A 144179-nucleotide genomic window follows, 5' to 3' on the forward strand; every position below is an offset into this window, starting at 1 on the left:
CGACTTCCCCCTGAGCTTCCCCGGCTGCTCCCCGGGGGAGCTTGATTAGATTGGCACTTGATGTGCCATTTTTTACATGTGATAAATGGTCTCGATTTATCACATGTAAAAAACCCGGGGAGCAGGGGGGGAGGGGGGGCTACAGAGCAGGGCTGCTGGTGGGAGCAGGGGGGGGCTGGGGACGCTGCGGGGGACACAGGCGGCATAGAGCCGGGCAGAGGGAGCCGGGAGCTGTCAGTGCTAGAAAAAAAAGCCTATACAATGAATGGGCAGCCTGTGATTGGCTGAGTGCTCTCTCAGCCAATTGCTGACTGGCTGAGAGAGCGCTCAGCCAATCACAGGCCGCCCATTCATTGTATGGGCTTTTTTTTTTTATTCAGTACTGACAGCTCCCGGCTCCCCCTGCCCGGCTCTATGCCGCCTGTGTCCCCCGCAGCATCCCCAGCCCCCCCTGCTCCCTCCACCGCCGCGCCGCCCCACTAGGTCCCAAGTCGGGTGGTCGGACGTGCAGCAGGTCTGACCACCCGACGCAGATCCGATGCGCACGGGACCGCGCATCGGATCTGAGGGGACATCAAAACTAGCCGATTTTGGTCCGATTTCGGCCAGATCCGACTGATCTGGCCGAAATCTGACCAAAATCGGCTAGTGTATGGGGGCCTATAGAAGTGATATGACGTCTTTCAATTAACTGATTTAAACTCGCAGTGAAGGAGAGGTGCACCCTTGGGAGCAGGAGCCCAGCGGCAGATGACTCCATTGCCTCCCAAACTCTGCTTTGAAGAAGCGCTGGGATGTAAGTTATAGGCATTTGTAGCAAGGTTGCCTACTTTTAGTCTCCTCTCTGGGAAAAGCCTGGAGAGGAGACTGTCAGCAGCACTTTGGGGGTGGGGCCTGATGTAGATGTCATCAAGCCCCACCCCCGTACTGCAAATCCTGCAATTCGCAGGTCTTTGAGGAGGGGAAAGGCTAAATGATGCAATATACATATTTAGCCCCGCCCCTCCCCACGAAAAGCCACAAATCGCTGTAATTTACATGGCTAGGGAGATTTGGGGGGTGCCATCTGTATCCAGGAGGATTGCCCACCTTTCTGGGGGGCTGGGACAGGGACTCGATTTCGGGAGGGTAGGCAACCCTCAGTGCGCCAAATGCCCAGTACATATGTGTGTGTTTAGTATGCATTGTGCTTCCTATTTCATAAAGCTTGCACATCTCCTCTTAAGGTCACTTAAATGGGGCATAGTTTAAATGCTATAGAAGGCGTTAGGAAGATTTTCTACATGTGTTCCACACGAGCAAGTTAACAATGTCCTTTATGGTCACAGGTGAAATGTGACCATAGGGGTGAAATGTAATAGGATGAGAGAATCAGAAAATGAGATATTTGGCAATCATTTACACTGCAAAATCACACTGGTTTCTTTCTTACCAAATCTCATGGGCTTTCTTTCGTGTTCACCGCCACCCCCCCCGCGCCGATCCGCGATGCCCTCCTTCACCTGTGTCCGGGCAGCCTCCTGCTGTGCTGCCCGGACCAGTGATCTCCTCCTCCCTGCACAGCTTCCGAGGTCCGGGAGGAGGAAAGGAGCCCTCACACAGCCGGGTAAGGGTTCAGGGAGGGAGGAGGAACCCGCAGCACATCGCCGGCCATCACTTTTGCGTTTATAATCGCATATGTTACTGCATATGCGATTATTAACACTGCGAGTGCTTGCGATGTGCTGCGGGGGTTATTAGAGAATCCCGCCCAATGTCTCCACCCAGTACCTACTTCTACTAAGGGCCGTCTTGACATTGTCAGGGGCCCCTGGGCAGAACATTAGCACCCCCACATACACCCCCCCACACACACACATACCTATGGGCAGGGACGGCTAGGATCTTGTAGCGCTGCGCTATTTGCCCGGGCGGGAAACACTGCAGATTTTGAAAAGACTGGCCGGACGCTGATTGGCTGAATTCTCTCAGCCAATCAGTGTCTGTCAAGTCTTTTTAAAATCAGCAGAGCTTCCCACCACCTGGCAAATAGTGCGGCGCTACAAGCTTCCAGCTGCCGCTGCCCAGGCCACGCAGCGGTGTGATCCCTGGCTTGCTCACTGTGATCCCCTGCTTGCGTTTCCCTCTCTCCAGCTGTGCCGCCATCCTAGCTGTCTTTCCCGGGCAAAGCGGCAGTAATGGCCCTCGTGGGCCAGATCACTGAGGGGATCGCAAGCCAGGCTCTGGCTGTTGTGTGAGGGGCAGGGAGGAGAGGAGGCTCTGGGACAACTGCTGCCGCTGCTCCCAGAACTCTATGGCCACAGCCGCAGAGGGGAGCAGCACACACACACAGCGGTGGCTGGGAGCCTGTAGAGCTATTTGCCAGGTGGCGGGATGCGCTGCTGATTTTGAAAAGACTGGCTGGACGCTGATTGGCTGAGAGAATTCAGCCAATCAGCGTTCGGTCAGTGTTTTCAAAATCAGGCTGGAAGCTTGTAGCCCGGCAGTGCTACAAGCTTCCAGCCATGGCTGCCCGCTGCAGCAGCTCTCCGGGGCAGGGCCGTCTTCCCAATTGTAGTGGGCCCCTAGAATACGTGGAAGCTTGCATGTAATGAAGGTTATACAACCGGCATGTAGGATCTAATGCTTGTGGCATGTGGAGGAGACTTTGGCTTTAGGCTGCCCAGCTGGTGCTGTAGCACAATGTGCATAAAGTAATGGTTCCATCAGTAAGTTACATTGGCTCAGCCATCTTAAGAACGTTACCAACCACATTACACTGGGACTGGTGAAAGCTAACAAGCATGGAATAAATTAGGCCTTCGTTTTCTTCCTCGACTGTCACCTGCAAAGCGCATCCCCCCCTCTAGACCTGGTGCCCTAGGCCGCAGCCTAATCAGCCTACTGGTGAATCAGGCACTGTCCGGCATATTTTCAAGTAAAAAGTAACATGATTGCATCTAGGTGCAACTAGAAATCCTATTTAAGGTGACTGCAGCAATGATTGTACCACAAAATATACAAATGTACTCTAAAAAAAGGGGAGAGGGTATTGAGGGGCAAACTGGTATCCTAGGCTCCCATGAGGTCTACATCTGGCCTTGGACTGAAGACATAAACTCACATACAGTATAATACACACAGAATCCAGGGCCTGTTTCAGTGCCGGACACTAATGGTACAAAGACACCACAGCCCTGCTAACATATGCAAAAAGTCACAGGAGGGGCCTTATGTATGAAGACGCCCACTGCAGGCTTCTATGATCTGCTGCTGGCTCCAAGGACGCAGCAATGGATCACATGCATGAAATTTGGACATCTGATTACTGGGGGGGGGGGGGGGGGGGGGGGGCGTCGAAATCACCCTGCTGAGTATGGTTAAGCTGCCACTGGCTTCATATGGCCAAGAAACTGTGCCGACATGCCAATCCACCATTATGTAAATCGGACATTTAAGTAAATAACGGATTTACTTAAATCACTCAATCATGTCCCCATTTGAGCTAAGGGGGTGATACTGCGATTTTGCAGCTCAACGAGGTACCAGAGACGCCTCCTCATCGAATCCCCCCCCCCCCATCACCACCACTACCGCCTCCCCGCTGAATCCCCTCGTAAACATGCCTGGGTGAGGTGTAATCCTCCTCCGCTGCAGGATAAATCATTTGATGGTAACGGACAGGGCTTAAAGTGGTCATGCAGAGGTGGGGGAACTCATTTCTCTATGCCCCCTAATTTACCTCCCTCCCCTACCCCCATTAGGCAGACACAGGGCCAGTGGTAGGGTATTTGGCACCCCTTGCAAACCAGGTGCAGATTTAAGGGGGGGGGGGCGAGTGGGGCGGTCGTCCCTCCCCCCCCCCCCCCTGGCCAGTGAAATCACTGCGGGGGGCTAGGGGTATACACCTCACTGCCGCCGGCCGCATCTGCACCCGCACCTACTAAGTAATGATTGTAGTGATGATGGAGAGGTGATGACGCCACCTCTCTCACCCAGTAGCTGATATAGCTGGGCTTTCTCTCCCCATCCTACCATCCTATTGGCTGGTGGGCTGTAAATTAGGTGGCTTGCCACCCTGATTGCTCACAGACAGTGTGGGGTGGGCTGTGTCTGCAGTACTACCCGGCGGGCACATGGTGGGTGCTTGCCCGTTGTGTGCCCGGTTTCAGGATGAAGTCGCCTGATGAGCGGGATCAGCCACAGCCTGGAGCTCCCTTGTGTGTGCACTGTCCAGCAGGGTTTTTTCTTTGACATTTTTTTTAATTAGTATTATTATTTGGGGGGACAGTCTTACAATGGGAGGAGTCAGGAATTTCCCATTCCTGACTCCTCCCATTGTAAGACTGTCCCCCCCAAATAATAATCATAATAATAATAACATTTAAAAAATGGGGAGGAGTCAGTACTGGAGGGGGAGGGTCAAGTTTAAACATTAAACCGCCCACCCTAGAAGAGAAGTCTAGATCCGCCACTGCTGCAAACTAGAATGATTTTCTGTAAGAATTACAGTGCAGGGCCAATGTGGAGGTTAAAATGTTCCACCTCACCAATAGAGGTGGTGGAACTCAGTTCCACCCCTCCCCCTCACTTTAACCCCTGGTAACGGACCATCAAATATTTCTCCTGCCTTCGCAAATTAAACTCAGTCTCAACTGACTTTTATTTGCGGGCACCGGAACGGAGACAAGGCAGCCCGCCCGCGTACCCATGGCATCACCCAGCATTTTCATGGGGACATCCATAACACGCTGGGTGTTCCCATGGCCCAGCCCCACCACTGCCCCGTCCATCCATGCCCACTACGAATGGCACGGGGACTGTGTAACTCGCCACGGACGTTCGCTGCCTGGGTTTGCCGGTGCCAAATTCGAGTTACCCAGAATTGGCCACAAAATGCATTTTTATCATGCAATAAATTAAATGCACCGCAAATGCCAGGGCGACCTACTGTATTATTCCAGGATTCAAAGAAAAATAAAGAAATTACAAAAAAAAAAAACATTGCAGAAAAATATTTGCATGATGAACAAAATATAATAGATGTTTGCCGGTCTGTAATCCGGGATGCGCAACAGAACCCTGATACAGGACAGATCTCAGCGGATGATGTCACACAGGCTTAAAGTCTATTAGTGTCAACAAGTTTCATTTTTCAATAAGCACATTACCTCAGTGACCCTACTGTCTTTCTTTTATGTAGACAAGTAATCGTATTATACTTATAATGGTTTATGTAAGCACAGATACGTGACTATAGGTGTGCTGATGCAAGCCCAAACACAAGGCACACTGGGTGTGTTAGAAGGCATAAAGCCAGCCTACATACCAGATAAGAACGCCAAACGCGTCGTGTACAACAAGACAAGGGGGTTAGATCATGGAAAGACCGCGCAGGGAGCCACCAGATACATTTGCTTTCAAACTAAACTCTAAAATGATAAAATCACGAGTCCCGGCAAAGTTCTGAAGGATGTGTTGGCTTGAGAATTGCTCTGGAGGGGAGACATTGTACTTAATATCTAACCCTGCTGCTAGATAATGTGTCTCATCCGTACCTGTAGCAATAATGGCTGCCTGCCAGCTGGGATCTGTGTCACTAGAGAGGATACACTTTCCCATCAATGTACGTTTTCTGTTTTGTTAGAGAAACCTCAGATTGTGTTCTGGCTTGTCAGACATGAGACATTTCTGCTGATTGTACGGGTTACCGGCCTGCGCGTCGTGATACGGAGGGAAAAACCAGCGCTAAATCTTACCTAAATACAAGTTGTATCATAGATATGAGCCTGATTATATGGACAAGGTACAAGTCACTGCTAGCGCCGCATGGATGGGAAAGTGGTTAGCATAACTGTCTCACAGCATTCCGGGACAGATTCAGAGGTGGAAATTATGGCATTTGTAATAGCGGTAGTTGTTGATGCCGTAGGAGCAATAGGGTGCAAATGCTAAAGGTGGCGTTCCGTTCGTGCACCAGTGTGGAACTTTGAGAACAAGTAGTGAGATGCAGTATTTTTGTTTCCACCTTCAGGCCACCTCTCAGTCGTCGCCTAAAAACGCCCACTTCAGGCCACCTTAGAGTCACCACTAAAGAATGCCCACTTCAGGCTACCTCACAGTGACCTCCCAGAAATGCCCACTTAAGGCCACCTCCCAGTCACCGTTTAGGAATGACCAGTTCAGGCCACCTTCCAGTCGCCACCTAGGAAGGCCCACTTCAGGCCACCTCGCAGTCACCACCTAGGAACACCCACTTCATGCCACTTTCCAGTCGCCACCTAGGAAGGCCCACTTTAGGCCACTTGAGAGTTATTACCAAAGAGTGGCCACTTCAGGCCACCTCCCAGTCATTGCCTGGGAATACCCACTTTCAGAATCAGAATCAACTTTATTTGCCATGTATACTTGTGCATACTAGGAATTTGACTTGGATTGCTGTGCAACAGCCAGTTAGGTACAGTTAAACAGTGACAGATATGCGAACCCATACAGGTATAGGCTAGAAGTACCCTGGGGGATATAGACGCAGATATGCCAAGCAGCACAGTGCCTAGGCAGCCATCAGTGGCACCACTGGTCATGGCAGCAGCCAGGTAGGTAACAGTATGCGCAAAGACAGCACAGTTACAGCAAAGACAGTACAGTTATCACACAGGAGATTTGGAGTTATATATGGCTGAGTGCACAGTTCCTAGGCAGCCATTTGCGGCGCCATCTTGATGGGCTCAACAGTCCATCATCCTGTAGGGAGAGCCAGCGTGGGTGGCGGGGGGGGGAGAGTCAGTCAGTGAGGCCAGGGGAGAGATGGCCGGAGCTGGTGCGGCCTGCTAGGGGGGGTCGTACCGGCCTCTGGGTGTAGTGTCGGGGCCCCATGGCCAATGCACCCCCTGTCCCCCTCCTGTCCCGGATGGGGGGAGTGGGCCTGATCCAGGTGTTCTCATGGCAAAGGTAAGTTGAGGCCACATGATGTTCCGGAGTTATATGGTTATAATGCAGTCCTTCAGGAGTAATGTTGGCTTGTTTGCCTTCTGGTTTCCTTCGGTTTAATGCCGGTATAACGCTGCTATTAATTTAAAGCTGACCCTTTATAACTAGACCCTTGGGCGACCTCCTAGACAATTCCAGGGGACATCCATTTCAGGTCACCTCCAAGTCACTACCTCGCAATGCCCACTTCAGGCCAGCTCACAGTCATTTCCCAGAAGCTCCCACTTCAGGCCACCACCCAGTCTCCACCTAAGAACTACCAATTCAGGCGACCTCCCATTAACCACTAGGGAATGCCCACTTAAAACTATCTCCCAGTTGCCTCCTAGGAATGCCCACTTCAGGCTACCACCCATTAATCTCCTAGTAATGCCTACTACAGTCTACCTTCCAGTAACCTCCTAGAATAGGAACACCCACTTCAGGCCACCTCCCAGTAACCACCTAGGAACACCCACTTCAGGCCACCTCCCAGTAACCACCTAGGAACACCCACTTCAGTCCACCTTTGAGTCACAACTTAGGAATGCTCACTTTAGCCTCCTCCCAGTAATCTCCTAGGAACGCCCACTTCAGTCCACCTTCCTGTCACCTAGTTATATTTAGGTATACTAACTGGAAGGAAGATGTTGACTTCTCGCTACAAAATGCTTTCGCTGTCATCCTGATTCAGGGGTGGACCTTGTAGAGTTTTTTCAGCTGTGCTGAAGCCACAATGTACACGTGCGATGCCCCATATACTGCACCATGACTGTTACACTGCTGGTGTTTGGGGGTGGTGATGGGAAGTGTTTCAGAAAAGGGAGGCATGTCAGACTGATTTTCTGGGCATGCAAAGGCAATGGCTGAGTCCTTGGACACAACTTCACTGGACCCGGCAGTGTGAATTTACCAGAAAGGAACATTTAATAGGGTATACTCAGTCCTCCATGATGTCCAACTGCACACTTTGGGGCAGATGTACGAAGCAGCGTTAAGTGCTTAAGTAGCACTTAACGCTAGTAAATGGTTTTTTTTACGAGTTGTAGACATGTTTGAAAGGGGCTTTTAACGTCCCCCTGAGGCAGCCCTGAACTTAACGTTCAGGCGCTGTCCTCTGGCTTTTAGTTATAAGCTTTAACGTCGCAGGCAATGTATTATTGCCTTCCCCGACGTTAAGCCAGCTTTTTCTCTTCGCCAGCCTCAGGCTGGCGTTAGGTGTTTTTTTTTAACTACTCCCCCCACCCCCCCTCCGATCCCGCCAGCATGCCGACAATTGTCTCTCCTGTCAGCATGCTGGCGCTGCCGGCTGCCCCGCTCCAGTCCCCCCTTCCATTCTTATTATTTTTTGGTCCCTGCTGCTCCGATCACTCACGATAGCCTGGTGTTTTTAACTAATCCCTTAGAGTGCACTGTAGGGACCCCGCTGTATACTGCGCTGCAGGGTCCCCAAGAGAGCGGGGACGCGGCAGGAGGATTGTCAAATATATATTTAAAACACCGGGCGGGCATGCTGTCTCTGCTTACTAGCGGGGACGCGGCAGGAGGATTGTCAGATATATATTTAAAACACCGGGCGGGCATGCTGTCTCTGCTTACTAGCGGGGACGCGGCGGGAGACCTGTGAGGAATCATATTCAAAAGACCGGACGGCTGATGATTGGCTGAGCTCTCAGCCATTCATCGGCCGCCCGGTCTTTTGAATATGATTCCTCACAGGTCTCCCGCCGCGTCCCCGCTAGTAAGCAGAGACAGCATGCCCGCCCGGTGTTTTAAATATATATTTGACAATCCTCCTGCCGCGTCCCCGCTCTCTTGGGGACCCTGCAGCGCAGTATACAGCGGGGTCCCTACAGTGCACTCTAAGGGATTAGTTAAAAACACCATTCTATCGTGAGTGATCGGAGCAGCAGGGACCAAAAAAAAAAAAATAATGGAAGGGGGGACTGGAGCGGGGCAGCCGGCAGCGCCAGCATGCTGACAGGAGAGATAATTGTCGGCATGCTGATGACATTGGAGGGGCCAGCAAAGGAGCTGAAAAAAACTGGAGCGGGCAGCCACTGATTGGCTGAAAGAAGACGAAAAACTGGGAAGAAAATAAAGGCAATTAAAGACAAGAGGTGAGTTAACGATTAACGTTACTCACTAACATCAGCTTAGTACATTAGGGTGAAATCTGTCCCTGCTCCTGAGCGTTATGCCAGGAGAAGTGGGAAACGTTAGATTTCACACGTTAAGGGGAGATTGATACATCTGCCCCATTACCTCTTTATGTGAGAAGATGAAGATGGTGAGAAGATGAAGGAGCGAAGCATAGTGTATATGACATTGGAGCCTTCCTGACTGTTCCAGAGGCAGATTCTGATTTGATCATTCCCCTGCGCAGGGGAGCGATGTTTTGCAACTGTGCAATACTGCGTGTGTGCAGCCGCTTTGTGCAAGCGGGCGTGGCACACTGCAGGCGCTCCCATGGGAACGCCCAGCATTTCATGGGCGTTCCCACAAAATCGGTGGGCGTTCCCATGGGAGCGGGTGCTGGGGGGGGGGGCAGGCAGCTGACGTCAGCAGATGTCAGCTGACCGCCCCCTTCCCGTACAGGGGTGACACAGATCTAAGACACCAGAGATCTGCGAGCGCTAAAGAAATCATTTGATGGTCGTGACCATCAAATAATTTTTGCCTCGCACGCAATCTGCTAATGGATGTTTATGCAAAGTGTACAGAGTGGGACCTGTGTATTGGGACCTTAACAAATATGAACAGGAGCGGCTAACATTACAGAGACCATGTGGACGGCGCGCTCCGAAATACAGGTCTCACACCAAAAACTGCTATTTTTCTGGCCTCGGCCTGACCTCCGATGTTACGTATTGACTTATTAACATAAGTAATATTTTCATTCCATGAACAGGACAGGCATGCACTGTGAGTGAGCTGGAGTCAATGGGTCACTATGTATCCATCAGTGTTACCATACTGACGTATACTTTATCCTTTGTGTGACTGTTACTCTTTAATCAGGAGTTCTAGGGCTCGTCCCAAGTCCTGAACACAACCTATTTCTCTGATCTACATAATCAAAAGACGGCTGTTTGCTAACAGGCTACGGTGTCCAATGTTGCAGAATATGCTTCCTCATTCAAGCATCAGACACACAAGGAAAGGTTTTTGGACAAATGTTCCTATGACCAATATATGTAAACATCATACCATACCAAGATTCTAGGGGTGCCGGATGACGATCCGACAGTGGGGATCATGAAAGTCAGTATCCCGACTGCCGGTGCTCCGACAGGTGCTCCGGTGTGACAGCTTTGGAAGAAAAGTGCTACATAAATAAAAATATTATTACTGCTGCCTTTGAGCAGCAAGATCAAGATGGCGCTGCTGATGGCTGCCTAGGAGCTGTGCAGCTCAGCCAAATATGTTCCCTGTGTGATAACTGTACTGTCTCTGCTTGTATTGTTACCTACCTGGCTGCTGCAATGACCAGTAGCGCCGCTGATGGCTGCCTAGGCGCTGTTCAGCTCGGCGGGCATGTGCTCCCTATGTGATAACTGTACTGTCTCTGCTTAATGTTACCATCCTGGCTGTTGCAGTGACCAGTGGCGCCGCTGATGGCTGCCTAGGTGCCGTGCAGCTCGGCGGGCATGTGCTCCCTATGTGGTAACTGTACTGTCTTTGCTTAATGTTACCTACCTGGCTGTTGCAGTGACCAGTGGCGCCGCTGATGGCTGCCTAGGCCCTGTGCAGCTCGGCGGGAATGTGTTCCCCACATGTAATGTCTTAATGTAATGTATGTAATGCCCCCCCTCATCCCTGCTAATGCTGCACTGTAAATCCCCCAAAAATTCCTAGTGTGCGAAAGCATACATGGCCAATAAAGTTGCCCCTCGTGGGGGTCCACGACCCCCATAGAGGTAGAATAGAACCTGTGGGGTGCATAGCGAGCCACCGGGTCCGCAAGGGGCTTCATTGCGCTCGCCCCCCCTGTCGGAGCACCAGCAGTTGGGATCTCGACATCGGGATACTGACTGTCGGGATCACCACTGTCGGAGCCCTATACCACACCCGATTCTAGAAGACAGTGCAGTATTGTACAACACAGTGATACTACACAGTGACAGAACAAGATACTGCTCTGTCTATTCTTCCTACTATACAGTTCCACAAGTAATGCTTAGTCTTTAGCTGTTGTTATACTCCAACATCTAAGTGGCTATTTTCTACCCTCATTTTTTCACATATTTGTGTCAGCATTTGCATATAAGCAGAGGGGCGGATCATTAAGTCAACATGGACAGGGTAGACAGGTGACAATGTCTGGATGCAGTCAATTTGCCAGCGGTCGGGATCCCGGCGGTCGGAATCCCGACACTGGAATCCCGACCGCCGAAATCCCAAAACTTTCTCCCTCCGTGGGTGTCCACGACACCCATAGAGGGAGAATAAAATAGCGTGGCGAGCGTAGCGATGCACCGGGCCCGCTGCGTGGCGAGCGCAGCGAGCCCGCAAGGGGGGGGCGCTCCACGTCCCCCCCATGTTGGGATTTCGGCGGTCGGGATTCCAGTGTCGGGATTCCGACCGCCGGGATTCTGACCGCCGGCATTACATATCGGATCCGACAATGTCATGTGCAAAAGACTGACCCTAGTTTTTTTGGGGTCATATTCTGTATGTTTAAGCACGTGACCCCAATTGGTGTACCGCATTTCCTCGCATGGCTCACTTCGCTCGGAAGTTACTATTCCCAATTGTAGTCCATGTAAATGGTGAAGGAAGATAGTTTCAAACAAACAAACAAACCGTTTTATCTCACTCTCGGAGCCATTGATGCAGATGGGATGCCGATACTTCGGCCTGCACACAGATAATCTGGGAGCTGTAATGCCCCATCACTTTTTGCACACGTCAGGCAGTTTTCCAAAACTACTTCAACAGTAACATTTTCCGTTAATGTTAATTAGTTCTGTTGTTTCCATAGATGTAGAGCGATGTGCAGGATTTCTCTGTCCCAGTGGGCCATGGCAGACGTGTTGGAACATGCTAAACAGAAATGAGGTAAATAGGACTCTGATTAATAAAGCTGCAAATCGCTTTTACTGACGTCTTATTTTCATGTTTGAGGGAAAATCACCCTTAAATGGAATTCAAAACAGAGCATCAGTCTGCAAAAAAACTGGAAGTGTAGTCAATGATATGATGTGTCTGCTGGCATCTCATGTTCCATGTTAATGCCAGCCACACAGGATGATGGGAACTAGGAATTAGTGAGGTCACTTGTGCGCAGATAATCGTCTTTATGATACTGCGTTTGTATTATAGCCGCTTGTAGCACGGTAATGATTGTATGGGGCTTTGCTGGGAATATTCATCCCTTTATTTTATAACCTAAAAGTAAACGACTCTCAGTTAAACTAATCGATTCCTCTTGAGCCTATTCCCTGTGCATCGGATTGGACGTCAGGTACATGCTGTTTGGGCTGACTTTACCCGATATACCCAAATACAAACGGAGAATACGGCTAATTAACTAAAGTGATGTATTCTCGGCCAATTATGAACGAGCATGAAGTGTAAAAAAATAAATAATAAAAAAATTAAAAAATTCTACTGGACAGTGGGAGCGAACCTATGGGACAAAGATAGGTACTTATGAATGTATGAAGTACTGTATGTAATAAAATTATACTTTGTTTGTGTGGGTGTCAGTTATTGCCGTATAGTTCTATAGTGGGACTACATGTCCCAGCAGGCCCATTAATGCCCCGCATGCTGGGACTTGCGGTTCTAAAAGTCCCAGCATGTGGGGAGGCTTGCTGGGAATTGTAGTTCTACTACAAATTCCAAAATCTTTATTTTACATTTTTACTTAACTCTAAAATTAAAATCAGCCCAGTGCCCACCACCCAGGGGAGCCGGGGACAGGCCTTTATTGGGGCTTTAACAATTCCCCCATGGACCGGCCCGGGCTGACCAGCCACAATGTCATGTTTTGACTGGGGGGAATATAAAAAGTGTCCACCGGCTGTGGCATTGCACCGCTGGCTGTTGGAGCCCGGTGCTTGTTGCAAAAAAAAATGGTGGACCCCTATTTTTCCCCCAGTAACCAGGACTAGTCCATGAGCCCGGTGCTGGTTATAGAAATACAGGGGAACCTTATTTTATTTTTTTCCATGCAGGCTTCAGATAAATAGCACGTAAATGAGCAAACCACCATCATATATACGGCCAAGTTCTATCGATGATGTACTCATTCATACACCAGAATTTGGCTGAGCTTGCTGTATATAAATACGGCTGATAATAAATTAGCCAATGCTAATTTTTCACACTGCACAGCAACCCGGGTCACAACTGTCTTCAACTACAAGGGTCGAAATGCTGGGTTGCTCCACCCAGGAAATGTGTCTGTGGAGCATTCACACTGCAGATCAACCCGGGTTAACACGGCAATAACTTGGGTTGATTTGGCGGTCTGAAAGGGGTATTAGTGATACCATAACTGTTCTTCATTACACGTGGGAGATACACGTAATTTGTCTATTTAATTTATGTTTTAATCCTTGGCTAAATAGAATTATGGTCAATTAAATTGAATTTGTGGCCATTCATTTTCAGAATCTTTTTTTCCATAATTTTTTTTTTTATTTGTTTATTGTCCTGATTGCAGGATCCCTTTAATCATCCCCAGAGTTAAAAAAAAAAAAAGTAAATAATAAATAAATAATAAATAAACAAACAAACAAATAAAATGATTTGTTTTTGCAGCCTTCTATTTATCTTTTGTATTTGTAATGCAAAAGTTGCGTAGGAGATTAAAAAATGTAACTAGGTCTCCGACAGTACGTGGAATAACTACCGTACCTGCATTACTGGTATTTCAGGGTAGAGGAGGGTGTTGGGTGTAAATTAGGCTGAGCCAGATACTGTATAACATTAATCTATCTGCCAGAGTTACTATAGACTTTCTCCTGACTAAGGCATTTCACTTGTAAACAAAGCGGGTGTTATGTGGACTATCTCGCTGTATTATCTTTATATGTTGGTCCCAGCTACAAAAGCAAAGAGGAAAACGAACAGAAAGAAGAAGAAAAAACCATAGTATAAAACAAACAACACAACGCATTAACGAGAGAAACATCTGCAACAGTTCCAAATGCTTCAGGTTTCCATGGGGATAATGTAACAGAAAAACAAAATATTTAGATAACTCGCGGAATGATTAATAAACATATAAAATGTAACTCTTATATGTGAAGAGGGGTTCTAAATTAGGGATGGTTGTACACAACTGACTCAGAAGATGATATGTCCTTGCCCGTAAAAGACAGCAGCTATTGGGGAAACCAGGACAGTTGGGGTGATTCTAATCTTCTCTCATTTCTCACATTGCTGTGAGTTCGACCCTGTCTTGGTGGTTGTGGGATAGCGCATGCACATGGTTCGGAGCGGGCCGAGGGCAGACGGCGGAGGGGATGGGGAGACGCCCATGGGAACGCCAACCAGCTCCTAACTGTCAAGTTACAGGCTGGGTTTGAAAAACGACAGGCAGCATCTTCTTTATCACTTTACCGAGCTTAATACATTTTTCCCATGGGGCCAGATGCATCATCCTTCAAAAAGTGATAAAGTAGGGAGTGATAAACAACCAGCTGCTAACTGCCATGTTACAGGCTGGGTTTAAAAAATGGCAGCTAGGAGCTGATTGGCTGGTAGTTTATCACTCCCCACTTTATCACGTTTTCAAGCTTTGTGCATCTGGCCAATGGTTAGCATTACTGCCTCTCAGGACTCTTGTTACAGGTTCGATTCCCACCACTAACTGTTCAGAGTTTGTATATTCTCCCCGTGCCTGCGTGGGTTTCCTCTGGGTACTCCGGTTTCTTCCTACAATCCACAAATATTCTGAAAGGTTAGCTGGCTCCTGGCACAAAAATCCACCCTTGTGTGTATGTACTTACCTTCCCTCCCGGAATGGCCAGGAGGGTCCAGAAAATTGGATCCCCCTGTCAGCCCCCCGGAAGGGTGGTCAACCCTCCCACATTAGCGAGGTCCCTGCATCAGCCCCCGCACCCTCTCTCTCTGACGGTCAAATACCGGCAATCACGGCTCATTTTGGAGGGGGAGGGGCTAAAATTAGACAAATTGCATCAATTTGTACCAGCCCCTCCCTGAATCACAGCATTTACATGAATGAGGGCAGGGTGACGGCAAGTCCGGCCCCAGCCCACAGGAAAGCTGCAGAAAGTCTCCTCTCCGGGAGACAATTAAGGTAGGCAAGTATGGTACAGACAAGTTGGGCCAAGTGGTTCTCCTCTGCCGTCACATTCTATGTTTACATCGTTGTTCGTATGACCCTAGACTGGGCGGTTCCCCGACACTGCTCTAGGATGCGAAGTTTTGGCCAGGACAGCAGAAGTATACCTGCACATGGCTCGCTATGAGTCAAATCGAACATAATTCTATGTTTCATTGTTAGACTGACAGACAGATACACAGTCGGAGACGCTGTCTCCTAAGGATGGGGTGTTTGCACAAACATGCTCTCCCGGCAGGTTCTATGCTGCAGATTTTTATGAGCAGGAAATGGAAGCGAAGCAGAATGCAGAACTGGAATCACACTGTTGCAGATTGCCTCCAATCAGGATGATCCCCTTAGAATGACCCAAGAACACAGTCTGAGCCCCAGGCCACTGCAAGGTTTCTCTACCATGAAACAGTATCTCGTTCCAACTTCATATCTGTCTCCAGCTCCCATCTGGAATGTACATATGCTGCATCCCAGAGACGCAGGCCTCAGCGGCGGTGGAAAGAGGAATGAGGTGATTGCACACAAGGACTGTATTCCATGTATGGGATTAGCGTAAATGCGTGCTGTCAGGCTGACATCGCACTGTTCCTTCTGATCTGTCAAATGGAATTAATAATTACCTGCCATGTCATTAATACTACTTTCCTACGCTCATGTAGTGTTATAATAGGCTACAACATTCCTCAACTGCCTTTTCCCAGTTTTTTTTTCATGGGGCATGAGCACCCCCTCCCAGAGGCCTCGTCCAGTGGCCACGCCTATTATATTTTACCGGGGCCTAGTCAAACCTGTTGGCGCCCCTGTGCACATTTACAAATGGGTTCTGCAACACAGAATGCAGCGCGGTAGCAGACTGTCAGTGGGTGACAATCTGCTGATATCTGGGGGGCCCACAGATCACGTTTTTTCAGGTCACCAGTTAATTTTAAAAAATGTGACTGTTGGTGATACACAGTGTAAGGGCGGGATGTATTAATTTACATCGCCGCCCTTCGCATGGCAGCCGCCGCGATGCTAACATATGCGGCTAGCATCGGGTTGCGGTGACGGAGACCCCCGCGATACCTTTGATGTGGTCTGCGGGAGTCTCTGTCACCTCCCGGCGGCTGCCAGCGTCCCCCTGTGTCTCCTCCTCCCACCTGCAGCCGGATGTCCTCCCGGCTGTGACACCTGCTGGGGGAGGAGGCGATCAGGAGGGGGGGGGGGGGGGGCGTGGACGTCGGGCGGACGGGTGATGGTAAATAGGAAAATGCGTTAAAACCCCTGTTTTACCGCATTTTCCCTTTAGTACATCCCGACCATAGAGCACTGAACATGACATCGGCGATTATAGATTTATCCAGCATGCTGGATATTAATGACGGGCACATGCAGTGATGTAGGGGCATTTCCTAAGCAATCTAGTCAGCCTTTATTTTATCTGTTTCTGATCCTTTTAAAACCTGGTATTTCCTGTAACTTTACTGACCCCTGCGGAGCCTCACCTACTTTATCATAATTATCCTCTAGCACCAATACTGCATGTTCACATCGGGCTGAAATGGCTTAATGAGGGAAAAATGTAACATCTAGCAAAATTCATCTTATTGTAATGATGTGCCCCGGTGCTGGGACAGCTTCCCTGCTCCCAGCACCGGAGCAGCAGCAGCCGGGATGGGGAGAGATAGGGCTGTGTCCCCCACGGGACACAGCTTCCCCTGGCGCAGGGATCAGCTGTCTGATCTCTGTGCGGGCAGTGGCGGAGAGGGACAGCACTGGGATCAAGGCACCGATCCCAGCGCTGCCAGTGCGGCGGAGAGTGGCGAAGCGGCGGTGGACGGAGCGGGGTTTTGAATTTGGCGCCAATTCAAAATGCCGATCGCGGCATTTTGAATATCCCTCCGTTCGGAAACGCCAATCATGGCTCCCGAATCGGCGGCCAATAGGAGGCGGCCGCAGCGAGCCAATCAGTGCTCACCACGCAGTCCTCGGCCCCGCCCCCGACATCAGACGCCGCTGGGAGGCGAAGGAGGAGGAAGGACCCACGCTGGCGGAGCACCCCGGGTGAAGAAAGAAGACGCCGGGAGGAGGAGACAGCGGCAGCAGAGAGAAGAGCTCCGGTGGCTGCTGAAGAGGCCAGAAGACGCCGGGATCAAGAAAAAAGATCTCCGGCGCCTTCTGCAGGAAGAGGAGAAACGGCACCGCCGCTAGCCAGGACAGGTCAGCGGCAGAAGAAAGAAGATGGCGGCCGCCGGGGGGTGGGAAGCATCAGGCCACCTACCCCTCCCTAGACCACCGGGTGTTCGAGCACTAGGCCCGTGGGCTTAATCAGGCCCCCTTGGCCTGTGGGCATTATAGTCGGGCCCTCTTGGCATTTAATTGTTGGGCCCTCCTGGCCCTTTTGTATTTAGCTGGGCCCTCCTGGCCCTAGGTGTTCCCCAAATTCAGGCACTAGGCCTGTGGCTCCCATAACTGGAGCTCAAGGCCCGAGGCCAGGCGCTAGGCCAGTAGGCTAATTAAGTCAGGCCCCAGGCCTGTGGCCACTGACAGGCACTAGGCATGAGCCACAGTTAGGAGTGTTGGAATTGTAGTAATTGATTAGTCAGGCACTGGAGTAATTAATTAGTCAGGCTCTAGGCCTGCACAACTGCTAAAGGTCTGTGGGTAATTTTAGGCCTCTTGAAGGGAAGGGGTGATTTTAACCCCTTCCAAGAGGTCCTGTCCCTGGGAACGGTGGGCTCCGCGGCAGCCCTTCCCAGGGCCCGGACCTAGTAAAGAAAGGGGGAACGGCTGTTCCCACCATCTCACCGCGAACGGCTGTTCGCGAGTATTGCCGGTTCTAGGTAAGGGGAGGTTGGTAAGTAAACTTCCATTGTATTCTCTCTACCTATTGTTGCTGTTTGTGTGTTGTTGACATGTTACTGTTTTGCATATTAGTCAATTGTTTGAGGCACTAGATACCTGAGGCTTAATGTATTGTTGTTGAGTGAGCGTAGGGCAGTTAGTCTCGTGTTAGGGAAAGTTATAGGATAGGGAGGTTGTGTTTCCCCTACAGGTGCTTGAGAGCCGCACGAGAGCCTTCTTAACCACCCTTTTGTTCCTGACAGTATGGCAAAGAATACCGGGAGAGGAATCCGTCGGGAAGAAGATCCATCGTGTCCAGGTGCCGGGGAATTCCAGGACCGTGATTTGGCACGGCCTGAAGGTGAGACGGTACGGCGCCGACTACACCTGCACGGCAGCAGGCACCACACCGCACCACCCCTACACCTATCTCACATTATCATCACTCCTTGCCAATGTTTAATAATACTCCAGCCAATCAGCTCCTAACTGTCATGATCACCATTTATGGTTCATAATGATTGATAACAAGAATATCACTCTGTTGAATCTGCCTCCTTAATCCTGCTTAGTCTGCTCCCATCAGTCATCCTCTCCAACCGATAATCCCTACCTTAACATTTTTTCTCCATTTAAGGTTTTTTTTCTTTACCTTCCACAATCCCTACTGCAGAGTCTGCAGACAAGAGAGGAATTGGCCTCTCTGGCCACAAACCCTTCTCCCTATGCCACGCGCACGATGTCCTAGCCAGTGGACACCGCTGGAACAACACTGAATTCTAATTTACTTATTGTACCCTAACTTCATTTCAGATGTTCGGTCTACACTCAATGTGCTAGTCCCATCATGAACATGGTCATATGATGTCGAAAAGGAAAAGTTACGCAAGTAATATGCTTATTACACCAACAAAACAGAATAAAAATGTTGCATTTGCAAAAAGTGAACAAAAACTACAATCTTCACATCCTCCTCCAACCCCAGGTGTTAACCCGATCTACACTATTGGGCGGATTCTGAGTTGCCACCACTTTTTGCTGTAGTCAGGTCTGCGGCTAAATGCCAATACTAGCATCAGCCCTTACTCCATTGCACGAGTGTGCGTCCAGCCACGCAAGGACTGAATACCCATTTTGTGCATCTGTATACGCTACTGTGTGATGCGCCATCACATTTTGGGGCTAATTCACGTTGGCTCAGTAAGCAGCACAATTCCCTGTTTAGCGAGCTCTGAAATGCCGTCCTGCCGAATGTCCGCCGCACCCCACCGCCGAATACCCTCGGAACCATGCGAGAGTCCGCTCGCAGGAGAAATCATTCAATGGTTTCCCACCATCAAATGATTTCTCCTGCCTTCAGAAATAAAAGTCAGTCTAAATTGACTTTTATTGACTTCGGTATCCGACGGAGAGGGGCCTGCATCGACCCGCCTGCGTTCCCATGAGAGTGCCTAAACATTTTCATGGGGAAGCCCATGAAACGCTTAGCGTTACCATGGTCCAGCGCCATTTCTGCCTCCATTCGCCCCTTCCTCCCTGCAATGAACGGCCCGGCGAGTGTCTAACTCACTGAAGCCACCTGGTGCCGGGTTATGGACATGCATAAATACACCCATGCACAGACCCCCCAACCATCGGAACAAATTTGGCCCGTCTGATTATTACAGAATCACTTCCTTTGTACCAACCCCAAACTAGCGGCAAATAGCCCCCCCCCCCCCCCAACTTCCTCCACTGTGCTGCCAGTGTCTGCGCTGAAAGAAGCCCACTGCTCCTGAAGCAAAGGCGGACGCTGGCGGACAATTCAAATGCAGCACTGGCTAGTGAGCCAATCAGAACTCACAAACCGGCAGCCTTTCCGATTGGCTGCCGGGTCGCGAGTCCCGATTGGCTTGCAAGTCGGCGCCATATTTTAAATGGCCACCAGCATCCGGAGGTGAAGAAGCCTGCGCACCAGAAGCAGTGGGCTTCATTCAGCGCAGGCAACATAGCAGAAGGGGGTGTGGGGGAGCCTGCGCTTCACTCTGATGCCCCCCAAGTAGTGGCGGAAAGTGAGGGGAGGGGAAGAAGCCGGAGGGGGCGGACTAGAAATCAGTTTCTAGTGGCAGCCCTGTGAAAATATAACAAAGCAAAGCATATAAACCATACCAAAGCCTATAAAGGCAGCAATAACCCCTTTGTGTAACGCTATTCCTGTGGCAATGCCAATGTGTGTGGATTTTACGCACTGCTAAACACAGGTACAGGTTTAAATTAAGCAATAACCCAGTAAATGTTTCCATGCACCGCCGCAGAGTGTGACTTATATTTTTCGCAGTAAATTATAAGCGGACGGGTTAAATGAACTTCAAATTTTCTGCATCTATGTCCAACGTAATTTAGATAAAAGTCAACATGGCTTGTCCATGGACACCTTAGGATATAATTGATACCGCCTGCAGGAACACATTCCTGATCCGTTTTCATGGAAGGGAGCTATGCGTCGCAGCCTCCTTCCAACAGCCAAACAGCAGAAGTCATGATTAACATTTGAGAAAGTATTTTAGTAATTTGAGCGCTCACTCTCCCCGCTGTGAGGCTTATGAACTTTCAGTCCTACAGATGGTCTCCTCTCCTGGATGCTCTGGCTTAGGTTAAACCTTATTTATTTACCCTGCTGCATCTTCAAAGCTTTGGATGAGAGTTGAGCGCTGTCTGTTGTTAAGTCTATCGCTGAGACAAGCTTACAGAAACACCATCAATCAACATTCTTAGCAGCTTAGGTAGAGTGAAAGGGCCTTTGCTCAGGAAAAGTTAAGGGAGCATTAGTTTGAAATAAACACCTATTTTGACAGCAAGATATTGGGCCGTCTGGAGGAAGGCAATCATTTTGCAATGGGTGAGAGATTGTTGGAGTGATTCATGACTTTGCCTCTACGTTGGGCAATGTCATCGCTGGTTTTTATACAGTAGATACAATTTTCGTTATGTTTTGGGCCTGGGGACAAACATGCCCATGGTCCTGTTGTGAGAAGCGGTGGAGGTGTGAGCAGTGGTGTGTGGGCGTGGTCAGTGCTGTGTGGGTTTGACCAGTGATATGTGGGTGTGACCAGTGGCCTGTGGGCTTGTTCTCCCCGTATCATCCTCAATGTTTCCTGAAACGCTTCATGGAAATACAATTTTAATACTTCTGATTAATGGGCAATTGGTCATCGGAACTTTGCCATAACGATGGGCTTGTTTTTATCTGGCCTTTATTTTTATGACCTTGCATAATGTCTTCCTTATATATAAATAATTTTATATAGATAAGGTTTTCAATGTGCAAAACCCAGGGTTGTCATCAGAACTGTGTAGGACCCACAGCTACATGCTGGTTTTTGCAGCAGTTGTTAATGTTAAGCCCCATAGTAGTGCCCTAGTTTAGTTTCTGAAATATAGTAGTGTCCAAGATAAAACTATGTCACAATGTAGGGCTGCCAGTATACATTATGCCACACGGTATCTCCTTTGCACATACAGTGTCCCCAGTTCACATTATGCAATACAGTTCCCCCCTTTCATATTTCTGCCACATTAAAGTGCCACTAGTTCATATTATGCCACATTAAAGTGCTCGCAGTCCATATCCCAGGGACCCCTCAGTTTAAAAAAATGTGGTCCTACTCCAATTTTTTCTGGGTCCCATCACAATTTATTCTTTATGTGCAGTACTAGGGGCAAGCAGTAGTTGAGGTAGAGAGGGTTAATGGTAGCAGTTGCTGCAGTAGGGTAGATAGCAGCTGGTGCAGAATTGGGGCCAAAGAGAGGGTAAGGGGCAGGCAAAAATTGGGGGGTAATGCCCAGAATAAAAAGGCGGTATTGAAAGATGACTGCTGAGGCAATACATACTGGAGCAAGGAGGGGCTAGAGGGGGTTAAGGGCAGAAATTGTTGGGCAGTATTGGAGCAAGGCACTGCTAGGGGTAGGGAATAGGTAAGGAAATATAGCTGTTGGGGCAGGACTGAGGGTAGGGAATTAAGAAGAGCAGAATTTAAAGTATGGACGTGCGACTGATCTCTGCCAAGCTGAGCTCCAGTAACACAAACAGGGTCCAGTAAGTGCAGAACCCTCTTCCCAGCACAGTTTACAGTGGCGGAAGCAGCTTCCTTGTGAAACAGTGCTGGCGACACGCTTGCTTGCTTAGGAAAACAGCTCCAGAGCAGATCAGGTTTTGCCGAAGGTCAAATGAGCATTGCTCGTATGTGCGATTAATTAGTGTCTTGTGAAAGAAATGCAGATCTATTACCCATATTGCTTTCTCTTTCGCTCATGACAGCCACTGAGTGTTAAAACATGTTCTGCTTTACAGATCAACATCTGACTAATGGGGTCATTCAGACCTGCTCGCTGGGCTGCGTATATTCGCTGTCTTAGGGAGCAGGTAAACGCCACCCCCGCCAACCCTTAGCAGGAAAGTGTCATTGAAGGCAATTGCTCCGGGGGTTTACACCTGCACATGAGCAACTATGCTGTGCATTGCGGTGGGGTGAGGCAGGTGAGGCACAGCCTTTCCTGTCATACTAGCGCATATGCCGGTGTTTTGAATTTATAAAGTATGTCAAAAATACAAATAATATATTTTAAAAAATCTTATTTTTATTATTCCAATCAAAAACTCTGGAGTAAAAGTCTATGGCAGGTGAGGCAGTGCCTCCCCTGGCTACCTTTTTTGTGCATCTCTTATAAAAACTCATAGAATCTCCAGCAGCGTATACTGCTGCACATGTGTATAATGCCGGCATGTACCCCATGACTCATATATTGTGTGCAAATCAGGCTCTGGTACTTGCCATTTACCTCACCGCACGTCCCAGCCTGTGCGGGACGGGGCTGAATTCACAGGTCTGATCCACAAGCAACGGCTTGCTCAGTAATGACCACAGATGATTTGGTTAGTTTTGCTTTTGTGGATCAAGGGAAAGGGCACTAACCAATCAATCACCTTCTGTCATTTTACAGGCTGTGTATGGCAGGATCTCATTGGTTAGTACTAGGGTGGCCAATCCCGGGATCGAAATCAGCGGGATCCTGGGATCTGGCCCCAAATTTGCCAGGATTTTAATCCTGGGATTGGTGGATTTCGGTATTAAACTGCGCATGCGCAGCTGAGCAGCATCTGAGCACTCGCTCAGACACTGCCTGGCTGCTCCCATCCTGGCTGTGCAGCTCTGCGCAGCGTGACATGTTCAGAGGTCACGCTGCGCATCCCGCCACCGCACCCACGCTTTCAAGTTTTGCCTCACCCGGGGATTTCACGCCCTCCTGCTCCTGCCTGCTCCCAACTCTGCTCTGCAGCACCGCCCCCTCCCGGCCGCACCGACGAGCATGTCGCTCTGCAGTCCCCACCAGCACCTGGCTTTGTTATGCCGCACTGACTGGAATGTAAATGTGTGGGCCGTGGCACTTTTTTTAAAAGAAAGGCCAATCCTGGGATCCCAGGAATCCCGGGATTGAGCATTTCTCAATTCCAAATCCCTGGAGTGAGAAAATACCCCGGGATTGGCCTCCCTAGTTAGTACTTTATCTCTCTCTCTCTACTTTTTCTCCAAGCTTTGGTAAATCTGCCCCATGGTCATTTCCAGATGTCAACTGGGAGGATACCTTACGGATAGACCCAATTTATAGGCGTTTTGGTGTGTACTATGATGAATCATGCATATAATTAAGGTGAAGCCTGTTTCTGGCTGATCTCTTACACCCAGCCCGGATGGTGCAAGTGATGATACAAATAATGGCAACACTGGGACGTTCTGGTGGTACTAGACTTTTCCATAAAGTGCGGGATTCATGATAACTATATATTACGCACTCCAAAGCCCTTAACAAATATTAACCCCTTCACGACATTTGACGTATATATACGTCATGGCCGGGAAGTACTTCCCGACCGTTGACGTATATATACGTCATGGCTTAAAACTGTCACTGCGTCTAGAGACGCAGTGACAGAGGGACGATGTCTGCTGTCCCTGACAGCAGACATGTCCGTGCATGCCCAGGGGGGGCGGCGATGCCGCCCCCCCGTCGGCGATCGCTGTGATTGGCTGTTCATTGTGAACAGCCATTCACAGCGTTTTCTGTGTCACCGGCGAATAACGTTCGCCGGTGACACGGGATCGGAGGTGATTGGTGCCGTAAAGTACAGCACCAATCACCGCGGGGTGTAAGGGTGACACTGGTGTCACCCCACCCGCCCCCAAAGGATGTGATTGGTTCGTCGGACCGACGGACCAATCACAGCCATGGAGGGGGGTTTAAACTAACGGTGACTGCACTGCAGACGCCATTCCGGTCTGGAATAGCGTGCAGTGCGGTCACCGTGCCCAGCTGCCGCCTATACTGACCAGAACCCATCCAAAATACTTACCTGATCATTGATATTGCTTATGATTGTGACATCTTGTGACATCCTGTGACATCTTGTGCTGCTGCGATTTATTAGATAGAGAGAGAGTTAGAGAGAGAGAGATAGAGAGAGATAGAGAGAGATAGAGAGGCCTAGTGCTATATTTTGTGCTGCTGCAGTGTGATAGAGCTATAGATAGAGAGATAGAGAGAGATAGAGAGAGATAGAGAGAGAGATAGAGAGAGAGATAGTGACAGATTGTGCTATATATTTTTTATATAACTGAAAGAGATAGAGAGAGATAGAGAGAGATAGAGAGGCCTAGTGCTATATTTTGTGCTGCTGCAGTGTGATAGAGCTATAGATAGATAGAGAGAGATAGAGAGAGATAGAGAGAGAGAGATAGAGAGATAGTGACAGATTGTGCTATATATTTTTATATAACTGACTGCTGCCCCCCCTTTTGTGCTGATCAGTATAAATTAACTGATCAGCAACTTTTTGGGGGCGCAGGTTTTTTTTAATATATAGATATACCTGTCAGTGCTGCTGCTGCAGTGTCATAGAGTGATAGATAGTGAGAGATAGAGAGATAGAGAGAGATAGTGACAGAGAGTGATAGAGAGTGCTAAATTTTGTGTCTGCTGCCCCCGCCTTTTGTGCTGATCACTATATCTGAGGTGATCAGCAACTTTTTGGGGGTACAGAGGTTTTTTTTTTTATATATACCTGTCAGTACCACCAAAGGTTGTGCACCTGCTGCCCCTCACTGGTAATCAGTGTCGCATCACTGATCACCTTTTTTTATTTTTTTGTGAGTGCTGTGGGGTCTTTTTTACATTTTTTTTTTTACACACACTGTGATTTTGTGTGTGTCCTGTGGCCACTGTGCGCTGATCAGTGACGTACATCACTGATCAGCTTTTTCGGCACAGGGTTGATCTATTTTTTTTTTTTTGGATCAAATTCCTGTTGCCTTTGAGCGCTGTTCAGTGACGGACGTTACTGACCAACATCTGTGCTCAATTTTTGGCGCAGGACCTTTTTTTTTTTTAACCCCTTCCATTTTTTTTTTTTTTTTTAACCCCTTCCATTTTTTTTTTTTAACCCCTTCCATTTTTTTTTTAACCCCTTCCATTTTTTTTTTTTAACCCCTTCCATTTATTTTTTTTTTGAGCCCTTCCATTTTTTTTTTTTTGTATTTTTTTTTTTCTGCACTACACACTACATACCCCCCGGGTTGAAATAAAGTTTGTACCCCCCCCCTACACTATACACGTGTTGAAACATTTCACTACCAGTAACACAAAAATATAAATGGCATCCCAAATGTCATCCCAAATGTCGTCCCAGTCATCCAGGAGAATGTATTCGGTGGAGGAGGCATATGCCATGCTTGCCTCTGACTCTGACACAGCCAGTGAGGCAAGCGGGGAATTTGAAGGATTTGTCTTAAGCTCCTCTTCCTCCTCTGATGATGAGGGACCCCCTCAAAGACGCCCCCGTAGAGCAGCTGAGACCCCCCCCCCAATAATTGATCTCGTATGGACCCCACCACCAGACAATTTTGAGCCCCAGGTTCCTGAGTTTTTGGCCATCCCAGGAATCCAATTTGATTCAACAGGTCTCAGAGAAATTGACTTTTTCAAATTATTTTTCTCTGATGATTTTATAAATTTAATGGTGGACCAAACTAATTTATATGCCCAGCAGTTTATTGCTCAAAACCCCACGTCATCATTTGCTAGGTGGACCCCTGTAGATGCAGTAGAGATGATGACGTTTTGGGGTCTGGTGTTACATATGGGCATAGTAAAAAAGCCACAAATTAGGCAATATTGGAGTACAGATGTTCTGTACAGCACCCCATTTCACCGTATGGCCATGCCCCGGGCTCGTTTTGAGGCAATCCATAAATTTATACATTACACCGATAATGCACAGTGCCCACCCAGAGATGATCCCACCTTTGACAGGCTATTCAAAGTCAGGCCGGTCATTGATCATTTCAGTGCCAAATTTGCAGAGCTATACATCCCTGATAAATGTATTAGTATCGACGAGTCCCTTATACATTTTAAAGGAAGGGTTAAATTCCGCCAGTACCTTCCCAGTAAGAGGGCAAGGTATGGCATAAAAATGTATAAGCTGTGTGAAAGCACCACAGGGTACACCCACAAGTTTAGGGTATATGAAGGGAAGGATTCAAGAATTGAACCACCAGAATGCCCCCCCTCCCTCGTAGGTGTTAAGTGGAAAAATTGTCTGGGATTTAATGCACCCCTTCCTGGATAAAGGTTATCACCTCTATGTGGATAACTTTTACACCAGCATCCCCCTGTTTAAGGCCCTTGGTTCAAGAGGTACAGCAGCTTGCGGTACTGTGCGCAAGAACCAAAGAGGCCTCCCCAAAACGCACATTGCCCAAGTAATGAGAAGGGGTGAAAGCAGGGGAATATGCACCGAAAATATGTTGTTGGTCAAATATAAGGACAAGAGGGATGTCCTTATACTGACAACAATTCATGGAGACAGTACCACCTCCATCCCTGTACGAGGTACCAGTACCCACACCTCAAAACCAAATTGTATCCTAGATTACAATAAGTACATGGGCGGAGTGGATCTTTCAGATCAGGTACTGAAGCCGTACAGTGCCCTGCGGAAAACAAATATCTGGTACAAGAAGCTGGCCGTGTATATCATCCAGATGGCACTGTATAACGCTTACGTGCTATTCCGTTCTACCGGCCAGAGGGGGACATTTATGCACTTTCAAGAGGAAGTCATAAAGGGCCTAATATTTGGGAACCAGCAGGCAGAGGGCCCCAGTACTTCTAGTACTGGCCCCCGTATTGTACCAGGGCAGCATTTTCCCAACGAAATCCCCTCCACTGCAAGAAAGGGCAGGACACAAAAAAGGTGCAAAGTTTGATATAAAAAGGGAATAAGAAAGGAAACTAATTTCCACTGTGAAACTTGCCCCGACAAACCCGGCCTATGTATAAAGGAGTGTTTCAAAATATACCACACATCTATGGATTATTAGGTTCATCATTTCACCGTGCTTCGGGGGTCTTGCTAATGCCACATAGCACCCACCATTCATTCCACCAGAATCTGAGCTGCAAAAACCAAAAATCACTCCTTCCCTTCTGAGTCCTGCCATGCACCCAACTGGTATTTTTTGGTCACATGTGAGGCATTGCCGTACTCTGGAGAAATTGGGGCACAGATTTTGGGGTGCTTTGTCTCCTTCATTCCTTGTGAAAATGAAAAATTTTGAGCCAGAAGTACATTTTTGTGTAAAAAAATGTATTTTTTTCATTTTCACTGCCCAGTTGTACCAAAATTGATGAAACCCCTGGGGGTTTGAAATGTACACTATACCCCTAGATGAATTCCCTGAGGGGTGTAGTTTGCAAAATGGGGTCACTTGTGGGGGGGTTCCACTGTATTGGTAATGCAACATAGCACCCACCATTCATTCCACCAAAATCTGTGCTGCAAAATCCAAAAATCACTCCTTCCCTTCTGAGTCCTGCCATGCACCCAACTGGTATTTTTTGGTCACATGTGAGGCATTGCCGTACTCTGGAGAAATGGGGGCACAGATTTTGGGGTGCTTTGTCTCCTTCATTCCTTGTGAAAATGAAAAATTTTGAGCCAGAAGTACATTTTTGTGTAAAAAAATGTATTTTTTTCATTTTCACTGCCCAGTTATACCAAAATTGATGAAACCCCTGGGGGTTTGAAATGTACACTATACCCCTAGATGAATTCCCTGAGGGGTGTAGTTTGCAAAATGGGGTCACTTGTGGGGGGGGTTCCACTGTATTGGTAATGCAACATAGCACCCACCATTCATTCCACCAAAATCTGTGCTGCAAAATCCAAAAATCACTCCTTCCCTTCTGAGTCCTGCCATGCACCCAACTGGTATTTTTTGGTCACATGTGAGGCATTGCCGTACTCTGGAGAAATGGGGGCACAGATTTTGGGGTGCTTTGTCTCCTTCATTCCTTGTGAAAATGAAAAATTTTGAGCCAGAAGTACATTTTAGTGTAAAAAAATGTATTTTTTTCATTTTCACTGCCCAGTTGTACCAAAATTGATGAAACCCCTGGGGGTTTGAAATGTACACTATACCCCTAGATGAATTCCCTGAGGGGTGTAGTTTGCAAAATGGGGTCACTTGTGGGGGGGTTCCACTGTATTGGTAATGCCACATAGCACCCACCATTCATTCCACCAGAATCTGAGCTGCAAAATCCAAAAATCACTCCTTCCCTTCTGAGTCCTGCCATGCACCCAACTGGTATTTTTTGGTCACATGTGAGGCATTGCCGTACTCTGGAGAAATGGGGGCACAGATTTTGGGGTGCTTTGTCTCCTTCATTCCTTGTGAAAATGAAAAATTTTGAGCCAGAAGTACATTTTAGTGTAAAAAAATGTATTTTTTTCATTTTCACTGCCCAGTTGTACCAAAATTGATGAAACCCCTGGGGGTTTGAAATGTACACTATACCCCTAGATGAATTCCCTGAGGGGTGTAGTTTGCAAAATGGGGTCACTTGTGGGGGGGTTCCACTGTATTGGTAATGCAACATAGCACCCACCATTCATTCCACCAAAATCTGTGCTGCAAAATCCAAAAATCACTCCTTCCCTTCTGAGTCCTGCCATGCACCCAACTGGTATTTTTTGGTCACATGTGAGGCATTGCCGTACTCTGGAGAAATGGGGGCACAGATTTTGGGGTGCTTTGTCTCCTTCATTCCTTGTGAAAATGAAAAATTTTGAGCCAGAAGTACATTTTTGTGTAAAAAAATGTATTTTTTTCATTTTCACTGCCCAGTTGTACCAAAATTGATGAAACCCCTGGGGGTTTGAAATGTACACTATACCCCTAGATGAATTCCCTGAGGGGTGTAGTTTGCAAAATGGGGTCACTTGTGGGGGGGGTTCCACTGTATTGGTAATGCAACATAGCACCCACCATTCATTCCACCAAAATCTGTGCTGCAAAATCCAAAAATCACTCCTTCCCTTCTGAGTCCTGCCATGCACCCAACTGGTATTTTTTGGTCACATGTGAGGCATTGCCGTACTCTGGAGAAATGGGGGCACAGATTTTGGGGTGCTTTGTCTCCTTCATTCCTTGTGAAAATGAAAAATTTTGAGCCAGAAGTACATTTTAGTGTAAAAAAATGTATTTTTTTCATTTTCACTGCCCAGTTGTACCAAAATTGATGAAACCCCTGGGGGTTTGAAATGTACACTATACCCCTAGATGAATTCCCTGAGGGGTGTAGTTTGCAAAATGGGGTCACTTGTGGGGGGGTTCCACTGTATTGGTAATGCAACATAGCACCCACCATTCATTCCACCAAAATCTGTGCTGCAAAATCCAAAAATCACTCCTTCCCTTCTGAGTCCTGCCATGCACCCAACTGGTATTTTTTGGTCACATGTGAGGCATTGCCGTACTCTGGAGAAATGGGGGCACAGATTTTGGGGTGCTTTGTCTCCTTCATTCCTTGTGAAAATGAAAAATTTTGAGCCAGAAGTACATTTTAGTGTAAAAAAATGTATTTTTTTCATTTTCACTGCCCAGTTGTACCAAAATTGATGAAACCCCTGGGGGTTTGAAATGTACACTATACCCCTAGATGAATTCCCTGAGGGGTGTAGTTTGCAAAATGGGGTCACTTGTGGGGGGGTTCCACTGTATTGGTGCTTGGGGGGTCTTGCTAATGCGACATAGCACCCACCAAAATTCCACCAGAATCTGAGCTGCAAAATCCAAAAATCACTCCTTCCCTTCTAAGTCCTGCCATGCACCCAACTGGTATTTTTTGGTCACATGTGAGGCATTGCCGTACTCGGGAGAAATTGGGGCACAGATTTTGGGGTGCTTTGTCTCCTTCATTCCTTGTGAAAATGAAAAATTTTTAAACCAGAACTGCATGTTTGTGTAAAAAAATGTAATTTTCCATTTTCACATCCCAGTTGTACCAAAATTGGTGAAACCCCTGGGGGTTTGAAATGTACACTATACCCCTAGATGAATTCCCTGAGGGGTGTACTTTGCAAAATGGGGTGACATGTGGGGGGGTTCCACTGTATTGGTGCTTTGGGAGTCTTGCTAATGCAACATAGCACCCACCATTCATTCCACCAAAATCTTTGCTGCAAAATCCAAAAATCACTCCTTCCCTTCTGAGTCCTGCCATGCACCCAACTGGTATTTTTTGGTCACATGTGAGGCATTGCCGTACTCGGGAGAAATTGGGGCACAGATTTTGGGGTGCTTTGTCTCCTTCATTCCTTGTGAAAATGAAAAATTTTGAGCCAGAACTGCATGTTTGTGTAAAAAAATGTAATTTTCCATTTTCACATCCCAGTTGTACCAAAATTGGTGAAACCCCTGGGGGTTTGAAATGTACACTATACCCCTAGATGAATTCCCTGAGGGGTGTACTTTGCAAAATGGGGTCACTTGTGGGGGGTTCCACTGTATTGGTAATGCAACATAGCACCCACCATTCATTCCACCAAAATCTGTGCTGCAAAATCCAAAAATCACTCCTTCCCTTCTGAGTCCTGCCATGCACCCAACTGGTATTTTTTGGTCACATGTGAGGCATTGCCGTACTCTGGAGAAATGGGGGCACAGATTTTGGGGTGCTTTGTCTCCTTCATTCCTTGTGAAAATGAAAAATTTTGAGCCAGAAGTACATTTTAGTGTAAAAAAATGTATTTTTTTCATTTTCACTGCCCAGTTGTACCAAAATTGATGAAACCCCTGGGGGTTTGAAATGTACACTATACCCCTAGATGAATTCCCTGAGGGGTGTAGTTTGCAAAATGGGGTCACTTGTGGGGGGGTTCCACTGTATTGGTAATGCAACATAGCACCCACCATTCATTCCACCAAAATCTGTGCTGCAAAATCCAAAAATCACTCCTTCCCTTCTGAGTCCTGCCATGCACCCAACTGGTATTTTTTGGTCACATGTGAGGCATTGCCGTACTCTGGAGAAATGGGGGCACAGATTTTGGGGTGCTTTGTCTCCTTCATTCCTTGTGAAAATGAAAAATTTTGAGCCAGAAGTACATTTTAGTGTAAAAAAATGTATTTTTTTCATTTTCACTGCCCAGTTGTACCAAAATTGATGAAACCCCTGGGGGTTTGAAATGTACACTATACCCCTAGATGAATTCCCTGAGGGGTGTAGTTTGCAAAATGGGGTCACTTGTGGGGGGGTTCCACTGTATTGGTGCTTGGGGGGTCTTGCTAATGCGACATAGCACCCACCAAAATTCCACCAGAATCTGAGCTGCAAAATCCAAAAATCACTCCTTCCCTTCTAAGTCCTGCCATGCACCCAACTGGTATTTTTTGGTCACATGTGAGGCATTGCCGTACTCGGGAGAAATTGGGGCACAGATTTTGGGGTGCTTTGTCTCCTTCATTCCTTGTGAAAATGAAAAATTTTTAAACCAGAACTGCATGTTTGTGTAAAAAAATGTAATTTTCCATTTTCACATCCCAGTTGTACCAAAATTGGTGAAACCCCTGGGGGTTTGAAATGTACACTATACCCCTAGATGAATTCCCTGAGGGGTGTACTTTGCAAAATGGGGTGACATGTGGGGGGGTTCCACTGTATTGGTGCTTTGGGAGTCTTGCTAATGCAACATAGCACCCACCATTCATTCCACCAAAATCTTTGCTGCAAAATCCAAAAATCACTCCTTCCCTTCTGAGTCCTGCCATGCACCCAACTGGTATTTTTTGGTCACATGTGAGGCATTGCCGTACTCGGGAGAAATTGGGGCACAGATTTTGGGGTGCTTTGTCTCCTTCATTCCTTGTGAAAATGAAAAATTTTGAGCCAGAACTGCATGTTTGTGTAAAAAAATGTAATTTTCCATTTTCACATCCCAGTTGTACCAAAATTGGTGAAACCCCTGGGGGTTTGAAATGTACACTATACCCCTAGATGAATTCCCTGAGGGGTGTACTTTGCAAAATGGGGTGACTTGTGGGGGGGTTCCACTGTATTGGTGCTTTGGGAGTCTTGCTAATGCAACATAGCACCCACCATTCATTCCACCAAAATCTTTGCTGCAAAATCCAAAAATCACTCCTTCCCTTCTGAGTCCTGCCATGCACCCAACTGGTATTTTTTGGTCACATGTGAGGCATTGCCGTACTCGGGAGAAATTGGGGCACAGATTTTGGGGTGCTTTGTCTCCTTCATTCCTTGTGAAAATGAAAAATTTTGAGCCAGAACTGCATGTTTGTGTAAAAAAATGTAATTTTCCATTTTCACATCCCAGTTGTACCAAAATTGGTGAAACCCCTGGGGGTTTGAAATGTACACTATACCCCTAGATGAATTCCCTGAGGGGTGTACTTTGCAAAATGGGGTGACTTGTGGGGGGGTTCCACTGTATTGGTGCTTTGGGAGTCTTGCTAATGCAACATAGCACCCACCATTCATTCCACCAAAATCTTTGCTGCAAAATCCAAAAATCACTCCTTCCCTTCTGAGTCCTGCCATGCACCCAACTGGTATTTTTTGGTCACATGTGAGGCATTGCCGTACTCGGGAGAAATTGGGGCACAGATTTTGGGGTGCTTTGTCTCCTTCATTCCTTGTGAAAATGAAAAATTTTGAGCCAGAACTGCATGTTTGTGTAAAAAAATGTAATTTTCCATTTTCACATCCCAGTTGTACCAAAATTGGTGAAACCCCTGGGGGTTTGAAATGTACACTATACCCCTAGATGAATTCCCTGAGGGGTGTACTTTGCAAAATGGGGTGACTTGTGGGGGGGTTCCACTGTATTGGTGCAACATAGCACCCACCATTCATTCCACCAGAATCTGTGCTGCAAAATCCAAAAATCACTCCTTCCCTTCTGAGTCCTGCCATGCACCCAACTGGTATTTTTTGGTCACATGTGAGGCATTGCCGTACTCGGGAGAAATTGGGGCACAGATTTTGGGGTGCTTTGTCTCCTTCATTCCTTGTGAAAATGAAAAATTTTGAGCCAGAACTGCATGTTTGTGTAAAAAAATGTAATTTTCCATTTTCACATCCCAGTTGTACCAAAATTGGTGAAACCCCTGGGGGTTTGAAATGTACACTATACCCCTAGATGAATTCCCTGAGGGGTGTACTTTGCAAAATGGGGTGACTTGTGGGGGGGTTCCACTGTATTGGTGCTTTGGGAGTCTTGCTAATGCAACATAGCACCCACCATTCATTCCACCAAAATCTTTGCTGCAAAATCCAAAAATCACTCCTTCCCTTCTGAGTCCTGCCATGCACCCAACTGGTATTTTTTGGTCACATGTGAGGCATTGCCGTACTCGGGAGAAATTGGGGCACAGATTTTGGGGTGCTTTGTCTCCTTCATTCCTTGTGAAAATGAAAAATTTTGAGCCAGAACTGCATGTTTGTGTAAAAAAATGTAATTTTCCATTTTCACATCCCAGTTGTACCAAAATTGGTGAAACCCCTGGGGGTTTGAAATGTACACTATACCCCTAGATGAATTCCCTGAGGGGTGTACTTTGCAAAATGGGGTGACTTGTGGGGGGGTTCCACTGTATTGGTGCTTTGGGAGTCTTGCTAATGCAACATAGCACCCACCATTCATTCCACCAAAATCTTTGCTGCAAAATCCAAAAATCACTCCTTCCCTTCTGAGTCCTGCCATGCACCCAACTGGTATTTTTTGGTCACATGTGAGGCATTGCCGTACTCGGGAGAAATTGGGGCACAGATTTTGGGGTGCTTTGTCTCCTTCATTCCTTGTGAAAATGAAAAATTTTGAGCCAGAACTGCATGTTTGTGTAAAAAAATGTAATTTTCCATTTTCACATCCCAGTTGTACCAAAATTGGTGAAACCCCTGGGGGTTTGAAATGTACACTATACCCCTAGATGAATTCCCTGAGGGGTGTAGATTGCAAAATGGGGTGACTTGTGGGGGAGGTTCCTAACTTTTAGCACTTATGGTGCCTAGAAACCTACATGGTGCCTAAAAAAAAATCTCATAAAAAGGAGGCTCCAAAATCAAGTAGGTGCTCCTTCTATTATGAAGCCTGTGGTTTGGTCAACGTGCACACTAGGGCCACATATAGGATATTTTTGAAAACAAAAGAATTGGGGGAATCAATTTTTAGTCACATTTCTCTAGTAAAATCTACTGTATTCGTTAAAAAAATGTATTAAAATTGAAACTCTGCAAAAAAAAAGAAATTTTGAAATTTCACCTACACTTTGTTTTAATTCCTGTGAAACACCTAAAGGGTTAACAAACTTCCAAAATGCTGTTTTGAATACTGTGAGGGGTGCAGTTTTTGAAATGGCATCATTTATGGGGGTGTCTCACATACAAGTCCCTCAAAGTCACATCAGAACTGAACTGGTCCCTAAAAAAATCAGTGTTTGAAATTTTCATGAAAATTTGAGAATTTGCTATTCATATTGTAAGCCTCCTAGTGTCCAAAAAAATTAAAAGGAAGTTGAAATAATGATGGAAACATAAAGTAGACATATGGTCTATGTTAGTTATTAACTATTTTGAGTGGTATGATTATTTGTCTCACAAGCAGAAAATTTAACATTTTGCAAATTGCTAAATTTTCCATTTTTTCACGATATTTTGGTATTTTTCACAAAAAAACACAGACTGTATCGACGAAAATTTACCACTAACTTGAAGTACAATGTGTCACGAGAAAACAATCTCAAAATCACTGGGATAAGTAAAAGCAAAAAAAAGTTATCCCCACTTAAGTGAGACATGTCAGATTTGAAAAAAAGGGCTCTGTCATGAAGGCACAAACTGGCTCTGTCATGAAGGGGTTAATGGTTCTGTTAAGAGCTACTAGAGAATACGGTGTTTTCTGTACTACTGGTATTCATTTGTACTTTCCACTGGCACACACCGCTACCCTCATCGGCGGTGTCCTGTTTTGTACTGCTGGCAGCCCAATGCTGCAGAGAAAGGTCAACATAAATTGTGCATCTTGTCCAGACGTCTGTTCCTATGTATATTTATTCAGCCTGGTGGGGATCCAGTGAAGTTTTTCCCTGTCCCTATGTCTGGGTATAGTTTTTGTCACTTGATTAATAGAGGTAACATGTCATCCCCAAAGAGTCTATGGGGGCAGTGGTAAAGTGAGCAAAGTAGGGTAATTATTGTGGCGAACGAGCCAGGAACAGCCCATGTGCCGGTGACATCATGGGTGAAATGTAATAGGATGAGAGATTCAGAAAGTGAGAGATTTGGTAAGAAATCTCCAGTTTTTTTAAAGTGGCAACCATTGACACAGCAAAATCACACTGGTTTTGCTGTGTAAATGATTGCCACTTTAAAAAAACTGTTGTTTTCTTACCAAATCTCTCACTTTCTGAATCTCTCGTCCTATTACATATGTCTGCCAGCTCTTAGTACATTGGTGGAGCCTCTGCTGTTACCATGCAGTATGGTAGCGGGGACAGCAGGAGGACCTTGGTTGTTGGACTTGGGGAAGCATGCTAACCAAGCATGGTGGTTGGCACACACCATGTTAGGCCATGCATGCACAGTTGCGCATCTGCCGCCTTAAGTGATGACATCATAAAAATCAGCCTCTAATTTTATAATAATAAATATATCAATTCTACTGCAGTGCTACAATGTCTGTACATGACTGAGCTCTCTAGCTGCATATATAATTGGAGGATATTAATATTTGGAGTGTGAATGCTGATCTGTCATCGGCCTGCACTCTAGATGACATAGGGGAATGTGTGCGCGCTGCATAGTTACACTGGATCCATCCAGAACAGATGTATGACTAAACTGTTACTAATATTAATGAAGACAAAGGTATTAGCAGGTGGGAGGACCTGTGCCATTCACTCTCTGCATTCCAGGTGCGCTATGACAACGGAATCTTGTGGTGAGGGCAGGTCGCTATTGAAGGGAATAAAGAAATGAGTGCCGGTGTGGCATGAAGCCCATTGCCTGAAGAATGTGAGTTATGCCACTTAATGTAACCTTTTATCCTGGGAGCTATTGATTCAAAACACTGATTCCCAAGTTGTATGGGGAGACACATTGGTGCATCACAGTGCCGGCCGGTGAGAGTGTTAACGAAAGATAAGAAGTTAGATATCGATTCTAGAAGATATGCAGAATATTTCATACTTACTCTTTTAATAGAAAATGAGAAAATATGTGTCCGTTTCACATATTCCCATGGCCCTTGTCTTTCTTATCACATTTTTGTAGCACAGGTGTATCAGAAAAGAGATTATGAGGCAGGTGAGTCATGCCAAGCAATTGCTTGTGAATCACTGCAGGACAGATTCTTGATTCTGATCGCAAAGCTGCTTTTTTTTTTAGCAAATGGACAAAACAATGCTGCACTGCCGGTGGGGTAGATGTAACGTGCAGAGAGAGTTTGATTTTGGGGAGTTACATTGGGCCTTATTCTAGTTCACTCTTTCTGACAAATTCCTTCTTAGATGGACAAAACCATGTGCACTGCAGGTGGGGCAGATGTTACTTGTGCAGAGAGAATTAGATTTGAGAGGGGTTTTAATTCAAAGTGAGATCTATATTGCAGTGTAAAAATAAAGCAGCCAGTATTTACCCTGCACAGAAACAAAATAACTCACCCAAATCTAATACTCTCTGCACATATTACATCTGCCCCACCTGCAGTGCACATGGTTTTGTCCATCTAAGAAGGATTTTGTCAGAAAGAGTGAACTAGAATAAGGCCCATTGTTTCTGTGCAGGGTAAAATACTGGCTTCTTAAATCTTACACTGCAATTTAGGTTTCAGTTTGCACAGACCCCACCCAAATCTAACTCTCTCTGCAGATGTTGCATCTGCTACATGTGTAGTGCACATGCTTTTGTCCATCTCATAAAAAAAGCAGCTTCACAATCAGGTCTGAATAACCCCTAAAGAGCCAGAGCAACAAAAACAAACGGAAGAGATCAGAAAATATACACTTTTATCTATTTTGTTATTATTTGAAAAATTCAAGTTGGTTCTGTAAAGGTTTTACACAAATAAAATAATTGATTTTAGATTACCCATAGTTATTCAATTCTGGGTGCCTTTTCATGCATTTACGGTGCCAGATTTATGCAGATTTTAGATATTTAATTATTAATCAGAAGCACAACTGTACAATGCCACATTACAGACCCTAAAGATGACAGGTAAGCACAATTTACTTAATTTAATATATTTTTTTCAAAATGTATCATTAAGGTACTTTTATACTGGGGGGTGCTGTCAAAAAATGCTGATACTCTAAAGCGCCATCAATGGAAAGTTTGGGAACTACGGACATATATTTTTTAATTAGGAAATCTTTTTATAAATCACGTGCCACAAAAGTAAAAAAAATGACCATACCCTCTAACATGACCCATTCCACCAGGCACAATATACTCTGTTCCTGGACTTCTTTGCCAGTGGCAGTTGCAGAGTAGGTGCTGCAGCACAGTCCAAAATTCAAATAGGGGAGCCACACTAACTGCCACACTAAACACTGCTACACATCACCAGCCAGGACTCACTGGCAGTTGGTGTCAGTGCCAGATTAAGCCTTCAGGGGGCCCGGGGCACTTTAGACAGGGGGGACCCCTTGCACTTGTTATTACTGGCCGCAAACTGCATGGAAGACTATTAAGGTGCCCACACACTAGAAAGATCTGCGATCATAAGATGTGCGCATAAATTAGCCTTGAAATCTTTTTTACGTCCTGGACAAAAAATTTCAGGCAAGCGCACATCTTTACCAAAGATTTTTCTTAAGATCCCGTGTGCATTCCTATGGATCTTTTGTTAAATCTTCTGATCTTTCGTGCAGCATGTAAGTTTAGAAAATTCAGCTAAAGATCCACGGGAGCGCGCATCGGACCAATATCGGCCGATTTTTGACCGATTATCGGTAAACATCGGATGATATATCAGCCGATTTATCGGAAATCGGCCAATTGGCCCAAAAATCGTTCTAGTGTGTGGGCACCTTTACACTGTCAAAACACAGAGTAAAGGCAGTATAAACATGGTCAATGGGTAACTGCAGGGGGGCGGGGATATATATAAATATATATATATACATACATACATACCACATAAAAAGCCTGTGTTTGTCCCTCTGCACCTTACTCTGTAGGACTGTAGGAGACCTCACAGGCTCAGCGCTGCCTCTGATTAAAAACCCTCCCATGACTAGGCTGCTGCTGCTCTCCTCCATGGGTCTGAGAAGCATGTCATGAGCTCTACCAATCAGAGCTCAGCACAAACCTCTCAGCCTCTGCCCTCTTGTGCAAAGTATCATGGGACAACTCCCAGTAATTCACTGCTCACAGCCGCCAAATATGATGCGATAAACTCTTTTTTACGTCATATCACAGCGACCAATTGACGGATGCCATACTACAGTACCGTCCATTCACAATGAACAGACACATGTCACCTGGAATACATGCATTCATAAGGTCTAGCATTGCCTTCTGGCCAGCGTTACCTTAGGCTTGTGCATTCTACGTTTGCTGAAAGTAACAGCAGATTCCACCGTCACGTCCCCGTTTAGCTTGTGAGATCAAGCGGTTGCATGTAAATACATGTGTGATGCGATCAAAGTCACATAACTGGATTGGAATGAAAAATTACCGGGGAAATGGCTAGAAAATTAACTTCATTACAGCTTCAGGCTTCATTTTATCACTCCTGATAAACAGACACAGAAACACGACTTTGACAATGTTTAGAAAACGATGCGAGGAGATTTGCAATTATCGTTCTTTTCGCTTGAGTCTCTAAACACACGCTAAGAAAGACAAACATTTGCTAAGTGTAATAAGTGCTGGGAATGATAAGATACACAATATGCGGGGAATAGGGAGCTGCGGGGATGCCAAACAGTAACCACATACACACCCCAGGCCGATGCTGAATTCTTCAATACAGTAACAAAAACAGATCTGTAGAGTTTTGCAACTTTGGCGGGATACTGGAGATGACATTTTGATGCCTTTCGTGTCTGTAGAGTATAGGTCAATGTACAGGCGGACACAGGAAAGGCATTAGATTACAGCTAATTAGCTGCCAATTAGCACTAATATATTATATGACCGGAGATGTTATATATGAGGACACAGATACTTGATCATGTCCGTCGTTTGTAAGCTCTCATGAGCTGGGCCTTCCTCCCTCGTTCTCCTGGGCACAGGCCATAAGTTTGACAGTATGAAGGTCGACATACAGTAGGTTTCGCACTAAAGGTTGACAGGCCTAAGGTCAACTAATGAAATACGTCGACAGGCCTAAGGTCGACAGAATCGGAAGGCTGACACAAGCATTAGGTCAAAAATGGGAAGGTCAGCAGTCAAAGATCAACATGAGTTTTTTTTTTAAATTGTGCTGAATATCGACGTAAGTCGTGCGTGGTGTCTTGCTATGCTCCGCACACTTTCCTATTCTCCCTCCACACCCTGAAAAAAAGGGTAAGATTAGGGTTAGACTGTGGGGAAGGGTTTGGGTTATGCTGCGGGAGGGGAAGGTTAGGCTGTGGGCAGGGCCGGCGCAACCACTAGACAGCTCTAGGCATTTGCCTAGGGCGCCGGCACCTGGAGGGCGGCAGTTCGCCCCTCACCCCCAGCGAACTGTGTAAAAAAATTGCTGCCCCGGCGTCCCTGCAGTGCTGGGGCGGTCAGGGGTGTCCGTGCCGTAGGGGTACCTGCGGCGCCGTCATGTGTATAAAGCTGGCTGCGGCCGGTGGGGTCCTTGTAGTGCATAGCAAATAACTAGCGCTATGCGCGCGGCGGAGCGGCTTCGGGAGCGTGTTCCGCGTCCCCTCGCGGGGCACGCTACGCTCGCCACGCTTCGGGCTCGGTGGCTCGCTGCGCTCGCCACACTTTCTATTCTCAACTCCACGCCGACGTGGATAGTGGGGGTATGAAAAGGTCGGAGGACGCGTACCGCCGCCGCTCGCCACGCTTCGGGTTGGTGTTGATCGTGGGGTGGCGTTAACAATTGGGGGGGCCATTTCACACTTCAGGGTGGGTATTTGGTTTCTGTGGGCCAATTAACATTGTTCCCTATGTGAAATCGGGTCAATTGGGCCATTTAACCCCTTCCTGACAGAGCCAGTTTTTGCGTTCCTGACAGAGCCCTTTTTTTCAAATCTGACATGTCTCACTTAAGTGGGGATAACTTTTTTTTGCTTTTACTTATCCCAGTGATTTTGAGATTGTTTTTTCGTGACACATTGTACTTCAAATTAGTGGTAAATTTGGGTCGATACAGTCTGTGTTTTTTTGTGAAAAATACCAAAATGTCGTGAAAAAATGGAAAATTTAGCAATTTGCAAAATGTTAAATTTTCTGCTTGTGAGACAAATAATCTTACCACTCAAAATAGTGAATAACTAACATAGACCATATGTCTACTTTATGTTGACATCATTATTTCAACTTCCTTTTAATTTTTTGGGACACTAGGAGGCTTACAATATGAATAGCAAATTCTCAAATTTTCAAGAAAATTTCAAACACTGATTTTTTTAGGGACCAGTTCAGTTCTGATGTGACTTTGAGGGACTTGTATGTGAGACACCCCCATAAATGATGCCATTTCAAAAACTGCACCCCTCAAAGTATTCAAAACAGCATTTTGGAAGTTTGTTAACCCTTTAGGTGTTTCACAGGAATTAAAACAAAGTGTAGGTGAAATTTCAAAATTTCTTTTTTTTTGCAGATTTGCAATTTTAATACATTTTTCTAAGGAACACAGTACATTTTACTAGAGAAATGTGACTAAAAATTGATTCCCCCAATTCTTTTGTTTTCATAAATATCCTATATGTGGCCCTAGTGTGCACGGTGACCAAACCACAGGCTTCATAATAGAAGGAGCACCTACTTGATTTTGGAGCCTCCTTTTTATGAGATTATTTTTTAGGCACCATGTAGGTTTCTAGGCACCATAAGATGCTAAAAGTTAGGAACCCCCCCACAAGTGACCCCATTTTGCAAACTACACCCCTCAGGGAATTCATCTAGGGGTATAGTGTACATTTCAAACCCCCAGGGGTTTCACCAATTGTGGTACAACTGGGCAGTGAAAATGAAAAAAAATTTTTTTTACACAAAAATGCAGTTCTGGCTCCAAATTTGTCATTTTCAGAAGGTATGAAGGAGACAAAGCACCCCAAAATCTGTGCCCCAATTTCTCCCGAGTACGGCAATGCCTCACATGTGACCAAAAAATACCAGTTGGGTGCATGGCAGGACTCAGAAGGGAAGGAGTGATTTTTGGATTTTGCAGCTCAGATTCTGGTGGAATTTTGGTGGGTGCTATGTCGCATTAGCAAGACCCCCAAAGCACCAATACAGTGGAACCCCCCCACAAGTGACCCCATTTTGCAAACTACACCCCTCAGGGAATTCATCTAGGGGTATAGTGTACATTTCAAACCCCCAGGGGTTTCACCAATTTTGATACAAGTGGGCAGTGAAAATGAAAAATTACATTTTTTTAAACAAAAATGCAGTTCTGGCTCAAAATTTTTCATTTTCAAAAGGTATGAAGGAGAAAAAGCACCCCAAAATCTGTGCCCCAATTTCTCCCGAGTACGGCAATGCCTCACATGTGACCAAAAATACCAGTTGGGTGCATGGCAGGACTCAGAAGGGAAGGAGTGATTTTTGGATTTTGCAGCACAGATTCTGGTGGAATGAATGGTGGGTGCTATGTTGCACCAATACAGTGGAACCCCCCCACAAGTCACCCCATTTTGCAAAGTACACCCCTCAGGGAATTCATCTAGGGGTATAGTGTACATTTCAAACCCCCAGGGGTTTCACCAATTTTGATACAAGTGGGCAGTGAAAATGAAGAATTACATTTTTTTACACAAAAATGCAGTTCTGGCTCAAAATTTTTCATTTTCAGAAGGTATGAAGGAGAAAAAGCACCCCAAAATATGTGCCCCAATTTCTCCCGAGTACGGAAATGCCTCACATGTGACCAAAAAATACCAGTTGGGTGCATGGCAGGACTCAGAACGGAAGGAGTGATTTTTGGATTTTGCGGCTCAGATTCTGGTGGAATTTTGGTGGGTGCTATGTCGCATTAGCAAGACCCCCCAAGCACCAATACAGTGGAACCCCCCCACAAGTCACCCCATTTTGAAAACTACACCCCTCAGGGAATTCATCTAGGGGTATAGTGTACATTTCAAACCCCCAGGGGTTTCACCAATTTTGATACAAGTGGGCAGTGAAAATGAAAAATTACATTTTTTACACAAAAATGCAGTTCTGGCTCGAAATTTTTCATTTTCAGAAGGTATGAAGGAGAAAAAGCACCCCAAAATCTGTGCCCCAATTTCTCCCGAGTACGGCAATGCCTCACATGTGACCAAAAAATACCAGTTGGGTGCATGGCAGGACTCAGAACGGAAGGAGTGATTTTTGGATTTTGCAGCTCAGATTCTGGTGGAATTTTGGTGGGTGCTATGTCGCATTAGCAAGACCCCCCAAGCACCAATACAGTGGAACCCCCCCACAAGTCACCCCATTTTGCAAACTACACCCCTCAGGGAATTCATCTAGGGGTATAGTGTACATTTCAAACCCCCAGGGGTTTCACCAATTTTGATACAAGTGGGCAGTGAAAATGAAAAATTACATTTTTTTACACAAAAATGCAGTTCTGGCTCAAAATTTTTCATTTTCAGAAGGTATGAAGGAGAAAAAGCACCCCAAAATCTGTGCCCCAATTTCTCCCGAGTACGGCAATGCCTCACATGTGACCAAAAAATACCAGTTGGGTGCATGGCAGGACTCAGAACGGAAGGAGTGATTTTTGGATTTTGCAGCACAGATTTTGGTGGAATGAATGGTGGGTGCTATGTTGCACCAATACAGTGGAACCCCCCCACAAGTCACCCCATTTTGCAAAGTACACCCCTCAGGGAATTCATCTAGGGGTATAGTGTACATTTCAAACCCCCAGGGGTTTCACCAATTTTGATACAATGGGCAGTGAAAATGAAAAATTACATTTTTTTACACAAAAATGCAGTTCTGGCTCAAAATTTGTCATTTTCAGAAGGTATGAAGGAGACAAAGCACCCCAAAATCTGTGCCCCAATTTCTCCCGAGTACGGCAATGCCTCACATGTGACCAAAAAATACCATTTGGGTGCATGGCAGGACTCAGAAGGGAAGGAGTGATTTTTGGATTTTGCAGCTCAGATTCTGGTGGAATTTTGGTGGGTGCTATGTTGCATTAGCAAGACCCCCCAAGCACCAATACAGTGGAACCCCCCCACAAGTCACCCCATTTTGCAAACTACACCCCTCAGGGAATTCATCTAGGGGTATAGTGTACATTTAAAACCCCCAGGGGTTTCACCAATTTTGATACAAGTGGGCAGTGAAAATGAAAAATTACATTTTTTACACAAAAATGCAGTTCTGGCTCAAAATTTTTCATTTTCAGAAGGTATGAAGGAGAAAAAGCACCCCAAAATCTGTGCCCCAATTTCTCCCGAGTACGGCAATGCCTCACATGTGACCAAAAAATACCATTTGGGTGCATGGCAGGACTCAGAAGGGAAGGAGTGATTTTTGGATTTTGCAGCACAGATTCTGGTGGAATGAATGGTGGGTGCTATGTTGCACCAATACAGTGGAACCCCCCCACAAGTCACCCCATTTTGCAAACTACACCCCTCAGGGAATTCATCTAGGGGTATAGTGTACATTTCAAGCCCCCAGGGGTTTCACCAATTTTGATACAAGTGGGCAGTGAAAATGAAAAATTACATTTTTTTACACAAAAATGCAGTTCTGGCTCAAAATTTTTCATTTTCAGAAGGAATGAAGGAGACAAAGCACCCCAAAATCTGTGCCCCAATTTCTCCCGAGTACGGCAATGCCTCATGTGTGACCAAAAAGTGGCAGGACTCAGAAGGGAAGGAGTGATATTTGGAGTTTGCAGCACAAATTCTGGTGGAATGATGGTGGGTGCTATGTCGCATTAGCAAGACCCCCAAAGCACCAATACAGTGGAACCCCCCCACAAGTGACCCCATTTTGCAAACTACACCCCTCAGGGAATTCATCTAGGGGTATAGTGTACATTTCAAACCCCCAGGGGTTTCACCAATTTTGATAAAACTGGGCAGTGAACATGAAAAATTACATTTTTTTACACAAAAATGCAGTTCTGGCTCAAAATTTTTCATTTTCACAAGGAATGAAGGAGAAAAAGCACCCCAAAATCTGTGCCCCAATATCTCCCAAGTACGGCAATGCCTCACATGTGACCAAAAAATACCAGTTGGGTGCATGGCAGGACTCAGAAGGGAAGGAGTGATTTTTGGATTTTGCGGCTCAGATTCTGGTGGAATGAATGGTGGGTGCTATGTGGCATTAGCAAGACCCCCGAAGCACGGTGAAATTATGAACCTAATATTCCATAGATGTGTGGTATATTTTAAAACACTCCTTTATACATAGGCCGGGTTTGTCGGGGCAAGTGTCACACTGGAAAATAGTTTGCTTTCTTATTCCCTTTTTATAGCAAACTTTGCACCTTTTTTGTGTCCTGCCCTTTTTTCCAGTGGAGGGGATTTCATCAGGAAAATGCTGCCCTGGTACAATACGGGGGCCAGTACTAGAAGTACTGGGGCCCTCTGCCTGCTGGTTCCCAAATATTAGGCCCTTTATGACTTCCTCTTGAAAGTGCATAAATGTCCCCCTCTGGCCGGTAGAACGGAATAGCACGTAAGCGTTATACAGTGCCATCTGGATGATATACACGGTCACCTTCTTGTACCAGATTTTTGTTTTCCGCAGGGCACTGTACGGCTTCAGTACCTGATCTGAAAGATCCACTCCGCCCATGTACCTATTGTAATCCAGGATACAATTAGGTTTTGAGGTGTGGGTACTGGTACCTCGTACAGGGACGGAGGTGGTACTGTCTCCGTGAATTGTTGTCAGTATAAGGACATCCCTCTTGTCCTTATATTTGACCAACAACATATTTTCGTTGCATATTCCCCTGCTTTCACCCCTTCTCATTACTTGGGCAATGTGCGTTTTTGGGAGGCCTCTTTGGTTCTTGCGCACAGTACCGCAAGCTGCTGTACCTCTTGAACCAAGGGCCTTAAACAGGGGGATGCTAGTGTAAAAGTTATCCACATAGAGGTGATAACCTTTATCCAGGAAGGGGTGCACTAAATCCCAGACAATTTTCCCACTAACACCTACGAGGGAGGGGGGGCATTCTGGCGGTTCAATTCTTGAATCCTTCCCTTCATAAACCCTAAACCTGTGGGTGTACCCTGAGGTGCTTTCACACAGTTTATACATTTTTATGCCATACCTTGCCCTCTTACTGGGAAGGTACTGGCGGAATTTAACCCTTCCTTTAAAATGTATAAGGGACTCGTCGATACAAATAAATTTTTCAGGGATGTACACCTCTTCAAATTTGGCACTGAAATGATCAATGACCGGCCTGACTTTGAATAGCCGGTCAAAGGTGGGATCATCTCTGGGTGGGCACTGTGCATTATCGGTGTAATGTATAAATTTAAGAATTGTCTCAAATCGAGTCCGGGTCATGGCCATACGGTAAAATGGAGTACTGTACAGAACATCTGTACTCCAATATTGCCTAATTTCTGGCTTTTTTACTATGCCCATATGAAACACCAGACCCCAAAACGTCATCATCTCTACTGCATCTACAGGGGTCCACCTAGCAAATGATGACGTGGGGTTTTGAGCAATAAACTGCTGGGCATATAAATTAGTTTGGTCCACCATTAAATTTACAAAATCATCAGTGAAAAATAATTTGAAAAAGTCAATTTCTCTGAGACCTGTGGAATCAAATTGGATTCCTGGCATGGCCAAAAACTCAGGAACCTGGGGCTCAAAATTGTCTGGTGGTGGGGTCCATACGAGATCAATTGTTGGGGGGGGGGTCTCAGCTGCTCTACGGGGGCGTCTTTGAGGGGGTCCCTCATCATCAGAGGAGGAAGAGGAGCTTAAGGCGAATCCTTCAAATTCCCCGCTTGCATCACTGGCTGTGTCAGAGTCAGAAGCAAGCAGGGCATACTGTATGCCTCCTCCGCTGAATACATTCTTCTGGATGACTGTGATGACATTTGGGAGGACATTTGGGAGGACATTTGGGATGCCATTTTTATTTTTGTGTTACTGGTAGTGAAATGTTTCAACACGTGTATAGTGTAGGGGGGGGTACAAACTTTATTTCAACCCGGGGGATATGTAGTGTGTATGTAGTGCAGAAAAAAAAAAAATACTTTATACCAATAAAAAAAAAAAAAAAATGAAGGGGTTAAAAATAAAAAATTGAAGGGGTTAAAAAAAAAAAAAAAAAAAGGTCCTGCGCCAAAAATTGAGCACAGATGTTGGTCAGTAACGTCTGTCACTGAACAGCGCTCAAAGGCAACAGGAATTTGATCAAAAAAATAAATAAAATAGATCAACCCTGTGCCGAAAAAGCTGATCAGTGATGTACGTCACTGATCAGCGCACAGTGGCCACAGGACACCCACAAAATCACAGTGTGTGTAAAAAAAAAATTAAAAAAAGACCCCACAGCACTCACAAAAAAAAAAAAAGGTGATCAGTGATGCGACACTGATTACCAGTGAGGTGCAGCAGGTGCACAACCTTTGGTGCAACTGACAGTGCAACTGACAGGTATATATAAAAAAAAAAAAACCTCTGCACCCCCAAAAAAGTTGCTGATCACCTCAGATATAGTGATCAGCACAAAAGGTGGGGGCAGCAGACACAAAATTTAGCACTCTCTGTCACTCTCTATCACTCTCTGTCACTATCTCTCACTATCTCTCACTATCTCTCACTATCTCTCACTATCTATCACTCTAGGACACTAAAAAACCTGCACCCCCAAAAAGGGGGGGTAGCAGACACAAAATATACACTCTCTATCACTCTCTGTCACTATCTCTCTCTATCTCTCTCTATCTCTCACTATCTATCACTATCTATCACTATCTATCACTATCTATCACTATCTATCACTATCTATCACTATCTATCACTATCTATCACTATCTATCACTCTATGACACTACAGCAGCAGCACTGACAGGTATATCTATATATAAAAAAAAACCTGCGCCCCCAAAAAGTTGCTGATCAGTTAATTTATACTGATCAGCACAAAAGGAGGGGGCAGCAGTCAGTTATATAAAAAATATATAGCACAATCTGTCACTATCTCTCTCTATCTCTCTCTCTCTATCTCTCTCTATCTCTCTATAACTATCACACTGCAGCAGCACAAAATATAGCACTCTGTCACTAGGCCTCTCTATCTATCTCTCTCTCTCTATCTCTCTCTATCTCTCTCTCTCTATCTATAACTATATCACACTGCAGCAGCACAAAATATAGCACTCTCTGACACTATCTCTCTCTCTATCTCTCTCTATCTCTCTCTATCTCTCTATCTCTCTCTATCTATCTCTCTATCTAGCTATTACACTGCAGCAGCACAATTTCACAGCACAGGAAGGCACAAGTAGCAACAGGATCCAGGAAGCATCCAGCACACTACTAGGCACAGATCAAGCAGTGATCAAGCAGTGATGAAGCAGTGATCAGGTAAGTATGGAGCAAGGTTCTGGTCAGTATATGGCGGCAGGTGGGCACGGTGACCGCACTGCACGCTATTCCAGACCGGAATGGCGTCTGCAGTGCAGTCACCGTTAGTTTAAACCCCCCTCCATGGCTGTGATTGGTCCGTCGGTCCGACGAACCAATCACGGCCTTTGGGGGCGGGCGGGGTGAGGTGGGGTGACACCAGTGTCACCCTTACACCCCGCGGTGATTGGTGCTGTACTTTACAGCACCAATCACCTCCGATCCCGTGTCACCGGCGAACGTTATTCGCCGGTGACACAGGAAAACGCTGTAATTGGCTGTTCACACTGAACAGCCAATCACAGCGATCGCCGACGGGGGGGCGGCATCGCAGCCCCCCCTGGGCATGCACGGACATGTCTGCTGTCAGGGACAGCAGACATGTTGAAACTGTCACCGCGTCTATAGACGCGGTGACAGTTTAAATCCATGACGTACATTTACGCCATGTGTCGGGAAGTGCTTCCCGACCATGACGTAAATGTACGTCAAATGTCGGGAAGGGGTTAACATTGTTCCCTATGTAAAATCGCGGTAATCGCGTTGGTCGCATCGCATGCGATTTTTTTGCCGCATGCGATGCGACCGACGCAATTTTTTTTCCCTTGCGATGCCTAAGATCAAAATCTTGGGCGCCCTTCTACAAACAAGTACCGAAACCAGTCATTTGTGTCCATAGATCCAAGTCTGATGTCAGGTATTCAGGACGCAGAGCAAGGAGAGCAGATAACAGAGTATGTCCCATATACACTCATCACCCATGGGCCTTATTTTGGTTCATTCTTTCTGACAAAATCCTTCTTAGATGGACAAAACCATGTGCACTGCAGGGGGGGTAGATGTAACATGTGCAGAGAGAATTCGATTTGGGTGAGTAATTTTGTTTCTGTGCAGGGAAAATACTGACTGCTTTATTTCTACACTGCAATATAGATCTCACTTTGAAGTAAAACCCCACCCAAATCTAATTCTCTCTGCACATGTTACATCTGCCCCACCTGCAGTGCACATGGTTTTGCCCATCTAAGAAGGATTTTGTCAGAAAGAATGAACCAAAATAAGGCCCACATATTATTCACATACTACTGTACATAGTTCCTCCACCAAATTCCTCTCTCAGACAGATTCTTTTATAGCCTCTACCCTGTGGTTATACTGATGGAGAACATAAATCCTCAGCTGACTCACAGCAGAATGTACGACCTAAATGAAGTGAATGGAAATTTATTTTTTCCTTTTTCCATCATCATGATACGTGTGTAAATGGCTGTTCTCTGCTGATTTATCCTTATGCTTAAAGCACAATCTGTGTCATGCTGCACAACTAGCTGTTCTCCTGCAAGCGGACGCAGGCGAGGGGACGTCCGATCATGTCATTGACTAAAACAATAATTGAAACTTGTCCTATTTATTTGCATTGTCCAGGTGTTTATGTTATAAGATAATGCAGGGGTGTCGATTTATGTTTTTACTGGTGGGTGCGCAATGGGACTGGTCCTTTAGGGAAGGGGTGTGGCCCTGCAATGGGCCCCAAAAGACCCACACACACACATAGTCCAGGAGGCGGGGCTCCAGGCAGCGCTACAGAGGGGTCTGTGCAGCGCTGGGGAGGCAGCGGGGTCCGTGCATCACTGGGGAGGCAGCGGTGTACCTACAGAGGACGGGCAGTCAGCGGCCAGGTCCCTGCGGCAGATGGGAACTAGTAGCGGTAATGGCAATACCACTACTAGTTCCCATCCGCCGCAGGGATCCCGCCGCTGGCTGCCCAGCAGTTCCGCCAATGTGTTTTACAGACTCAGCGGCACAGAGCTCCGGCCTTGGCCCGTGGGTGCTTATCATTTTCCATGGGTGCTCGGGCCCCGGAGCACCCACGGAATCGTTGCCTATGCGATGATTACTGTGAGTTACAGAAAGAGTCCACTTCAGGATAGACCAGGACATTGGGGACACCATAATTGATAGTTTGTCTGGACAGATCTGTAACTCAGCCATAATGGCACAATTCCCTGTAGAGACGGGTATGACACAGTGAAGCATGTACAGGACATGCGATGATACGCTACCAGCATATGTTGTGCTGTAAGCCGTCTATACATTTATTTGGCTTGAACCTTAACATACACTTTAAGCTAGCTTAACTAAAGAATAACTGACGCTGACACAATAAAGACACGGACACCATAACAATTAGATTTAAAGGTCATATAGTATTTATTATGTGGCATGACCCTTCTTCGTAAAGGGCTGGCAATAAGGCGCCACGGATGACCAGCTCTAGTCACATCAAAAAATGGCGGCGACTTAAACGCCCCAACTGACTGATATTAACATGGGGACGACTGAGACGGCCCCATCCGACTAAGGCACAACCTAAACGCTGGGAAGTCTCACCACCCCTTCTCTGGCTGGTGTGGACACTCCGCTGACGAAGTGCCCACAGCGCCCCCCCGCAAAGGCAGGACACCCCGCCGTCTTTCCCGGGGGTAGTGCCTCCCAGCGCCCTCTCATGCCACAAGTGACCGCTGGACCGTGACGCCCTACCGCCCCAGTTCTGGAAATGGTAAATGTACCAAAGAATTGACTATAAATTGAGATGCCGAAGGCAAGGGAGGGTGGGTGGGGCTGAAATATTTCTTCAAGAGGAAGTACTTCCTGAAAGGACCTGCCTATATACCCCTCTCCTAAGCTCACGCCCCTAAGCTCTCCCATGGGCTAACCACAAAACTGAAACTAACTTAGTCAACTAGCAGTCATTAACTCTTTCCTGCCAACCCAAAAAATGTAAGCCTCTTAAGTACGCTCTGGCTTAGGCAGCCCTCGCTTAATCTAAGCCGTCTATACATTTATTTGGCTTGAACCTTAACATACACTTTAAGCTAGCTTAACTAAAGAATAACTGACGCTGACACAATAAAGACACGGACACCATAACAATTAGATTTAAAGGTCATATAGTATTTATTATGTGGCATGACCCTTCTTCGTAAAGGGCTGGCAATAAGGCGCCACGGATGACCAGCTCTAGTCACATCAAAAAATGGCGGCGACTTAAACGCCCCAACTGACTGATATTAACATGGGGACGACTGAGACGGCCCCATCCGACTAAGGCACAACCTAAACGCTGGGAAGTCTCACCACCCCTTCTCTGGCTGGTGTGGACACTCCGCTGACGAAGTGCCCACAGCGCCCCCCCGCAAAGGCAGGACACCCCGAGGTCTTTCCCGGGGGTAGTGCCTCCCAGCGCCCTCTCATGCCACAAGTGACCGCTGGACCGTGACGCCCTACCGCCACCGCCAGGCTCTAAGAGCCGCTATATAGGCTCCAAGAGCCGCCGCATGCCACCCACGAAGAACTACCTAAGTGTCCGCCTCCCTAAACTAACCCGAAAACTATCCCTCAACAATAACCTCAAACCAATAAAGGGGGATCTGAAAGAAAAGGTTCCTAACCATCAGAAATTATACATTGCATTGATTAGTACGGCAAGGTAAGTTAGTACAATGGACCCAAGTGAAGTCGAAAACTTGATAAAAAACCTCTCGTGTGTCCCGGAAGGGGGAGGTGGGCCGAATTGAAATTAATAAGGACCCACGGAGGTAAAAAATGCAAGAAAGTCCTTCACACCCCTGATTCCGGAACACTAGCTGTTCCAAAACCAGCGAGTAAACAGCGTTTTTGGGTCAGCGCCACAGGCGCACTACAACTAAATCTTATATACCTTATATAATACCTAAAAGCAGCGGACTTCCATCGTCCCCATTGCCTGAATGGAAAAGTCAGGAAGCCTGCCGGCCGCTGCGCAGGTAGCTGCCCCAACAGGCAATTTCAGCACTAAATATTGCAGCAGCCGCAAGGCCTGCGGTGATGACGCCAAAAGAGGATCAGCACCAAAACCCAGGATTATATCCGGGGCCTTACTGAAAAGCTGGTAATGGATGTGAATCCCTCGAGGAGGAATTGCGCATCCCGCTTATTTGCGCATCGCCAGCCAAAGCGCCCTAGCAGGGACCCTTATAGGGGAATGGGCCTTTACTTAGAGCCGGCAGAGGGCTCACTGTAGATAGGGGGGCCGCGGCAGCCTTACAATCCTCGGCGAGGTGATATGCATCATCCACTCAGCGTGCATGTCGGAACCGACAACTAGCGCCTCGTGTGCAATCGGAGTCCATGTACGCTAAGCACTTTTCTTTTGCCGGAGGGGGCGTGGCCCCTCCTTACCTGGAAAGGGCTTAACTAGCGACTCGGCTGTGGTAATCTGGCTGGTGACTTTGTCGCTGCTAGCGGAGCGGTCAGTAAAGGAAGGCCCTGAGGTGGAGGCAAGTGCATTATCCAGCTCACCTGTTCCTGAAGAAGGCCCCACAGTCACAGGCAGAGTGGAAGTCCCTGCTTTGGCTGCAGCAGTGGCCCCTGATGCACCCGGAACGGGAACGGCAGGAGCACCCGGAGTCGAAATGTGAGCCGATGGGTCGTCCGACCCTACTGCATTCCCAGCCGCACCGTGGAGATTCGGTGGCCTCGGGCAATTCGAAAACAAAATAAATAAATAAATAATTGGGTCTGTAATCATATATTAAACTTATATAGGATAATGTCTGCCATCAAAAAATATATGTACATTAGTAGAATAAAGCAGAAAAAATACTAAAGAGGCAGTACATGGTAACTACAACAGGTGGCAGTGCTGAGCTCAGACCTGGCTGTACTCTGCGGATCTAGTGTTCTGATGACTCATGAGTCATGCAATTACTTAAACAGTTCATTTAGTTCACAGAGTCATACAGATCTCTGAACGAATCACTGACTCTACAGCCATAATGAGTCTGTGTCTGTACAGTATCTCTGAGCTACCATGTGTGGCACTATGTATTGTGTGTATGGAGCAGAACTATGCACTGCCCTGCTCTCTTCTCCCAGTATATAAGGTCACAAGCTGCACTCCCAATAAGCCACAGACACAGTGCTGGCTGCTGCATGTTATATATACTGTATGCAGCATGTTATATGCTGTATGCTGTATGTTATATACTGTATGCTGCATGTTATACACTGTATACTGCCATGCTCTCTTCTCCCAGTATATTAGGTCACAAGCTGCACTCCCAATAAGCCACAGACACAGTGCTGGCTGCTGCATGTTATACTGTAGCTCTGTTTACTCCACAAAACTAAGATGTATGAAACTCATTATACATAAAGTGGAGCAGTTGCCCCTAGCAACCAATTAGCCTATGTCACATCCCAGACTGTGCAAGATAAATTACAGGAGCAGACCTGATACCCCTCAAATTCTACACCCCATCTCTCTCTCTAAGGTCAGTTACATTGGGGCAAATGGGACATGTTTTCCTTCTAATTACTGTATTTGAAAAGCAGAAGAAAAAAAATAATAATTGAATTTGGGTATTTTACTTGCATATTATGGGAGTAAAAATAGTAACCACAATGGGATTAATAGTGCAGAGCTGGACAGGTCACTATAAGGGTGCTGTATATACTTTTGCATTTCTAAAATAGAAAATAATCTGATTTATTAAACCTGTCTGATCATTCTAACAAGGCTGTAACTGCTGCCATGAGCTGGTATTATAAATGCCTGCTATGTGTGTAATAATCTAGTCTAGTTCATACACTTCCATGTGCTCCTCTCAGTCTCTAAACCAGTGATGGAATAATGAACCAAATGAACTAGACAAACTAATCTTCTGAACTTATCCTTTGGTTGAACTAGTCACCAACATGAACTAGATTTTCCAACAACAACAGACAGTGGACTTAGCTACAGTAAGGCTGGTCTGGAGACTGGAGCTGCTGTACTTCTGCCAGGGAGCTGAAATATTTCTTCAAGAGGAAGTACTTCCTGAAAGGACCTGCCTATATACCCCTCTCCTAAGCTCACGCCCCTAAGCTCTCCCATGGGCTAACCACAAAACTGAAACTAACTTAGTCAACTAGCAGTCATTAACTCTTTCCTGCCAACCCAAAAAATGTAAGCCTCTTAAGTACGCTCTGGCTTAGGCAGCCCTCGCTTAATCTTGTCAGTTGTCCCCTGACAGGCAGGTAACATCATATAATGAATGGTCACCTGTGCTGTCCTGTAATTGCCGCTTGCTTGCAATATAATCTGAGCTTGTGATTAAGTCTCCCTCCCTTCTGCATGAGATATTGGCCTCCCTCCCCACCCTGATCTCCCAGCATGGATGACAGCTATGTGTAGAGCATGATGTCCTCCTCACTCATGCGGAACTTACACAGAGATCTCCTATTGATGTGGCACTCAATATGACAGCAGCCACTTGTGCACTGAATACTATCATTTATACAAGAAAAGTGTTACATTTGTAACAGGCAGTTGGGAGTGGCGGTGTGTAACTAGACGGCTGTCTCCAGCTGGATGTTTGGCTAGGAGGTCAAAAGGTTTTTTTTTTTTTTGTAGAAATGCACACGCCTCCTGACCCAGTTGAGCCAATATCACTGTCACATTCATAAGGTCTACATCAAACATGTCGACGTTCAGCATGTCGATGCTGACATTATGTTGTGTATGGATAAAAACTGGACCGGACAGAACCCCAAGACGGACAGGCTCCATACTTTAATATATGTCATTCTGGAGCTTGTAGTGTCCGGTCTGGGGGGGTGCATTGCTGGGGGGGTGTCCCTTCCGATGGGGGCTGCTCTGACACCTGTCACCAGAGAGAGGAGAAGGAGGAGTATACAGCCTCCCTGCATGGTCCAGGGGTGTAATCTCCCCTTTCCCATATCCCTGGTGAAATGCAGAATTTGATGTCCGGTCCGGCATTGCGGGGTCTTGTCTGGGTCTGTTTTTTACTTAGTCCCCATTATGTTGACATTGCTGAAATACATATTGCTGAAATACATATTTTGTACAGGAGAGCCACGTATGGCCCAAGGCACTCTGCAGCGAGGAGGGGGCAGCTGAAGATCATCATTTTAGGCCTGGGGGAGGTTCAGGGGGTCCTCAGTTACTATATGCATATGACAATGCTATTTTTTTTTAATCTTTGGTTGAGCATATAAATAGGGGATTGGATTGGTGGATAACTTGGGATCACAGGATGAGTACCCATTAGGAATTAGAGGTTGATGCAACTTTCAATTTTCTCTTGTGAACAGTTTGGGGCGGTTCTGTTTGTGAAGGCTAAAAGCTGGTAGAAACAGTTCAGTTGTACATGGTTTAACCCCTTGGTTACTGATGATGCTTTTTTTTAACCCATTTTGGCACTCTTTGGGCCGATCATATTACAACATCAGTATCAGTCATTTGCTTGCTCAGTACATACACAAATGGCACCTTTTCTCTCCAGAAGACTTTGAATCCAAACATTTGTTTGTAGGTTAATTGACTCTCACTCGAATGAACCCTAGCCTGAATGTGTGTGTGCGTGTGTGTGTGTCTGTGTGTGTGTGTGTGTGTGTGTGTGTGTGTATACAGGGGGTAGGGTATATACTGTAGAGCCTGAGGGCGGGATGCTCTAAGAAATATCGCCCCCCCTCCGCCAGGCTTCGCATAGTTAATGATCGCATATGCTCAAACATATGCGATCATTAACGCAAGGGACAGCTCTTGCGATGCTATGTGAACCCTCTCCGTGCAGGCAGTTGCCATGCCTCCATTTGCATGGGGACGCCCAGCGTTTTTCTTGGCGCACCCAACATTTTTGTGGGCACACCCAGTAAACACTGGGCGCCCCCTCGCGACAGCTACCGGCTCATCCGCTAACCACACCGCTGTGTGCAAACACCTCGGTGGTAGTCGCCACAGCTGCTCGCACATCGGGTCTGTACATGTGTATATTCACCGTTACGCATGTGCAGACCCACAACATCGGTCCCTGCACCGAATTCGCAGGAAACCGAGCGGGTCAGAACCATTATATTATCATTTAGAAATGTTTATTGCCCTCCGTGTGCCCTCAGCTGTACACCCACTGAGGAGCGCTTGTCTCCTGTTTCACCGATGTTTAGTTTGTCTCCATTAGAGGATCATATAACAAAGATTGAACAAAGCAAGATGTTTTCTCCTGTTAGTACATTACCTCGGACACAGCAGGGGATCAATACTATTGAGTAACTGCTGTCAGCTCCTAGCGTTTACAGAAAAAGCTACTGAATGGCAACTTGGTTAATTAAATATGTGGATCGCTTATCTTCACCTAATCCAGAAATGAATCACCCTGAGGAATGAATCAGCTCAAACTAATGATAACGCTTCCATTCATGAACACATAAAGGACACACGGAGACATGGCGGGCTGTTATTATACTTATAATGCACATATTCCGTACAAGGCTTAATATCAAATGCTTTGGAGGTTAGGACATAAATGTATATATGCAGAGAAACATAAGGATTAGTAGTAGCAGAACATGTACACAGAATGCAGTGATTGACGTACAGGAATTCCAGGCATGAAAATGAGGCTGGAGGGGGTCTATATTGATTTTTGTGGACTGAACATGTTCCAGAGGAGGTCTGGTGTGGGGGGGGGGGGGGGGGGCTGAGGGGGTGACACTATCCATATCTGTAGATCAGGACTGGTGAGAGATGGACAGGTCTGGTACTGATTGATAGGCGGCTGTGGTACTAAGAATTGGAACCTCGTGTGGCACAGACAGAAGGGCATCTCTGGTACTGAGAGATGGGCACTTCTGCCTTTCAGTGATACAATGAAGAACCACCTGGGTAGTAAATAGTCAATGCAATTAAAACCATGTCCACCAACAGCCATTACTTCTTCAAGACACTTGGGCCAGATTCATCAAGCTCAAAAAGTGAACATGAAACCTGTAGCAATGAGCATGTAACCCCTGGCAATATGCATGATTTAACACCCGGTAATAAGCATGAACCACCTAGCAATGACCATGTACCTGTAACTCCCTGTCAATGAGCATGAAACCCCTAACAAGAAGCATATAACTCCCTGGCAATGAGCATGTAACCCACTGGTACCAAGCAAAAAAAAAACACTGGCAGTGAATAAGAAACCCCTGGCTAGGATCATGTCACCCCTGGCAATGAGCATAAAACCTCTAGCTATGAGCATGTAACCCCTGGCAATGAGCATGTAACTCCTGAAAATGAGCATAAAACCTCTAGCAATGAGCATGAACCCCCTGGCTACGAGCATGTAATCCCGGCTATGAGCATGTAACCCGTGGCTACAAGCATGTCACCCCTGCCAATGAGCATAAAATCTCTAGCAATGAGCATGAAACCAGTGGCAATGAGCATGTCACCCCTGCCAATGAGCATAAAATCTCTAGCAATGAGCATGAAACCAGTGGCAATGAGCATGTAACCCCTGGCAATGAGCATAAAAACTCTAGCAATGAGCATGAACCCCTTGGCTACAAGCATGTAATCCCGGCTACGAGCATGTAACCCCTGGCTACAAGCATGCCACCCCTGCCAATGATCATAAAATCTCTAGCAATGAGCATGAAACCCCTGGCAATGAACACGTAACCCCTGCCAATGATCATAAAATCTCTAGCAATGAGCATGAAACCCCTGGCTATGAGCATGTAACCCCTGGCGATGAGCATGTATCCCGTGGTAATGAGCATAAAACCTCTAGCAATGAGCATGAAACCCCTGGCTATAAGCATGTAATCCTGGCTACAAGCATGTAACCCCTGGCTGCGAGCATGTCACCCCTGCCAATGAGCATAAAATCTCTAGCAATAAGCATGAAACCAATGGCAACGAGCATGTAACCCCTGACAACGAGCATTTAAGGTAAAATACGATAATAAATGTATGACGGAGGGGGGGGTGGCAGGGAGGGCAAATTTCTGCTTACGCCACTGCCACCCATCCCCAATTGTCCATCAGGCTGCAGCTTAGGAGGCACTACGTCCGGTTTGTGTACACCTCTGAATCAGGACCATACAGTAGAGAAGGAGGAACATAGAATATGTGTCTTCATTTCTGACTTGGAACATTTCAGTCTCTACATTTCTCTCCTGCACAGAATATGGCAGAAATAATTATTGGTGAAATGCTGGAGGTAATTCAGGCCAAGAGCAGCACGGTAATAACAGCGGTAATGCACACAGCCAGTCATAACTCACCTGACAAAGTTAAGTTGATTAGAAATATTAAAATGTAATTGTCATTGAAAAGGTAATTAAGGAATGCGTGCATCCTGCGCCACTGCGGGAAAGGTATTAATAACAATATAAATAATATTTTTTTTAATAAACACACTGTCATAACACAGGGCTTAATAGGAAAACATGAACTTATTAAGTCATCCCATAATTGGATAACATCTTACTCAGACTACTGCAATTCAATTGCAGCCCTGAAATAACATCGTTTCCTTGATGTCACAGGAAAGTTCATTTTTAAAGTGTCTACAGATTCCGTGGAAACTGACCAAGATTAATTTAAAGTGCATCCATCAGCGGAGGCAAAGTGAAGATTATGTTATTACTTATTAAAGAGCTCCATTAAGGGAAGATGATTATGTAATTAGTAAATAAGTATAAAGTACACCCTTTTTTTTGCCATATTAGTTCCTCTAGTCTGAGTATGTGCCAACCCCCGAGATTTAGCATTCGGAGTCTGATTAGAGTGCCACTTACACCGCATAGCTGAGTAATAGCTTTTCCCAAAACAGCTCAGAAATCTATTTAAAACATCTGCAACACGATTTTATTTGGAATAAAAAAGTTAATACATTTTTTTAGAGACACTGGTTAAACCATCGATGGGTGAAATATCAGGCTATGGGCCTGATTCAGTACAGCTCGTACCAGTCGTTCGCTGCTTAGTGAGCAGCTAAACGCCACCCGGCCGAATAACCAAAAAACCCCTCCGCCGCCGATACCGCTTCATGTACGAGAACACTTCCCCTCGAATGCAGCCAGTGAAAAAACCCCATGTCGACCTCGCGACCTGTCAACCTAACCCATGTCGACCTAACGCATTTGTTGAAATAAAACCATGTCGACCCAGTCCCATGTCGACCTAGACACCTGTCGACCTTCATCCATGTCGACCTAGAACCCTGTCGACCTAGAACCCTGTCGACCCAACGGTGTCCACCTAATTGTGGTCGACAATACGACCATATACCAGAACCAGAGGGAAGTCCCCTGATATAGGTGGCTGCTGGATGAGTATACAGTGGACATTTGTGACTGGTTCTATCAGATGCAACCATATCAGGTAAAAGTCCATGGTGCGACTGAGCCAGGCTAGTGGTCAAGTACTAAGGGGTGGGTTAGGAGTAGGCATTAGAGGGAGAGATAAGGTCAGGCACTAGAGGGAGATAAGGGTTAACTTGGGCTACAGGGGGAGAGTTGAGGTTTAGGCCTAAAGGTTAGAGATATTCTCACCTAATGGATCTGCCGGTAGTCATTATCACCTCACTGACAGACCCAGAAGATACTGCGGACAAGGCACCACTAGATAACCATGGAAGATTTGTCAACATTTTTTAGAATGTAATTCTCTCACGAGCAGGGCCCTCCTCCCTTATTTGCTTTTCCTTCTCTTACTTAAACATCTTTGATAGCACCAGATCTGCTGGTTTTCTGCCACACTGATACTTACCAGTGGCGTAACTATAAATTTTGCTCCCCCAAGCCAAATAAATTTCTGGCGCCTCCATTAAAAATGCCCCTTCCAATAGATATCAAAAAATGTGCACATTACAAAAGGGGTGTGGCCCTGGTTTAAAGTGTAATGCCCATTACACATTATGCCACACACCATAATGGTCATTACAAATAATGCTAAACATTGTCATGCCCATTACACAGTATGCTACACACCGTAATGCCCATGTCCCCCTGCTATTATGTCTAGATCTGGGACCACTCATTACCATAATCCTAGATTCGCCTATGCAAGCATATAAGTGTAATATTGAATTTTATACCTCTGATACCATCATTATAACATAAACATTAACCAGGATCGTTTATAATCAGAAGGAAAGGTAACAAAATATGGGTGTGATATACTCATACTATTATGATCAATGTCCGCCTTCTCGTGAGGATGATGATGATTACCACACTCATATTTTTACACAGCTACTGTATGTTATTTTAGTTCATTTTTCTTTTATGGCAATAACCTCATTAGAGGTATAAACTACAAAAATACTCTTAACATAACAAACCCATTATTTATTAGGTAATGCAATTTCATTTTTTTCTTCTAGTGTTGGAATTCATGTCACCGGTGTTTGCAAACTGTAAACTGTGTTCTAAACATGAATAACGAATACACATTATAACCTACGTGAACCAATATTGATACATTGCTGATGACAAAGGTGTAATTACATTGTCAGATATGGCCAGAAGTGATAAGAAGCTATTACTAAGCTATTCGCTATTCCAAAGGAATGTTCATTACTGCGATTGCCTTGTGGCAGTGACCTGCCTGATCTCACCACCGGGGGCACACCTGAGCTCCTGCACCCAGCTACCATGTCTATCCCTAGGCTTGCTTCTGGGTATACCTGTTGCTACCAATATGATCAGTTTTAATATAATTATTGACATAAATATTATTATATATAATGGATATTTAACACATTATAAATGAGTGCTATATGTATTATGGTCATGTGCAGTGGTCAGGGGCCATGTCGGGGGTGCAGTGAAATTAAATTACAAGAACATGGTAAAGTACAGTACGAGAACAATTTGCCATATTAATCTTAGTCTATTACTAAATTATAGTGGGTGACTACACGTATAGTATATTATGGCAGATATATTTCCACATGAGGATAATGTGGAAAATCCGGACCAGGTTTTAGAGCAGCAGCAGAAAAATTAGATCCAGTCCAGGTTTTCTAACTGACGTGATCAGGGTTGGGCAGATTAGCAGCAGCTGTGGCTTTCTGATATAAGTGTTTCCAGGGCAGGAGGTCATTGATCCTGATGGCGGATTAGCTGCCCAGGTGATAGGCTGGGGGTGTGGGCTATGGTAAGGACCACTGGAACATACTGAGGAGTTTGTACTATGCTGTGACATCTGTATGCGGCATTGCTGTAACCATCCTTGCCTATGCTGATTGCCTGCTACAAAATAAAGACCAAGGCCTCAACTTATCCAGTGTATATGATTCCTTGTCACAATATACATATATATACAGTAGATACTGATTCTGAGTCACACACAATGCCAATGATCATGGGGTTCAACAATTTTGTTACTGTAGGGCCACAGGAACCCCCATCCGGACACCTGTGTAACCAAGCACCTGTTTATCGGCAATTGCAAAGTCAGTCTAACCCAGTGTGGGGGCCCCTTGGTATGTGGGGGCCCTGGAGCTACCGCTCCGGTTACCCCACCCCCTTATTCCAGCGCTACAGAACCTTTATTGAGCACGCAACGATTCACAAAACTGTTGTCTCATTTCGTGCGCAGTCAGATGCCGGCTTGTACACCAAGGGAAGGGCTGATACCGGCATCAGTGTACAGTCACAGATACAATGGTGGCACCGGTGCTAAAGTCTCAGCAGCTGACCAGTTTTCCAGAGAAATTTGTCATTCTTTTATACCAGCATCTAATCTACATGCAATATTGTCAGTGATAAGCTCAGACTTCCTTGTGGTTATTAGCCAGCTTATATTATTTGTATAACCTGGTAAATAGACCAATCTTGCTCGTGCTATGAGGCCAGGAGGATGGAGAAGCCAGTGCCAAGTCATGTTCTCCTGTTCCTGCTTGCTCGCTGGGTTTTACACAATCTCCTGGTATTTGCTTTTATACTAATGAGTATTCACAAAAGGGGCATACTCCCTGCCAAACCTCCTCTGCTCTGTCTTACCACTAATGGGACTCGCTAGAAATGAAACACAGTAAAATATGTGACAAAACGCATCATCTGTGCCAGACTATTATTTGCGCCAATGACACATATAAAAAAGGGGGTTATTCGGATTCACTCAGAAAGGCACAATCACTCTCTAATGGACAAACCATGTGCACTGTAGGTGGGGCTGATGTAACATGTGCAGAGAGAGATATATTTGGGTGGGGGGGGGGGGGGTATATCTATATTGCAGTGTAAAAATAAAGCAGCCAGAACTTACCCTGCACAGAAACAATGAAACAGCCAAATCCAACTCGCTCTGCACCTGTTACATCTGCCCCCCCCCCGCAGTGCACATGGTTTTGTCCATTAGAGAGTGATTGTGCCTTTCCGAGTGAATAAGAATAACCCCCCACAGAGTACACCTGCTGCTTAAAGGGAAAATAAACTGAATTATTTCTTATTTTACAATGGGACTAATGAAATTGAAACATGAGAGTAAACTACTATTGGGTCCATTTAGTAGGTTTTGGGTGGAGATAAAGTGGACAAATATAAGGTATCAGCTGACCAGCTCATAACTGTCATTGCTGTGTTTGGAAAATGTCAGTTAGGTGCTGTGTGGCTGGTACTTTATCTGTCTCCTCTTTAGCCCTGTACAAGGCTTAGTAAATAGACCCTTACATATGTTCTATCTCTGCATACTTATGACATAGATACCGTACAAGCATTTCCTGCACAAAACATACTAAGAAATTGGTAATGTGAACTGTCCCTAAGGAGAATAGTTACAAAATTGTGGGTTAATGAAAGATCAAAAGCAAGAAGATCTTGTTATCATTTATCTAGAACATTCTAGGATATAAGAGCAAAATTTGGATTCGTTGCTATGGGCAACAGCTCTACTTTAGTAACATTTGCTTTGTCTAATTATCAATTCCAAATGTGTTGGAGGCATCTACTATTCCCCTGCTTTTTGTAACAGAAGTCAGTGTAAACCATACTTGCCTACCTTTAGGTTCTCCACTCCGGAAGAAGCCCGGAGAGGAGACTTTTGCTGCAGCTTTTCCAGGGATGGGGGTGGGGCATGTCATCATTAAGCCCTACCCCCTTTCCTTTAAATGCTGTGATTCGCGGCTCTTTGGGGAAGGGGGTGGTACTAAATGACGCGATTTTAGGTGCCCCACTGAATGCGGGAGGCTTGCCCACCCTTCCGGGGGGGCCGGGAAGGGGACCGATTTTTGAGGGTAGGTAAGTATTTTGTAAATTTTGCTTTCAGGCTGCCTGTCGCTTCCTTTGACCAAGGGCATTATTCTGGTTGACTCGCTCGGGCACGAATTCGCACCTTTGCGAGTCAACCAGAACCTACCCTGCGAATGGTGGTACACCCCCCTCCCCCCCTTTACACATAGGGTTTGTTTGCCCAGAATGCGAATATATGTTTTACATAAACATCCATTCTCATACCAGTGGGAACCTCCCCAATCTTTTGATGGTCGCCGACCAAAAAAATACATTGTTTGCGTGGCCAGCGGGGGCGCTGTTGTCTGATCCGGTGGTGTGTGGGCGTGATCGTACCTCATAGAGCGTATAGAATAGAATATAGGTATAGAAAGGGCAGCTGCTGCAGCGGCAGTTAGTTCTTCCTCTCCTTGCCCAGCTCCATGCAATGGGGTAGAGAGGTAGCCGGACCCCACTAGGCCACTTCAATAGACCTGAGCCCCCCCTTTACTCCTCCATTCCAATTAGCACATAACGTGAACGGAAAAAAAAAAACATGCATGTGAACGGGCGCATTACTGAAATCTCTGCACTGCCTCCGCCAACAGCGCCAATGCACGTACTGACATATAGACACTAGCAAAAGAGCAAAACGCCAGGTGACACTGAAAATAAACGAGGAATATTTTTTTCATGATGCAAAACATACAAACGATCTGTTAAATACAGGCCGTAGACCACATAAAGTATTGGAAAGGTCTCAGCTGCCATCATCTTTTTTTCGAGGCTTCAATTTGAGCTAAGCTGGTGAGTTCAGCAGTTTCCCCGTACACCCACACATTCAGCAACAAGCTTTTGGAAAAATCTAAAGTTTAAATAAGGTCGGGTTTATTTTCACACTGAAAACGTGTTTTTTATTGAAGGCAAACAAGAAATAATTTCGGCACCTATTAGGAGAAAGTGTAATAAATGCCACATCTCCGACAAAGTAAGTTCAAAATGTAAAAAAAATATATAAATAAGGAAAGTTATACGCGTGCTCCCCCTTATCTGTCACAACAATAAGCATGCTTAGGACAGAGATGGAAAACCTTCTCTCGTCATGAGTCAGACCTGCCCAGTACAGCGGCCCTACAAATCATGTCACTTGGGGAGGGGCTAGACACAACCCAGTCTGTCCCTGTTCCTCGAAGGTCCAGACAACATCTCCTGTCGGGGCTTTTCCCAGAGAGGCTATATAAAAAGTAGGTACATATATATGTCTAATAGGAGCTGTCGAAGTTGAATTGCATCTACACACACCTAGAATCATGTCTGCCATTTGCGTTTGCATATTTACGTAAAGTGCGTACGGAGGCAGCGAGAGAATATACACTTGTTAATGGCAGTGATAATATTACTCATAGTCTTATACTCTCATAATAATAAAATATAGCCATTCAGCTTAAAATGCACTACACATAGTATCAGGTTAAAACATATATTCTTTCAATCTCATGTTTGGTATCAATGTGTTCAGCGTCATATGCGCAGCCTTCCGGTGTTGGAAGGGAAACAGTAGTATGTGTTATTTGCAGGTTATGAACCATACTACTATAATAAGCTTCTCTGCGGGACCCGTAGGGCAAGGTGACGAGCATGGAAAAAAGAAACAACTGTGCATCTGGACTAAGCCAATCAGAAGAGATGAAAGATGACCCCCTGACCAATGGAAGACCTGCTGGATCCTATTGTTTTTGCCTTTAACGGCACCTAGGGCCAGGAGCTCACTATGCTGTGATCAATCTTGACCGATAATCTGCGGTGATTGAACCTGGTAGTCAGTGGTCAGCAACAAAACGCGTTTCTCCGCCTCAGGGTCAGCGGCCTCTTTAGACAACTGAGGAAGCCGCTGACCCTGAGGCGGAGAAACGCGTTTTGTTGCTGACCACTGACTACCAGGTTCAATCACCGCAGATTATCGCTGCCACTACCATCTGTAGCAGCTGTTGTATTTACTGGTGTTGCAGAGCTATCATCATCTCTCCATACTGAATAGGAGAGCTCCTCTAATTACACAGAGGTAACCGTGTACCTAAAGCATGGACATTTACTGAGCCGGACACACCACCTTTGAGAATTGTCTCTTACAACTATGCGGGACTGGTAATTATAAAAAGCCTTGCCTAAAAACCATTGCCTTGAATGACTTTCTAATCTATCCAGCCTCATACTAGCTGAATATGCTCAAAAAAGCCTCTATGTCAGTGGTTCCCAAACATTTTTCAATTACGGCACCCCTAAGTATCAGAACATTTTCCACGGCACCCCTAGCCCAAATGTTTCTAATTGAGAAAATAAGAAATTAATATTAAAGTAAGTAAATTGTGTTTATATCTATTCCTTAGTGTCAGTTATGTGATGGGGGACAGAATTCACTTCTGTTTGTCCACAATTTGCCTATTACATTAGTCATAAAATAATTTTAATGGGTCATGGACCACCAATCCAGGGCACCCCTGCAAGTCCTCTAAGGCACCCCAAGGTGCCACGGCACACAGTTTGGGAACCCCTGCTCTATGTGTTAAATGTTGTAAGTTTTGTTTGTTTTGTCTTGCAATTGCTAAAAATTCTTGAAGTGCACATATATGTATTGAAATTATTGCCTTTTATTTATTTTAAATAAAATTTTTACATTGATATAAAAAAGTGTTGATTATTGCAGTGCACACCATTGCGCTCCCTGACAGTACATGACAGTGTAGACTGCATGTCCTCGTCCCTATCCTGTTCTGCCTGAGTTACACATACTCCGACAGGGAGCAGCAAAGGTGTGCATCAGTGAGACCTCTCAGATACATAGGGGAGGAGCGGCCGAAATAATGAGGGAAAATGGGCGTAAACATGGGCGTACACGGGGGTGTGCATCAAAAATGAGCGGTGCTACTACCGCACGATCGCCTAAAGCACCCTTCATTTCGGACACAAAACAGGCGGCCGCCAACCGCCAGCTCAGACCACCCCTACAGATACCGCATGCCTGCGTGCGCCTGGGTTTGCTAATTTACGCTGATTACTACTCAACCACATACACCTGATTGTAATAAGCAATGCTGCAGTCTATTAAGTCAAAACCATGATTTCACTACCTGCAAGCCACACACAGCACTCAAACACATTGGAAGCTTATCTTATTATTTATTTATTTATTAACAGTTTCTTATATAGCGCAGCATATTCCGTTGCGCTTTACAATAGCAGACAGTGAAACAAAACAGGGTATTTACAGACAGTCAAAATGTAGGAGGGCCCTGCTCGCAAGCTTACAATCTATAGGGAAATAGGCATTGATACATAAGGATAGATACTGTATTCTTTATTGCATCGATTCCACCAGAACGCAAGGTTCTATGACTGGTTCTGGAATTTGATAAGCTTGCCTGAAGAGATGAGTCTTCAGGGAACGCTTATAGGTTTGGAGACTGGAGGAGAGTCTTATTGTGCTTGGGAGGGCATTCCACAGAGTGGGTGCAGCCCGAAGAAAGTCCTGCAGTCGGGAATGGGAGCGGGTAATGAGTGTGGATGAGAGACGCAGATCTTGGGAGGAGATCTTTCTATACTTCTCTACATTTAAAGGTTTGTTTAATTTAAGGTAAGAATCTTTTTAAGACCTGCTTATATATGCTAAGGTAGGTATTTGTTAAACAGTTAGACACATTCACTACGTGCTTTCATAGACTTTACTCAGTAGCACACTCAATCTACACAAGTCGACATGTGTCAACGTGTTCACTCTAATACAAACATAGGTTTTGTATTTATGATACAATAACATAAACCACATCTAACACCTACAAAGGATGTTTCAGCAATGTTTTAAGCCCATGCCCACTATTTTGCACATTAATTAATTCAATCAATTAATTAATTTTCATAATTATAGTTGAAAGGCAAGATTTGCAGGTCCATATATGTGAAGGGTATGCCAGCGTACACGGACGTACGCTCACTCTCACAAGCGGTGACATAAGCTGAGTTTTCCATTGAAAACAATAGGGACCCGTCCGTGCAAGCTGGCGTACGCTCAGATAGCCGCAAGAAGTCGGTGGGAAGACGGACGAGAGACGTCCGTATACGGTGGCGTACGCTCAATTGTACGCCAGTTGTCGGAGTGTAAGGGCTGGTCCGTCCGTGTACGTTGGCGTATGCTCAATTGTACGCCACTCCCCTTCGACGTTGTTTCTGCCCGTACGTATGCGGCTGATTTGTGGGTGGACTTAACCCCAACGGCCGCGTACGGATAGCGTACGTTAATAGCGAACGTACGCACGTTTGGCCGCTACGATCAGAATAACCTCCATAGAAACCAGCGCTTCTATACAGCCCTTTTTGGGCTATCCCCCTCTTATTGCCTATTAGTTTACTTTTTGATTTAACACAGCCTAAGCCTAACTTTAACGCTATCTGCAACCCTTACCCTAACAAGTACTGTGAACTTTGTGACTTCCGACATTTACAATGTCAATTTAATGACCATGTTGTTCACGTACTACTAAATGTCAACATAATGACTACATACCCAAACAATATATATACCCAACATAAAAGTAGGCCCATGACAGCATGATGATGGACACACAGTCGGCCTTAAATCAGAAGTATTAAATATGTATTTCTATGTTTCATCACAAAATGATGCAGCATTTCAAGTTTAACAAATTGAGGAAGAAATTGGGACTTCAAGTGTGGAGGTTTACACATTCACATGGCACTGGCCAATCCTATACAGCACTGGTCACACCCACACAACACTGGCCCCACCCACACAGCACTGCCCCACCCACGCAGAACTGGTCACAGCTCTTCTGCTACTCAAAATAGGCCCTTGATCATTTTCAGCCCATGTGGCCCTTAATTTGGTCCTGATTGTTCTCATTTGACAGCAAACCAAAGGGTAAATTTATTATCCGATGGGTTTACAAAGCCACCAATGGTTTTAATCATATGATGATGTTAATCCCCATCCTTAGCCCTTGGAGGGGAGTACCAAAAAGAAGGCAAGCGAGTTCTTTATGTTTGTACACTTAACGTGTTCTTGTTGTAATCAAATATTCGCTCTAGTTGAAAAAGATGAATCATTATCTCTAGGGTTCTGTAGCAAACTCCTGAAGATTTGATAGTACTCCCCATATATTTCTGACGTGTGTGGTTGTAGCCAAACAGTTTCATATTATAGTATATTGCTGGAATAGTCAATTATACTTAGCGAGTACTCAGGGGATATATGCTTATACAACATTTCAGCTAAATACTATACATACAGTTCCCTGAAATCTGTTTAAATGGCATTTAAACTGTTTTGTATTCAGTAGAGATTTTTAATTGATAATCCAGATAGACACTGTGTTCAGCAGTGTTAATAATTAAGCACTCTCATTATGCCACGGTGATAATAAAGTTAGCCCCTTGTGTGTTGATCCCAGCTGAGTAGGAGGAGTTGTCGGTAAAGAAGTTTTAATTTGTATTTTGTCAACAAAAGCAGATTAATCCTACAGAGAAGCATCTTCAAGGCAGGCAAGCCCTTTGTCCTTGAGGCCTCAGAGGGCACAGAGGAGAAGGGGCAAAGGATTTAAAAGCTTCGTGTCATTTACGGTTGAAAGGACGTATTTTAAGTTGTGTAAAAGTTCTAAGCTTTAGAATGAGATCCAAACTTATCTTCATTTCAAGTTGGGCAGAAGAATTTGGAGGGGAGCGGAGATAGGTGACCCTCAACTCTACATTTTAAGAGCGCCATTCTTTTCGAGAACATTGTGCAGAAGTACTTAAAGTATACTGTATGTTGTTTACTCCTCTTGTTTTATAGGGTGCATTAAAAGCTTCACTGCATTATAAAAAAGTTTCATTTAAGTATGATAAAATCCTAATAAGACATATTTTAGAGGCCTTTCTGGCACTAAAAGGCCTGCATGCATTTATATAGTAAATTCCTTAACTGTTCTACTGGCAGCAAGAGCCTGTATTTGCTTACTATTTAATTCTCTTTAAATAAATACATTGGCAAATGTGGTCATTTTAGACTGGATGATGTTCTCCTTTTATCTGCGGTGGATGAACTGTTGAACTCTTCCTGTTAGATTTACCGGGAGTCCGGAAACACATCACGTTGTAGAGCTGAGAATTGGTGACTGTTCTGCTTATTGCGGCCAAACTTGTGAACATCCACACAATGTTAAGTTTTGTTTACATTTTGGATTAAATTGATGAATTGGCAATCCCGCCAATAGACTTTTCAAGTCACGCCGGATGGTTATATTTCTATTTGCACATTGCAGTTAAAAGAATAAGGGACCCATTTATCAACAAATTTTAGCTATTTAAAATTCATTGGTGTGTGATAAATGGTGCTCTTGCCAATTAGCTTCTCGCTATCACAACGCGTTTTTTGCTGTTTAAAACTCTTGCCAAACAGTGCTCCAGCCAATCAGATTCCAAGTTTTAATTATTTGAATAGTTTGAATAGTGATTCAGCCAATCAGTTTACAACTGTCATTTGTCAAACCATTTATCATATGCAGAGTTTTAAATAGCTAAAGCTTGCTGATAAATGGGCCCCAACCCCTGTGTGTTGAACTTAAGTGATGCCGCACACACAGAACAAATCAGTTATGCAGATCTACTGACCACAGTGACAAATTGTGCAGATTTGTCCGAATTTACAATTGGATTGTGAGGGGATTTTTAGCCAAACCTATCAAACACCAAAGATCATGGGAAATAGAATGACTTAGAAAGATTTTCGGTTTATGAAAGCCACAATTCCCAAAATGCAGACTTAAAATAAAATAGTTTGACCAAAGGAAAACCCAGATTCTACAAGTAATATTTTAGCACAGTCCCATGATTCACGTCTAAGTAAATATTGTGTCACGCCTCCCACCTGCACAGAATTGTACATTTTTGGACTGCTGACGGAAATTGGAGCATGAAGCGTATATAGGGGTGGCAAAGCTAACCACTGTGCAGCCCACCTGTGTAGTACCGTGACATGTGTGGTCTCTGCGGTGATTCTAGTTTTCTATCGGAATGTTTCAACATCTGTGAATAGGTTCCCCTAATGTGTATAGTTTAGCAAAAGGATATATTCAGATAGGAATAAAAAAGAGGACAACCTGTTCTCCAGGGGGGTCCCCCTGGTGATCCGGAACAGTAGGTAATTGTGAGCAGTGGAATAACTCTGGGAGGAAATGGAGTTGTCTGCCGCCAGGGCTCCTGCTCCTAAGAGGGCACCTCTCCTCCCCTGCAAGTTTGAATCACTTAATTGAAAGTCATCGATAACGGTTTCTGTTGTTGACTCCTGCTCCTAGCAGGACCATAGACACAATCTGAAAGTCCAGAGCTGCAGTCTAGAGACATGAAAGCAGCAGTAAATATAATGGAAGGATCTGACCTTACCAGGCACCAGAGCTATGTTGCTATACACTGCTGTGGGCGCTTGTGTAGTTGTGTTGGGTGTATGACAACTGAAGCGTGAGCTCTGCAGCCCTATAGAAGCGCACAAAGCCTCTTTCAGTGTAAAATGCTGAGGACCTGAGGAGAAATTGACTGATCCTCTCCGCTTTATAGTGAGCTCTGTCGGCATGAGTGACCGGGCTGTCAGTGGGGCACCAGCCAGGAGGACAATGGCAGAAACAGCATTTCATCTGCTCAATTAAGACACAGAGCAACCTGAGGACAAGGAAAATAAGGCATTAGCTTGGAACAGACGTTAGCCTCTGAACATAAATATACACCTCCTTGGACAGGAATGATTGGGCTGTGAGGGTGTAATGCTAACCACTACACCAACCATGCTGCCCATGTATGAGGTAGCATGGTTGGCAAGGTGGGCAGATCAACTGAGATAGAATGACAGAAGCAACTTCCATATAGATTTAGGCACCAGATATCATTCTTCATATTATATTGACAAAGACAGCATATTTCGCTTGGCAGCAGGTATGGGTATATCTACTGTACTGTATCAGGTTGGACACCTCCAATAAAGCTCTGCATATTATACGTGGCACCAGATATGGGTTCAGACTGGGCACCTCCGATATAGCTCTGCATATTGTATGTGGTACCAGATATGGGGCTGTATAACAAAATGATCACAGATATGGGTCTGCATATGAGATTTAGGGGATGCATTCAGCAGCTGGACAGATGGGATGCAGTCACAATACCGACAATGGCATCCCAACTACCTCCAGGAGACTGGCGTCGGAGGGTTCGGTTTAGGCTCAAAGGGCGGACTAAGGGATAGACTGTTGGGGCAGTGAGTTAGGGGTGGGTATTGGTCTGAAGTCCTGTGAGGTCAGCCCCCCTCCCCCGGCAGACATTGGCCTGCCCGCATTCCCATGGCAATACTCAGCATTGTCATGGGGAGGCATCAAATGCCCCGGCGAGGTGCCAGGGTCTGCACATGCTCAAATACGCTCTTGCGTAAGCGCAGACCCCCAAAGATCGGAACTGGACGGATTCATCCCGTTCCGAGTCAACCAGAATCAGTGCCTAGATTTCATCTGCATATATTACATAAACTGCACATATATTTATTTTCTCCTCCCTTGCTGATATGTATCATGCCTGCATGTATGGGCAAAAATAAAAAGCTTCCTACCAGCAGTGAGCCTCCATATGGGGCGTTCCATTGTGCTAAGTGACTTTAGAAGCAAGTTTGCCATCCATAAAAATGGGATTAGCCAGCAACGGTGGTGCAGGAAGGTTTGTCACCTCGCGCTTGGCAGATAACAAAGGGAAAAGTTTAATGTGTAGAAAGTGGAGAATAATGAAGGCTTTGCTAGTTATAGCCCATCAGTCATCCCGGGCGGTGAAGGCTCCATCTAGCCATCCCATCACAGTGACCCTGCTGTGGGAAAGGCGGAACCAACATAAGCTGCTTATTTTATTATTGCAACCAGACGGAATGTCCAATGCGTCCCCTAAACTGATTGTATATGGTTCTTCCAATTATCATCTTGGGGTGGGGAGAATTCTACTCATTTAAAACACCAATTTAAAAGTACAATTTGGTGAGACACATACATCAGTGGTAAATGCTTGCCAAGTTGTGCCAATATAATAAACATTAATATTTTTACATATAGGGATAATGATTATTAATTGGCAAAGATACAAAAATGTTTCTAATTTCACACTAAGGTAAATCAACATTTCCTTGTTTTCCAAACCAGCCCAATTTATGTCCATGGACATTTATAATTGCTTATCAAACAAATAAAACTTGGTCCGGCAGTGTCCATGGACATAGGGGTGTAGCTGCTAAGCTGGAGGAGAGATAGAGTGGGAAAAGTACCAACCGATCAGCTCCTTACTGCCATTTTACAGGCGGGGAGGGAGATTCTCTGAGCTAAAAATGCGGTAAAAACCCCATTATAACGGGGTTTTTACCGCATTTTGGGATGCACTAAGCATCCCCCGCCGGGTTACCGCGGCGGGGGGGGCATCGCCAGAAAAATCTGGCGATGCCCCATAGAAGCCTATGGGCTTCTACCGCAACCCTTCGCAGCCCCGCACCGACCCACCCCCACCCCGCATCGCCCCATACCTGTGTCCAGGCAGCACAGAGCTGTGCTGCCCGGACCTGTGACCTCCTCCCTGCACTGATCCTCTTCCGGTGCAGGGAGGAGGAGAGCCCGGCGCCGGGTGTGGGAGGGAGGGGGAAGCCGCCGGGACCTGCTGGGACCTGCTGACTCTATCGCAAAGGACAGATCTTAACGCAAGAGCTGTCCTTTGCCATAATTATCGCATATGTTAGTGCATATGCGATAATTATGAATGCGATGGGCGGCGATAGGGGGCGGAGCTGGGTGCGGATGTTAGAACATCCCCCCTGTGTCTGAAAAATGACAGAAGCTGATTGGCTGGTAATTTATCTCATTCACTTTATCTCTCACCAATACTTAGTACATGCAATCCGGACTTTAGGTCAACAGATATTAGGACAACCGTCAACAAGTCGACCACTATTTTTTGAACTTTTTCAAACTTTAGTGATAAAATGGAGAGGGAAAATTACCAGCCAATCAGCTCCTACCTGCCATGTCACAGGCTGTGTTTGAAATATGACAGTTAAGTGCTGATTGGTTGGTGGTTTATCACTCTCCATTGTATCACTTTTCAATGTTAAACAGTTTTGCCATCGATTGGGGGAGAACAAGATGGTTTCCCACCATCGTTATCAAGCTTAAACAAATAGTTTCGTTTTTGCGTTTTCACCAAGGAGCCGGGACACGGAGCTTAGCCCCACCCCCAACACCCACAAAGCCCTGCCCCTGTATTTTGATCGGACCACAGGCCAATCAATCAAAGAAAATGGATGACCATCGATATGCAAAAACATTGATGGTCATCCCTTGAATAGAAATACACTATCGATGGTCAGTTGCCCTTTTTCCATCGATGGCAACCATTGATGGCAATGGTAACGATGGCCATCCCTATTGTTGACTTAATGCTGGTGTCGACCTACTGGGTGGAGACCTAGATTTCGTGACTCCACACAGTTACTGCCCATGCTACAGAAAGCGTGATCAGCCAATGAAGGGAATCCAGTTTGCAGATATCTGCGAGATTCGTCCGTACTTGGACTTGCTTCCAACTTGGCCACATAATATATATATATATATATATATTATACCCTTCGCTGTGGGCTGCCTGGTCTACTCGGTCTAATACCAGAAGAAAGGGATCTGTATGAAGTACTAGCAAGAACCACTTATGGAGATTTGCAAGATTTTCAAGCATTTGCCCACAAACCGAAGACAAAGAAAATATCTCACGGCTACACGAAGCCCCTGGGAGTTTTGTGCATGTTATGAGCTTAACATATTCCTGCTCACATCTTGCATTAGGGCAACCCCGGCGAAGGTTCTATGGAGGAGACATTGGTGTAATCAGGGTATCATAATAAAGGGGGGAGGTTCTCTGCAGGTTGCTACAGTTTTAGGTAAATTGGATATTTACTCTCATACAGAGAGCTGGACAATGGAGGGATAAATCCTTCACAGCACACACTGTGGGGATCATTCTTCCCAGGCTGAAACTGCTTTACGTCGTCTGGAATCCCTTAAACCTTAATTATAAATGCCTTGTTTAATCTGTGGCTATTGAGATGCGGTCCATGAAAGGGGGTTAAGGCTAAATTAGAGGGGCTTTTATGACATTTCTTTTTTTAAAGGCTCTGCCATGCAAGTGAGAGGAGATTGGGAATGGCAAACAGTGTATCTGCCCATGCCAGGTTCTGCTTACTGGCACATGCCAGGTTTTCAGGGTTAGATGATTCCTCCTTTCTCTTCTACCAAATGCATTTTTTCGATGATGGATTTTTAATTAACGTCACCGACTTCCGGGGGGATATAAGAACATCATCTTATTATAAAAGGTGAAGATTTTGTTTTTCATGTTTGAACATGAAACAAATCCGCCTGGTGTGGTTTAAGGTGTTTTTTTCTGCTACCAACTATAATCTCCCTGAAACTGGTTTCCAAAAGTAGGCAAATAGGATGTAAAAAGCAGTTCAGGGAACAGCACAAAAATAATGGAGGTCCAACTTTTTGAATCTAGGCAACACGCGGGGTTTCCTGGATGACCGTAGATAATTAATTTATGATCGCTGTCAAGTAACATGAATGCTGTATATACTATAAGTAGAAGAAGTGTACATAACAGGGAATACGTTCCTTTTAAGGTGAACAAAGTTGTGACATTATTGGCAGAGGAGGGAATCCAGTGACCTTACACAAGGTCGATGCTTCAGTCTCATCAGTCGCTCTCATGCTAACAGGCTGAAATTACACAAGCTCTAATCAAACATGATTTCATTCGCTGCATTTTTACACAGTGACTAGATTGAATGCATTCGGCCACCCTGAGGAGCAAAAACAATGCACATTTCATTTTTTCATTTTGAATCATCCATGTAAAAGGCCATTAGTTGTGTGCGGCTTTGTTGACTTGCAGAGACATTGGGGCAAAACAAGGATGTTTTTTCTTTTGCACCCAGAATGATAAAAGCTCTCTATACTATTGATGAGGTGGATACCACGGGGGACATTGGGGCTGATTCGGGTCTGTTCGCTAGGCTGCATATGTCCCTCCCCATCAATGAACGGGTCTGAATGAGCCCATTTGTGGGATATTTAGTAATGACTATTACCTAAATTGATAGCTATGGTCAGTGCGTAAATAGAAATTTTGTGCCCCCCTGTATACATTAATTATCATTTTATCTACCTACATGCTCATTGCCAGGGGTGACTTGCTTGTTGCTAGGGGTTACTTGCTGGTTTCCAGGGGTTTCATACTATTTTCCAGCGAGTTAGATATGCAATTTGCTTGGGGTTACATGCTCATTGCCAGGGGTTATTTGCTTGTTGCTACGGAGATTCTACTTATTAGGGATTGCTTCCTTGTTGCCAGGGGGTTACAAATGCTCATTGTCAGGGATTACATGCTCATTGCCAGGGGGTTGTATGCTCGTTGCGAAGGGTGTACATGCTTGTTACCAGTGCTCCTGGGATCCGCACTTACAGGTAGCGCTATACATGCTGTCATCCCCTGACAGATGCTAGAGTTCTAGTAGGACTTCTAGCATCTGTCTACTAGAAGATGGTGGCCATTTTGGAAGGCAAGGAATCTTCAGACACCAGACGCCCCTGAAGCTTGGCCTGCGGTGGCCTTTTTGCGCCAGTTGCTCCCATCATTTAGATCAGGGATGGGGAACCTTCAGCCCTCCAGCTGTTGCTGAACTACACATTCCAGCATGCCCTGCAACAGTTTAGCATGGCCAACTAGCAAAACTGTAGCAGGGCAAGCTGGGATGTGTTGTTCAACAATAGCTGGAGGGCAGAAGGTTCCCCATCCCTGATTTAGACAGACACAAAGGGAGGGATGTACTAATGAAGTCCAAGGACGCCAGCCCAACACGGACATTTTTTAAAGGGGCAATCATTTACAAGCCAAAACCATGACTTGTAAATGATTGCCCCTTTTAAAAATAAAACTTCACATTTGGCCGCCATGCCGCACGTCCGCCAACCTTGATCGTCATTGTTAAAAGAAAGTAATTTCCCACAGAATGAGAGGTCACATGGGCCTGGGGCTAAAAAATGATCAGTGGCCAATAATGAGAAGCAGAGGGGGGGGGCTGACTAGGGCCGTGTGGGTTTGGCCAGTGTCATGCGTCAGTGTCATACACTTACAAATTGCTGTGCACTGTGTCCATGAATAAATAAGTGAAAGTATAAAAGTTATGTCATTCTATGAAGAAAAGAGAAATACAATTTTAATACTTATGAGTTATGAACGAATGTGAGGCTGTTGGCATAGGGCCTGTTTTTAACTACAGGTTTGCTTACCTTCTAACAGTCCTGATAACCTCGGGAACGTCATGGTTTTCGCGGACGTTCCTGCGTTCCTCCCGCAGCCGGCAGTGTCCCGTGGCGGGGGAGGGGGCTGTTAGGAGACCCCCCTGACAGCTGGTGAGCAGCGGTGAATAAAATCTGTGTGCATGCGCATATCGTCTATTCCCGCAGGCAGGGGGCTGGGGGCATGGCTAGAGGCTTCGGCACACGCCAGTGTCCCTATACAAGATGCTGCGAAGTTGGGAGGTATGGGTTTGGAGCTGCAGTCCCATCTGCCCCATTGTTAATCGTGCCCTGATTTCCCTCTGCTACCAGAGTCAGAAGAACAGGATATCATGGGCCCGATTCAGTCCTGATTGCTTCTGTGCAATTTAGCAGCGGCCACCGATTAGATAGACATCACCCCGCTACAATGAAATCCCGCCTTGTGAATGAATGTGCTCGCTGTATGGATAGATAAGTACGGCTAGCGAAGACCTCAAAGCTGAGCGGAAATGTTCAAATCTATTCGTTAGACGCTCAGCATCGAATGATTTTTCCACTGGTCGCCCCTCATCACAAGCTCAGAGTAGCCAGGGCCTTACCCAGCGGCTGCGAGGAAAACAGGCCCATCCAGCCCACAGCTTATACGTGCGAGCACGCGCTTTGCAGCGGCCCATACATAGGCAAGGTATATCGATAACCAGCTGCTGTTGGAATTCGCACAGCGGTAGCCCAGGTAAAGTAATTTAGTGATACTCTCTTATGATTTCGTACCACCGCCCAATAATGAATAATAAATAACTGTCTATTTGCCGTAGCCCTGCGGTGCTTCAATGTGCACAATGGGATCAATACCTTTAACAGTTAATTCCATTGGATGCTCACTCCTTCAGCTCATATAATCAGTGAATGAATGATTCCTCTTGCAGTGGGTGGTATCTGGGGCACAGAGGTGAGGGGTGCCCAGCATCCAAAGTCTATCTTCCCCTGCTTGCCCTTTTCTGGGCATACAGTATTTGGGAGCTGGCACAGGTTCAGCGAAGGCTCATTTACAGCCTCCTTTCACATTGATGAGACCTGGCAAGGCTGCCCACTGTGCATTTGGTAAAACTTATACAACAAAACACAGATCTCCATTTCCATATTTGTAGATGAAACATCCTCTCTGAAGCAGAGACACCCCTGCCTAATGTTATATGGTAGATTTTGGAAGGGTTTTCAGTGTTTCTGTTTAATCATTTTAACTTTGACTCTATAAGTACACCTGTTCTTAAGCATGCGGATTTTAAAACTTAACGACAAACTTTACGTTTTCATTGGCTCACAGTAGCATATGAACTATGATCACATGACCATCACTATGATCACATGACACAGCTGACTAAGACCTGTGGGGTCCCTGGCAAGCGGATATAAGGGACAACTACTCCTCTTTGCATTGTAAATTTCATTGAGTTTTTCGGAGGGAGCGTGACTACACCTCCTGCATTTGACCATATTCCGTCAGTATCACCTGGCCCCAACGTATGTCTCAATGGCACTGACCACATCATAATTTCACCATCCTCCTTATACTCCTAAACAGTAGAACCTGGGTCTTCCATGGCTGTGAGGAATCTCCCAACCAGAACGTACCCAAATACGGCCTCAGTGGTAGCTGCATTCAGATGCATCAACCTTACGGGAGGGTTTGATATCTCAAGCAGTAGAAAGAGTGGAGAAGTGGCCAGCTGCTTCCTATATATTATAGAGTGTACTTGGTAAATGGTACATCAAAACTGATTGGTTATTATGGCAACTCCTCCCCGGGTCCACAGCTCCACACTTTTTTCTGTCTTACATTATCCACATAATCTGGGTTCTCCCTGATCACAGGCCGTGCTAAAACTCCCTTCCATATCACATGCACTCACCTGCTGGGGCTCATTTGCTAAATCCACTACACAATTCAGGCACTATAGGCTCTTACACCGCTATCTGGAATGCAATGCCAGGATGGCGTTGGTTGCCACCATGTGTATTCCTGCTGTGTTATGAGGTAATGCAGCACCGCTCTGAAAAACGCCAAACTGACGGCATTGTTGTTTGGTACAAAACCATCTTTGCCAGCTGTGCTTGTGTGCTCTTGAACCATCGATGGTATTAACCATCAAGTAGCTTAGAAGCAATGGAGACATACCATCAAATGCATTACCAATGGCGGAAATGCTTCAACAGTTTGATTCTAGCATTCCTGTATGACGTCCATACATCGGTCCTAATTCATGTTTGTACGCAATGCCGATGATTATGCAAATGAGCGATTATCAGCAGCCTGTGCTGTAATTGCACTGGACAGAGTCAATGGTCTTCATTAGTGCACCAATGCTGGGTATGTACTGTATACACAGTTGCTTGGCACTTTGTGATTACTCTGTGGGCACCTATATCCTTTCCTAGGCGACAGCTCTACGATGTTTAGCATTACCGTAGCCTGAAAATTTGCAGATATGTAGTCCAAACATGAATTAGACCCTGTGTACGCACGTCTGTAGGCCATGGTAATTTTTGACCCCACCCACTTTTTGAGGTCTGGCGGAAACTTTTATCCCCTGGTCCCCCGCCAGGCGAGTGGAGCACACAGGGTGAGCTGGGAACAGCAGCAGGCACCTGGCCTGGAGCCGGAACAAGGGGGAGCGGCAGCAAAACTGGAGCAAGAGAGCTGGGGAGGAGTAGCAGAGTCAGAGTGGGGGGGGGGGGGGCAGCAGCAAGATGGCTGGGAGTGGGTGAAGAGGAGCCCCCAGCGGGTCGCACAGGACTGACGGATTGATGTCATGACATCTGCTCCATCATGATGTCACACGTCGGACCAACCCTGAGTCGTGATGTCACACATTGGACCAGCCCGCGGTGGGCCCTTACCCTCCCAATCTGGCACTGTCTGTACCTTTACTTTATCTGAATGACAGAACAGATGTATAACCTCTATAAACAATGTTAATAAGCACTACCCCATCCCCTCATATAATAGTTGGACCCTGAAAATAAGCTGAGAACTGAATTGTAGGGAACGTCTTTGTTTCTAAATGAAATACAGCTTACACGTTGTCATTATGGGGAGCGTAGTACATGTCTTTTGGAATGTTAGCCTTTTTCATTGGATGAACTCACATATTTACCTTAGGGGCCCTTTAAAGCGCGTATATATATAGCTGAATCCAAACATAAAAAGGTCAAGTTAAGTTCTATTAGGAAAATAAGCATATTACACTTTATTACGCCTAATCCGGCAGGATCGCACCGGCAGGTTACAGGCTGCTCTCTAAGTTCCCAGCTCTTTAATGAATCACAGCTCCCCAGCAGCTGTCTGAAGCCATCACCTTTCATTTTAATTAAGAAGAAACTAATGTTATTGTTTTAGTCCATAGAAACAAATGTAAAGAAAACATTTAGTGTTATTTCAGAAAGCCTGGGGCCATTTGGGTAGGGCTGCATCTCCCATTATGCCAGGGAGTACGGATGTCAATGCCTGGTATAAATGTTAGTAGATCTCCCGGCCACATGTTTAGGAGAAAGCGTCTATTAGATTGCTAGTGAAGGGGTTTCCAGTGGATCTCTGCATCTGTGGATTTGTTAAGTCAGTGGGCGATTGTGAGAACTCACCGACAGGGCTGCCACTAGGAATTTTCCCTCCCTGCTCCCTCATCCCCTGCAGGTCCTGAGACACAGGCTTCTTCAATGTAGGATGCCAAGCTGGTGAGCCAATCAGAGCCTGGGTACTGGCAGCCGCTCTGATTGGCTAACAGTACACGAGCTCCAATTGGCTGAAAAGCCGGTGCAGCATTTTAATTGGCCACCGGTGTCCTACGTTGAAGAAGCCTGTGCTTCATTCAGTGCACAGAGGAGGCAGTCAGGGGGGGGGGGTGTTGCGGTGGGAAAAATTTGCTGCCCAGGCCCTTCCAGAGAATCTGGTTTTGCTGTATAGCTCATAAATTGGTGCACTTTTTGGAATTGTTCCTGCTGAGTATGTTCTTACTAGGATTGCAGGGGGTGAGGTCAGCATGTCGGCAATCGGGATTATATAGGGTGAGGCACAAAAGAGGAGGGTTAAGCACTAAGGGGGAGGGGGGTTAGGGTAAGGCTGTTGAAGGGGAGGGTTAGGTTAGGCACTAAGGGGAGGGGGGTTAGGGTAAGGCTGTGGGAGGGGAGAGTTAGGCATCAAGGAGAAGGGGGTTAGGGTAAGCCTATGGGAGGGGAGGGTAAGCACTACGGTGGATTGGTATTAGGGTTAGTGAGGGGGCAGGGTTAGGCACTAAGGGGAAGGGGGGTTAGGGTAAGGCTGTTAAAGGGCAGGGTTAGGCACTAAGGGGGAGGGGGGTTAGGGTAAGGCTGTGGAAGGGCAGGGTTAGGCACTAAGGGGGAGGGGGGTTAGGGTAAGGCTGTGAAAGGGCAGGGTTAGGCACTAAGGGGGAGGGGGGTTAGGGTAAGGCTGTGGAAGGGCAGGGTTAGGCACTAAGGGGGAGGGGGGTTAGGGTAAGGCTGTGAAAGGGCAGGGTTAGGCACTAAGGGGGAGGGGGATTAGGGTAAGGCTGTGGAAGTGAAGGGTTAGGGCTAGGCACTAGGGGGGAGGAGGGTTAGGGTAAGGTTGTGGGAGGGGAGGGTTAGGCTCCAAGGGGGAGGGGGTTAGGGTAAGGCTGTGGGTTAGGCTACGAGGGTGTAGTTAGGATAGGCTACAGGTAGGGAGGGTTAAGCTGCAGTGTTTGGCAAAATGGGGATGGTTAGGGTTAGGCTACAAGGAGGGGGGTCTAGGGTTAAGCACTAAAGGGGGTGGGGATAGGCAATACGTGGGGAGGGGATTAGGGTTACGCACTAAGGGGGATTAGGTGGCGAGAGGGGAGGGTTAGGGTTATGCTGCAGTAGGGAAGGGTTAGGGTGAGGCTGTGGGGGGTGGAGGGCTAGTGTTAGGCACCAAGGTGGGTTAAGGGGAGAGGGTTAGTGTTAGGCTGTGTTAAGGGAGCTTAGGGTTAGACACAAATGGGGAGACTGCAGGGGTGGAGGGTTGGGTTAGGTTACAGGTAGGTAGGTAGGGTAAGGAGCATAGGGGGAGAGGGTAAGTGTACTTACTCAGTCACTGTTGAGCTTTGTATTAATGGGATACCGCTGTCAGCCTCCAATTTCAGGAGTATGTAACAATGCCCATTATAAGGAAGGAAAAAAAAAAAGTCCCCTCTACAGTTACGAGGTATGAGGGCCCTGCTCGCAAGTTTACAATCCATCAGAGGATTATAGCATTTCTGAGACGCCCTATAGTCATGCAGCCTGGCCTGAGATACCAAAGACTAGGGGTGGCCATTGACCATCGATGATATAGTTTATGGTCAATGTACTGTACAATAGTTTTGCCATTGATGGTGGAGAACCAGGTGGTTTGCCTACATCGATGGCAAGCATAACCAAATAGTTTTATTTTTCTCTCCCTCCAAGGCGCCGGGACACAGAGTATAGCTCCACCCTGGGCAAATGTGAAGCCCCACCCCCAGGTTCTGCAAATGTGAAGCCCCACCCCCATGTTCTGATTGGCCCACAAGCCAAATCAGTAAATGAAAAAGGATGACATTCAATAGCCAGTTACACTATTGCCATCGATGGCAACCACCAATGGCAATGGCAACAACATGCACACAACCTGGAAACGTTGGCATTTTTACCATTCCCCTTAACCAACACCAAACCGCCTCTCGCTGTCCAACATGCGCAGAGCAGTGATGCACAAACAAGGAAAATCCGTCTCAAGAGAAAGAGTTAAATCTGCCCTCGCAGTCCTGCTATCAGTGCTATGGAAAGCCACAGAGAAATCCTGGCTGGTTTATTTTTACCTTGTTAGTTTTGGTACGGAACGCTGCGTGTGGTAGGACAGAGAATAGAAGAGATTTGCAATTATTTCAGTTCCAAGGCAGAAATGGAGACGTTTGTGGAAAGCAAACACCAACGTATATGTAATACTGTATCTGTAGCCTGTAATTTTGGAAAGGAAACTCCTGCCAGATGGACGCGTATCTGAAAAAGGGAGTACAATAGAACTGCTGAATTGCCACTTAATTGAGAGGCTTGAACATTTGCTGTGTTTTATAAGCCAGTGAACTTGTTTCAAACGCGCACAATAAACAAGAATTTGGCGGAAAACAATCCCGGCCCGTACAAATCGCCTGCATAATGGAAAATAATTGTCCGAAGCAGACATGGTCGTCTGTGAATTGCCGTGCTGAGGAGTGCCAGCAGCAGCAATCCATGCCTTTGATATGTGCCGAAAACTGACCCTCATGCCAGCCAGTAGCTGCACGTGCTATGCTGCGGACGATCCCAACAGGGGGCGATGCAGAGACATTTTTAATTGCAACTAAAGGGGTGTAAAGCTGTGTACACATGCATAGAGTTTGGGGTATTTTCGATTCGATTTTGCTTATAGAATCAACATTGAATGGTTTTTAGGACACTTGCGATCTGCATTCGATTCGATGTGCGCTCCCGTTTTCTCAAAATCGAACAGTAAAATCTATTGTGCAGCCAAGGAAATCTCGAATTCGATCCAGTAAATCGAATATGTACAATGTACCATGAATGTAAATCGAATTCGATATCGAAATCAATATATAATGCAAAAGTACAGATCTAATGCCAAATTGAATGGGAAGATCTAATGCCAGATCTAATAGAAAATCGAATCTAACATCGAATCTAAAGCAAAACGAAGTGTGTGTGTGTACATAGCTTTAAGCCCTGTACACACACAACGATTTGCTTTTGATTCGATGTTAGATTCGACTTTCTATTAGATCTGGCATTAGATCTTTCCATTCGATTTGGCATTAGATCTGTACTTTTGCATTAGATATCGAATTCAATATACATTCATGGTACATTGTACACATTCGATTTACTAGATCAAATTCGAGATTTCCTTGGCTGCACAGTAGATTTTTCTGTTTGATTTTGTGAAAACGGGAGCGCGCATCGAATCCAATGTAGATCGAAAGTGACACAAAAACCATTCGATTTCGTTTAGGATTCAATTCAATTTTGCTTCTATAAGCAAAATCGAATAAAAAATTGGGAAAAATCTATGCATGTGTACAGGGCTTTACTCATACTTTCTGAAGTTGCAGGAGACACCTAAAGTTGCAGGTAGTCTCCCGCACACCCACCAATAGTACAGATGGGGCATGTCCCATCTTGGCAGGGGATGGCGATGGCGATGCCAGCGCCATCTGCATAGCGAGAAGTGGATACACGCGCACGAGAGGCGCGCGCGTCCCCTTCCGACAGCACTTCCAGCCGCTCCCCCGGGTCACCGCCGGCTTGTTGGCGGTAACCCAGGGTCCCCGCCTCCTGCCCGCACCCCCCCTAACCCTGTCCGTCTCCCTGAGGCGGAGACGGACAAGGTTCCCGTCGCCCCACCGACGGAGATTGAGACGCGCGTGCGAGTGAGACGCACACGCGTCTCAGTCAGATGGTGAGGCAGTCTGCTGGCGGATCGCCAGCGCTGACGTTCTGGCGATTCGCCAGCAAGGAAGAGGCCTGCCCCATCTGTAGGTCTCATCCTGCAACCTGGACCAGTATGACACATCCCTATGCAAATCACATCATATATGCCCCGCCCTCTCTTCAAGGGGCACCTGCGACTCTTCAGGCACCCTGCAGACGGGAAAAGGCTTCCACCTGGGAAGCAAATGTGCTGTTCCTTTGTCCTGGGTGACATGTTCTGTTTTATACAACAAGGAAGCCTATTTGGAAGATTTAAGGCATCAGTATTTCTGTATATAGTCTCGGTCTGATAGTCGACAGCGTCATTGTGTCTTTAAAGCTCCATTTTAAGCTCCAAAGCTTCTGGATATTTGGCAATCTCCGACCTGTAAGCATCTATATAACATTCTTTACCACTCCGTGTTTTCATGTCAGGTGTAATTAGCATTATTTTACATTTAATCATGTTATATTTGGTGCTGTGCTCTGCGCGAATGATGTCCATGCTCCACTGTTGCATGAATGCGCTGGCAGCTTTCAATTACAGCAGCCGTCAGTGGAGCCTCTCTGTGGCCATTCCCCCTGGACAGCTGTGTGTGACAAGTAGGGAAAGAAGACGCCTAATAAGAACAGACACCACAGAGTTCTGTGTAAGGATTATATATAGAGAATTACTGAGCGCTGAAAGGAGGCGGCTATTGTAATAAACTACCATAGGGAAACCGGTGTCGGCTCCCAACTGTCATTTTTAAAACATGGAACTTGGCCGTAAGGAGCTGATTGGTTGGTATTTTATATCTCTCCACTTTTTCTCTCTCCAAGATTTGAAAAATCTCCCTTATGAGAGACAGAACCTTAGAAATGATAGATTACAAAGACGAACAACACATTTTATAAACAATATACAATTTATTTGATTTTATGATTAGGGAAACAATGTAAACTCACAAACAACGATGTATCAGTGTATCCTTCTGTATTACTTTACAGGGTCAGCTGTAAATCGTAACTATTTCAATTGTATTTCCATTTAGCTCAGAAAATTATGTCATTTTTCTGCTTTTATGGTTTTAAGGAGACACTGGCGCCTATAGAGTAGGGATGTACACGCCCACATGGCTCTGGCCACACCCACAGAGCATTGGTCTCACTCACATGGTGCCAGTCACACCCATTCCACTTGTCACACCCATACAGCATTGGTCACACCCACATGGTGCTGGTTACACAGAATTGGTCACACCCACATGGTGCTGGTTACACAGCATTGGTCACACCCACATGGTGCTGGTTACACAGAATTGGTCACACCCACATGGTGCTGGTTACACAGCATTGGTCACACCCAAGTGGTGTTGGTTACACAGCATTGACCACACCCACATGGTGCTGGTTACACAGCATTGGTTATACCCACATGATGTCAGTCAGCATTGGTCACACCTCCTCTACTTACCACATAAGACCCTTCATTATATTTAGCCCTAGGCCCTTGTGCTCCTTAATCTAACCCTGACAGGGCCCATTTATACATTTTGCTGTGGGGCCCGGAATGCAGGTCCAACAATGCATGAACCTGTCATAGTTCTATTTAATTATAAATACAATAGCATTTGTTGCTCTGTGTAAGAAACTGTTATTAAATAAATAATATACAGTAATAGTGTTAAAATATATTTTACAGAAAATTCTAGAATATACAACATAAGAACAAAAACAGACAAATGTACTCAGCGATCAATACAAAAAAAGTAATATAGTATAATATATTATAGTACATAAAACCCACCTCTATCATTGAGAAACCAGGAAAAGCCAGCTCCTTAGTACGTGGCAAGTTTCTTCCATGTATCAATGCTAATGGATGGTGGCGGACCGTGTGCGGACTCTGAGCGGGCCCCCTCCTCTGTCTCCATGGCTCTGGCATTGTGTCAGATTCTACTGCACATGAGCAGGTCTCCGCAAACATGGCGGCCGCCATGTCCCAGAGACAAATTCCACTACTTTGTGCAATCATATATACTTGCTGGCTCGACTTGCTTGTCATGCTTGCGGTAAGATTACTATTCCCTATCATAGTCCACCAGCTCCATGGAGATAGTGCCAGCACGCTTCCATTGAGCGGTACCAGCCATTGGGGTAAATATATGATGCAGAGTGATAAGGGAGGAGAAGAGAGACAGAGGAGAAGTGGCCCATGACAACCAATCAGCTGCTCTGTATAATGTTATAGTATGCAAATAGTAGATGTTACTTCAGTGCTGATTGGTTGCCATGGGGCACTTCTCCTCCCATAGCACTGCTTCATAAATCTACAGTACCTCATTATCTCATGTCAGTGCACACTGGGACTGCTACACACAAGACTGCAAGGCTGCAGTGCAATTGGATATCATCTTATTTTCAATCTCCTATAATTATTTACTATAAAATCGAACACAAATTTCCTGCATTAAATATATTATTTATTATTGTTGATGAGGAAAGTTGGACTTGAGGGCGGCTAGAATCCTCAGGGTCAGGAATCAGATATTACTAATATAAGGTTTTAAATAACATTGCTCAAAGGCGCATATGTGCAGTAACCCATACCAACCAATCCAATGATCTTTTGCTTCTCTCACACTAGTCAGACATAGGTACATTTTTCATTGGTTGCTATGGCTTCATCAGATCTAGCTTATGCGGTGGCCATTATGTTGCCTGGGGGCACACGTGGAGTTTCAGGAGTGCCCCAACTCCGCAAATTGGTATTTAACCCTTAATGTCAGATACTATAATTACATAAAGTCCTCTGGATTATATTTTAACCAGTGCATTTCCTTAGGAATTTGACTCCACTGACACAAGTCATTTTGCAGGACACATTAGTGACAGCAATTTAACAGAATGTTTACAGAGCCTTGAAAAGCCATATAAACATTGGACAAAGGTGGCCATCCCTTTCATTCCTATGGACATCGAAAAAATGTCAGTGCCTCCATAGATTGGAACCAGCTGGTGCCGTTTGACATTGATTTATGTTGTTAGATTTAGCATAGCATTGTACATTTTTATGACGGAATAGTAAGTGCGAAGTGTCTCATTTTGTTTAGCGGGATGCCCGGTCCCTTATTTAATATCTCTTACTCATGTGGGAAATGATTTTGTTTGACTGCACTGAAGAATGAATGAATACTTTAGTTTAAATGATAACATCTAGAGACATCATGAAGAAGTGAGGCGGCCATTTTGTTGGCAGAACCAATATTCATACAATGGAATCAGTGCATTAGAAAACTTCTAAAAAGGAAAAGTGCAGGAGTTGCAAAGGTCAACCAATTAGATCCTAGCTATTACTTTTAGTATGTAAAGGATAGCCAGAATATCATTGGTTGTCATTATTGCTTTTCTGCAAAGCTGCAATCAGCTCGTTTTAAAACAGATTTTAATTTATATCTGTTTTTACTGCACAACTATAAAGTAATAATGCTTCCCAGTCATAACAGAGGAGAAAATTAAGGGTTATATTTACTAAAGCTTCTAAAATTAAAAAGAGGTGATGGTGTCAATAGCAACCAATCAGATCTAGCTATCGTCTTCTAGGATGCAATTGAGAAATAATAGGCAGAATCTGATTGGTTGTTATGGGCAATATTATTTATTTATCAACAGTTTCTTATATAGCGCACACATATTCCGCAGCGCTTTACAGACTATAGTTGAACATTCACACCAGTCCCTGCCCCAGTGGAGCTTACAATCTATATTCCCTACCACATGTACACGCACACACAGACATTCTAGGGTTAATTTTTGTTGGGAGCCAATTAACCTACCAGTATATTTTTGGATTGTGGGAGGAAACCGGAGTACCCGGAGGAAACCCACGCAAGTACGGGGAGAATATACAATATTACCTCTTTTCCTTTATTTCTAGAAAAGTATTATAGTATTACATGACTTTGGATGGCCCCAAATGGTGACGGTGAGGGGGTAGTTGGCATTGCCAATGGAGGGGAGTGAGGCTAAGCCATGGTTGCCTACTTCCTGACTGCCCTCTCCGGGAGAGGGCAGCCAGTTCAGTGAGGCAGGTGTGGGCGGAGCCACTGACAGGCCAGGATGGGGGCGGGGTGGCTGTCGGATCATCAGTGTGGGGACGTGGCCAATGTGGTTGCGTCTTCGTGGCCCCGCCCCTGCCATGCAATACAGGGATTTCAGGCATTGCACACCAGGGGGTGGGTCAGTGGCGGATTAAGCACGGGGTGACGGGCCCCCACACCAGCACTGCTGCCAGTTTAGGGCTCCTGTCGCTCCGTGCTTGGGTAGCGCAGGGAAGGCGGGCAGGGGGTCCTTGCAGCTGTCCGGGTAGTCAGTGCCGGCCGGGGTCCCTGCCACGAATGGGAAGCCAATACCGCTACTAGTTCCCATCTGCTGCACGTACCCAGAAGCTGACTTCTCATACACTGCAGGGACCCTGGCCAGGCTCTGACTGCTTGGACCGCTGCAGAGACCCTCTACCCGCCAGAGTGGGTTTCCTCCTGGTGCTCCGGTTTCCTCCCACAATCCAAAAAATATACTGGTAGGTTAACTGGCTGGGGAAAAAATGAACCCTAGAATAAATGTGTGTGCATGTACATGTGGTAGGGAATATAGATTGGTGCTGATGTGAATGGTAAAATTGTGCGCTATAGAAATAACTGTTAATAAATAAATAGTAGTAGTAGTAGTAGTAGTAGTAGCAGTTCGTTTATTTATAAGGTGCCACAATGTGTCCGCAGCGCCGTACATAGCAAACATAAAAACAAATTACAAGGTAACGTACAGGGTGTGATGATAAAATACAGCATAAATAAGGAATATAAAACCAACTTCTTAGTTTCTGATGGGAACCTTAGAACTCTGCGACTGGTATTAGGACTGTGACCTCTATGCACTCCCTTTACTCCAAAACCAGTATACCTTACAGTACAGGGTACATTATCCCACCAGCATTTCTCTATGAGCCTCGTTCCACGCATACTGCTCTTACATGGATTTCTGTCTCTGTCTTCCTAAAAGATCCGATTACATGTGAAATGTCCAAAAGACAGGAGTCCCCTGGTATACCAAGGGGTGCATGTAGTGAGAATTAGACGGAGATCCAGAGATAGTGTAACCTCTTTGTATATATAGCTTACTGTTTGATCTGGGAGAAGTAATACTACACAGAGGTCTTCCAGATAACCCCAGGAGCAGAAGACCACCCCAAGACCTCTGGCATTGTGCATTATCTGTAGGAGCGACAGGGGAGCACTGGGCCTGGAGTGAGTGTAAACACAGGACACAAGGACAGATAGTGAGAGTGCTACATGAAATACAAGACAAGAAGCCCAAATATTTATGCACCCATTCACAAAGGAGAGAAATGATTAATTCAGTGCACCACAAACGCTATTTACTGTATACCATGTGGGTCATCCCGGGTGTTGGGTAAACGTGCTGTGAATTCTTCATCTAGGTCTATAGAAGACTTCAGACAAATGGGCATTATAAATAATGGCTAAGTTAATAAAATAATACTTTATTTGACCTTTTTCACTGGTCGTGCATAGGCCGTGTATATTTGGGAAGACGAGATAGTGTAAAATGTTCCATGAACGCCAACAAGTCCTCAGACAGCTGGTATATAATTGGTCTTCCCAAGAACTGACTCTTACCATTGCAATCCTTCTTAAATGCTGCTGCTAGTCTGATCTTCCTAGCAAGACTCTCATCGTCTGCTGATCCGCTCTGACAATCCCCCCATTGGGTGCCTTTATTTTACCGTATTCAATGTAAAATACTTCTACTCGCATATAAAGCTATTAACCATACTGCACCAGCATATATCTCTTTACTTATCAAAAAATATATACTCACCTGACCATTCCGCTCTGCGCAAGATCTGCGTCTCTCTCTTTTGCACAGATCACTAGCTCCCACTCACTATTACAGGACTTTCATCGGGCTGCTCCCACCCTATGGAATGCCCTTCCACGCACAATAAGACTCTCCGCTAGCCTCCAAACTTTCAAGCGTTCCCTGAAAACTCACCTCTTCAGGCAAGCCTATCATATTTAAGTACCACAGGCATAACCCTCTGAGGCACTTATATATTATACAGCTTCCCTTCTGGACTTGTAACTTGGTGGGACTGCCATGCTATTACTGGTGCCTGTCCTTGTGTTTCCCCCTATATCCCTATAGATTGTAAGCTTGCAGCAGGGCCCTCTAACCCCCAAGTCTGTCTGTTGTTACCCAGTTTGTCTTATCACTGTCTACTATTGTAAAGCCTCGTAATCTGCTGCGCTATATAAGAAACTGTAACGGAATCTGCTGCGCTATATAAGAAACTGTAATAAATAAATAGCAGATTTCATTACAAATATACAAGAGTCTGTGATTTTGTACCAATAAGGCTTCAAATACACAGGTCTGGGTCATTATGTCGATAGGCAATAGTTTGACTTTGCAAAAAAAGGCCTACATGCTTAAGATCGACACCATCAAAAGGTTGACACACGCAAAATGTCGACATAGGAAAAGGTTGACGCATTTTTCACCTATTTTGTCAACATACCTGTCGACACCATATAAGTGCCCCGCGTGTCCTCGCATGGTATTAATTTATATTCTCCGTCTATGCCCACTGGGATGGGAAGTAGGAACAAGTCATTTTAAAAAAGAAATCATGGAAAACTCATTTTGACCTTTTTCAATGTCGAACATTTACATGTCAATATTTTGCCCACGTCGACCTAAAGCATTTTGACTTAGGAGGTTATTCTGGTTGGTGCGGACATCGTACGAAGAAACGCCCACCATTCGGAAGGACTCACTTTTTAAGAAGAGGGCGTGTTTACGGACGACATCCAAACCTTGCGTGTGCGGTGGACACACACATATTCTGCACGGTCTTACAGTGTTTGCACGGTCTTACAGCGTCAGAACGGGCGGGAACCTGCCCTACGCACCGATGCGGTGTATTAAAACAAAACTCACGACTATTATCTGAACTCATAATTCAGTCACATGACACACTTATGCAATTAGGCAACCTCATTAAAAAGTGTTTGTTAGTAATTGGAATCAATTAAATCCTAATAGATACTTAAACACATTACTACCACTTTACATTAACCCTTACATCATGTGAAGTGCTATTTATTCATTGTTACCCCTTTATCTAGGTTTTATGTATGCATATTATATCATAATTATATCACTCCTTGCTGGCAGAAGGGGAATACCATTCCCCCCTTCCACATCATCTGCTCCACCTGCCCCACCATCCCAACGTGGCCGAGGAGCTGCTGCACGTGGCAAGGACCCTACCAGGGCCAAACGGTCCCGAAAATGAACTTGGCTCCGCATTAATCTCTACCCTTATGTCTTCCCAAATCTTTCATTTTGCTGTGTGTGTCAGCTTCATGTGTGCAACCCAATCCCGTGCACAGGGTACCCACATTTGCCCTAGTTTCAAATGTTTTGTTTGGTTCCCCTGTTGCCCTCTTTCTGCTACAAATTATATAGTTGAGCACTCACATCAGTCCCTGCCCCAGTGGAGCTTACAATCTATATTCCCTACAACATGTACACACACACACAGACATTATAGGGTTAATTTGTTAGGAGCCAATTAACCTACCAGTATATTTTTGGATTGTGGGAGGAAACCCACGCAAGTACAGGGAGAATATACAATCGAACCCAGCGTTGTGAGGCGGTAATGCTAGCCACTACACCATCCATACTGTCCCAAACTAAACCTGTTCGCCGAGTGCACGCTCCCTGCCTTTTGAGCAGGGCAGCAGACAGCTCACATAACCCGGATTTCAGCTGCCAGCCCAATTCCCTGGAAATTTACATGCCTATATACAAGTGGTCAGGACCACCCTTATATATGCGTGCGCCTTCGCCATCATTTGATGGTCGGCGACCATCGAAAGATGGGTGAGGTTCCCACTGGCATGTGAACAGATGTTTATGTAAAAAGTTGCGCCCGAGCGAGTCAACCAGAATAAGGCCCATTGTTCTCACCATTTAGGATTGCATTGCAATATGCAATCCCATCGGCGGTATGCATTACTCAGCAGTAGCAGGGACAGGGCTACGAAAAGAGCCCCATCTTTGCAATCTGCTGTGCCGGCTCCCGAGAGGTCAGCGCTGAGCGTGCTGCACAGCGGTCACTTCCTGGGAAAGGGTTCCTGGGGGGGGCAGTGGGGAGAGTAGACCATAGACTACACTGTGCTCCCACCAGTTTCAGATAACGGTAGCTGCGTGGACAGCATACCATATCCCCCATAGAAATGAGTGGGGGATGCGGCTGCGTGTGGGACTGGATTTACTTACAATTGGGTGGTAATTAATATATTGCAGGTAACCCCTAAAAAGGGCTGATTTGGTGGGAATTAGCCGCAATTACTGAATGATAACACTGCTCCAGCTAGTGATGTAGACTTTCAAGTTCAACCATGAATGAAGCACGCTACATAAGGCTACTCCATATATAAGACCATAAAACTTGATGTCAAGAGGGCCCCAGAAGTTGCACCTCAGGCTGTAGTTTTATAGCCATTGAGTTAATTAGGCTGATGTTTTTACCACCTCGTAGACACTTACGGGCCTGCAATCCAAACAACAACATGTTTACTATATATATAGAGCCGGGTAATTATCAGGCAATAAATGAATCTGCCCTCAGGCTTCCCCTCCCCTCACTGCAGCCTCATATAACCAACCCTGTCACCCTGCTCACACTCTGCAACGGCTGTACACGTGTACACTACAGGCCGGTGTGCTCAGGATCATGGGAGGTGCAGGTTACAACTGCTGTTGGGTGAAGAGATTACAGTGGCCCTGTTCCAGAATCACTTTATGACTCGCTTTTCTTTCTTTCTTTATTTTGCTGCCAGACTTGTATTGTATTTCATTGTGCTAAATAATTACAAGTACCAATACCCGATAACCGGCATTACAGGTTTTGGGGACAGATCAACAATTGCAAATTGAATAAATTGTTTAATTGACATCTCAGCCATTCAGTTATATCGTACAATGTATGTATATGTATATATATATATATATATATATATATATATATATATATATATATATATATATACACACTAAACATCGGCACTCACCTTTCCTAGTTTTGGAGTGCCCTATGGCTTGTGACCACATTGTTTAAACAGAAATTGTAGGGGCTCTGCACTCACTACATTAACTGATATTAATAAATAGTAGAGATTTAGTTCATGAATTGATGAATGGATTTAAGCCTGCAGCCCCCACGGGACCCCACTTTTCTGCAGGTCCTAACACTATCGCTGAAAATGGCTACAATACACATAGCTATCACATCAATGTTTGATTCCAGGCATGCTATCTGGTCTGAAGCTCACAGCAGACTGTGCTTTTATAGGTGAGCAGCTACCAACACACCTGTCACTAATCATCTAGGGAAATGGTTAACATAAGCTATGCACTATAGGTTAAAACAGGGTGCATGAGAGAGTGTGACCACAATAAAACTAATTAAAAAAATAATCTTATAAACAATATATACACTAAACATCGGAACTCACCTTTCCTAGTTTTGGGGTGCCCTATGGTTTGTGACCACATTGTTTAAACGGAAATTGTAGGGGGCTCTGCACACACTAAATGAACTGATATTAATAAATAGTGGAGATTTAGTTCATGAATAGTTCATAGCTATGTGTATTGTAGCCATTTTCAGCGATAGTGATAGGACCTGCAGAACAGTGGGGTCCCTTGACGGGGGCTGCAGGCTTAAATGCATTGATCTATTCATGAACCAAATCTCCACTATTTATTAATATCAGTTAATCTAGTGAGTGCAGAGCCCCTACAATATATATAGAGAGAGAGAGAGAGAGAGAGAGAGAGAGAGAGAGAGAGAGAGAGAGAGAGAGAGAGAGAGAGAGAGAGAGAGAGAGAGAGAGAGAGAGAGAGAGAGAGAGAGAGAGAGAGAGAGAGAGATAGCAGAATTTGCGCTATATAAGAAATTGTTATAAATAGAATTTACATTAGTTTCCCTGCCTGGTAAAATAACTATGCTTAGCATGACATACATCTATTAATAAATTATCATGTTATACTGTTCAGTGGTTTCCATAGTTACAACACATTAAAGGCCTGATTCAGACCTGCTATTGGGCGCACAGGGAAAACAATAATTCGATGGTCGCCAACCATCGAATGATTTTTCTCCCGCTCACAGATAAAAGTCAGTCATGTGATATTAGTCGCCCACCCCAAGCAGGCATCGGCCCGCCTGTGATCACGGGGGGACGCCGAGCGGTTGCCCATAAAACTCTAGGTATTCCCTTGCCCCCAACCGCTTTCTGCCCCCTTCCCTCCTCTGCCTATGCAAACACCTGGCGAGTGTTACTCGCTGAAGGCGTTTGCACAGCGGGTCTGCACGTGGGTATTTTTGGCCATACGCATGCGCAGTCCCGCAACATCGGTCACTGGCCCGAATTAGGGCCATACCGATCAAACCTAAATCAGACACTAAGGGTATTTATCAAACCAGGGAAGTAGAGATAAAATTGTGAGAGATAACATTCCAGCCAATCAGCTTCTTCATTACAATTTACAGCTTCTACCTGTTTTTTTTTATTTATTTTTCAATCCCAGCCTGTCACATGACAGGCAAGAGCCTATTGGCTGGCTGTATATCACTCTCCATTTGATCACTTCTTGAAGCTTAGTACATCTGGCCCAATATGCGGCACACATAGCATAGATAGAAATCAGTTTGCTGATCGAAAGTGTCACCAGCCCAAGTTAACTTAACGCTATGAACTTTTTAAGAGCCGTGGAGGTCCTCTTAGTGCAAAAGGGAGTCATTTTCTTTCAGATGAAGACGTCAAGAATGAGGGAGAGATATCCCAAAAAACATCTCTATTACCCAGAGGACAGTCGCTTAGGCGTTCCGTCCCTTTCAGTAACCTTTCCGGTGAACGAAACTGCCCGCAATCATAATGACTCAGAATAAGAAGATTATGCGCCTTCATAAACTATTAAGAAGGTGCCCGTGGCCTGCTGAATAGGCCTACCGTGACTGATATGTCAAATTTTTCTGCATTCCTGGAAAAAAAAGAAAAGACAAGGCAGGGTTCACTGGAGCAGCAAGGGAGGAGTGCAGGGGGCGACTTAATTAGGATCATCAGTATAGAGATTCTGCCCATTGTATGATGGGTTATAAAGCTGTCAATACTTGGAGCATTCGAATTCTCTCCCATTAGTACATGCCTGTCCTGGCACTTAAGCTGTGAACACAGATCTAGAACAGGCCTTTGTGTTCCTGAGAAACCAATGGCACCTTCCATTTATAAAGACATCTCAAGGCTTCAGCGTGAAAAATAACCCAGGGCGTCTCTCACAGATGTGTCACAACTAACATGAGAACTGGAAACTCAATTTCTCTTCCCTTTGCAAAAAGAAAGAGACCCCGCTTTGTTTAAGTGTCTGCCGAAGACCATTAATATTTCAACTTTTATAGTTAAGCTAAGAAAGGAACTTAATGAGTTAGAATGAAGGGTTAAAGTGAGGGGGAATGGGGGGGGGGGCAGAAAACATTCCCACTGGGCCTGACTCTGCCTAATGGGGGGAGGGGGGTGAATTAGGTGGCAGAGTGAGTTAAGTTCCACCACCTCTCCGGGACTACTTTAAACGCTTGTTATAATGCATTTATCTAGGGTTGGCCCGTTTAATATAACAATGTAATGAGTTTGAATGTGCTGTAAATTGCAGCAACCAATAATATTATAGTTTTCATTTTTGCAGCCCAGGTTACAGTATTAAAGGCGACAGCTGACTGGTTGCTTTGAGTTACAGAACAACTAACTGTTCAGCAAGACTGGTGTTGTGCTCAGAGGCAATGGAGTCATCTGCCATCAGGCTCCTGCTGCCAAGGGGGCACCTTTCCTCCCCTGCCAGTTTGAATCAGTTAATTGAAAGCCATCTATATCGCTTCTGTGGCTGACTCCCCCTCCTAACATCATTTTTGCAAGTGTCACAGCCTGTATTAGAACCCATGACCTGTTTTACTGGAGACAGACACCTTAGTAATTGAGCTATTTGGAGGGCACTAATATTAATCTTGCCTCAGGGCAAATGGGACAAACTTACGCCACTGGTTGTGCTGATACAGGCACACCTAAAGCATAACGTTATAAGAAGAAAGGGTGGAACATGGTGTACCAGATCCCCAAGGTAAGAAATGGAGGGGGAGCCAACAATTTTGTAACAGTGGAGGACAGCAGTAGCAAAACACTAACTGCAAAATCGAGGCACAGTAGATTACACAGAGATGAAACACTTGTGATCTTTGCACTGTACATATGCAGCACATACGCACTCCTGTAAAACTGGATGCTTGTTCTAAACCCTAAACAATATGGGTACAAGAAATAGATAAAGTAGAGAAATTGCCCTTAGCAATCCAGTCAGCTTATACCTGTCATTTGAAAGACTTTGATAGATAAAGGAAAGAAGTTGATTGGTTCTTCTACTCTCACATAAAGCCATAAACTAAACTACACCAACATACATCTCTTCTCTTATCTCAAAATATCTTCCAACCCGACCTCTTCGCTCCTCACAAGATCTGCGTCTCGCATCCACACTCATTACTCGCTCCCATTCCCGGTTGCAGGGCTTTCTTCGGGCTGCACCCACTCTGTGGAATGCCCTCCTAAGCACAATAAGACTCTCCCCCAGTCTCCAAACCTATAAGCGTTCCCTGAAAACTCACCTCTAACCTACAAGCGTTCCCTGAAAACTCACCTCTTCAGGCAAGCTTATCAACTTCCAGAACTACAAATTACAGTCCACATATATCCACTCTCTTTCTTTTTCCCAAACTGCTGGGTCACCGTATCTTACAGCACCCCAGGAACCTTTGTATTCTGGTGGATCTAATGCCTATTTCCCTATAGATTGTAAGCTTGCGAGCAGGGCCCTCATACCTTTGACTGTCTTTGACTGGCTGGCTGACTTCAAGACTCCATTTCAACAGGTTTTTTTTAAACAGCCACAGAACCTGTGTAATTAATATGTGTCCAGAATTAAAAGGATGAGGTGGTAACCCTATGAGCAACGAATCACATTTATCTACTATCTTCTAGAAGGTGCTAATAAAATAAGAAGTGGATTCTGATTGGTTGCTGAGTTACTGAGTACGCAGGCGGCTATATACAAATTTATTACCTGTGGCCACATTATACGTATATCATACAGGTATGGGTCGACAGTAATAAGGTGGATATGGACATCGTATGAGTGTACAGCTTCGGGCACACTATTAGAATCTCCCTCTATGCCCACTTGGATAGTAAAGTATGACAAAACCCATGAAGTCCTTTTCCATGTCGACCTATTGCTTGTGTCGACCTGTTGACCACATCGACCTTTTTCACATGTTGACGTAATTGCTGATGAGCCATCGACCGCTACCCTAATTTAGGACAGCATGATATATTTGATTACAATGGAATGAAGTGTAGTTTGGGGCAGGGGAGCCTTGTGATTACAAGTGAGACCCAAAGGTATAGGGGGGAGTTTATGTGGTCCTAACATGGGTGGAGGTGAAATGATGTCGCAATGTCGATATTAACCCTTTGAGCGCCAACATCTCTGTGGGAAATGTTCAAAATATCCACAAAAAAATCCCAGCGTCTCTCACATTTGTTATATAGATTCAAATATAAAATGTTATGTAAAAATAGATTCTATTTCCTATACGAGGTGAACATTACAGGTCATTATGATGAATGATGAATGAAAAATGTTTGTTTGACAATTTTCACACCGATTTTGACAAATTTCTTGGCGCTCAAAGGGGTTAGGGTTAAGGCCCCCATACACTGGGCGATGCAGGCAGGAGAGTTAGGATTAAACTGCAATGGGAGATTTGGGTTAGGCTGTCGGGGAGGTTATAAATCTGCTTTGGTGGTGGTGGTGGTGGTTAGGGTTCGGCACTAGAGGGAGGATCGGAGGTCTGACCTGGAAGGCGCATACAATGACACATGACACCCGTAAGACACCGCTTCTGCTGGGCCAATAGGGGTTATGGGGTAATTTTACTAAGATGGGAGTTCTATTCAAGATGTTGCCCATAGTAACCAAGCAGATTCTATTTTTAATTTATTTAGACCCTTCTAGTAGATAATAGATACAATTTGATCGGTTGCTACGGGCAACATCCCATTGTCAAAAGAACTCCCATCTTAGTTCTAAGATGTTGACATTTCATCAATTCATAATGAATGTGGACATGCTCAACATTGACGTAATGTGTCAATGACCATGTTGACGTGACTATCGACAGATCATGCCCGCCATGCCGTAAACTGCACATTTATTTATACAGGATGCAATTACTAACATACTCTTGTGATTATGTAACGAGACGAAATTAGTGAACAGTTTTTTTTTTTTCTGAAAAAAGAAAAGAGAATTACATATTCAAATTAATATTACGGAGTCAACCTTCAAAACAAACTATGTATAAAAAAAGAACGTAAAGTTCTTTAAATTAGCCGTAAGCCATAATTACATACTTATCTGTGTACCAGTAATGTTATTTAATATACTCTTGAAAATGTGTAGCGGTCCCTGAAGTTCTGCACTACTTTGTCTCCCATCCCCCCCCCAATTTGCATAATATATCAAAACAATGCCGGGAGGAGGGATCCACCTTCCAAGCGGTTTGTAATTAGTTTTAATGTGAAACCGGAGATGGGAAGCAACAAAATAAAAAGTTTTAGCCGCGGCAGCCTCTGCCGTGCTGTCCTACAGCTCCGCCGCTCTAAATATTGATTTACACACCTACTGAGAAAAACGGCTTTTTCAAATCTCTTTTTGAAATTGGTCTTGAATAGACAAGCAGAGATGTTTATATACGATACGAGAAATCCTTTGGATTGAGATATCTGCCCGTCCCACGATTGCACTCATTACATTTCATACTCTTTTGCGAAACGCTGTGTGATAATAATCGTTCCTTTTGTAAGCTCTTTGCATATTAGCAAGAGCCCGCAGTGTGTTTGAGGGGCTGACAAAGGGAAGGAGAGTGAGTTTTATTGAATGGTTTATTGTGGGATGAATGCAAATATCCCCGGCGAGTGAGGCAAACAAGGATTAGAAGCGGAGAGGTACCAGAGTGGCAAGGGGCCATCTGTCCGGTCCTGAGAAAGAAGCCTTCTCGCTTCCAACATATGTTAATTAGTGCCGTGATTGGTTCAGCTGTCACCTTTATACAGAGAAGCCGCATTCAAAGTGGGCTTTCTTTATTGTCACCAACACAACCTTGACATTCTATCTTTATCACCCTAGTAAGCATCCAAGGCTTTTAAAGTAACATAATTTTACTGTTCTCTTTTTAATCGTATTACTTATTTATTAACAGTCATTTATATATCGTACACACACATTACGCATGTGCTTATATCAGTCAGTCATATCAGTCCCTGCACCAGTGGAGCTTACAATCTATACTCCCTGCCACATGGAAACACCAAGGTTAACTTTTTGTCTTTTATTTTGATATGTAGACATTCTATATTCCCAAAAAAAGGATGACCGGAAATTAAAAAGACAAGAACAGCATGTACAGTCATATACGTTGGATAAATGGTGATAGATTTTTGGGGAAGCCGGCTACAGGTGAATTAGGGAAAGTATAAAGGGAGAAATCTGTGAAATTGTTACAGGAGGTGCAAGGAAATGGTGATATTACAGTCCAGGGGCCAGATGCACTAAGCTTCAAAAGTGATAAAAGGGAGAGTGATAAACAGCCAGCCAATCAGCTCCTACCTGACATGTCACAGCCTGTGTTTGAAAAATGTCAGACAGGAGCTGATTGGTTGGTTGTTTATCACTCATCATTTTATCACTTTTGAAGCTTAGTGCATCTGGCCCCAGGTCTTAAGGATACCCCTTTCAGATCGCAAATGCCGAATGCACCTGAGATTTTGACACGGGTCCATCTTGGGAGCGACCCAGCATTTGCGGCATTATCCCCCTACAGTGAGCTGATGACAGAAAGGGGGCGGAGCAGCTGCGTGCCATCGGGGGGGGGGAGGAGGCACTGCTTGGAACTGATGCTGCCTCCTCCCTATAGTGTGAACGGGACCTGGGTCACTCGACCCAGGTTACCTGATCACACTGCACAGCCACCCAGGTCCAACCCGGTTAAAACCCTTATTTTAACCTGGGTCGGAATGCCGGGTTGTTGGACCTGGGTTTTTTCAAATGTCCCTTTCACACAGCACGTCAACCCGGGTTATTTGTGCAATGTGAAAAGGGTATTGGTTAGTACATCAGTCAATTTTGATGTCAAAATCGGGACCAAGCATGGATATTCTTAAAACCTAAACTGCATTGGTGGAGTAAAAAATACACATAATATAAGTATACCTCATTCAGAAAATACTGTGATGGGCGGAATAATGACTATGTAGTACAGAAAACACGCTGCACATGTCTGGTACAGCGTCACTGCAGGTCAGCATTTTTAAATGTAGCGGTTCCATTGAAGAAAAAAACAGCAATTTTCCATCCTAGTCTCACGATCAACAAATGTTACCTAATCTGCTGGTGTTTTGCCATTGTTAGGAATTGCCCATTTCATGGTTGTCGCTGACGGCCACTCAGGGCTTATTAAGTTCACAGCCTTTGGATGGCCAACAAAGAGAGGCCTCGCTGCTCCTCAGACAATGGCTCCTGTCCTGCACTTTAGAGAGCAGCAGACAGGACAGGCTACGGAGCGGACAATGAATCCGCTAATGCTGGTCAATGCAGGAACTTTACATGTCAATGGATTATTGATTGGCTGTTCTATACGGCATGACCCGGTACTCGGGGCATGGTTACAAAGAGGTATTTATATAGCACCCCAGTCCAAAAAACAGAGGCACTGGTTACTCAAACTCTACATACAAAAACATTACCAGGGGGAGAAGTATCAAACATTGGTGAGAGATAAGGTGGAGAGAGCTAATGAATCGATCAGCTTTTAATTGCCGCTGTGTGCCTGATTCACTAAGACTCGCTAAGCAGCAGAGATTCGCTCGCGCCCTCTATCACCGCCCACTGCGATCATGCCTGCCGCAACCCGAATGGATGTTTAGCATAAACATACATTTTGCGCGGGAGAGTACGGGGCAGAATCATTCGATATGATTTTTCCCCTGTTCGCAACTATAAATAACCTATATTTGTGGCGTGCGGCTCAGAGAATGGGTCAGGTGGCTGACGTCCTCTGATACCAGCCGCCCCCACCTCCGGCAGACATCGGCCCCTCTGCCTACTCATGGGAACGCCCAGCTTTTTAATGCCCATAAAATGCTGGGCGTTCCCATGTGCCATCTCTCTGACCGCCTCTGTTAGCATATACGCAGTCGTAGAGCCGAAACATCGGTCCCTGGAGCGAATATGTCGGGGACCGATCATTAGAGAATCAGACCCTGTGGTTCCTCTGGAGGTGAATGTGTCTGGAGCTATGCACCACCTGGGAATCACCTGGGGGCGGGTATAGACTCATAAGCCCGCCCCTTCAGATTCCTGTGAAACTAGCAAATGGGAGTCTGTGGGTGGGCTTAGAATGAGAGCGTGAAACCTTTTTCTTGCATGGCTCCAGATCAGGGCTGTCTTAGCAGCATTGTAGGCCCTGGGGAAAGCAATGCATTTGGGGCCCTTCCACACCCATTCACGGGAAAAAGGTGCTCATCACTGTGATTTGCGGATATCTCCAGCCATCCACCAATCAGCATGCTTACAGCCATTCACTGGCTGCAGGCTGTAAGGCAGGTAGAGAATGCTGGACTCTGATTGGAAGATAGCTCCAGCAATCCAACAATCAGCATGCTGACAGCCATTCACTGGCTGCAGACTGGAAGGCAGGTAGAGTATGCTGGACTCTGATTGGAAGATAGCTCTAGCAATCCACCAATCAGCATGCTGACAGCCATTTACTGTCTGGCTGCAGACTGAGAAGCAGAAAGAGAATGCTGGATTCTGATTGGAAGATAGCTCCAGCAATCCACCAATCAGCGTGCTGACAGCCATTTACTGTCTGGCTGCAGGCTGAGAAGCAGAAAGAGAAAGCTGCTTGGCCGTTAGGGATGACAATCCCGAGGCATTTTTTCAATCCTGGGATTCGAGATTGAAAAATGCCCCCGCATATTTACATACCTGGGCGGGTGTGGCCGGGAGCCGGGTGATGTAGCAGAGATGGGCAGGCGGTGTGTGGGAGCGGCACGGGCTGTGGGGATGGAGCTGCGGTGAACAGTGGGGATGGAGCGGTGTGGCCGGAAATCGGTGTGGACATGAATCATGGGTCCGGGAGCGGCGGAGCAGCTGTTTGGCCTGCGCAGCATGACTTCTAACATCATGTTACGCTGCGCAGAGCCGGACACCGCCAATGGAAGAGGCGCTCAGACACTGGCCAGCATTAGACAGTGGAACCTCCAATCCCGGGATTGAAATCCTGGTGATTTTGGAGCCACACATTAAATTGGCCCTGCTCTGCTCCGGTAATTTCAGTGATAATTAGCCCATAGGCTACAGCAGTACAATGCCATCTGACGATGCCGTTAGCTTCCAGAGCCAAATTCCAAAATGTAGGCTTGGTAAATCTAACAGCCTAGAAATCCCCATAGACAGCCGTGAGGGCAGAGACTGCTATTGGAAATAATGGGACCACGGCAGATATTGGAGATGCAATATAGTGAGATATCTGCTGTAGTTCTTCCATATAACATTGGGGGGTTGCTTAAATACCCACCCCACACCCCAATAAATAAAATGTCTCGAAAATGTTTTGAAAATACCGTAAAAAAATACCTTTTTAATAACAGTCAAAACATTAATAATCCCGGCAGTCAGACACCGGGGTGACGTTTGCCATGATAAAGTACTTTCTTTATTTCAGAGGCAAATCATTGCTTTAGTTTCCTACTTATGGGCAAATTGCAAGTCATTATTCATCATGCGATTGAACGTAATTAGCTGACATACATAAATCCGGCAGAAAGAGGAAATATATTTATTCCGAGACAAGGCAAACAGGGATAATTGCTGATTTCTGGGTGATTGATATTTCCAAACAAGACACTTCCATTTATGTTTCCGTGTAGGATTCCCATGGAAGCAAACTGGGATTTTTAAATAAGATGAAAGCGGTGATCTCTGTGTCACAGACAGTACATGTTTATCCCCTTCGTTAGCTAATTACAGTTTCAGATTAGATCATAAACACTAGTTTGAAAAAAATAATGATTCTGTGACATGAAAACATGACTTGATTCTACATTGTAGATAAATTGTGATATACTTGTAGAGTTTCAACCTCTGTATGCCGGGTTGGTCTGTATGTCATTTGGTCTACAGCATGTTGGTCGACAAGTGTTAGGTCTACACCATTATGTCGACATAAGGAAATGTCGACATGGTTCTAAGTTGACATGGGTCAAGGTTGACATGGTTCTAGGTCGACATGACTTTAGGTCGACAGGTCATTAGGTCGACATGGTCTAGGTCAACAGTCAAAAGGTCGACATGGTTTTTTTCACAGGTTTTTTTTACCCTGATGTCGACACAGTCGACATGGACACAGTTTGAAGCGCACCGCATCCCCTCGCATTGCTTCTGGCATGGTGCCTCGCTACGCTCTGGCACACTATTTTATTCTCCCACCACGCCCTAGTGGATGGTAGGGCATGAAATACCGCCCGTCGGCGTGTCAGCTGAAAAAAACAGTGCAAGACCCCATGTCGACCTTTTGACTGTCGACCTAGACCATGTCAACCTAATGCTTGTGGCGACCTAATGACCTGTCAACCTAAAGCCATATCGACCTAGAACCATGTCCACCTTTACCCATGTCGACCTATCTCAACGTCGACCTAATGGTGCCGACCCAATGCTTGTTGACCATCATGCTGTAGACCAAATGACCGTATCCCTGTGTGCCTTGGATATCATGGCTTGGGATGAGTTAAGTATCCCTAAGGTTAGTATACTGATGCCAGCATCCCATCGGTCAGCACAGAGATATGATAGCGCTGACACAGGGGCCTTGGCTGACACTGGGGGGAAAAGGGGGGCAGGGCTGACCTTGGGGGATGCTACTCCTATGGGCATGAAGCCACGCCCCTAAGCACCGGCTTCCTTTCTGGCACAGGGCACCAATATGTCTAGTTCCGGCACCGCATTGCATAGTGTGTACTCAGCCTAAGGTCCCCAAGTTTTGCTTTTATTGTTGCAGCTTCTTGGTCCAGAGCCCAGTAACATATGCTAGTGTTTCCTTAGTTTTATTGAATATTAAATGTTACATTTACACTACAGTCCTTTGAAATATGTTTTTTTTTTTAATTAATAAAATTAATTTATGGTTTCGCATAGTTACTTTTATCAAAATGTTTCTCCTGTTGTCCTTAGGCCATTTCTAGGAGAAATCACTAGGCAGGTCCACTGAACACTATCAGCAGTTACACCCATGAACATTTATTCAGCAAAGAAAACATTGGAACGGCTCCACAATCAGATGTAAACTCAGTCGTGTAAAACAGTCAGGCGGAATGAAGACCACGTTATTCATCTACGCTGCATCCACACGTCACTATGAGCAGGGGTGCTGATAGGGGGTTCTGTAGGTACAGCCTCCTCACCGAAACACCCCCCCCCCCTGACTTTCTCCCCTGTGCTGCGCTCGCTGAACTTAATGAAGCACAGGCTTCTTCAATGCAGATCGCCAACGGCCAATTAAAATAATGCACCGGCTTTTGAGCCAATCAGAGCTCGGGTACCGTTAGCCAATCAGAGCTGCTGCCAGTACATGAGCTCTGATTGGCTCACCAGTCGGTGCTGCATTTTAATTGGCCGCAGGCGTCCTGCAATGAAGAAGCCTGTGTTTCGGGACCTGCTGCATTCAGCAGGAGGGAGTGAGGAAGTAGGAGTCGGGCGGGAAGTGAAGGGAGGGGGGGGGGGACCGGAGGGGCCCGGACTGGAAATCAGTCCAGGGCCCCAACATTCCTAGTGGCAGCCCCGACTATGAGGGACGGCATGGTGGAACAGGGGCTAGCATTGCTTCCTCCAACCGCTGGGGTAATGGGTCCAGAACAGCTGTGAGAAGCCGACAGTCAGGTGTGACGCTTGGTAGCCGATGCAACAACACAAGACAGTATCAGCGAGCATCATCCATCACCTAACAACAACTATCCTGTGTTACCATTATAAACAGTGTGTGGCTGGGAAACCCATGATATATGATTAATTAGGCATCACAGGAACATTTGCTCCAGTTGCAAGTAGATTAACCAGAGAGCCGGAATACATCTGCTCAGCAAGCTCCAGCACATCTCAGCTTCCCCTCTGATCCAGGCATGTCAGCTCTCGCTGCGTATCTTCTACAACACTTATTATCTTATTAGCATAGAATAGGAGATTTGCATTCGGTTATTTAATAGATTCAAATGGTGATAAAATAAAATACAAAGAACCCAAAATCCCCACCGGTCACACTGGAGGTGAGCCAACCTATCCAGAGACTTTTATATCATTTACAATCAGAGTGGCGTCTCCGGGTCTATGTAGTCATTTATTATTATTTGTATTATTATTATTGTAATTACTACCAGTTATTTGTTCAGGTTATATTGCACACTTACAGTATTGTGCAACGCTTACCAGACAGTATTTGGCCAGTGGAGCTTACAATCTATACACCACATGTACGTGCACATATTCATGTCAGGGTTCATTTTTGTTGGGAGCCAATTAACCTACCAGTAACTATTTGGAGAGTGGGAGGAAACTGGAGTACAGGGAGAATATACAAACTCCACACAGTTAGAGCCATGTGGGAATTGAAGCGATGACCTCAGTGCTGTGAGGCAGTAATACTGAAGTCCAGCCAAAGTCCACTCCTTATTGGCAGATGTGTGGTTCCACAACATTACACAATTTTTTACCATTCATCAGTCCGATGCCCATCTGGGACTTCAGCCCGAGCAGGGGTCACTCTGGAGGGTAGGGGACCCCTTTATTTGGGGGTCCCCACCCCTCCAGGGTCCTTGCTGGGGCTGATCAGCCACAGGGATCAATGCTTGGCAGGGGAACTTACGTAAAATGTTTTCCCCAGCTGTGGCATTACCCTGTTGGCTGTTTGGGATGGTGCTGGTTGCCAAAATATGGGGGACCCCTAGTCATTTTGTCCCCCTGTATTTTGGGAACCAGGACCGGCCCTTGAGCTTGGTGCTGGTTTTAGAATTCCTGGTGATCCCCTATGTTTTTGCTCCCCTGAATTTCTAAAACCGGGACTGGTTCTTTGAACCTGGGGTTGGTTATGCTCAGCAGGGGGGACCCCACGCCATTTTATTTTTTACTTTTACACATTTTTTGGGGACAGACCCATGCACAGATCGCACTGGTCTGTGCATGAATCTGTCAAACTCGTCTGCCAGAACCTGGTCTATTTGTGTTGCGATTTTTGGTAACGTTTTCCCAAAATCGCAACCCATTAAATTTGCAAGTTGTATACTTTTGAATTGGAAAACATCTGATTGCGAATTGAAGTGTGTTGAAAAGACGACGGGTCAGAATGTGCGATTTTTACCACAATTCGCATCCTTTTAAGTTGATTTTGGGAAGTTTTTTGACTAAAAATTGCAAAAGTCGAAATATCTCATCCCATCAAATGTTACCTCTAATGTGGAAATATGTTCTTTACAGATATGGTGAAGCCACCAGCAGCAGTCCTGAGGAAGAGATGGGCAGCAGCTGAGTCACCATCCAGCCGCAGCAGAAAATATCCTCCTCTAGGGTAAGCAGAAGTAGAAGGATGACCACCAGTGGAGACCATACTAGGATATGGCTTATTTTGCGACTCTAGGATTGGTGAATTGGATGCTAGATCCAACTGAACAAATCAAGAGTAGGATGACGGCATAGACTAACAGTCTTCTCCCTGCCTCTTCATTCCCTGTGTATATCTGTGCAACTTATCGCCACATACCGCATAGATTATGAATATGTTTTAGGGGGTATTTAACTTGGTAGACACTGACGAGAGCCTGTTCAGAACTCTTTATTTTTGACCTGCTATTTTCAATTAAGGACCTTCTTCAGATAAGGGTGGAAGTGCTAACCAGAAAGTGGCGGATTAGGGCCTGTTCCCCCCACAGACAACCCCCCCCCCCAGGCGAGGCTAGTACAGTACCTGGTCAGGTGGGTAGAGGGTCTCTGCAGCAGTCTGGGCAGTCAGCGGCAGCGGGGTCCCTGCAGTCTATGAGAAGTCAGCATCCAGGTACCTGTAGCAGATGGGAACTAGTAGCGGTATTGGCTACTAGTTTCCACCCACCGCATGGACCCCGCCGCTGACTTCCCATTCACGGCAGGGCCCCTGGCCGGCACTGACTGCCCAGACTGCTGCAAGGACCCCCTGCCCGCCTGCGCTGCCCAAGAACGAGGCGACAGGAGCCCCACACTGGCAGCAGTGTTGGTGTTGGGGGCCCCCAAATGTGTGGGGGCACCGGGGTGACCGCCCCTGTCGCCCCGTGCTTAATCCGCCACTGTAACCAGAGTATTTGGAGAATCTCCATATCATTGTTAAATATACTAACAAAGAGGCCTCTTTTTATTCGTTCACTGCCAGTACTGGACTTTTAATGCATACTAACATCTGGATCATGAGGACTGATTGCTAACATACTAACATACCCACTAACTTCTCGGAGACTAATTGTAGAATTTTAAGGGAACCATTCCTAATAGAAAATGTTAATTGGTCCTTATAAAGCTCTGGTTGCCTATTAGAGATTGGCCATCTCTATAGAAGTGCTTATTAGTGATACTAATCCAATTTGTTATTGTCGTACTTTGTGTATTGTGTGCTGGCTATTATTATTATTATTATTTGTATTATATTATTGATGTGTTTAAGGTTATTATGTATGACCTTATTTGAAATTTTTGAATAAAATAAAAATAAAAGTCGTTCCTCTAGTGCGGTCTCTGTTGGTTGTTATATATTAATTTGGATAGATGCAGCCCATAGGCTACTATCGGGGACCCAAGACAAGTGGATAGGAAGGTAAACGTGGCGCTAGATGATTTAAAAATCGCCCTTCAGAATTTTCCTGGAGTCTTACCCTAGGGACTCCCAATAAGAATATGGTGTATACAAAAATGTAAATTCAGAATTTAGGTGCTCTTTATACAGGCATAGATAGGTTTAAAAAGTGAAAATATAAAAAAAATACTTCCCTTCTCTGTAGGGAATAGTGTTTTCTTAAAGATGTTTTTTCTTTACATTTAGTCCTCCTTTCGTCTTAGACGTATCGCAGAATATATGAAAGAGAATATATACACAATGGGTTATATTCTGGCTGTATGAACTTAGATACATTAATAGGAATCTTTCAGGTTCTTTAGGATGATGATCGGGCGTACCCAACTCACTATTGAAAATTGACAAATACACGTATCGAGGTATCTTTTCTACTGGGTGATGCACCCGTACTCACGATGTTTCTAGCTGTGTGAAGTATATAAAGGTATCTTTCTCCTCTTTTTTTCTTCAAAAAAGACTTTATTTCATATACACAGCAAAGAATTTTTTTTTTTTTCAAATATCTGACACAAATGATGCTGTCTAAACAACAATAAGGATACAGATGGTGATAATGTGAGGTCAACACTTTCAACTTGTATTCCGGATCCAGAAGACAGCGGACTAACACATATACACTCACCTGGTCCAAGTCGCAGTCCTCCACACTGGCGTAACTATAGCACCGCAGCCCCCGCGGTCGCGGGGGGGGGGCGCTGTGCATGTGGGGGCGCCGGGGGGCTGCGTTGCTATAGTTAGCACCCTCCCGTCCGCCCATCCACCGCTTGCCGCCCGCCCATCGCCCGCCAATCCGCCGCCCGCAGCCTTACCTGTCTTCAGTTCTTCTGCTAGTGAGACGGACCACAATAAAATGTCCGCCCCATATAGCAGACAGTTCTCTGAAACTGTCTGCTGTATGGGGGTGGACATTTTGTGTTGGTCCGTCTCCATAGCAGAAGAATGAAGCCAGCAAGGGAGCCGGGACCAGCGGCAGCAAGACAGGTAAGGCTGCGGGTAGGGGATGGGGGAGGGGGGGTGCTGTGGTGGGGGGGGAGGGGGTGCTGCGGAGGGGGGGGGAGGGGGCGCCCCCCCATTAATGACGGGGGGGGCGCCCAATTCATAGTTACGCCCCTGGTCCTCCAGCTAATGCACATTCAGTTTTGAGTCTACATGTTTCGAGACCAGTGTCTCTTCATCAGGGCGCCCTGATGAAGAGACACTGGTCTCGAAACATGTCGACCAGGTGTGTGTTGACCTCACATTAGACATCACATTAGACATCTTGAGAAAGGTCCACTGACCGAAACGCGTCAATGCCACTGGAGAGGAGTGAACAGCCATAAACCCTCGGATGTATGTATTGGACTTCTTTTAATATTTTTTGCTTTTTCAAAAAAAAAATTTTGTTTTTATTGTATTGTTTTTTTTAAAACAACTGGCCTTTTTATGGTACCTGCTGTACATTGTGGATGCCCTGGATGGGACATTTTTACCTTGTGGATTATCTGGATTAAAAATTGTAATTTTTTGACATTTTTCTAAAAAATTGATTGGGCTACAAGTTCTTTCATGCAAGACCCCTGATAAAGAAACTGCTACATGTTTTGTATCACTGTGCTAAGCGGTGAGTAAGGTGCGCCACCTAAACCTCTAGTTCACCTTATATTAAAATTGGTGCTAAAGAGATTACCTATACACTTTGGCATATCTTTCTTCTCCATATGTATACCGGATGAGGGGAATTTGTCTGAGAAAATCCTAGGATTTCATTCTTGCAAAGAAACCTTGATGAGCGGACCACTGAACCCACAAGTGTGAGTTGGGGTACGCCCATCAATTTCTCACTATAAGATCATTAATATTAAGGGTGAGGTACATTGCAATTTTATGCAAAAAAACCTCTATCCCATATATTTAACAACTACCTCCTTCTGATATATGGTTTATTGATTTTTTCCGAGAACCTTTGGAAAAGTATACCATAAGGAGACACATGAAAATGGGGAACAATTAAAGAAACCTTTCTGTGTTTGAATACTACAAAAAACTCTGTGAGTAGGGGTACGCCCACTTTTCCAAAGATACCTTTATACACATTGCATATATATACTTTTGGTGAGTTAGGTACGCTAAATTTTTGGCACCTCACATATCAAATTCTTTCTGGTGCACTGCAATTCTACACATTGTGTATTTTTCTTCTGTTTTGAGCACATTGGAGAAAGGACTCTTCACATCAAATAGACAAATACCACATAATCACTATCACGAGTAAAGATACCTTTACAAGCATTGTGCCACCTCATTCTAACATGAGTCTGGTACGCTGAATCAATCTTACTTCACTGAAAAGTACCTACAGTGTTTCACTATATGGATTTAAGATAAATAACCACACACTAAAACCAATTTTTTATTTATTTTTTACATTACGGACACTTACATTTATTGGAAATCGGATACGGAGATCGGATCTCGACACAATCAAAAATTATATCAAGGAAGAAGACCCCAAAACAGTATCTGAGTATACCCTGCACCTCATTGTTTAAAAGTTAAATTTTTTCTGTGCTCACATTGGCCCTTATTCTGATCTGTGCGGCCAGATCAGAATATGCGGCCAGGACCATGCAGGCGAATCCCCGCCTTCCATACGGATCGCCACCTCCGTCCGTACGCGGATATGTGGCGGTCCGCATGAAAGTGGACGGGGATACGCCTCCTCCATCTTGGGAGCAGCCCCTGCATTCGATGGTCGCCGAACATCGAATGCAGGGCCGCACGCTCCACCAGCGCCCGCCACCCTAGACCACACGGAAACTTGTCCGTATGAAATCATGTATGGGGGCGGGCAGCTGACATCCGGCGATGTCAGATGCCCGCCCCCTACACATGCGTCACGGCTTCATTACCATGCATACGCCCTGCATTTGCATGGGAACGCCCATGAAACGCGGGGCGTACGCATAGGGTAATGAGGCTAAGTAGCCCTTCACGCCCCTCTCCGCCCCCTGTGCGGCGTCTAAAGAATAGGTACGGCGAAACCGCCTGCACATGCGCAGAGTGACCTCTGCACATGCGCAGTGGGAAACCATCGGCGGTCCGACCGCATGCGGAAAAATCCGCACCGATCAGAATAAGGGCCATTATCACCATCTGTATCCTTATTGTAGTTCAGACAGCATAATTTGTGTCGGATGGGCCGCCTACCTTGGTTCCAAGCGGCTGCAGCCCAGCCTGGTCACAAACAGCATCATTGCCCAAAATAAATATGGCCGCTGCATATATGCATATATTATATGCACATATGCGGCGGCCATATTTGTTTTGGGCCATGCTGCACTGTGTGAGCAGCTGCGGCCGCTGGATGTCGACGGAAGTGCAGCAGTGGTGAGTAGTGTCCGCACACACACACACACACACACCCGGGCTGTAGTGTCAGCACCCGCAGAACCCCCTACCCCTGGCTGTAGTGTCAGCACCAGCAAACCCCCCCCCCCCCCCCCTCCCAGGCTGTAGTGTCAGCACCTGCCCCCCCCCTCCTGGGCCGGATTTCAATCCCAATCCGCCCCTGGAGACAGGTATGTTCATATTGCGCATGTAAGCCTTATATGACTCCAATGTATCAGTGCCTAGTGCAACTAGATGCAGGGGAAGGCCAGGTTCCAAAGCAGCCAGACCCCCAGCACCTAGGACCTTATTCTGGTCCACCAGACACCGCCCTGCAAATGCCGATACACCCTCCCCCCCTTTCATTCCGCGTTCGTTCATAGGGGCTGCAAATGGATGTTTAACATTAACATCCATTCGCAGGCTGTAGGGGAGCACCCACATCATCATGGTCGCCAACCATTGAACGATGTGGAAGGCCCACGCACATCTAAGGTTACTCTGAGATAACAAACACAAAAAAAAACACGTACATTTTATAAAACATAGCCTGAACGATGTCTCTGTATGAAATAAAGCCAATACATAGAACTTCGGCAGAGACTTAGCGTATTCTGAAAATGACAGGGCCGTAGATCAAATGCCCCAAAATAGAAAGTTTATTTTAATTACCCATAATGCTTATTTCTAGAGACCCGTCTATGACATCCAAAATCGCCAATTAGGTGTGTCTGCCGGGAGTAGCAAACACAATGAAGAGCAAAGGTCGGGCGGCTTTCTCTTGCTGAAATCGTTCCCTTTAGCTTCCTATGCCGCGTATATAGATCACGGAGACTGGGAAGGGGGTGCAGGTAGCTGTTATCTCTGCGTTTAATACCTGCGCTGATGAAGTCATCTGGCCTATTCCAGCACAGAAATCCCTAGCAGGCTCTTTTTCAGCCTCATCAGTGTACTGTTTGATGAATGAAGGGAAGGTGAAATCAAATGAAATTGCTCAACCTTACACCTTGTCTGTGAAATCCATCGGGAGACGGAACAGTAAGGATACGTCAATATAGCAGACAGAGAGAGTGATGAGATTGTGATCAGTAATACAGTTCCAGGTGCCGTCTACCTTACATCTACCATATCCTTCCGTGCTGTGTTATTCATGCAACCAGTGCCAATCCTGAAACTTAAGGCTATTTTCTTAAGTGTTAACCAGTGGGTCGGCTGGGGTTAATTTAATGTGGTTTTTGCAAGTATGAAACGCTAGGTTCCATATGTATTTTAGTAACGGGCACATTCATTACTAAGGGCCTGTTGTACTAACCCAATATTTAGTACACTCCAAAGTTCTTGGAGTTTGTTGGTGAAAACCTACGCCATCCTCAGTTGCCATTGGTTCCCGAAGTCCCCTTGGTTCCAACTTCCTATGAGAAGGAGGCTTAGGATGCAAACAGGATCCACTCCACTTAAAAGTCCACCGCTAGTAATTAAAGATGGATCAACAGTAGAAGGGATCGCTGGGACACTTGCTTTTCAGGCAGCTGTCCACACACAGGAGTTATATTAAAATGCTCCAAATCGGTAAATTGGTATATCAGATGCCAAAGGACTCGGCACCTTAAGGCCATATTGCTGATATGACCCTTACAAAGATTAGATTGGCATAAGAATATTCCTTTATCAGGAGCCTCACATTACTCCTCTGTGCTGTTGAGGACCCTGCTTGTTTCACTTTCTAAATCTGAGGCTTATTGTTTGTTGCTATCCTTCTTCATATCCTGACTATGGCACTGTTAATTGCAACTGTACTAACGTAATCTCATGGCTGGTCACAAAATCACACAATATTGTGCTTCTTCAAGGGCTGGATGTAATGCCGTCTGAGTTGGACGGCGGTGTGGGTTCTCGGCTAAATGTGGATGTATTTTTAAAGTGGCAGACATTTACAAGGCATGGTTTGGTCCGAGGTCGGCCGGGAACCCGCATTTCGGGTGGCATTATACAAAGCTCCAAACTGCCACCCCACCACATCTTTCCTCAAAGTTCTGGATTGAAGATTCAACAGGGTCAAAAAATGAAAAGGTTGACATGTGTTTTTCCATTTTTTGATGTCCATGTTGACACCTGAACACGTAAAAGCCCAATTAGTATAGCAATGCCCTCAGCACATTATACCATGTCCAATCAGAGTCCAAGTGAATGTTAAAATATGAAGACGTCCAACGAAAATTGAAAGAAATCATGAAAACTGATGAAACCTTTCCATGGGATGACCATTGCAATGTCTACCTTTTGCTCGCGTCAACCTTTTAGCCTTGTACATGATGACATTTCGGTGTTAACCTATGGACTGTCTATCTAGACATCCGGATACTCTTCCTCAGACAGCACAGAGGCAGGATTACGGATACTTTTGGGCATTGGGGGCGTGTCCACAGAAAGGGGGTTCAGTGATGCACATCGTTCAGTAGGGGGTGTGGTCACAATATCACGGGTTGCCTACTCTGCACTCTCAGGCCTCCTTATAAGCCCAGTTTATACCCCACTCAAGTCTGCATGGTCCATTATTGCATCATACCCATAGCTCTGGATCACCCGCAGCGCAAAACAGAAGAGATATGTCTGCAAAACACGACACTGATTCTCCCTACAGTAGGTAAATGCATAACTCCACCCCCCGCTTATACCACGAGAACTTTCTTAATCCTTTCTGTATTTCCCAATCCTTTCTTCCCTCCCCGTATATTTTAGCTTTTAATTTCTGAATCATTTGATCACGAACTACATCCCGGCTGTTCTGAGATGAAAGACGTAATTTATGCTTCATTTACAACAATTTTCCAGATAATGGAATCTGTTCTAAAAATACAATTACAGCCCAAAATATTTATCAAAGCTGAGGAATGGGAACATTATTTAAAAAACGAAGTGTCTTTCAGTTGCCTCGATAATACCGGGCTATGACTAATTTTATTTCATTTAGAGCAGGAATTTCAAAGCAGCAGAGGGATCGATTGAACCACATATAATAAAAAAAATGTGCAATATTCTGGTACATTATCTAGTAGCATAAAAAAAAAAAAATTGCACCAGATCGCACATGTAGCAGTTTTCCCACGAAAGGAAAAAAACTGGTTTGTGGTTCCCCCTGAGCATAACCAGAAGGGTGGACCCCCCCTTATAAAAGGGATTTCCCACCCAGGGCCCCCTTTGCTAGGGCTTAAGCCAGGTGCTATTCCCGACACCCCAGGGTGGTAAGTGCCGGCTCATAGTTTACGTGTAAGAAATAGAAGTTAACAAATATTACTGGGTTCTGCTGTGGAACTATAAGTCCCAACAAGCTTTCAAATGCATGGACTTAGAGAACCACATGCGGGGCATTAAAGGGCCTGCTGGGACTTTAATTCCACAGCAGGGCCAGTACTAAAATATAGACACAGACACTGTGTAAATACAACTTTAATAACATACATACATGCATACATACTGTATAAACGTAATTACCTAGGTTATTCCTCTTCTCCAGTAGAAATCCCTTATATACCTGTGTAAACAAATTATAAATTATACTCACCTAGTCCAATGAAGATCTTTCCTCTTCTGTCCAAAGTAGACATCCACAGGGTTAAAATAAAAAAAATAAGGGTCCTGAACCATATGAACTGAGGAACCCCTGGAATGATACAGAAGACATAACAGCACTCCTGGAATGATACAGAAGACATAACAGCACTCCTGGAATGATATAGCAGACATAACAGCACTCCTGGAATGATACAGCAGACATAACAGCACTCCTGGAATGATACAGCAGACATAACAGCACTCCTGGAATGATACAGCAGACATAACAGCACTCCTGGAATGATACAGCAGACATAACAGCACTCCTGGAATGATACAGCAGACATAACAGCACTCCTGGAATGATAAGGCAGACTTAGCAGCACCACTGGACTGATATGGCAGACTGAGCATCCCTGCAATAATAAAAGAAAGGGTTTTTTCTTTTTTATACATTTTTAAAGAAATAAAGAAGGCCCTAAGAAGTCACTGCAGCCCCTTAGTAGTCACAGCAGCTCCTTAGTAGTCACAGCAGTAGTCACACTTAGGAAGTTGGCTCTGATCACAAAGACTTATATAGAAACCATACGACCAGGGCCAGATTAACAATGGGCCTGATGGAGCTAAAGCTCCAGGCCCCCTCTCCAAATAGGCCCATGTTGTAGCTGAAGGCCAGGGCTTTCCAACGAGCCTGGCCCTACATCTCTAGACCCTGGGGAACTGGAGATACCGCCAGGCAAAGCTGGAACGTTTTCCCCATAGGATAACATGGGACCCACTAATTCCGACCCCCACCCGGTTCCGATGGCTGCCAGTTCCCCTCCAGCATCACAAAAGCTTGAGGTTGATCTCCCTCGAACCCAAATTGCTGGGCCTTCAATCTGATACCAGGCTAGTCCATATGGGTTCATTGGTTCTAGAGCAGGGCTGGGCAACACCGGCCCTCCAGATGTTGATGAACTACACATCCCAGCATGCCTTGCATCAGTTTCAGCATGGCCACATAGCAAAACTAATGCCAAGCATCCTGGGATGTGTAGTTCACTAACATCTGGAGGGCCGATGTTGCCCAGACCTGTTCTAGAGATATTGCGGGTAAACTGATTTTTTCATTTCTGAAATGTAATTTCATGGCTGTTCATGTTGTTTGAGGACAGATATTTCTGGAACCAAACGGTCCAGTTTCACGGGACCAAAAAAATTCGAAGCCCACATGAAAATGGGTCAGTTGGTTCTGAAGATATAGCTGGTTGTTTAAAGGGGGGGGGGGGCTTGGTTTTCTCTACCCCTCACACCAGAAAATACACTAGGCTTGTGTAAAAGGGGCTGTGATCCTGGGACCATATTCCTGGTTAAGTCCCTACATTTTCTGGTGTGAAAGGGGTATTATTTGAAATAGCTGGGACCTGCAGTGCTCTGAATACAGCTGGGCAGCCCCCTGTTCTCTGCCCGGCTGTCAATGGCTGTCATTTCTGCCCAGCGGCGGGTGTCCCCCAGTTACCGCAAGCATGTATTCCCCTTTGGCAATGGGCATGTAATCCCACATGGCAATGAGCATGGAACCCCTAGCAATGAGCATGGCATCCCTGGCAATAAGCATGTAGGTAAGTAGCACTTATGTAGCATACTTTTTAATAGGCATTATGGTGTTTGGCATAATACGTAGTGGACATTATGGTGTGTGGCTTAACATGTAATGGGCATTATGGTGTAAATTTTTAATGCACGCCTTTGGTGCGCAATGCCCCTGTTTATGAAGCAAATTGTGCATTATTGCTCAATCTGTTTGGTATAGTGTGTACTTTGGCTCAAACCATGTGGCAAAATGTGAATTTTGCCTTCATCTGTGTGGCATAACGTGAATTTTGACTCAGTCGGTGTAAATTTTGCTCATTCCATGTGGCATAATGTGTAAGAGGCAAGTACAGTATAAGGTTGCTATAGAGTTACTATTGTGTTGCATTATTTGTAGAAGGGGTATATGGAGTGGTAAACTTAGGTGACCACATAAAGGCCCTTATTCAGATCTGATAGCAGTACAAATTTATTTGGAAAATGGGCAAAACCATGTGCACTGCAGGTGGGGCAGATGTAACATGTGCAGAGAGAGAGAGAGAGTTAAATTTGGGTGGGGATGCACGTTACATCTGCCCCACCTGCAGTGCACATGGTTTTGCCCAGTATTTACACAAATAGAGACACACCCATGAGCAGACCACCCAACCACTGGTCAAGCCCACCACATTATTAGGTGCTGGCCACAACCCCTATTATTGCACATAATAGGCCCTTGATCATTTTCAGCTCCAGGCCCATTTAGACCTTAATCTGGCTCTGCATACGACAACAATGTTAATTTACTCTTCAAGTCATATACTTTAATATCCTGGTTGGTTTATTCATGCATTGCATATAAGCAAGCTGCTATGATTCTAATATTATTTAACATTGCTAGTTTAATATGAAATTGTTTTTTTTCTGAGACTTGCAATCATTGCATTCACTTCCATGTATGATGTGCAAAGGGAGGGGGTGACTGCCGGGCCACCTATATGGTCACTAATTGTCACTTTTCAAGTGTTATGTTAATGTTTTGTGCCGTAATACATCAATGGTGGCATTAGAAACTGTTATTATCCGGTTTCCATGGCAACGCAGCCGGGACGAGGCGAGTAAGTAAGTAAGTTTAATTTATATAGCGCACTTTCTCCAACAGGACTTAAGGAGTAGGCACACAGATTGAGTGACGCTGGCAGGCATGGCGGGGGAGCCTGGCGTCGGTGATGCTGAACGGAACTGACTGGTGCATTCCACCGGCCGCTTCTGGTATCAGCTCCAGACACCGCAGCCGGAAGTATGTTATCAGACGTGCTAGTGTTATGCACGCTGAGGCAACTGACGCGGTCTTAACACCACCGGCATTTATGTGACAGGTGTGACTAATTTTGGTAAGTTTGGCGGGAACCCTACCCCTATTTTAATGTCAAAGTATGCTTAGTACATTTGTGCCTTTGAGGAAGGTGCCCATGCACCGACACAGCTGTCGGGCCGGAGGGGGCTTCAATGCATGGGCAGCCCCCATGTTGGAAATTCGATAAGTACAGCATGTTAGCTTTTGCTTGAAATTGCATTTGAACTGCATTGATGTTCCTTGGCTGGAAAGACCTTATCTTCCAATACATTCTATAATGATTTAACTGGTGGTGTGCTGGTCTCTCATTCCTGGACACTGTCGTGGATAGGAGGCGTTATATATGATTAATTTATGGGATACAGCACCCAAGAATTGTGGATTTAAAAGTGTCCGGTGTCACTTCTAATTTCCAGTTTTCCCCTCAGACTTTTACATTTTACAGACAGAGGTGAAAGAGGGAATTGGCTAGAAATCGCTACAAAAGAGGAAGGTTACGGTGGTTATAACAAAGCAGAGTTTATGGCGGGCTGCATATAAATAGCAAGAGACAGAAGAATGATTTCCTTTGGTACGATAGTGCTTACAGAAGTGTTTCTCAGCACATTATCTGTGAGATATTTGTCAGCTCAGGGTATTTGTACAGTGGGAAAATCTGTTTTGGCTTCCTCACCATTTTGTATTTCTTATTATAACAAATGTGTTGCTAGTGGCCGCTTGTCAGATTAACAGGCTGCGGGGGAGGGCAACTTAATTCCTTTCTCACGTAGCCCATCATTTCCATGATTGCCGAGTCTCCCCTTTATTGCTCATCCATCATAAAGTTTTGTGTTTTATTCTTTTATAGAAAGAACTGGTTTTCTCCGCTGTGAGGTGAAACTGGGGGAAAAAAAACATTGTAACATGGAGATAGGGGGTTATTCTGGTTCACTCCTTCTGGCAAATTCCTTCTCAAATGGACAAAACCATGTGCACTGCAGTTGGGGTAGATGTTACTTTTGCAGAGAGAGTTAGATTTGGGTGGGGTTTTACTTCAAAGTGAGATCTATATTGCAGTGTAAAAATAAAGCAGTCAGTATTTACACTGCACAGCAACAAAATAACTCACCCAAATCTAACGCTCTCTGCACATTTTACATCTGCACAGTGCACATGGTTTTGTCCATCTAAGAAGGAATTTGCCAGAAGGAGTGAACCAGAATAACCCCTATAGTCTCTCTGCCTGCTGTAATAGGACCCCCGGACTGACGGAAGCGCAACCTCTGACCTTGTGCGCTACTGTACATGTGCAGCATGTCTGCTAGGCCTCAGCTCCATCCTTAATGCTGGTAGGACGTGACCTCTGAGAGTCTTCAGCAACACCTCAGTAGACACATCGATATGAAGGACCCCAAATAATTCCACTGCACCATCACCGCTATACCTGAGTCATCCTGTAAACCTGCTCTGCATGGTTTATAAATGTAAGACTAGGTTAAGTAATGTACTGTGTGGCCTAATCCAGGGCCGGTGATAGGGTGTTCGGCGCCCACCTGCAAACTATAAATTTGCACCCTCCCGTACTTTACAAAGGGCCAGCGCACACTGAAAGAAAGACGTGTGATCTTGCAAGGAAGGGGCGTGACCAAACAATAGTACTCCCACTCCAAATTACACCACACAGTAGCACAATCTTATTCACCTTACACAGAACAAGTGTCGTATCTGGCCATTATGGTGCCCTGTGCCAGAAAGGGAATTGGTGACTGCCCCACCACCATATCCAAAACAGGGAGAGTGTGCGCCGAAGGCGCTCCTCAGAAATTGGACGTGGCCATATAAAAGTACCAATAACAACGTAATGCCCATAACACATTATACTACACACAGTAATGCCCATTACACATTATACCACACACAGTCATGCCCATTATACATTATACCACACAAAGTAATGCCCATTACACATTATACCACACACAGTAATGCCAATTATTCATTATGCCACACATCATGATGCCCCTTACACAATATGCAGCACACTATAATGCACATTTCATATTATGCCACACACCGTAATGCCCTGTCTATTTTATGTTGACCATTTGATCCTGGCGTCCATTTTGCATGTTGACTGTTTGGAGGTCGACCTATATGATGGTCTACCTTTTTACTGTACAGCTATTGAACCACACCCCTCAGAGACAAGGGCAAGAAATTAAATAAATAGGAGGGTGATTCAGGACCGCTCGGTGCAGGCCGAATTCACACCCCCATGGGATTGTTGGGGTTTGCACATGCGTGAATATGCGCATGTGCAAACACTGGGGCATTCCCTCATTGATGGGCGGGCAAGGGCGGATGCAGGGGACCGCGAAAAACCCTGGCCATACCCTTGCGAACACAGGCACATTGATGACCGCTCCCACCCCCATTTCGGCCATCTTTGTCCAGGAATAAAGTATAGACTTACTTTTATCTACGAACAGAGGAAAAATCATTTGATGGTGAGCGACCATCGAATGATTTTATCTCTGTTCGGGGCAGCGGATATACGCTGCCTAGCGAACAGGTCTGAATCAGGCCCTTGGTTTGATATTGTGCCTCATAGGCCGATGTATGTATGGGACACATAGAGGGCCAGATGTACTAAGCTTGAAAAGTGATAAAATGGAGAGTGATAAACAGCCAGCCAATCAGCTCCTGACTGCCATGTCACAGGCTGTGTTTGAAAAATGTCAGGTAGGAGCTGATTGGTTGGTTGTTTATCATTCTCCATTTTATCACTTTTCAAGCTTGGTGCATCTGTCCCTTAGTGTGACAGTGACTGAAATGAGACATCTGTTCCTTTCTCTGTTTTTCCCCTCACAAGTCACACAACACATTTTCCTATTAGATTCCAAGTATTCGATTCAAAGCCATGTTGTATTTACCCATCCGCGGTCCAACGCTGAACCGTAGTCTGGCACAGGATATGGAAAGCAGACTGTCTCGCTCACCATATAATTAAACACATTTGGCTGCGACCTGAACGTGCAAAGTCCCATTTTCATTGCAGCATCCAGAGAAGCACTTTGATTGAACCTTCCCTGTAGCGACGGGTTTGTTGCTCTCTGTGCTGTGTGTGTGTGGGAATTTGAGAAACTTAGGAAGTGACTTTGAGGCAATTACATGAGAGGAATCAATGCTGCCGGGAGACGAGGCTCATCCTTCATGATTTAAAGAGTTGCCATGGAATTCGGCGTCTCACTGGGACACTAACGCTGCATTTCACATTTCATCTCAACCTGTATTACTTGCAGCACAATAAAACAAAATGAGATGTATCAGAGATATTGACAGCATAAATCAGAAGGTTTGCAATCACAATGGCAGATATGACGTCTTCAGATCCATGCAGAGGGTAACTGACCTATTAACACTGTTTCCAGTGGTGTAAAAACAGGACACATGCTGGGAAATAGTTCCTGTAAGAAGGTAATGCCTTCCCGCCATTACCTTCTTGCATTATGGCCCTTATTCTAGTTAAATCGGACGGATGCGTATTTTCGGACAGGAACCGAGTGTTCTTAGCCCCGCCTACTGTACGGATCGCTCACACCGTCCGGCCACAGTAAGACGCCGAGCGAACGGACCGCGAGTGGATGTTTCGTGTGAACACCTCCTCCATCTGTGGGAACCTCCCCCATCCTCCGATGGTCGCCGAATGCTATGTCAGCTGTCCGCCCCCCACACGTGCCTCACGGGCGCTTTACCATACGTACGTCCAGTGTTTTCATGGGAACGCCCATGAAACGCGGGGCGTATGCATATGGTAATGAGCCCAAACAGCCCTTCATGCCCCTCTCCACCCCCTGCTCGGACGGTTTTTTGTACGGAACTCACTCCGTGTTCGGACGTGCGACGCGTTCGCACATGCGCAGATAATGGTTTATGGCATAATGTCTACTAGGCATTACGAAGTGGGTCGTAATGTGTAAGGGGCACAACAGTGTGTGGCATAATGTGTAATGAGCATTACAGATTGTGTGGCATAATGTGTAAGGAGCATTACAGATTGTGTGGCATAATGTGTACGGAGCATTTCTATAAGAAGAAAGGATGACTTGGGGGGTGCCAAAACATACCGTTGCTCCAGGCACATGTCACCTAGCTAGAATATAGTGCATCCCGCCCTAGTACTGTAATATGATCAATATAGCAACGGCAGTGATAGAGAGTTACATATGGGAGGGTATATTATTAACAGCGGTACTTTACAACTGAAAATTAGGGATGGACAAGAAACGCGATGGTTTAAAACCATCAGTATTTTTTATTTGATATTAGTGTTGTTACATTTCGATAGTAGCATTGCGATGTTTGTCGCCATCCAAGAAAAACCAACACAGAATGCATAGGGCATAGCAGAGGTGACTAATAATCCTGGAGCATGGCAGAAATAGGGCAGCAAAGCTCATCCTCTTGGCTGTACTGTACTTACTGTATATAGAATATTGAACAATTTCCCACAATCCTCTGTTTCCTGCCGTTATACTGAGGATGAACATAAAGCAGATTTTTTTAAAAAAAAAAAGATAAATTTAAACGATAACGTTTTTCCAGTATTATAGTTTTGCTTTGTTATGTTTATATTTCTTTTGTCAATGAGTAAACGATGGAAGATAAAATATATATATATACACAGTATATAGGGCCTTATTCTGATCGGTGCGGATTTCGCCGCATGCGGTCGTCCCGCCGATGGTTATCGTCTGCGCATGTGCAGAGGTCACTCTGCGCATGTGCAGGCGAATTCGCCGCACGTATTCTTTACACGCCGCACAGGGGGCGTGAGGGGCTACTTAGCCTCATTACCCTATGCATACGCCCCGCGTTTCATGGGCGTTCCCATGCAAACGCGGGGCGTATGCCTGGTAATGAAGCCGTGACGCGTGTGTAGGGGGCGGGCATCTGACATCGCCGGATGTCAGCTGCCCGCCCCCATACATGATTTCACACGGACAAGTGTCCGTGTGGTCTTGGGTGGCGGGACCTAGTGGAGCGTGCGGCCCTGCATTCGATGTTCGGCGACCATCGAATGCAGGGGCTGCTCCCAAGACGGAGGAGGCGTATCCCCGTCCACTTTCATGCGGACCGCCACATATCCGCGTACGGACGGAGGTGGCGATCCGTTTGGAAGGCGGGGATTCGCCTGCACGGTCGTGGCCGCATATTCTGATCGGGCCGCACCGATCAGAATAAGGGCCATAGTGTTGTACCAGAAAAAACACACATCAGATTGTGACATCAGCTTGCTTGCCATGAGCTCAGCCGCAGATGCTGGTGAGTAACTGATCAGCTTCATCGCCTGAGCACCGCACTGTAAAGGACAGCACTTGTCTTACTGAGCTGAAGGAGATAATGAAATAAGGGAATAAGGGACGACATCTGAAATACTCGAAGAAATTGACCTCTATCAGGAACTGGATAGAATGCGGATTCATCAGTGTAAATGGTGCTCTCAGATTCATTTGTTGCAACACTTTGACCCATTTATTAAAAAGGGGACTGTTGCAGCCGGTGTAAATCACTTAGTTGGCGTATGGCGGGAATCCACTGTGGGCTATGAATAGGATTTTGCCGTTTTACTTAAATAAAGATGTTGGCAGATTTCTAAATAAACCACATTTATTGCTGGTGGGGAATTTATAATGGGTTAGAGCCGGGGTAACTGCCAGTGGGGAATGTGTAAGAGGGCAGGAGGGTAACTGTCAGTGGGGAATGTGTAAGAGGGCAGGAGGGTAAATGCCAGTGGGGAATGTGTAAGAGGGCAGGAGGGTAACTGCCAGTGGGCAATGTGTAGTAGGGCAGGAGGGTAACTGCCAGTGGGGAATGTGTAAGAGGGCAGGAGGGTAACTGCCAGTGGGCAATGTATAAGAGCGCAGGAAGGTAACTGCCAGTGGGGAATGTGTAAGAGGGCAGGAGGATAACTGCCAGTGGGGAATGTGTAAGAGGGCAGAAGGGTAACTGCCAGTGGGGAATGTGTAAGAGGGCAGGAGGGTAACTGCCAGTGGGGAATGTGTAAGAGGGCAGGAGGGCACTGCCAGAGGAGAATGTGTAAGAGGGTAGGAGGGTAACTGCCAGTGGATAATATGTAAGAGGGCAGGAGGGTAACTGCCAGTGGATAATGTGTAAGAGGGCAGGAGGGTAAGTGCGAGTGGGGAATGTATAAGAGGGCAGGAGGATAACTGCCAGAGTAGAATGTATAAGAGGGCAGGAAGGTAACTGCCAGTGGAGAATGTGTAAGAGGGCAGGAGGGTAACTGCCAGTGGGGAATGTGTAAGAGGGCAGGAAGGTAACTGCCAGTGGAGAATGTGTAAGAGGGCAGAAGGGTATCTGCCAGAGTAGAATGTATAAGAGGGCAGGAGGGTAACTGCCAGGGTATAATGTGTAAGAGGGCAGGAGGGTAACTGCCAGTGGGGCATGTGTAAGAGGGCAGGAGGGTAACTGCCAGTGGGGCATGTGTAAGAGGGCAGGAGGGTAACTGCCAGTGAGGAATGTGTAAGAGGGAAGGAGGGTAACTGCTAGTGGGGAATGTGTAAGAGGGCAGGAGGGTAATTGCCAGTGGAATGTGTAAGAGGGCAGAAGGGTAACTGCCAGTGTATAATGTGTAAGAGGGCAGAAGGGTAACTGCCAATGGGGAATGTATAATAGGGCAGAAGGGTAACTGCCAGTGGGGAATGTGTAAGATGGCAGAAGGGTAACTGCCAGTGGAGAATGTGTAAGAGGGCAGGAGGGGTAACTGCCAATGGGGAATGTATAAGAGGGTAGGAGGGTAACTGCCAGTGGGGAATGTATAAGAGCGCAGGAAGGTAACTGCCAGTGAGGAATGTGTAAGAGGGCAGGAGGGTAACTGCCAGTGGGGAATGTGTAAGAGGGCAGGAGGGTAACTGCCAGTGGAATGTGTAAGAGGGCAGAAGGGTAACTGCCAGTGGATAATGTATAATAGGGCAGAAGGGTAACTGCCAGTAGGGAATGTGTAAGATGGCAGAAGGGTAACTGCCAGTGAGGAATGTGTAAGAGGGCAGGAGGGTAACTGCCAGTGGGGAATGTGTAAGATGGCAGAAGGGTAACTGCCAATGGGGAATGTATAAGAGGGCAGGAAGGTAACTGCCAGTGGGGAATGTGTAAGAGGGCAGGAGGATAACTGCCAGTGGGGAATGTGTAAGAGGGCAGGAGGGTAACTGCCAGTGGGGAATGTGTAAGAGGGCAGGAGGGTAACTGCCAGTGGGGAATGTGTAAGAGGGCAGGAGGGTAACTGCCAGTGGGGAATGTGTAAGAGGGCAGGAGGGTAACTGCCAGTGGGGAATGTATAAGAGCGCAGGAGGGTAACTGCCAGTGGGGAATGTGTAAGAGGGCAGGAGTATAACTGCCAGTGGGGAATGTGTAAGAGGACAGGAGGGTAACTGCCAGTGGGGAATGTGTAAGAGGGCTAGGAGGGTAACTGCCAGTGGGGAATGTGTAAGAGGGCAGTAGGGCACTGCCAGAGGAGAATGTGTAAGAGGACAGGAGGGTAACTGCCAGTGGGGAATGTGTAAGAGGGCAGAAGGGTAACTGCCAGTGGATAATGTATAATAGGGCAGAAGGGTAACTGCCAGTGGGGAATGTGTAAGAGGACAGGAGGATAACTGGCAGTGGGGAATGTGATATTTCTAGATGCAGTCAGTGGTTCATAGCTGTATATTGGACCTATGTTATTCTTGTTCTTTGTTTATATGGTATTGGCGCCACAAGAGGTCTGCAGCAACTTACAGGGTAAAAAACAGGAACAGTATGAACAAATTTGACAACAAATTTTGAAAAGACTGGCCGGACACTGATAGGCTGAGAAAATTTTCTAAGCCGATCAGTATTTGGCCAGTCTTTTCAGCCGCCCAGCAAATATCGCTACAAGCTCACAGCCACCGCTGCCCGGATACCGCTGCCCGGACGCCACTGCCCGGACCCCACAGCCTGATTTATTGCATGTAAAAATTACAAATCATAAGTTAGCCTACCGGGGAGCTTGCACTCAAGGGCAAACTGGTCCGACTTGTCCTTAGGACAAGTTGGACTAGTGTATGGGGGCCTTTAGACATGTGAGCCACTATAGAAATTAATCAGATATTAAATGAGCGTGTACAGAACAGGGAACGTGACATTTGGAATAGTGAGAGGTCAGGCCACGGATAAGCCACAGTTCACATTACAAGCCACAATCACAAACAGAATTCAACAATTAGGTCTACAACAGATGTGGACAATGAGTGGCTTTCACCTGCTGTCGAATTGCACATTCCAGGGGCAATGGGTCATAGGGATGACAACATGAAACTCGCCAAGGGCGTAACTACCATAGGTGCAGGGGGAGCAGCTGCTATGGGGCCCAGAGCTTTGGGGGGGCCCATCTTCCCTCTGTAAGTTAGATGTGCTATCTAAATTTAGAATTGGCTGGTTAATAGGGGCCCTTACAAATTTTTGTTATGGGGCCTACGAACATCTAGTTATGCCCCTGGTAGTAGCTACAAAAAAAAATCAACTGAATTGAAACCAACTCACCCACATGCTACACAAAAATAATAAGAGACAAGTATATACATAGCTATCTCATGAAAAGGTCTGGAAGTCCAATAGGAGTAAATGACTTTCCTGTGTCTTATACAGGCAAACATGACCCGGCTTATGTACTTTCCTTTACGTGGCTTTCTCACCACTAGAAGTTTTTTAAGAGTCCTGTCAAAACTATCTCCATGGTTCAGCAGTGAAAGGAGCCTATGGGAGGGTTATAGAGAAGAATGCCAGATCTAGAAGAGGCACATTTACTGGAAACTTACAACACAGTACATAAAGGAACGTCAACCAGTGTCTGACATTCCTGGAATATGGTCCACACACACTGTGCCTGCTGTCCTCGGAGCTCAACAAAGACACTCATAACATAGCAATAAAAGTATTTATACTATACATCACCTGTAGTATAGACACACACCAGACTCCACAGTGAACAGTAACCAATGCTGACAATATAGTGAGGGGGGAATTAAATAGAATATGACCTAGAGGGAACTTAAAAATGCATGGTGTTTTGGGGTGAGGTTAGTGTGGCCGGGGCTGCGGGCACCCGGTGCAAAGCATGATTTTGGTGCCCCCTCTATATTCAGGCAGTGTTCAACTGCCTGTGCCCTGCTCTGTCTCCCCTCTGTGAGTAGAAGCTCCAGACTGTCTCTGATGCCACCTCGCATCCGGTGCCCGGGTCATATGACCCCCTAGTTCCCCCCTAGTTACGGCCCTGGTGTGGCTCCCCTCTTTTAGTTTACAATTGCACTGGGTATGGGTAAAAACCGGACCTGGACAAGGCCCCGAAACAGGGGGTGTCCTGTCCGGGGGAGCTGCCTGTCACTAGGGAGAGGAGGAGGAGGGAGAGAATAAAACCTCCATGTATGATTTGGGCATGTAGCAGAAACTGAAATGGTCCGGGCCACGCGGGGAGGCTGTCAATCTCCCCTTCCCCATGTCCCTGGTGACCCGGACATCAAACTCTGCATTCCGGAGTTTGTAGTATCCGGTCCGGCATTCTGGAGTCTTGTCTGGGTCCGGTTTTTACTTAGTCCCAATCGCACTGCAGCCCCAGATCCACAACCGTCACTAGCCTTGACTACCTCTCACTGGCAGCATCTATATTCCATCACAACACGTACGGAGACGTACCACTTTGAAGATTGCATCTACGCTATGGCAGGTGCAATTTTGCATTGACCTCAACCTAATGCATGCCGACCAACAGTGATCAACCTATTGACCGTTGACCTTGTTACTATCGACCTAAAAGCCGGATACCGTTTTGTATAACTTTTTTCTTTAATTTAAAACATGTATCCAACCTTGGTGAGGGTTAATTTCGAAACAGACAACGTAACTCTCAACCAATCAGCACTTAACCGCCATGTTGCAGGCTGTGTTTGAAAAAAATAAGAAAAGCTGATTGGTTGGTACTTCATCTCTTTCAACTGCCTCTCTCTCTCCAAGCTTTGTGATCAATCTCCCCCTTATTATTATATTGAGTCCAACATATCGAGTGACTAACGAAGGTGCCCTGCATGGGAAAGAATATAGAAGCCTTGAGTGTCTGTTATCACCGTGAGATGGGGACATGTTCCTTACTGTGACATATCCGATAACATTTTGTTGTTTGTATCTGTCTCTAAGAAGACATCCTTGTCCTTTATCACAATGTTAGTTAAATAAAAAAAAACCTGTTGTGGAGACACCGCAGCTGATTAGAAGCTGCCCCCACCGTACACTCACTTTCCCAGCTGATACAACAAGCTCTTACGTGGGATTACTTTGTAGGAGATAAACTCCTCCACTCCTGTTACTCCAGCAAGGAACCGCAGGAGGCAAATTCATCTGTCCACCGAGATGTAGAGGCGAGTGGAGAATGCTGCCTCCCCCCACCTCTTGTTTGGTCTTCTCCAGGAGTACTGGAGAACTTTATAACACCATAGTCACTAGGCTAGCAGGACTTGGACTGTTTCGATGCTCCAATGACTGGAGATTCTGACCCACTCACCGGGGTGTCCGACTTTTGTTTCAGTTAGAAAAAACGTGATAAAAAAAGTGATATTGTTACTTAATTCCATTCATTGTAACTTTTATTACGTTTTGACAAATCTATGGTACCGTGAATACTGCTCCAATTTCTCTATAAATGCCTTAAATACATTACAAAAGTGAGGAGCAGAAGTGTTTCACCCATAAAGATAACCCAGACCCCCAGCCTGGCAGGACCCATGGGTGTGCTGACAGACAGAAGTGGGTTGCTTAGGTTGTTAGGTGGTGACAATGATTTTCCGTGTTACCCCCAGCCATAAATGGGGCCGGCAAAACCTAAAGGGGAGTGGTCCCTTCCCTAGGATCCAACCAACCTCATCAAATTCTGCTGCCAAATATGATCAATATCATGGCTATCGTTGATGAATATTTTCAAAAACAGTCTGTAGCCAATCTTTGTTCCAAACCATTCCAACAGAGGTGGAGCTACCATTGGTTCAGCAGATGCAGTGCACCCCCGTCACCCACTTCCTGTCACCCACTGTTTATCCCTGTCACGCTCTGCCTCACCTGTCTCTCCCTGTCACCCCCTGCCTCTCCCCGTCACCTGTTACGCGCCTCCGCAGAGGTGCACGGCGGGTACTGTACTCACCCGTCCGTGCCCGCCGCCGGCTGGCGTGTGTCAGCCTCCATAACAGGTGAGGCGGCAGGCAGAGGTCCGGCAGTGTTGGATGACAGCAGACGGGAGTCTGCAGCGTGGTCCCGCTTTGAGGCTATAGACGATGTGCTCAGCCGGAAGCCGGGGGTCTGTGCATGCGCGGTTAGCACTGACCACCAGCCGATCCCGCTGACCGCACTGCACCAGCAGCAGAGTGATCCCGTAGTCCATAGGCCAGGGATGTGAAGCCGGGCTGTCCAATGTTGATTGATACATCAGGCAGCTTCGCATCCCCCATAGAAACCTATGGGGGGAGGCGGCCGGCAGCGGTGCAGGCGGCCGGCAGAGATCCCTGCTGCAGTCCTCGTTTGGTACATTCAGGGATACTTAATATTTGCGGCTAACCTGTTATCGGGATTTACATGTGCAATCTGTCGTGTCCTTCATATGGATGTAGGGGCATTTTCTAAGCGATCTAGTGGAATTACACTTTCTCTATGTTCTGTCAGTTTATTGATCCCAGTTACATCTTTAGCGAATGTTGCAGTAGCTCCTTTATATAAAGCGCCGTAAGGTTTAGCGTCCTTATACTTACTGTACTGAGCAAATGTGAGTCCTATGTAAACGGGTTTTTTTTGCATCTCATAAGACAGGAATCCGTTTGGCTGCTTCTTCAAACACACAAACCATTAATCTCATTCAGCACCTTAATAATTGTCTGCGTACACGGTTCACGATTACCTAGGCATATCTCTATTACTCATTGGTAGTTATTATAAACAGGCCATACATATTCTGTGTACAGCAGCTGGAATCTAGCTATTAAGACTGTGAGCATGTTGAATTCATGAGTTCGGGGGCAGTAACATGTTTTATGGTAATTCTGTGCCGTTATGAAGAAAAGTATGTACAATTGTTTAACCCCTTCACGACATTTGACGTATATATACGTCATGGCCGGGAAGTACTTCCCGACCGTTGACGTATATATACGTCATGGCTTAAAACTGTCACTGCGTCTAGAGACGCAGTGACAGAGGGACGATGTCTGCTGTCCCTGACAGCAGACATGTCCGTGCATGCCCAGGGGGGGCGGCGATGCCGCCCCCCCGTCGGCGATCGCTGTGATTGGCTGTTCATTGTGAACAGCCATTCACAGCGTTTTCTGTGTCACCGGCGAATAACGTTCGCCGGTGACACGGGATCGGAGGTGATTGGTGCTGTAAAGTACAGCACCAATCACCGCGGGGTGTAAGGGTGACACTGGTGTCACCCCACCTCACCCCTCCCGCCCCCAAAGGCCGTGATTGGTTCGTCGGACCGACGGACCAATCACAGCCATGGAGGGGGGTTTAAACTAACGGTGACTGCACTGCAGACGCCATTCCGGTCTGGAATAGCGTGCAGTGCGGTCACCGTGCCCAGCTGCCGCCTATACTGACCAGAACCCATCCAAAATACTTACCTGATCATTGATATTGCTTATGCTTGTGACATCTTGTGACATCCTGTGACATCTTGTGCTGCTGCGATTTATTAGATAGAGAGAGAGTTAGAGAGAGAGAGATAGAGAGAGATAGAGAGAGATAGAGAGGCCTAGTGCTATATTTTGTGCTGCTGCAGTGTGATAGAGCTATAGATAGAGAGATAGAGAGAGATAGAGAGAGATAGAGAGAGAGAGATAGAGAGAGAGATAGTGACAGATTGTGCTATATATTTTTTATATAACTGAAAGAGATAGAGAGAGATAGAGAGAGATAGAGAGGCCTAGTGCTATATTTTGTGCTGCTGCAGTGTGATAGAGCTATAGATAGATAGAGAGAGATAGAGAGAGATAGAGAGAGAGAGATAGAGAGATAGTGACAGATTGTGCTATATATTTTTTATATAACTGACTGCTGCCCCCCCTTTTGTGCTGATCAGTATAAATTAACTGATCAGCAACTTTTTGGGGGCGCAGGTTTTTTTTTATATATAGATATACCTGTCAGTGCTGCTGCTGCAGTGTCATAGAGTGATAGATAGTGAGAGATAGAGAGATAGAGAGAGATAGTGACAGAGAGTGATAGAGAGTGCTAAATTTTGTGTCTGCTGCCCCCGCCTTTTGTGCTGATCACTATATCTGAAGTGATCAGCAACTTTTTAGGGGTGCAGAGGTTTTTTTTTTTATATATACCTGTCAGTACCACCAAAGGTTGTGCACCTGCTGCCCCTCACTGGTAATCAGTGTCGCATCACTGATCACCTTTTTTTATTTTTTGTGAGTGCTGTGGGGTCTTTTTTACATTTTTTTTTTTACACACACTGTGATTTTGTGTGTGTCCTGTGGCCACTGTGCGCTGATCAGTGACGTACATCACTGATCAGCTTTTTCGGCACAGGGTTGATCTATTTTTTTTTTTTTTGGATCAAATTCCTGTTGCCTTTGAGCGCTGTTCAGTGACGGACGTTACTGACCAACATCTGTGCTCAATTTTTGGCGCAGGACCTTTTTTTTTTTTAACCCCTTCCATTTTTTATTTTTTTTAACCCCTTCCATTTTTTTTTTTAACCCCTTCCATTTTTTTTTTTTAACCCCTTCCATTTTTTTTTTTTTTGAACCCTTCAATTTTTTTATTTTTTTATTTTTTTTTTTCTGCACTACATACATACACACTACACACTACATACCCCCCGGGTTGAAATAAAGTTTGTACCCCCCCCTACACTATACACGTGTTGAAACATTTCACTACCAGTAACACAAAAATATAAATGGCATCCCAAATGTCATCCCAAATGTCGTCCCAGTCATCCAGGAGAATGTATTCGGTGGAGGAGGCATATGCCATGCTTGCCTCTGACTCTGACACAGCCAGTGAGGCAAGCGGGGAATTTGAAGGATTTGTCTTAAGCTCCTCTTCCTCCTCTGATGATGAGGGACCCCCTCAAAGACGCCCCCGTAGAGCAGCTGAGACCCCCCCCCCCAATAATTGATCTCGTATGGACCCCACCACCAGACAATTTTGAGCCCCAGGTTCCTGAGTTTTTGGCCATCCCAGGAATCCAATTTGATTCAACAGGTCTCAGAGAAATTGACATTTTTAAATTATTTTTCTCTGATGATTTTATAAATTTAATGGTGGACCAAACTAATTTATATGCCCAGCAGTTTATTGCTCAAAACCCCACGTCATCATTTGCTAGGTGGACCCCTGTAGATGCAGTAGAGATGATGACGTTTTGGGGTCTGGTGTTACATATGGGCATAGTAAAAAAGCCACAAATTAGGCAATATTGGAGTACAGATGTTCTGTACAGCACCCCATTTCACCGTATGGCCATGCCCCGGGCTCGTTTTGAGGCAATCCATAAATTTATACATTACACCGATAATGCACAGTGCCCACCCAGAGATGATCCCACCTTTGACAGGCTATTCAAAGTCAGGCCGGTCATTGATCATTTCAGTGCCAAATTTGCAGAGCTATACATCCCTGATAAATGTATTAGTATCGACGAGTCCCTTATACATTTTAAAGGAAGGGTTAAATTCCGCCAGTACCTTCCCAGTAAGAGGGCAAGGTATGGCATAAAAATGTATAAGCTGTGTGAAAGCACCTCAGGGTACACCCACAAGTTTAGGGTATATGAAGGGAAGGATTCAAGAATTGAACCACCAGAATGCCCCCCCTCCCTCGTAGGTGTTAGTGGAAAAATTGTCTGGGATTTAATGCACCCCTTCCTGGATAAGGGTTATCACCTCTATGTGGATAACTTTTACACCAGCATCCCCCTGTTTAAGGCCCTTGGTTCAAGAGGTACAGCAGCTTGCGGTACTGTGCGCAAGAACCAAAGAGGCCTCCCCAAAACGCACATTGCCCAAGTAATGAGAAGGGGTGAAAGCAGGGGAATATGCACCGAAAATTTGTTGTTGGTCAAATATAAGGACAAGAGGGATGTCCTTATACTGACAACAATTCATGGAGACAGTACCACCTCCATCCCTGTACGAGGTACCAGTACCCACACCTCAAAACCAAATTGTATCCTAGATTACAATAAGTACATGGGCGGAGTGGATCTTTCAGATCAGGTACTGAAGCCGTACAGTGCCCTGCGGAAAACAAATATCTGGTACAAGAAGCTGGCCGTGTATATCATCCAGATGGCACTGTATAACGCTTACGTGCTATTCCGTTCTACCGGCCAGAGGGGGACATTTATGCACTTTCAAGAGGAAGTCATAAAGAGCCTAACATTTGGGAATCAGCAGGCAGAGGGCCCCAGTTCTTCTAGTACTGGCCCCCGTATTGTACCAGGGCAGCATTTTCCCAACGAAATCCCCTCCACTGCAAGAAAGGGCAGGACACAAAAAAGGTGCAAAGTTTGCTATAAAAAGGGAATAAGAAAGGAAACTATTTTCCACTGTGAAACTTGCCCCGACAAACCCGGCCTATGTATAAAGGAGTGTTTCAAAATATACCACACATCTATGGATTATTAGGTTCATCATTTCACCGTGCTTCGGGGGTCTTGCTAATGCCACATAGCACCCACCATTCATTCCACCAGAATCTGAGCTGCAAAAACCAAAAATCACTCCTTCCCTTCTGAGTCCTGCCATGCACCCAACTGGTATTTTTTGGTCACATGTGAGGCATTGCCGTACTCTGGAGAAATTGGGGCACAGATTTTGGGGTGCTTTGTCTCCTTCATTCCTTGTGAAAATGAAAAATTTTGAGCCAGAAGTACATTTTTGTGTAAAAAAATGTATTTTTTTCATTTTCACTGCCCAGTTGTACCAAAATTGATGAAACCCCTGGGGGTTTGAAATGTACACTATACCCCTAGATGAATTCCCTGAGGGGTGTAGTTTGCAAAATGGGGTCACTTGTGGGGGGGTTCCACTGTATTGGTAATGCAACATAGCACCCACCATTCATTCCACCAAAATCTGTGCTGCAAAATCCAAAAATCACTCCTTCCCTTCTGAGTCCTGCCATGCACCCAACTGGTATTTTTTGGTCACATGTGAGGCATTGCCGTACTCTGGAGAAATGGGGGCACAGATTTTGGGGTGCTTTGTCTCCTTCATTCCTTGTGAAAATGAAAAATTTTGAGCCAGAAGTACATTTTTGTGTAAAAAAATGTATTTTTTTCATTTTCACTGCCCAGTTGTACCAAAATTGATGAAACCCCTGGGGGTTTGAAATGTACACTATACCCCTAGATGAATTCCCTGAGGGGTGTAGTTTGCAAAATGGGGTCACTTGTGGGGGGTTCCACTGTATTGGTAATGCAACATAGCACCCACCATTCATTCCACCAAAATCTGTGCTGCAAAATCCAAAAATCACTCCTTCCCTTCTGAGTCCTGCCATGCACCCAACTGGTATTTTTTGGTCACATGTGAGGCATTGCCGTACTCTGGAGAAATGGGGGCACAGATTTTGGGGTGCTTTGTCTCCTTCATTCCTTGTGAAAATGAAAAATTTTGAGCCAGAAGTACATTTTTGTGTAAAAAAATGTATTTTTTTCATTTTCACTGCCCAGTTGTACCAAAATTGATGAAACCCCTGGGGGTTTGAAATGTACACTATACCCCTAGATGAATTCCCTGAGGGGTGTAGTTTGCAAAATGGGGTCACTTGTGGGGGGGTTCCACTGTATTGGTAATGCAACATAGCACCCACCATTAATTCCTCCAAAATCTGTGCTGCAAAATCCAAAAATCACTCCTTCCCTTCTGAGTCCTGCCATGCACCCAACTGGTATTTTTTGGTCACATGTGAGGCATTGCCGTACTCTGGAGAAATTGGGGCACAGATTTTGGGGTGCTTTGTCTCCTTCATTCCTTGTGAAAATGAAAAATTTTGAGCCAGAAGTACATTTTTGTGTAAAAAAATGTATTTTTTTCATTTTCACTGCCCAGTTGTACCAAAATTGGTGAAACCCCTGGGGGTTTGAAATGTACACTATACCCCTAGATGAATTCCCTGAGGGGTGTACTTTGCAAAATGGGGTGACTTGTGGGGGGGTTCCACTGTATTGGTGCTTTGGGAGTCTTGCTAATGCAACATAGCACCCACCATTCATTCCACCAAAATCTTTGCTGCAAAATCCAAAAATCACTCCTTCCCTTCTGAGTCCTGCCATGCACCCAACTGGTATTTTTTGGTCACATGTGAGGCATTGCCGTACTCGGGAGAAATTGGGGCACAGATTTTGGGGTGCTTTGTCTCCTTCATTCCTTGTGAAAATGAAAAATTTTGAGCCAGAACTGCATGTTTGTGTAAAAAAATGTAATTTTCCATTTTCACATCCCAGTTGTACCAAAATTGGTGAAACCCCTGGGGGTTTGAAATGTACACTATACCCCTAGATGAATTCCCTGAGGGGTGTACTTTGCAAAATGGGGTGACTTGTGGGGGGGTTCCACTGTATTGGTGCTTTGGGAGTCTTGCTAATGCAACATAGCACCCACCATTCATTCCACCAAAATCTTTGCTGCAAAATCCAAAAATCACTCCTTCCCTTCTGAGTCCTGCCATGCACCCAACTGGTATTTTTTGGTCACATGTGAGGCATTGCCGTACTCGGGAGAAATTGGGGCACAGATTTTGGGGTGCTTTGTCTCCTTCATTCCTTGTGAAAATGAAAAATTTTGAGCCAGAACTGCATGTTTGTGTAAAAAAATGTAATTTTCCATTTTCACATCCCAGTTGTACCAAAATTGGTGAAACCCCTGGGGGTTTGAAATGTACACTATACCCCTAGATGAATTCCCTGAGGGGTGTACTTTGCAAAATGGGGTGACTTGTGGGGGGGTTCCACTGTATTGGTGCTTTGGGAGTCTTGCTAATGCAACATAGCACCCACCATTCATTCCACCAAAATCTTTGCTGCAAAATCCAAAAATCACTCCTTCCCTTCTGAGTCCTGCCATGCACCCAACTGGTATTTTTTGGTCACATGTGAGGCATTGCCGTACTCGGGAGAAATTGGGGCACAGATTTTGGGGTGCTTTGTCTCCTTCATTCCTTGTGAAAATGAAAAATTTTGAGCCAGAACTGCATGTTTGTGTAAAAAAATGTAATTTTCCATTTTCACATCCCAGTTGTACCAAAATTGGTGAAACCCCTGGGGGTTTGAAATGTACACTATACCCCTAGATGAATTCCCTGAGGGGTGTACTTTGCAAAATGGGGTGACTTGTGGGGGGGTTCCACTGTCTTGGTGCTTTGGGAGTCTTGCTAATGCAACATAGCACCCACCATTCATTCCACCAAAATCTTTGCTGCAAAATCCAAAAATCACTCCTTCCCTTCTGAGTCCTGCCATGCACCCAACTGGTATTTTTTGGTCACATGTGAGGCATTGCCGTACTCGGGAGAAATTGGGGCACAGATTTTGGGGTGCTTTGTCTCCTTCATTCCTTGTGAAAATGAAAAATTTTGAGCCAGAAGTACATTTTTGTGTAAAAAAATGTAATTTTCCATTTTCACATCCCAGTTATACCAAAATTGGTGAAACCCCTGGGGGTTTGAAATGTACACTATACCCCTAGATGAATTCCCTGAGGGGTGTAGTTTGCAAAATGGGGTCACTTGTGGGGGGGTTCCACTGTCTTGGTGCTTGGGGGGTCTTGCTAATGCGACATAGCACCCACCAAAATTCCACCAGAATCTGAGCTGCAAAATCCAAAAATCACTCCTTCCCTTCTAAGTCCTGCCATGCACCCAACTGGTATTTTTTGGTCACATGTGAGGCATTGCCGTACTCGAGAGAAATTGGGGCACAGATTTTGGGGTGCTTTGTCTCCTTCATTCCTTGTGAAAATGAAAAATTTTGAGCCAGAACTGCATGTTTGTGTAAAAAAATGTAATTTTCCATTTTCACATCCCAGTTGTACCAAAATTGGTGAAACCCCTGGGGGTTTGAAATGTACACTATACCCCTAGATGAATTCCCTGAGGGGTGTAGATTGCAAAATGGGGTGACTTGTGGGGGAGGTTCCTAACTTTTAGCACTTATGGTGCCTAGAAACCTACATGGTGCCTAAAAAAAAATCTCATAAAAAGGAGGCTCCAAAATCAAGTAGGTGCTCCTTCTATTATGAAGCCTGTGGTTTGGTCAACGTGCACACTAGGGCCACATATAGGATATTTTTGAAAACAAAAGAATTGGGGGAATCAATTTTTAGTCACATTTCTCTAGTAAAATCTACTGTATTCGTTAGAAAAATGTATTAAAATTGAAACTCTGCAAAAAAAAAGAAATTTTGAAATTTCACCTACACATTGTTTTAATTCCTGTGAAACACCTAAAGGGTTAACAAACTTCCAAAATGCTGTTTTGAATACTGTGAGGGGTGCAGTTTTTGAAATGGCATCATTTATGGGGGTGTCTCACATACAAGTCCCTCAAAGTCACATCAGAACTGAACTGGTCCCTAAAAAAATCAGTGTTTGAAATTTTCATGAAAATTTGAGAATTTGCTATTCATATTGTAAGCCTCCTAGTGTCCAAAAAAATTAAAAGGAAGTTGAAATAATGATGGAAACATAAAGTAGACATATGGTCTATGTTAGTTATTAACTATTTTGAGTGGTATGATTATTTGTCTCACAAGCAGAAAATTTAACATTTTGCAAATTGCTAAATTTTCCATTTTTTCACGATATTTTGGTATTTTTCACAAAAAAACACAGACTGTATCGACGAAAATTTACCACTAACTTGAAGTACAATGTGTCACGAGAAAACAATCTCAAAATCACTGGGATAAGTAAAAGCAAAAAAAAGTTATCCCCACTTAAGTGAGACATGTCAGATTTGAAAAAAAGGGCTCTGTCATGAAGGCACAAACTGGCTCTGTCATGAAGGGGTTAATGGGTTTCATATCAAATAGGTCTCAGATGTTTTAGTGTCCGAAAGGCTCCTCACCTCCGCCACTAGGATAAACGCATTTTACAGTATTCTAGTTTGATGACCATGTCTTGCTGCATATAAACAGTACTAGAGATGTGATTGCACCCCGTTGTTTTGGGGGCCACTTATTGCCCACTCCTCTTCTAAAACCGTCTCTGTGTTTTGGATTTGCCCCTATGTGAGAGGGTGCGGTGTGGTGCCTGCTGCCGTGCAGGAGTATCCCGAACACTTACCTGGCGCCGCACCCTCTCACCTTCAGGCCGTGATGAACCACAGTCCTGGAAAATTCCAGCACCCGGACACGATGACCTAGGAGGAAGGAGAACGGGTAAGTGAGGCCTTGACCTTGCACAGGGGTGCGAAGTCCATGTACGCCCTGAATCGAGGAAGGAAGGGAGATAGGCAGAGACAAACACACACAAAGATGGACAGACCAGATGACACTCACCGTCCTCACTCTTGTACTGCACCCCTCAGTTCTCCTCACAGGTCCCTCTAAAGGGGATAAGAACACCAGACACATGCAGAGCCTAACACAACCTAAACGTGGCACAACTACTATAACTACAACACCAAGCCCTAGAACTGACTAAGTGTGTGTGGTGCGACAACTATACATAAGCAAACTAAACAACTTTGCTCTGCACGGACACCCAAACATGCAATACAGTACAAGATAGAAACACAAACCGTCTCTTTCAACCTCTGCCTATTTTCAGGTGTCACTACTCCCTTCCTAACTACAGCTGGACAGCTTACACCCTCTAAATCAGGGGTCTTCAACCCATGGCCCGCGGGCCACGAGTGGCCCGCGGAGCTGATCTCAGAGGCCCCCTGCCTGCCATGCACAGGATTTTTATTTTTAAGTAAAAGAAAATGCTGCCGAGGGAGGCAGTGTAATGGAGTCCCCTTGGGTGCCGCCTACCCGATTTCCATTGGCTGCAGGCAGGGCAGAGGAGTGGATCCAGCGCGACTGAGGGAGGAGGAGGCACGTCTGGTCATGAGCTGGGGAGTTGGGACCCGGCGAAGCTGCGGGAGGAGGAGACGCAGCTGGCGGGAGCAGGGGACCCGGCACTGGAACTGCAGGAGGAGGAGGCACAGCTGGCGGAGGGGACCCGGCGAAACTGCAGGAGGAGGTATGGATGGTGGAAGCAGGTGACCCGTCAAAGCTGCAGGATGAGGAGGTACATCTGGCCGGGAGCAGGGGACCTGGCAAAGCTGCAGGCATTACTGGGGGCATTGTGTGTGAGGGGCACTGCTGGGGCATTGTGTGTGAGGGGCACTGCTAGGCATTGTGTGTGAGGGGCACTGCTGGGGCATTGTGTGTGAGGGGCACTGCTGGGGCATTGTATGTGAGGGGCACTGCTGGGGCATTGTGTGAGGGGCATTGTGTGAGGGGCACTGCTGGGGCATTGTGTGTGAGGGGCACTGCTGGGGCATTGTGTGTGAGGGGCACTGCTGGGGCATTGTGTGTGAGGGGCACTGCTGGGGCATTGTGTGTGAGGGGCACTGCTGGGGCATTGTGTGAGGGGCACTGCTGGGGCATTAGGTAAGGGGCACTGCTGGGGCATCATATGTATAAGCAGGAGTACTGCTGGCATTATGGTCTGTGGCATAATGGGCATCAGTGTGGGGCATAATGTGCAATGGGCATAATTTTGTGTGGATTAATGTGTAATGGGCATCACGGTGCGGCATAATGTGTAATGGGCATTATGGTGTATGACATAATGTACAACAGGTATTACGGTGTGTGGCATAATGTCTAATGGACACTATGGTGTGATGCACAATGTGTAATGGGCATTACGGATAAACAGTGTAGCAGTGTATATTGATTTAAGTAGCCTTTCATTGTTTGGGTTTGATCTGTGAGGCATACTATTTCACTGTGTGGGCCTTCATGTTTATATGTCATTGTGCAGCCTTCAGTCAACTCAAGCGTGTGAGGACAACGACCATTCCTGCGGTAACCAATGTCTGGTCATGCAGGTTGCAAAAGAGGTGTCAGGTAATTGTTTTCCTGCTAGTTCACACTCGTTATAATTAGACCACGCCCCTTATAATTAGGTCACACCCATTTTTAGGAGCGCGCCTACGGCGCGTGCAATTTATTCAATATCAAATTATATATGGGGGGGGGGCACATATTTTACTGTTTGCACTGGAACCCAAATTGGCTGCTGATAACTATTAGGGTGTGTGTGTGTGGGGGGGGGGGTTATGTGCTGAGTATGGGCGGCTGTGCCAACTATCTATGAAGGACTGTGCTGACGTTATAGGGGAGCTGTGATTCTATGGGGCTGTCCGAAATTCCGTAGGCGATTTTAGTGGCCCTCGGGCTTCACTGGATTTTTTTAGGTGGCCCACGCTGTCTTAAAGGTTGAAGACCCCTGCTCTAAATGTTCCCGTTACCTACTAGGGGTCAAACAAGGGGACTGCCACACAGCCCATCCACCTCTTAACCCCAACCACCCATGGGAAACGACACACTCTGAGGGGAATAACAATACTGGGCCTAGCACCGCTCCTATTCACCTGCAGGCCTAAGGCCCGATCTGCAACCTCAGGCCTAGTGCCTGCCTATAAATTACACCAGTGTGACTTTGGCCTAATACCAAAGTCACTTACAATACAACCATTCCTAACTGCGGCTCAGACCTAATGCCTGTCAGTGACCACAGGCCTAGTGTTTGAAGGGGGGCACAGGCCTAGAGGCCTGGATGAGGCACAAGCCTGGGGCCTGGCTCGATTAGCCAATGGGCCTAGAGCCCAGCTATATGGGCCTCGGGCCTTGCACCCAGCTATGGGGCATATCTGCCTAATGCCCGACTATATGGGGCCTCGGGGGAAGGGGTCACGGCCTAGGACCAGAAGGGCCCAACTAAAGACAACGGGCCAGGAGGGCCCAACAATTTAATGTCCCGGGCCTAGGGGACCAATAATTCTGTGACCCCAGACTGTGGCCGCCATCTTCTTTTCATCTGCCGCTGGCCCATCCTGGCCAGCGGCGGCACCACTTCTTCTCCTCCTGCAGAAGGCGCCGGTAAACTTCTTTCTTGATCCTGGCATCTTCTGGCCTCTTCCGCGACCGCCGGAACTCTTGTCTTGGTCTTCAGGAGCACTCCCTCTCCACCATCGAACCTTGCTCCGCCTTGTAGACGTCAAACGCCGGGGGCCGGGCTGAGTACAGCGCAGCTTATTGGCTCGCCGCGGCTGTTTCCCATTGGCTGCCAATTCGGAAACATTGATTGGCTCCCGAATGACGCCAATGTTTAAACGCCGAGGGCAGCGGTTTTCATTGGCGGCCAAAAAGGCGCCAATTTCAAACAGCCGCCTCTCTCCGTCAAAGCCGCTCCGCCACTCCCCCTCCTGGACTGTCAGCGCTGGGATCGGTTCTTTGATCCCAGCGCTATCTGGAGCTGTGTCCCGCTGGGGACAGAGCTCCATCTCCCCTGCCTACCACTGGTGATACTAAAATGGGAGTCTTATTTCAGATGGGATGTTGCTATGGGCAGCCAATCAGATACCATCTATTATCTTCTAGAAGGTACTAACAAAATAAATAGGCAGTTAAATTAAAAAGGCAGCATTGAAACACTAGAAGAACACATCAGTAGAAAAGTGAATAAAATATCATTTACGTTCTGACAGCCAGGAGCTGGGAATTGTTCTGTAGTCATGATGGAGTAACTGTGGTAAAGATGGGGGTAATATTTCCTCCGTGACCACAACCCCCAATCCCCAGAAGGGTCAGGTCTTTGCAGAAAGTGAAGAGGTCAGAGATGTCTAGCTGTGAAGAATGATTATGTTCCGTCTGTACACGGTATCACCCCAATAACAAGAACTTTGCCATGCCTGTCTACCGGTGCTATGTACAGTGCTGGCAGACATAGAAATGAGGATTGAAGCGATACGTCTGACTGATGCAGCCGGTTTCTGTTTAGCGGTGATTATAACAGTGTGAGGTTTCTGCTTTTCACCCCTGAAGCACTACCAAAAGCTTAGGGAACCTGCGGCCTCCCGGCTGCTGGAACTGCAATTCCCAGCATGTGCATTCTGGAATTTGATTCAGAGGTGGATTTAGGGGTGGCGATATGCACACAAATATCAATGTTCTTCCTACGGCAAACACCTTACTTACCTACCCTCCATGGAATAGCCGAGCGGGTCCCCAAAATCGGGTCCCCCTCCCGGCCCACAGGACGGGTGGGCAAGACTCCTGCATTTAGCATAGCCCTCTCATAAACCCCCGCACCCCCACCTTCTGTTGGTCAAATACCGGCATTCACGGCTCTTTGGGGAGGGGGAAGAGCTAAAAATGATGCAAATTGCGTCATTTAGTACCAACCCCCCTCCCTGAATAGCCGTGAATGAGGCTCCTCTCTGGGGTTCTCCCCGAGATGAGACTCTTAAGGTAGGCAAGTATGGTCTGATTCTCATATGTCACGGTTATCTGCCTGCGTAGGTACAGATGGGACTTTTAGTGGATCTTCCATCAAGGAAATATTAGGGGGGCAAACCACTGCACGCTTATCTCACAAATTATTGAGGTGTCATAGGTGTGTCGCTATAAGAGAGAGGCACAGCGATTCACTATCCATTTGAGAAGGAATTTGCCAGAAGGAGTGAACCAGAATATCCCCATAGTGCCAGGGGCGCTCCCGAGTTGGGGGGCAGCACAGTTCAGAATTGAAACAGGGAGGTTGCACCAACTGCCATTCCAAACTGACTCACTGGCAGTTGGTGCGTCTCCTCTATTTGAATTTTGAACTGTGCTGCAGCCCTTCCTCTATAGCTGCCATTGCAATGGGCTGGTGCAGGTTTCAACGATGCAGAAGTTCTGCTACTAAAGGTGCATCGAACAGAAATGCAGTATATTAAAATTCTGCGATTAGGCATCTCAGTGCTTGCCCAGGGTTCAGTATGATTTCCTGACAGTCAAAATCCCGACAGTTTCAATCGGTTAATTCAAAGCCATGATATCGCTTCTGTGGCTTAATCCCCCTCGCAGCAGGATCATAGACGTTGCACTCGGGGGGGGGGGGGGGGGGGGGGGGGGGGGGGGGGGTGGTGCATACAGTGGGCTAAATAAGAGAAGCCGCATGTTAGTACAGTAGGGTTATATAAGCCTATGGGGAAGTAGATCAATATGAAGCTCCGAGGGAGTAACCTCTGCTGCAGGGATCACATTGCTTTTACACAGACACAAGAGATTAGAAAGCCATTAAGGCAAATCACACCTGCACATGCAAGACTTCCGATTCGTCAGGAGAAACCCAGACTGATCGCACTGGACACAAATATACAAATATATCAGCTTTATATAGTTACAACACAATGTCCCTTAGAAAGCCCCAAATTCACGTACATCTATTTACCAATACACTTTTGTTAATGGGGACACAGCAGCCAGTTTACAATACAGCTGCTGACCAGGCCCTACTGTCACCAGACAATGGATCCAGATGGCGTTCATCCCAAGCATTGGCCAAGCATGGACCATGGTACCTTTTCCAAAGAGGCCATCGCACCTCGCTATCTGTAATACTTCCAATGCACAAGGTCAAAGTAGATGTCAACCCCTTTTTTTTTTGTTCATTTATGGCATTTGGAGGTGAAATACTGCATCACTGAGCCCATAGCAAAATTTGCAGAAGAGGCCTGGAGAAGCTGTACAGTCCGTCCATCCGTGGCATACAAGTCAACTATCAGTGCTCAAGCATGAATAGCCTTAAACATCTGGATTATTATAGCAAGCAACACAGGACATGGCATTGAAATAGTCATCTGGATGGCAGAAATCAAGGTCTTGGTGCAGTTATAGGGAGTATGTGGTAGAACATTATTAAGAAGAGGGAAATCACATGCAGGGAGAGGGTCCTATTAAAGAGGGTCCTATGAAAAGAGCC

This window comes from Crinia signifera, chromosome 1 (assembly GCF_055691185.1).
Source record: "Crinia signifera chromosome 1, ASM5569118v1, whole genome shotgun sequence".
Taxonomy (NCBI): Eukaryota; Metazoa; Chordata; class Amphibia; order Anura; family Myobatrachidae; genus Crinia; species Crinia signifera.